The sequence below is a fragment of the Clytia hemisphaerica genome, unplaced genomic scaffold (assembly GCF_902728285.1).
Source record: "Clytia hemisphaerica strain Z4C2 unplaced genomic scaffold, Clytia hemisphaerica genome assembly, whole genome shotgun sequence".
In the NCBI taxonomy this organism is placed as follows: Eukaryota; Metazoa; Cnidaria; class Hydrozoa; order Leptothecata; family Clytiidae; genus Clytia; species Clytia hemisphaerica.
The window spans coordinates 149,848-269,046 of NW_027103918.1; the positions used below are offsets into that span (position 1 = coordinate 149,848).

At 34.8% G+C, this 119,199-nt stretch overlaps 12 protein-coding genes and 2 pseudogenes across 14 annotated transcripts in view; all 14 read left to right on the forward strand.

Moving 5' to 3' along the window:
* Window positions 1–5,402, forward strand: part of LOC136809579 (BRCA1-A complex subunit Abraxas 1-like) — a 15,557-nt gene extending 10,155 nt beyond the window's left edge. The window contains exons 3-9 of the mRNA XM_067066115.1: window positions 968–1,004; window positions 1,523–1,586; window positions 2,681–2,789; window positions 3,287–3,377; window positions 3,507–3,650; window positions 4,297–4,381; window positions 4,951–5,402. Coding sequence (XP_066922216.1) covers window positions 968–1,004; window positions 1,523–1,586; window positions 2,681–2,789; window positions 3,287–3,377; window positions 3,507–3,650; window positions 4,297–4,381; window positions 4,951–5,037 — 617 coding nt within the window. The 3' untranslated portion in view covers window positions 5,038–5,402. The remainder of the gene's footprint in view (window positions 1–967; window positions 1,005–1,522; window positions 1,587–2,680; window positions 2,790–3,286; window positions 3,378–3,506; window positions 3,651–4,296; window positions 4,382–4,950) is intronic.
* A 7,456-nt stretch (window positions 5,403–12,858) lies between these two features.
* LOC136809580 (uncharacterized) lies at window positions 12,859–16,467 on the forward strand. The gene is made up of 3 exons (XM_067066116.1): window positions 12,859–14,023; window positions 14,267–14,659; window positions 15,112–16,467. Exons 1-3 carry the CDS (start codon window positions 13,015–13,017, stop codon window positions 15,864–15,866), a joined length of 2,157 nt encoding a protein of 718 aa, XP_066922217.1. The 5' UTR covers window positions 12,859–13,014; the 3' UTR covers window positions 15,867–16,467.
* Window positions 16,468–27,306: 10,839 nt separating this feature from the next.
* On the forward strand, window positions 27,307–38,335 carry LOC136809581 (NADP-dependent malic enzyme-like). The gene is made up of 12 exons (XM_067066118.1): window positions 27,307–27,592; window positions 31,922–32,205; window positions 32,413–32,488; window positions 32,788–32,949; window positions 33,369–33,472; window positions 34,406–34,515; window positions 34,905–35,002; window positions 35,225–35,338; window positions 35,513–35,627; window positions 35,815–35,957; window positions 37,191–37,364; window positions 37,640–38,335. Exons 1-12 carry the CDS (start codon window positions 27,311–27,313, stop codon window positions 37,910–37,912), a joined length of 1,935 nt encoding a protein of 644 aa, XP_066922219.1. The 5' UTR covers window positions 27,307–27,310; the 3' UTR covers window positions 37,913–38,335.
* Window positions 38,336–39,804: 1,469 nt separating this feature from the next.
* Window positions 39,805–56,407, forward strand: LOC136809582 (mitogen-activated protein kinase kinase kinase 4-like). Its single transcript, XM_067066119.1, has 22 exons — window positions 39,805–40,757; window positions 42,061–42,817; window positions 42,972–43,591; window positions 43,749–43,898; window positions 44,075–44,232; window positions 44,429–44,717; window positions 45,660–45,727; window positions 45,886–46,063; window positions 46,463–46,615; window positions 46,861–47,022; window positions 47,317–47,459; window positions 47,858–47,939; window positions 48,044–48,122; window positions 48,303–48,530; window positions 48,787–49,026; window positions 50,163–50,233; window positions 50,567–50,683; window positions 52,145–52,304; window positions 55,127–55,249; window positions 55,434–55,540; window positions 55,971–56,173; window positions 56,272–56,407. The coding sequence occupies exons 1-21, from the start codon at window positions 39,888–39,890 to the stop codon at window positions 56,160–56,162; spliced, it is 4,947 nt and encodes a 1,648-aa protein (XP_066922220.1). The 5' UTR covers window positions 39,805–39,887; the 3' UTR covers window positions 56,163–56,173; window positions 56,272–56,407.
* A 1,010-nt stretch (window positions 56,408–57,417) lies between these two features.
* Window positions 57,418–64,364, forward strand: LOC136809657 (quinone oxidoreductase-like protein 1). Its single transcript, XM_067066202.1, is given in 16 exon segments — window positions 57,418–57,483; window positions 57,804–57,893; window positions 58,345–58,425; window positions 58,776–58,848; window positions 59,413–59,457; window positions 59,673–59,741; window positions 60,009–60,142; window positions 60,630–60,677; window positions 61,039–61,102; window positions 61,382–61,480; window positions 62,107–62,217; window positions 62,220–62,242; window positions 62,575–62,659; window positions 62,956–62,976; window positions 63,706–63,751; window positions 64,084–64,364. Coding segments are annotated over 16 exon segments (1,161 nt in total). The 3' UTR covers window positions 64,190–64,364.
* Window positions 64,365–64,772: 408 nt separating this feature from the next.
* LOC136809587 (arylsulfatase B-like) lies at window positions 64,773–68,307 on the forward strand. The gene is made up of 8 exons (XM_067066123.1): window positions 64,773–64,925; window positions 65,174–65,333; window positions 65,530–65,642; window positions 65,814–65,984; window positions 66,359–66,592; window positions 66,828–66,963; window positions 67,049–67,330; window positions 67,668–68,307. The coding sequence occupies exons 1-8, from the start codon at window positions 64,830–64,832 to the stop codon at window positions 67,976–67,978; spliced, it is 1,503 nt and encodes a 500-aa protein (XP_066922224.1). The 5' UTR covers window positions 64,773–64,829; the 3' UTR covers window positions 67,979–68,307.
* Window positions 68,308–68,426: 119 nt separating this feature from the next.
* LOC136809586 (arylsulfatase B-like) lies at window positions 68,427–72,518 on the forward strand (annotated as a pseudogene).
* Window positions 72,519–72,718: 200 nt separating this feature from the next.
* On the forward strand, window positions 72,719–75,833 carry LOC136809585 (arylsulfatase B-like). The gene is made up of 8 exons (XM_067066122.1): window positions 72,719–72,885; window positions 73,016–73,175; window positions 73,484–73,596; window positions 73,732–73,902; window positions 74,051–74,284; window positions 74,523–74,658; window positions 74,831–75,115; window positions 75,400–75,833. Exons 1-8 carry the CDS (start codon window positions 72,778–72,780, stop codon window positions 75,708–75,710), a joined length of 1,518 nt encoding a protein of 505 aa, XP_066922223.1. The 5' UTR covers window positions 72,719–72,777; the 3' UTR covers window positions 75,711–75,833.
* Window positions 75,834–76,308: 475 nt separating this feature from the next.
* On the forward strand, window positions 76,309–88,356 carry LOC136809589 (arylsulfatase B-like). 3 transcript variants are annotated; one of them, XM_067066125.1, is made up of 8 exons: window positions 76,309–76,472; window positions 76,555–76,714; window positions 76,945–77,057; window positions 77,436–77,606; window positions 77,924–78,157; window positions 79,002–79,137; window positions 86,986–87,255; window positions 87,957–88,356. In XM_067066125.1, exons 1-8 carry the CDS (start codon window positions 76,371–76,373, stop codon window positions 88,271–88,273), a joined length of 1,503 nt encoding a protein of 500 aa, XP_066922226.1. In that variant the 5' UTR covers window positions 76,309–76,370; the 3' UTR covers window positions 88,274–88,356. The 3 variants fall into 3 exon arrangements, with proteins under 3 accessions (XP_066922226.1, XP_066922227.1, XP_066922228.1); XM_067066126.1 differs by lacking the exons at window positions 86,986–87,255; window positions 87,957–88,356 and adding exons at window positions 79,230–79,496; window positions 79,912–80,320 and having other exon boundaries at window positions 76,310–76,472; XM_067066127.1 differs by lacking the exons at window positions 86,986–87,255; window positions 87,957–88,356 and adding exons at window positions 79,230–79,496; window positions 79,846–79,916 and having other exon boundaries at window positions 76,310–76,472.
* On the forward strand, window positions 80,542–84,525 carry LOC136809584 (arylsulfatase B-like). Its single transcript, XM_067066121.1, has 8 exons — window positions 80,542–80,731; window positions 80,847–81,006; window positions 81,282–81,394; window positions 81,650–81,820; window positions 81,989–82,225; window positions 82,846–82,981; window positions 83,216–83,482; window positions 83,593–84,525. The coding sequence occupies exons 1-8, from the start codon at window positions 80,621–80,623 to the stop codon at window positions 83,940–83,942; spliced, it is 1,545 nt and encodes a 514-aa protein (XP_066922222.1). The 5' UTR covers window positions 80,542–80,620; the 3' UTR covers window positions 83,943–84,525.
* Window positions 84,706–94,026, forward strand: LOC136809583 (arylsulfatase J-like). The gene is made up of 8 exons (XM_067066120.1): window positions 84,706–84,893; window positions 84,976–85,135; window positions 85,392–85,504; window positions 91,141–91,311; window positions 91,530–91,766; window positions 92,021–92,153; window positions 92,392–92,664; window positions 93,122–94,026. The coding sequence occupies exons 1-8, from the start codon at window positions 84,792–84,794 to the stop codon at window positions 93,511–93,513; spliced, it is 1,581 nt and encodes a 526-aa protein (XP_066922221.1). The 5' UTR covers window positions 84,706–84,791; the 3' UTR covers window positions 93,514–94,026.
* Window positions 94,027–94,288: 262 nt separating this feature from the next.
* On the forward strand, window positions 94,289–99,395 carry LOC136809590 (arylsulfatase B-like; annotated as a pseudogene).
* A 1,556-nt stretch (window positions 99,396–100,951) lies between these two features.
* Window positions 100,952–105,033, forward strand: LOC136809591 (arylsulfatase B-like). The gene is made up of 8 exons (XM_067066128.1): window positions 100,952–101,083; window positions 101,411–101,570; window positions 101,811–101,923; window positions 102,147–102,293; window positions 102,630–102,881; window positions 103,084–103,228; window positions 103,755–104,024; window positions 104,355–105,033. Exons 1-8 carry the CDS (start codon window positions 100,982–100,984, stop codon window positions 104,714–104,716), a joined length of 1,551 nt encoding a protein of 516 aa, XP_066922229.1. The 5' UTR covers window positions 100,952–100,981; the 3' UTR covers window positions 104,717–105,033.
* A 7,576-nt stretch (window positions 105,034–112,609) lies between these two features.
* Window positions 112,610–117,580, forward strand: LOC136809658 (astacin-like metalloprotease toxin 1). Its single transcript, XM_067066203.1, has 8 exons — window positions 112,610–112,655; window positions 113,378–113,473; window positions 113,848–114,006; window positions 114,660–114,780; window positions 115,208–115,383; window positions 115,835–115,925; window positions 116,607–116,744; window positions 116,900–117,580. Exons 1-8 carry the CDS (start codon window positions 112,619–112,621, stop codon window positions 117,342–117,344), a joined length of 1,263 nt encoding a protein of 420 aa, XP_066922304.1. The 5' UTR covers window positions 112,610–112,618; the 3' UTR covers window positions 117,345–117,580.
* The last annotated feature ends 1,619 nt before the right edge of the window (window positions 117,581–119,199 follow it).

Consider the following 119,199-nt stretch of genomic DNA (forward strand, 5'->3'; position numbering starts at 1 on the left):
CGGGGTATTTTCTAGCTATAAGGGCAAAAATTAGGAAAGTTTGGCTGTCATTTTGATATGGATACCAACTTTATGAATCATATTATGTAAAAAAAGGGGTACCCACCCCCTATTTTGGTATCAATACCAACTGAGGATAACTCTTTTTTCTAAAAAAAGGGGGACCCACCCCCATCAATACCAACTTGACTTTTCAAACTTTTAAAGGAAAAAAGACACCACCACCCATCTATGGGTCTGGTATCTGGATGTTGACCCCCCCCTGATGAGAACTGATCAATTTGAGTTTTGGACTTTTGAGTGAACATTTGGGTTTTAAAATAACATTTCTGCCTCAAAGCTTAAATCTATCTTTACCAAAGGAAGCAGCTTTTTTCTGTTAACCAAATACAAAATGACTATATTCTTATCAAATTCTGTGAAATTCATCCTAGAGGGTATTCTTAGGGTATTCTTAAGATTTGGCCAATTTTCACCCTGATATTCTTATAGAAGATATTCTTATAAAAAAAGCGTGTATCAAAACTCATTTAATGCAAACCACTATCCGTTTTTTTTTTAAATACCATTTTACTTTGAAGAAAAAGGCCTTCCTTCTCTTAAACGCTCACCTCAAATGAACAAGAAAAATGATTCAAAATATACATCCTTTATTAAATAAATTCCCTTTCGAAAAAATGGTGCATCGAGGACAGAGATCTTTATTGGAGACTGTACTTGTTGTTCTGGCAAGAGTGTTGCAATCGTAACAGTTTTCTTACAATTTTACTTTAAAACAAGAGAATATTCACTAAAATCCTGGAAAACCTAAGGTGTGACTTTTGACTTGAATAAATGAAATGTATCTTCTTCTTCCCAACCCCTAATAAATGTCTCTCATGAAAAACTAAAAAATCAGGAGTTATTTGGTGTCATAACTCGAAAAGGCTTTAAATTGCTTTAATTGTTTTATTCACTTCCATTTTAGCTATCCAGACTGTTACAAGGTCTAATAAAACATTCAGGTAAAGAATATCGTACACGTTTTTCTATAATAACAAACTGTATAAGAACATGAGGCTTTGATGGCCAAAATATTAAGAACAAGTTAAGAATACTTTAAGGCTTTGCGGACTCCAAAACACCTATTTTCTTAGGAAAACGGGCGAAAATACTCACAAAATGGTGAAATAAAGAACATGCTAAGAACATTTTTAGGCTTAAAACTCGAAAAGTTAAGAATGGCTTCAAAGATTTTGGATGTTCTTATAAAAAAAAACGTGTATCTTATTTCATGATAAAAAAACGTACTGAAAAATGGCTAATTTCTTGCGGATATTTGAGGGGGTAGTCAAAAAGCATAAATTTATAACTATGATTTTGAATTTGAAACACATTACTTTTTTTTGAAAAAAGTTTTGAGTCAAGTATACTCCTGAAATTTACGAAAATCTCTGCAAATAAAAAATACTAAGTACGTTTACCTTATAGCGGTTAAAAAGTTCAATTCAATTCCGAATAAATTTTTCTTTCTCTATTTCAGTTTTTATGACTCTTTTGGAAAGATTGATGCTGGTAGATTTCAAAAGCGGTATACTGAGGCACAAGTAAGTGAGCAATGTATAAATTCACATTATGGACATAATTCTGAAATTTATAATTTTTAGTTGACTAAATTAAGGTTTCTTTTATCTAAGAGTTTTATGGCACTTCAACTCCCCAAATCTTCAGTACTTCTGAAATTCATATTCTCAACCGACTATTAGTTATCATGAATATTCAAATGGTTTATTATGAACACATTTCTAAAATGGCGAGAATAGGACCATTGAGTTTCAAGCCCGAAGGGCTAGAGGTCAATCTCTTTGGTAGGATTTGAAGCCAACAAATCCTACCAAAGTTGCGCGGCCTTGAGCGACCCGCCTGGTTTTTACACAAATGACAGATTGAAACTAAAATTTACCGCTTAATTTCGAAAAATATATCACTCGAAAACAAAGGAATTGCTAGATTCAATCCGTCATCAAAAATACGGCGCATATTTTAAGGCTTCAATTTTTCTTGCCTGAGAAAGGTTAGAGATTGACCTCTAGCCCTTCGGGCTTGAAACTCAATGAATAGGACCAGAGTTAATTACTTTTTAAAGGTATGGACCACCCTTAATCATGTATGATGTCAAAATATCCACGTTATCCTCAAATTTATATATTTGTTTGTTCTTGTCCATCGGGACTGGCATCACATGAAAAAAAATACTATCGATAGAGTTTTGTCTCAGTATTGTATTTGTCCAGAAATAGCTCAAAATTTAAACTGTAATTTCAAAGTGAAACTTTTATTAGGATTTAGAGACGATGTTATCGTCCGTTACAGTGATAGTAAAGGCCGGAAGATACGGCGGTATGGTGTTATGGGGGTATACGGAAAAAAATTGGTGGGAGAGTTTTGAAGAAAAAGACGATACGATAAGACTGGGAAACTTCTACCGGCTGTAAACTCTTATCGGCAACAAAGCCCGTTTGTGAATTTTCTTCGGCTTTGGGCCTATTTCTTAGATAGTGATTTGTTCTTAGACTATATCATAGTCTAACTAGGACCATGTTAAAGTTTCTTATTGATTAGATATGTCGTCGTGGGAAAGATAAGATGGCTCCCTCCGGACAAATTTTACATGTTTTATCTGGTTTTATTTGTATCTTAGAATTCAATAGGATGGTATGTGATACGCCCTCGAACCAAACCTTTTTTATCACTTCGTGAAAAAATTGTTATAAAGAATTTGTTGAATTCAAAGCTTTACAATTGCGAACGTAAGTTATACCAATTTTTATGTTTCTTTTCTTTGAAGGTGATGTACAGTAGTACAAAATGTACTTAGCTCAAGAGTAATCAATATCAACTGAATTTAGAATCTTGTTAATAAGAAGGTGTGTGTGTCACTTTTCGCCTCTGGTCATCTTATCATTACAAGAAGTCCAAGGACTCCCCTTCACTCGCCAGATGAAATCTTTATTTTTTCCCTTCCTCTCTTCATTTCTTTTCTTTGCGATTTCGTACCTTTTCTCTGCTGTTCATTTGTCCCGTTCTTGATCTTGTGAAATCTTCAGTCATACTTCACCGACAGGTCGACAATGGTCACGAAACTTGCAGAAGCGTGCTATATAATCAGATATAATACTAATAATTATAGTACAGACTTTAACGAAGAACTCTTTTTTACTAAAAATATGAATGATAGCGTTGATGAGTTGATAACATTTGCCAGACTGAATGTTGATGTTGGGTTTTATATTTTTCTTTCTTTCAGGTCTCGTCTTTTTACTGGTCACCACTTCAATGGAAGAAAACATGGCTACTTTCAATTTCAATTATAAATTTTATATGTGTGAAAAAGACAAGTAAGTTGCGTTTATTGTGCTGGTATGAAGATTGTTTTCCGGCTCTACGGTCACTATGCTCTACTCTCTCTCACTTGTAAATCATAAAACCAACTTATACCGACTTTTTTTTCGTATCGTCATTTTTAGACTTCCAGTACCTTTTAAATGTTCCATAATCAACTTGGGAGATGAAAATACACAGCAAGATAAATATAAACAGCACTCACGCCTTTTATCTTCACAACAAGGCATTACGTCGTCTTTCAATGAAGTTTTGAAAGACAGGGAAAGGTTTGATTTTGAATGAATTGATATTTGTTTTAGACCTGTTTTCATATATTTTTACAAGAACATTTGGCATTTTTGAAGCCTTGGGATATTGTTAAACTTTTTGAGATTTAAAAACCTTGAAATTTTTTTTATACGATAAGATCACTTTTAACATGTTTACCGCCATCAAAGAAGCGCTAATAATGCGTATTTCTTGGCAGTGAAATATTTCCTCAAAAGAGACTCTTCCGCGAAATTAAGTCTTAATTAAGACTTATTTTGTTTGTTTATTTTAGTCCAGCCGTAGAGTTTGTTTTCACATTTTCCGAATGATAACAATCGAATCATATTTTAGAGTTTTAAGGTGGGCCATAAGGTAGGCCATAGGGTAGGCCATGGCCGGGCCACAGTAGAGGTAGGTCATGTTTTCGACTGACCCTAAAAAAAGTATATCTGATTTTTTTCAGTTTAACTTTTGATCATTTGAATAATCACAACCTCTTTTCTCTTCAACTTTTGCTTGAAAAATATCGAAGAGCTTGACAATATTTGTTATTTTCGTCTTAAATACTGATAAATTTATCTTGATCTGTCAAAAGAAAGGCTTTGCAGTTGAAGTTGGTATATTTTTACATGCCATGCATGATATATCAATATTATTTTTCAGCTCCAAATTCTTCTCCAACACTGGTTCATCCGAACTTGTTGATAATTCATTTTCACTTTTCAAGAAAACTCTTCAATTGATGAAGGTAGGTGTTAATTATACTTATGTGTTAATGTCTATTTTTCTTTGTTCTGACGCCCGGACGCCCGGAAAGATGAAATTCCTGATTTACAAAACTGTAGAAACTTAAATGCAATGCTAAGCAACTGGGTTTACTGTCAATTAGGTCTAATGAGTTCTATTTAGCACTTTTCTAGTCTCTTAACTCGGTTTACTTTTTACCGGCGCATCTTTGAAATTTAAAAGAAATAATGCTCGTCCTCCGATTAGCATTAGCATTAGTTGTATTTTTAAATAGCAGAGGGTACTAAATGTTCCACTTTTTTACAATATCTGCTACTAGGTTGTATTTCTTATTGACTTATATTGGTTCTTACCCCTACCCTTCAACAAGGAAATTATGACGTTTCATTCGAGATATGTATCTTGAAATTGTTCTTACAAATTACGAAATTGAGAAAGATATTTCTTTGGCAGATTATTCCTTTTCGAAAAAGAAATTTCATTCATAAAACTAACGCTTTTGAATAAACACCTTATATTTATTTGATGAAATCTTTTTTGATTTCTTGATTTCATTTTTTTTCATCACAGACGGTAAAGAACGAAACTTCACAAGCTGTTCAAGATTATCAGAAACTACACAAAGAATTTCAACAACTCAAACAACAGAAAACTTGAAGACAGCATGATTGAAATAGTATAACTTTCTTTTGTCCAACACCGTGAAAAAAATGGTTTGGGATGAATATTCTGCGAACCTAAACCAAGAAATTCTGTTTAGTGCTCTGTTCTGTTTAATACTATAGATATTTAAATGCACTTTTTAGCAAACGTGAGATCTTGAAGAGGGAGGGTACCTTTGCTACAGTAAAGTTCGTTTTACTAGACTTTTCATCGATACCTTCTTTACTTGAAAGATATTTCCTTGTAATTGATACTATCGATGTGCTGTTGAAAATAGTAGATCCTAGAAGGCTATATGGGATTTCATTATATCGTTTGTATAATTTTGTAAAATGAAAAGATTTTTTATCGCATTTTTATGTGTATTTCTGTTTATTTTTTATTGTGTCCTGGACGATGAAAGACGTTACGTAGTTTAGACTAACTCTAGACTATTAAGCAAATTCAAACTTATTTATAAGAGTACAGTATGTAATGTAAAACCACGGAATTATTGTTTTTTCCAAGGGATTCTTTTGACTCAAGGAGAGCAATTTCTTAAGAAGCTATTAACGAAGTAGTATTGTTAGCATCGTAATTGTTTTCTCCAGGGGATTTTTTTGACTCAAGGAGAGCAATTTCTTAAGAAAGCATTAACGAAGTAGTATTGTTTAGCATCGTAATTGTTTTCTCCAGGGGATTTTTTTGACTCAAGGAGAGCAATTTCTTAAGAAAGCATTAACGAAGTAGTATTATTTAGCATCGTAATTGTTTTCTCCAGGGGATTTTTTTGACTCAAGGAGAGCAATTTCTTAAGAAAGTATTAACGAAGTAGTATTGTTAGTATCGTAATTGTTTTCTCCAAGGGATTTTTTTGACTCAAGGAGAGCAATTTCTTAAGAAAGCATTAACGAAGTAGTATTGTTTCGCATCGTAATTGTTTTCTCCAGGGGATTTTTTTGACTCAAGGAGAGCAATTTCTTAAGAAAGTATTAACGAAGTAGTATTGTTAGCATCCTAATTGTTTTCTCCAAAGGATTCTTTTGACTCAAGGAGAGCAATTTCTTAAGAAAGTATTAACGAAGTAGTTTATTGTTAGCATCGTAATTGTTTTCTCCAGGGGATTTTTTTGACTCAATGAGAGCAATTTCTTTTTTCTTATAAGAAGTTGAGAGCTAGGTTTATTTCCAGTCATATTGGAGCAATCTCATTCTAGTTTCTACGAATCAGTAGGTCTTCCTCGTAGATTTTTAACGGTTTCGTTTTTGAATTTAAGATACTAGATGTTGGTAGAGTATGTAATGAAATAATTTGTTAATGTGGGATCAGTTGAATGCTGTCACTCGAGCTAAGCTTTCGGCCCTCGTTCAATAACTTCATCGCGATAGTGGGCCAAATTGTACAACCGAGTTGAAGTCCTCGACTTCTCATTTTTGTAGTGTGTTGAGGCCTGTTGATGGTGAATTTGTAGTTAAGTTTAGTGGTGTATGTTAAAGTACGAAATAAGAATGCTTAACACAACATATGGGAGTATGTTTTTTTTTGCGTGTTGCTCGGCAACCGTATGTTTGTCTTTTATAGAGGCACGTCCTCTGGGTCAATCCTCTGGTATTTTTTATATTTTTATCGATGATTTTGCTGGAGTAACCTCGGGAGAGAAGGATCCTTATTAAAGACTAATTCTTTTTTTGAGATATTGCTGTCCGTTGTAAGTAGTCTTTATTTTATTGCCTAGGTATTGACCCGGGGGGGGGGTACTAGGTTTGCGAGGTGACGGGTATGTCCGAGCCGAAAATCGAAAATCGACCCTTTGAGAGACAAAATTTTGGTGATTTTGGGACCCTTTGAGAGACTTTTTCCTAAATTTTGGTCCATTTTTTCCAAATGTTGGTTTGATTTTCACCAAATTTGGTCACAATTTTTGGAAATCGTGACCCTTTGAGAGAGAAATTTTTGATTTTCGTGATTTTGGGACCCTTTCAGAGACTAACTTTTGAATTTGTACCCCTTTGAGAGACTTTTGAGGAATGAGAAAAGGTACCCTTATGGCTCGCACATGCCCGGCACCCATTTTGCCTAAGTACCCCCCCCCCCCGGGGGTATTGATAATATTGGTGTGTGGTGGGTGGTATGAAGAGTAGTGGAGGAGTATTTTGCATCGGTTGGTTTTGTGTAGAGTTTGCTTTTGAAACCTATTCCCATGTAAATTTTATTGTTAGATGTATGTTGTTCAAACGATTTAGAAAGTATATAGGCTCTTCAGAAAGAAAATGTCGTCCAGGAATCTTTTGTTAAAGCATATTTTGTTTTTGAAAAGCCTTGTAAGTATTTGTTCTTAGAACTTTCGCAGAAAAAGTGTTCCGTTGATGTCCCGTGGATTTGTTTGTATTTGTTTTATATATAATTTGTTACCCCGTGTTACCCTTTTTAGTAACAACGCTGGAAGGACTCTGATTTTGAAAAATGATTGATACTCCTGTTTCTAAGAAGTTCTCTATCTTTTTCTATTTGTACATTTGCTGGCCAAAAGTTTGAAAATAAATGCTAGAATACCTAGCGGATACATTTATGAAACAAAAGGCGCGAGAAAAACATCATTAGACAAGTAAAATCAAACAAATTGCTTATCACGGCGATCTCGCGCTTTACAAGATTAGCTTAATTAATGGAAGTTTAATTAAACTGATAATTTTTAATTTCTCAATCATGAAGTTTCTTTTCAATATTTTGATGGATAAATTAAATATTTTGATTTAATCTCAGCATTTTCGTTTTACAAATAGATTTGCCTACCATCTCAACCTAAAATCGAATGAATTGATGGAAAACTTGACCTTTAAATGAGGATTTCCTGTGATGTATATTCTCGGATGTATACTGTATACTCTGATGTATACTCTCGGAGGCTTTTTTTTAACCTTCAAAATCACAATCAATTTTCAGTTTTTTTAGAATCAGATTTCACAGTAACGAAGATCAACCTTCTTTCTTTCTTAATCTTTTTTTTCTTGTTAAACTTTTATCTGAATAAGGTCTAAATTTCGAGTTTTCTTCTTATAGGGTCAAATTTAAAAAGATTAACTTTCTGTTAATTGATCAATCAGGTTACCATTGAAGCGCAATTAAAAATAAGGGTAACTTAATAAATAGGGAACATGTTCTAAATTAGAAAGGAATGCTGACTCATTTGAAAAAGTTTCTTAATTTTACAGAACGTTTTCACAGCTATTAGAAAAGAGAAAATAATATGGAATAAGAGCACTTTGAACTTCCGAAGCGAGATCGCTGTGTATAACGACATTTTCAGTTGAGGGTATATTTCCAAAGTTTTTCCGAGAAGAGCTGAGATTGAAGTATATTAGACGTGAGTCTTGTTGCTCCACTGTGATATTAAAATCTTTTGGTGGCACGATGTAGCTTTTTTGAGCTTAAAGTTTGAAAATTTCCAATGTCGATATTCAATTTCTTACACAAAAATTGTTTTTGTATCGCCATAACAACATATTAGCAATTAAATAGATGAGTTTGACTCTCGGAGGAAACTTAAAGTCTCATTTGGAAATTGGATAAGCGCATGAGAAATACAATTAAAATACTACGAAAAATCATTTAATGGTTGAGGGAGAGAGAGTGAACAATAATGTCATTACTGCGGACAAGGCTTGTACATGAGAAATTGGCAAAAATCAGTCAGTTGTTATTCCAGTGTCTATGATAATAAAGGTTTTGTTTTTAAATAAAAGTGATATCGTTTGCTTACTCATCGATTTTAATTCACAAGCTTTTTCACGTCAGATTGACACGAATGTGGAGCAAGATTGGCCAGAAAGAGGAAAAGAAAAATATTTTTTTGCTTACATCATACATAATATAACAATAGGCAGACACTGTCCCGACATGAAATATGTGTCTGATATGAAACGGGAACACTTACTCTCGGGTACCTAATAGCTGGGGGGTTTGGAATAAGGGGGGGGGGGTTTGGAAAAAATCTCAAAACTTAATAAGTGGGGGGGGGGTTGGAATAAAAATGTCCTGGGTGGAAAATGTTTGAAAAGGAGGCTAATGCAGCATAATTAGGAAAAAAGAGCGAACTTTCAAAAACTTTATCCCAAAAATTAATAAGTGGGGGGGGGGTTGGAATAAGAATGTCCTGGGTGGTAAATTTTTTAGCGGGGGGACGGCTATTAGGTACCCGAGAGTATTACTCCAGGCGCTGGGGAAACTTTCGTATGCAAATCACTGCGTACAGTTGAAACCTTTTGATTCGTGTTATGTATAGTCTAAAGTTTCTAAAAAGTTTGATCCCGTTCCCGAGGGAACGCCCTTTTGGGCGTAAAAAATTTTTCCATGGGTGGTTTCGCAAAAAGTGAACACATTATATACCAATCGATGCGAAATTCTATACTGATTTAAAAAAAGATTAACGTTATGGGCAAAAAAATCAAGTCCTCAAAAGTTATTAACGTTTGAATGTGGAAGGGTAATTTATAGCATTATCTACTCGTATCAGCCATTTAAACGTCATTACTCACTCAAAAAAGCAGATATAATAAATTAGCACCTTTTTCTTATAACTTTTGAACACTTGATCTTTTTATCCATAAGGTTAACCTTTTTTTAAGTCAGTATAAAATTTCGCGTCGATTGGTATATAATATGACCACTTTTGGCGGAACCACCCAAGCAACGAACCTTTACGCCCAAAAGGGCGCTCCCAGGGTTGGTGCCACCGCCCTCGGGAACGGGACCAATTTTTTTAGAAACTTTAGACCATACATAACACGAATCAAAAGGTTCCAACTGTACGCAGTGATTTGCATACGAAAGTTTCCCCAGCGCCTAGAGTATATGTAAAAACGGTAATAATAAAACCTTTAAACTGCTCGCGCGAACAAAAATAAACTGAAACTTGATCACCCGTCTGTTTGCCCTCTTACAAACCTCTTTATTTTTCACAAACCATGTAAAATTCCACTTAAACGCTTTTTTATAAGAACATTAGACTTGATTCAGGTCAAAACCTAAAAATAAGTTAAGAACAATTCTTCGATTTCAGAAATGGCTAAGTGAATACTGATTTTAGATCCCTTTTTTAGTTGAATTAGAGCAAGCATTTATTAAGAATATATAAACCTGAAAATCGTGAATCAGAACAGCCGAACCGTAAGCCAATATTTACTGGTCCTTATAAAAAAAAGTGTGTGTCTTTGCAAAAACTTTATCTATATCGTGAGGAGGAGGAGATTAAATATTTATCGGTCTATTTTACTTTATATGGTGAATTAGTTGCTTCATGCTTCATTGTTGAATTTTTGTGAATATGTAGACATATGAGAAGTTCTTGTTTGATATTTCTATGTTTATGATATTATATGTTGTGTTGAAGCAGAAAGTTTGGGAAAACGTGGAACGTTATGTGAAGTTTTTTTTCAATTTATTTTTAAAGTTTTTTAGAAACACCGTATATTTTTAGGGAGCCATTTATATATGGGGTATATTATACTCTATATTATACTCTCTTATAAAGTCTTTTTTTTGCTTGATCCCTTTCAAAACTCCTGGTCTTGGATCTGGAATTTTCCTAGTTAAATCAGTAAGGGACTGACAAGTATTTTGGAGTCCGCGAAGCCTTAAGATGTTCTTAACAATTTCGTAATACTTTGGCCACTCAGGCCTCATGATCTTGTATGGTTTTAGACCGGAAACCCGTCTATCGCTTCACTGCGGAAATCTCCATGCAAAATCTCGAATTCCTTGTTCAGCATCCATTTTCTCTTTTGGATGTTGCAGGAAATAAGAAAATGGTTAGACAGCATTTCCTGGCTAGTATGGTTTGTTCTTATGAACAAAAGTGTAGCGAGCAAAGTGAACTTTGTGAAATAAAGGAAAGTTAGTTTTAGTATGTGTCCAGTCTACGAATTATCGCTTTTTAAAGGTTTTTTTTTAATAAGAGTGATATCGTTTGCTTACTCATCAATTTTAATTCACAATCTTTTTCACATTGGATTGACACATATGTGGAGCAAGATTGGTCAGAAAGAGGGAAAAAAACATTTTCTACTTACACACGTTTTTTTTATAAGGAACACGTTTATAAGGAACTTGAGGCTGAAAATGGTAAAAAAAATAAGGAATTGTTAAGGAACTGCTCAGGCTGAGAATAAGAAAACTAGTTTTAAGAAATCCAATTTTAGCGAATCCAAACTTAGCAGCTATGTAAATAAGGAACTAGATAAGAAACTTTGAGGCTGAAATTCTCTGTAAAAATAAGGAACTCCAGGCTCAGAGCAAAGTTAAGGTTCCTTATAAAAAAAACGTGTATCACCACAATATAACAATAGGCAGACACTGTCCTGATATGAAATATGTGTCTGATATGAAACGGGAACATTTATGTGAAAATAAAACCTTCAAGTTGTACTATTGAATTGGTCTCAGTAAAAATAACTCGATTTGTTCCTCGGTAAAATCATATGATTTGTTTTACTTTCAATCGCAATATAACAAGAATATGATGAGATTTTATCGGGTACACTTTTTTTATAAGAACAAACTATACTAAAATGGCTAAAATGTTAAGAACAATTTAAGAACATTTTAAGGCTTTGTGGGCTCAAAAACACCCAATTTCTTAGGAAAATGGTCGAAAATACTCACTAAATGGTCAAAATAAGAACATGTTGAGAACATTTTTAGGCGGAAACATCAAAAAGTTGAAAACATCCGAAGTCATCAACAATTTTGGATGTTCTTATAAAAAAAACGTGTATTTGATCAATTGTTCTAATAAATATTTCATTTGAATGTGTATGGGTGCTTTTTATGCATTATCATTCAGATAGAAGAAGAAAAAAATTGTTAGCTATGCTTTGAATTTTTAAAATCTATTCCTTATACAGGAATCAATTCATTTCTTTTTACTTTCAAAAGCAGTTGTGATTTCATGTGAAAAAGTGTCTTGATATTAAAAGTTTTCTAGACTGTCACCAGAATACTGTTTTGGCGCTAATGTAAAGACTCTGGGCGTTTCATTAAACCTGACGAAGCTGGATTGTATCATTTTCAAGAGAGTAAAGATGCTTCTAAATTTCCTCCCCCCCCCTTGACTGTTGTCTCATTTAAAGATCTTCTGTAATTCTTTTCCTATTTTGTTTATTGTAGTGTGAAAAGTGTGGGGGAAAAGAGAGGAAAATCTAACTTGTTGATAAGATCTTTTCGTGTTGATCTGACGAAAATCTTCAATCTTTTCAAAGTGACTTGCTTGCTTTAACACTTGTATTTTGTTAAAATTTTCGTATGCTCTAACACCAGAATGAGGCTGATTTACCTTTTAAACAATGTATCAACTTTGACTTTAATACCTAGATGTTAAACAACTTAAAACTTTCTTTGTATGTTGAGAGAAAGAATTTGTGATATAGCTCTTTTACTGATATAAAAGAATATGATCATTGATGTTATGATCATGTTTTCTCAGTTACTGCAAGTGGAAAGCATTTGAGTTATTCTTGTTATCGTATCATGGAAGGATAAACCATTAATTTATCAAATCAGAATTGCATATAGGAAATTCTTTCGCAAGAGGATAAGCAGAAGCTTGAAATTTACCGTACTGTAGCTGGTAGCTGTCTGATTATTAGTTAGCAGTATTTCATATTCATTTCAGTTAAAATGTCAATGGCTTAAAGACCTTTGTTCTTTGAAACACGTGTCACCTTTCTACTGGTTTCACACTTTCCTCTTTTTATAGCTATTCAATTTTCGTTATTAAATGAAGAGGTTGGCTCCCAAACCCTATAGTGGTTCATTAACTACATATTTTTTTATCATTTTAGTGTAAAAAAAGACAATAATCACAAACAAATCCAAGAAACTTAACTTTCTTGTGCACCATGACTGAAGAGAAAGCGTGACTTTCATATAAAGAAGAGCTGAATTGCTATTCAATTTTAAATTGAGGAATCGGATTGAATTTGGAACATCATAAGAATGGATTTAAAGAAAATTTACACGGTTGTTTTGATTTTGGTACTGACTGTCGTTGTCACTTTGTACATGCAGTACAAAGAAGGTTTCTTCAAAATTATCATGGATTCGTCACCTATGAGAAGCCCTATGTTAAGACCACTTGATATTTTACAGAACACTTCGTGGTCTGCAAAGTTCAAAGAAACTATTGCTTCTTTCAGAATGACTGAAAATTTAGCCACGGGGGACTCGAACGCAACTGCTGTACCGTTGAAGGTAATTAAAAAATTGAAACTTTCACAAAAAGATATTATCAAGAGATATGAAGATCGGTTAAAACTTCGTAAAGACAGTTGGGAGCATCACGACGCGGTCTGTAAAATACCTAATTTAAACCCGTTCGGGCCGAGTGGGATGAAAGCATGGGCTACCAAAACGAAACAATATTGCGATATCAAAAAGCTTGGAAAAATAGTCAAGAATAGATTCATAGTTGAGGACCCTGGAAGCAAAATCAGCTTAGTAACCATGGAATATATTCTAAGAGGACGGAAACGAAAGGCGGATGGTTCGTTGGACCCGCCCAAAGGGCGTACGTCCATGGTGATGGATAGTAAATACAGTTATCATAAGGTTTTGAACGATGACTTTCACGCACATTTCACCATCGCTTATAAAGTAATATTCAATAAAGAACGTGGTGTATTCATGTCCAGTCCTCTGGAACATGATTTCTTTCGCGCTGTGATTACAATGAAAACAGGCTCGAAAACCACTGAATACCACGCAACCATACACAACAAAGATGACGTGTGTCGCAAACATGGTCGTAAATTTGATCCTAAATCAAAAACAGGATTACCTCTCAACGTCCACATGTTTATGGTGGATGCAATCTCCAAAGGCAATGCTTACCGTCAGATGCCGAGATTGATGGAAATCCTAGAAGATGATGAAGATGCAATGGTCTTTCAAGCTCACGGTATCCATGGTGATGGCACCACGTGTCAACTTATGGCAACCCTCGCTGGTGAGCTTTGAACAGTTATCTGTTATTGAGTGGTGGCTTGATTTCGGTGTTTTTTTTTGGGGGGGAGAAGTGATTTCCAAACAAGACTGTTTGACAAAATTACCCTTGAAAATTTTGGCTGAACTTATATTCAGCGATATTATTGATAGAGCAATTGTCATTCAAAATTCATAGTCTATTTTACCAGGATTTTTGTTAATCTCATAGTTTCTATTAATCTTGATATATCCACTGTTTCTTCAGGTTACAAATACAGACAAGAAGATTCGAATCCATGGCAACCACCAAATAAACAAAATTGTGACGGTATCGATCTCATCTTCAAAGATTTCCATAAGGCAGGCTACACCACCCTATATAATGAAGATTTTGTTAGTGGTAGTACCTTTCATTACAAAATGAACGGCTTCGACAAGCCCCCATCCGACTGGTATCCACGTCCCTACTGGATAGCTGCCCATGAACGGGTAGAAGGCTGTGGGAGGCCTCCCTGTATTTGTGAAGACGAAGAAATGATCCGGTTCTTGAAGACTTTCACAACGTTTTGTGAGCACGAAGCAAAATTTTCTATTCAAGTGACAGCCAATGCGCATGATGACATGAATCTACTGTTTATGTTGGAAGATCAACTCATTGGTAAGAAAAGCATTTTTTATTTCACTCGCTAATATCTATCCAATTCTCTAAAGATTTATATATTTTACCTTTCACTTGGGAGTATCGATTGTCTCTGCGTTAAAAAATTAAAGAACCTTTTACACAGTTGTCATTTTGTGTTTCTTTTAAATTATGGCTTCTAATAATACAAGGCATGTATATGGTTTATTTTACTGCTATCCTCCGGGTAGAAATAGGATAATCTTTAAGATGTTTGCTCTCAGAATTTTCATGCTCTTGGGTATTATATTTCCTTTCATTGATCTGCGATTTTGCAATTCTTGAAAGGGCGATTCGCTAAAGTTTATGCTCGCGAAAAAATTATTTTTCGTCGAATTCGCGAAAGTGATTTTGGCAAATTTCGCGATTTTTCGACCTCGTGGAAAGTTTGTACGCCTAAAATATATCAACTTTCTTTCCTCTCCATTTAGAATTGTACGAGTTCTACAAAGAGAAAGCTCGCGTGGAAAACACCATGTTAATTTTCTTTGGTGATCACGGTGCCCGTTGGGGTGCACGTGGTAATTTCCGGAACACAAAGCAAGGTCGTTTAGAAGAATACAACCCGTTTTATTCACTCATTCTACCGCCTAACTTCAAAAAGAATTACAGAGAATTATACGATAATATTAAAGCTAATCAAAACGTTTTGACTTCGCATTTTGATGTTCACTGGACGTTAAAGCATATTTTGTCTTATCCGAAAATCGAGGAGAAGCGTAATTACGGACAAAGTTTATTCACAAAGATCGATCCCAAAACACGGACATGCGATAAAACGGGAATCCCCGGAAAATATTGTTTTTGTTTGTCAACAAAGAAAATAGATGCAAATACCTCTCAAGCGAACACTATAGCTCAGACGGCTGTTGACTTTATAAACAAAAAGATAGCTGAACATGAGAAGCCAAAAGAGTTGTGTGCTAATCTAACTCTCAGTCGAATCATAGACTTGGAATATGCTGCAGATGAACAAAAAAACGAAGGAATTTTTTATATCATGTTCGAGGTTGCTCCGAGCAAAGCGACTTTTGATGTTCGCGTACGTAAAGACTTAAGTAAACAGACGACTTACGTTGACCCGGAAATCAGTCGGACTAACTTATATCGGAACCAACCGGCATGTATACAGGTAGCTTACCCAAAATTAGCACCTTTTTGTTATTGCAAAGTGCAAACTAGTTAACACAGGGTATTCTACTCTTCTCTTTATATATTTTAACTTTGTTCCAAATACTCAAATTTATTCTCTTATCTTAGTAGACTAGCAAGCGTCTGCCATTCCTTGGACACAGGAACGCGGGGAATAATGCTTTTGAAAAGTTCTTATAAAAAATAGAAATTACCGCGGGAGGAGTCGTGGTGAACCCATTGCGAGCATAAGCTGCAGCGAAATAAAACGACGTGGTTTACTAGTTCTACTATCTTAGCCTTAAAATTTTTGAAAGCGCAATCGAGTAAGGTGAAAATTGCAGAAATCTTCAGGCAACCTCGCGACTGAAACTAGAACCCATGAAACCCAAATGAAAATTTTGAATCGGATTCACACTCCTTATATAATACTGTATACTATATATTCAGGAAAAGATATAGTTTATAGATAGTTTATTTGAAAGTTTTAAATGTTTTTTCGTTGTAATATTTTAGTTAAATTTTCAAATGCATTTTTGTTGGGAACGGCAGATAGATAGGTTTTGATTTATATTAAAGAAGATGATGATGAACAGAACAAAAAAATGTTGTTTTGTTAACGTTGAGCTGTGAAAATACAATCGCCTTTATGAATACATACTTTTTTCCCTGATCATGCCTTGATGACCCTTGATCGATCCAGAGGCAACCATCTCCAAGCATCTCTCTTGACTCCTCATTTAGGTCCACTTCTAGATGAAAGAGTCTATTCGCGTATCCTAGATGTTATTGATAAACGATCCCAAAAATAAAAGTAAGTACCGTATTATTTCGAATAAACGCCCGGGGCGTTTATTCGAGGGGGCGTTTATTAAATTATTTCAGTCTAAAGTCGAATATTTAGAACAAATATACCCTTTGTTTTAGTTCTTTATCAGGATTTTAGTGTAAAATTTCTTAGAAACTTAGAAACTTAGATTGCATCGAAAACTGCTCTGGTTACAAGAAATGACTAAAATCTTCTTTTTCAAACTCAATCAACACTGGTATTGAAGTATTAAAGTCACAAGTTTCTAATAAACGCTCCTCCCCTAGAGGGGGCGTTTATTCGAAGGGGGTGTTTATTTTAGGGGGCGTTAATTAAATAATTTCCCTTTTAGAGGGGCGTTTAAAAGAAGGGGGAGTTCATTCGAAGTAATACGGTACCTTAAGAGAAAAACTTTCGTGGAATTTAATTTTGCGGTTTTTTGGCAAATCCGCGAAACACGAATATTTTCAGTAATTAAATTACCCCTAAAATTGTTTTTTTTTAGGGCAAAATATAGGCCATGTTGTGAACAAAAAGTTGTCTCAACCGCGAGATTGAATCCCGTAAGACTTCCGAATTTTGAGCTGTGAACTGCGAAAATGTTTTCCCTTAAAGGTACAATACATATTTGTTTTGCAAAAATTTAGCAAGTCTTCATTTTAGACACCCCGAATTTAGACTTTGACATATTTTTTTGACCAGCCCAGAATTGTCTATGTACAGAAAAATTTCTACGGAAATTTCCAAATTCATTGTCCGTGCTCTGTGATTTACGTAAGATAAACTCTGCTATATATACATAAAGAAGGTACTATAGCTATGCAAACTTTACCCCCGTGCATTAACGAAAGGATTTGTATCACATCCATCAATAAAATCGGTAAAATCAAAGTGAACTACGCGTTTTTTTGTAAGAACATCCAAAATTTTTGAAGCCTTCGGATAAGCTCTTAACTTTTTCATCATTTTGTGAGTATTTTTATCCATTTTCCTATAAAACCGGTGTTTTAGAGCCCGCAAAGCCTTAACTTAATGTCTGTTCTTAACATTTTGGTCATCGAATCGAAATATGGTCTTTTATAGTTTGTTTTTATAAAAAAGGGGGGGGTTCACTTTTACGGTACGACGGTATTGGGCCTTTTTTTCCCCGGTAAATCGGTATTACCAGAAAAAAACGACGGGATTACGGTATTTCATTTTCTACCGGTATCGGTATTTAGGTAATTCGGCTTCTTTTATCGACGGTACTACGGTATTTGACCCAAATTTTTGTCGGTATGACCAAAGACTTATAACCAAAACAAGACGTCTAACCATTGTTTCACCTTAGTTAGATCTCATCAGATAGCGTGTTATTGTTTTTCTAATACAATAAACTATATCTACAGGGTTTCCGCATAATTAGTGAACGAAAACAATCGATTTTGCCGCGTCAGCAATAAAAACAATTGTTTTGCCGAGTCAGCAAAAATAATCAATATTACTAATTTCTTAGAATTTTATTGGAAATTTTCAAAATGGCTGAAGCAGAAAAACTTTGATTAGAAAATTAGAAACTCTGACTTCGTTCTAATCTAAATATAAATGTGAAAATGTTTTACTGGCAATCAAATCATCTTCGTAACAGAAAGATACAAATTGAAGTTTTATGATATGGGCTCCTCTCCTCAAGTGCTAAAGGAAACCCGACAGCCTGATATCTGCCTTCATATCTAACAGTTGATCGTCAACAACTATTGGAAATCATCTAATCAGAAAGATGTACTCAAAGATGATCAAATGATGAGCTTCAAAGACTTTAGGACACTTTTAAACTTTTGGGGACGACCTGGCCTACAGTACCAAAAGACAGATGAGTTAAAGAACTAATATGTTGTGAATGTTTTGATTATCACTTAACTTTGGTGTTTGCAAAACTTGCAGATATATGAAACTCTAAAAAGGCTGATTTCATAAATGGTGGAATGATTGACCCAAGCTTATTGAATTCATACTCTTGACATTCAATTAAATTGATTGGAAACTTGAGAATATTTTTGGTATTTTGAATGACATAGTACATATATACAAGATGTTGATTGACTATTTCTATTTTAATATACCTAAATGTGTTAATATCGATATTGGAATGAAGAAATAATAATCATGGTAGTAGACACTCAACTAGAGGGAATCGTGATATTTTACGATGGACTTGAATGACATTTTTACATACAAACATTTTTTAAACTCTATTTCACTAAAACTATATCTACGATATAAAACTGTACTTTTGGGTACCTAATAAGCTTCCCCTCCCCTGCTAATAAATAAATTCTCCTATCTGGCTTATTCCAAACCCCCATTTATTTAGGTACCCAAGAGTAGTTAGAGCCTTTTATGGACCTTATTTTATTAAAAGTTTTCAATTTTTCTTTTAAACAAAGATACTATCCAGTGTATAAGTTTTTTTTATTCTAAAAATTTTTGTTAATCATATTGTTTTGAAAAGATAGAATCAATGTTTGTGTCAAAGACTGATAATTGAATTGAAAAATTAAAGAATTTTTTTTCACTCAATTTTCAATATTTTGATCCAAACTTTTGAGGAGATTCTGACATAAAATTTTAACAAGTCTCCTGTTATTTTTAATGCCTGTTTGATCATTTCACTTATTATGACACCTTTTGATAAAAATTACAGTACCATAAAATGTGAAAAATTTAATGAAAAATGATGGGATTGTTTTGACTCATCACTTCCTATTTAGAAAATAAGTACCTTTAAGGGAACTAATTTTGGAGAATTTAGACGAAATTTGCCAAAGTTTGTTCTTGTCAAAATTAAATATTTTGCTCACTCGCCAAAATAAGTTCCCGCCAAAATTAAATTTTTTGTTTCCTTGCCTAAATTACCCTGAAATTTATCAAAATTGCTCAAAATAAGGCAAAATAGATAAGATTTCCGCTGTAATTCGCCAAAATTAAAAAAATTCACTATTCGCCAAAATAAGTTCCCACCAAAATTTAGGATATTTGCTGCCTGCCAAAATTAGTTCACGCCAGAAAAGGTTCCCTCAAGGTATTTGAAAATTTTCAGAATTTTTCAACCATTTCCAATCAAGACCAAAATCACAAAAATACTTGTAATTTTTGTTAACAACTATCTGCAACTATCAGTCTCGAGATTTGTAAAAAAATGTCTGGACACAAATGAACAAAGTAACTAATGCATGCAACATATCTTTAACCAGGACCCTAGTTAACTGGCATAACACAATCTAATCAAAAAATACAAAATCATTAATTTATTGTTTGGTAATACAGTACTGAGAAACAAACAAAAAACAATTTTCAAATACACAATACAATAATAGACAAAAATAGGCAATTCTTTTGAAAATAGATGACCTGATTTATTTTTTTCTGAGGATTAATTGACGTTTGAAAATGATACTTAGATGACAAAGTATAGACAATAAGTCCCTTACGCTACATTAAAATAGTTACCCAAACAAATAATTTTTGTAACAGTCCGAGCATTTCACAGAATTAATTAAGAACTACCTCCAGAATTACCTCTCAAAATTAATTTCATTTATATGATGACTGACTGATTAATTTAGAATATAGTTTGCTTCTGTTTGCTTTCTATAATTTGTTAAAATTACCTAGCCAAAGAATTCATCCATGTAAATTTGTTCAAGATTATCTACTGTAAGCAATAGTTTTTTCATTTGCCAGAAACCAGTCTTGCCAAATTAAAAATCCGGCACACTGTTTTAAAAGTAATATCCAAGCTTTCAATACTCTTTCCATTTTTAGCCAATTGAATGTACGTTATTTTTGTAAATCTCAGATTCTGTCCATGAGATGGCAGATGGCGCTTATTTAGTCAATGACCCAGGCATAATCAATTGTATATTTTAGTCCACTTTCTACAAATGACATACATCACAATTTTACGGCTGGGGTACCAAATATTTTCATATATATACTGATGCAATAACCCTCACAATTTCAGTTTGTAGCCTGCTGTGAGCTCTGTCTCTAGTGACAGTGTGAACAATAAATACATTATCCAAATTTTAAGATATTCCAAATATTGTTAGTGTTAGTAGCAATCTTTTCATCATCGCTGTTGATAATTCTAATCTACCAAGTCTACCAGCCAAGCCACATATATCAAGATATCCAAAGAATCCATCCAGTGACAAATTGATTCGGTGTTATACAGTAATAAAATAGCCAGAAAATTAAAGTTATGATTCAAAAAACATCATTGCGACAAAATATTTTTCAGCATTGGGTGTTAGCTAGATGTATATATTTCAATTCTAATCACAATACATATTATCTGTGATTTGAAGTCACCAATCTGTTTTTGAAATGTCTTTTCAAGGAGCAGGATATATAAAGATATAATATGGTTGATTATTTTTTGATGTTTTTTTATATTTCGATATTTATATTTTACACCTAAATAGATTAAAAAAAGTTATATCGAAATCAACTGAATCCATGAGTGATATTAAACCGAATACTTTTCATCTGAACAAACATAAAGCCAGGTAAACTAACTGAAAACCTTAATTTTCAACAAAACACAGTCTGACAGTTCACAAAAAATAGCACAAAAACATTGAGCCAGGCCAGTCTGAAAAGAGCCAGGCCACAAAAAAGAATGGTATGGACTTAAAGTTTGGTCATATTACAATGCTAGAAAATTATTTTTAATCATCAAAAAATTCTCTAACATAGTATTTCAAAGCCATTCTGTGGGTCATTATGGCAAATACACAGAAACCAGTCAGCCATCTTGTTTTTGCGAAATTCCTTCCTTCTGGCCAAAGTTCAAGGTTCAAAGAGCAGAAATGCAAAGAATAATTATTCTAAAATCAACCAATCCATTGTTGACTATTTCATGATAATTAGACCATAATTAGCAAATTACATGACAAGTATTCAAATTTGGTGGCCTTCGAGTTTTGGCGGCCATTTTTTTAAATCTTGTCGGCAACTAACGTGCGGATCAAAGGAAATTTATTTTTATTGTTCGAACAATGAGATAATTTTGCATAATTATGCGCTTAGACGTCTTGTTTTGGTTATAAGTCTTTGGTATGACGGTATTTGAGACCCCTGAAACCCCCCCCCCCCCCAAAAAAAAAAAAAGTGTAGGTCTTTCGCTCTTATCTTCTCGATTAGGATTGCGTAATCCGTAGGAAAAAGTTTTAAAAATGGTAGATATTTTATAAACAAAATTCTCCAGCCAAGCCAGTCAAGCAAAAAAGGGCTGATGGACTCCCCTCCTCAGTCACCCAGTCAAGCAACAACACAGCACTTAGCTGTCATCAGACTGTCATGTTATGATATATGTAAGAAAGCTTTTCCAATAGAATTGTAATTTTTGTTCATAATTCTTTTTCACTAATGTAATAAATACATACCTAGGCTCAATTCCCTTCATTTTTGAAAATATCGAGAAGAAAGAATGCCCAGATCGATGGTGTCAATCGAACCAGGCTCTCCCACTCAATAAAAAGTACTATTATTTTTTCCAATCTATGACCAATCGATAAGCAATCGACCAATCGACAGGGTAATTTTCAAGCACTTTTTTACATACTAGACAAGCTTTGCATATTTCTGTTTATACATGTCTTCGTTTAAATATAGGTGTAAATAAGATCATTTTCTTAGTTTAATTGAAAATTCAATCTCTACAATCGTAACTTAGAAAGTCCTCAGGCCATCATGGAAGCTTTAAAGTTTTTTTTTGTGCTGATAAATAGGAGCATCTTTTGATTTACAGACAAACGTTATCAAACAATGCCTTCGCAACTTGGTATTTTATATTGACCTTTACATATTTCTGTTTATATTTTAGCAGTAAATAGGTGCATAAATAAGACACACTTCTTCGTTTACTTTTGTGACTCTAACAGTCTAAACGTTTTCGATTTTATGATTTATTGCTAATTTAGCAAATTATTTGATACATCAAAAAAAGGTTTGTGGTGATAGAAAGTATATTTTGGTTGCAATGAGACTTTAAAGCCCTTATTTCAAATTTACCTTATTCAACGGTATGGAAATGAGATTAGTTTATTTACTGTAGTTCAAAATAAAAGTATTGCTTTATAATCAAAAGATAAGGATTGACATCAACATTCCCATTAAACTCCTCCAAAACATTCCAAGTTAAGGTTGTTTTTTCATAATAATCAAGTAAGAATTTTTAGGCTACTGTACTAAGAGGCCCCCCAGCGGTTTGCGTGATAGACCTTTTTTTAATGAGGCCACCCTGTTGAATAATTATGTAGTCCAGCAAAAAAACAATGATATAGCCATGCATAATTATTATAATATGCATGAAACAGTAATTATGCATGGCTGTATCATTGTTTTTATGCTGGACTACATAATTATTCAACAGGGTTGCCTCTTTAAAAAAAGGTCTATGGCGTGAGTGGGACTTTTTTTGGCGTGATGGCGTGATCAAGATTTTGGCGTGATGCGCGATAGGGCAAAAATTTGAGCCGTGATGCGTGATTTGGGCTATTTTTTGCTATTTTTTGCGAGATGACAAATTTTAGCGAATTTTTTTGCGTGATGGCGTGATTAGGGGTGCCGCTGGGGGGGCCTCTACTAAGATGCAAAAAATCACCTATTTAGGACGTTTAGAGAGCAAAAATTTTCTTTGTTGCCATGGTGGGCGACATGTTAATACCACTGCATTGAAACTCAAAACGGTGATAAGGAAAAGTGCTTGGAAATTACCCTGATCGATAAGCAGTCCACCATGATAAGCAATCGATTGATTGGATTGGGATATTGATTGATTTCATTTTTGTTTGCAGGTTTCGAAATAAACTTCTCTTGTCAATATTTTGTCACATTTTGTGAGAACTTGTCATCGATGTATTATTTTTAAAGGGAAAGCGAAAAGGAAAGACTGTAGTTTCTAATCCTGATATTATAGGAGTTTAGTCTATGCTGGTTTTGTATGTGGTTTTGTTGTTTGCATGTAAGAAAGAAAACAGAAATTTGATATGACCCTGATTCCGCTGTACATATAGACCTTTAGCTAATCAGGGTGTCATGTTGAATAATTAAAAACTCCAGCATTAAAACGTTGAATATTGCTCCGTTTTTTGGAGTCCAAATACTGTTGGCCTCATTCAGAGACTTGAAGACATTCAAAAATCCTTTCTAAGAAGGATAAAAGGCACCTCAAAAAATTATTGGGAGTGTCTCAAGCAATCCAAAATCTATTCCCTTCAAAGGAGAAGGGAACGCTATCGCATCATCTATGTTTGGAAGGTGTTAGAAGGGATAGTACCTAACGTGAATAGCAGTATAAAAGCCGGCTGTGCCAATTGTCTATCTCCAAGAATCAAACATCCAAGCTTAGAGATTGCACTCTTTCTGTACAAGGTGCAAAACTATCCAATGCAATGCCAAAGAGCATAAGAAACTTAAAAAACACTTCAACTGAAAAATTAAAAAAAGCCCTTGACACTCACTTAAAGTCGATCCCAGATGAACCCCAAATTCATGGATATACTGGGTGCAGGAGAGCTAATTTGAATTCAATACTTGACATGAAAAATATCTGCTGAGATTCTTTTTCCCTCGACAGATTGATCAAACAGAGGCGTGGTTCACCAAGAATCTTACCTGAGCACTTTGCTCGAACACCTACAATCATGGACAAAAGGTTGTAGACAAATGAAATTTCTTTGAAAAATGGTGAGGAATAGAGCAAAATGACTCTTCAATGCGTCTGAAAAAGGAGGGAGGAAAAAAAAACACTTTAGAAGTCGTTGCATTGCTTTTGAATTGCTTTTGAGGCAACCACAAGCAAAAAATCAGCGTTTTGATACTGGTGTAAGCCAGTTAATCAAGCCCTTGTGGTTTGCCCTTGTGGTTAGACTGCAGTGGGTGACTTTCAAAGACTTTGAATGGGTTTGGAAAGCACCCAGAACCTTGTGGGAACTTGTTTTGGATCGATATTGAAGTATTTTGCAAATATTGCAGAAGTCTACAAACCTTTTGTCCATGATTGTCTGAGAATTATGAGACTTAGTGCATTTTCCAGCTCAAATTCTTGGGAATATCAATAGTAGTTTCACATTGAAATTGTCTCTATTGTAGTTGAGGATCATTCCTGAGTCTTAAAATTTATTTTTGCCATTTCAGCATTTTCTATTGCTCCACATTTGAGTCTATTTGAGGGGGGTGTCAATACTTCTGAAAATGGCAGATTTTTTGATTTTTTTGGTATAATTCCTGCTGTGATGGTCGAAATCATTAGAAATTTCTTCTGGTTGTTCTTTTTGAGATACTTTGATGGAAAATTGCCACTTCAGAGAAGACCCCTGTTCAATTTTTTCTTAAAAATTCAGACAATCATGGACAAAAGGTTGTAGACAAATGAAATTTCTTTGAAAAATGGTGAGGAATGGAGCAAAATGACTCTTCAATGCGTCTGAAAAAGGAGGGAGGAAAAAAAAACACTTTAGAAGTCGTTGCATTGCTTTTGAATTGCTTTTGAGGCAACCACAAGCAAAAAATCAGCGTTTTGATACTGGTGTAAGCCAGTTTATCAAGCCCTTGTGGTTTGCCCTTGTGGTTAGACTGCAGTGGGTGACTTTCAAAGACTTTGAATGGGTTTGGAAAGCACCCAGAACCTTGTGGGAACTTGTTTTGGATCGATATTGAAGTATTTTGCAAATATTGCAGAAGTCTACAAACCTTTTGAGACTTGGCAACTATATGTGCATGATAATACCCTCAACTATTCTGACTTGGGACTATCTGACAAAACATGGAACGGCAATTTGGCCACCATTTCACCAAACCTCCAAAGTTATTTGATTTGATAATGAACAGCGTATTAAAAAATACACAATTTTTCTTTCGCACAGAGTAGGCTTTTAAATCGAAATATGAAAAAAAAGACCATATCAGTGGCAAAACGATGGAGCGTTTGACGTCACTCGTACGGCAAGTTACACACTTGTTATTTGTTAATCATATCAAGGGATAGGTTGTTAGGCGACGGGCGTTCTCTAATTCTCCAATCGGGGTCCGGCCATTTTTAATGAAAATGAAAAAGTTAAAAAGGGCGTGCTATCAGTGAAAGTTATTGTGACATGTTATGACAGAAAGTAAGATTGATAAATTTGGTGGAGTTATCAAAACAAATTAATTTAAATTAATAGTAAGTGAAAATACAGGCCAGGTATCAATGTTTCGTCCAATCGTCCCAAGTTAAGGCAATTAACGATAGACCTTTTGAAAGAGAGGATACCATATTTACTTCATAATAAATCAGGGGTGAAAAGGTTACCATGAAGTTGGGTAACTTGCATCAGTGGAGGCAAACTTGCATTGCCATCAAACACCTGATCAATCAAAGCAGCAAAAATTTGAAAACAAATGTAACAGTGCAAAAACTACGCAGCTCAGCTCGCAGCTCTATTCTGCCATTTTAGAATCTCATACATTCCAGCTTTCTGTTTTATTTCAAGGTCAATATTTTGCAAAAAAATGCCGTACGGAACAAAAGAAAATAGTCAAAGATCAAAGAAATTTACCGTTAACTTAAATTGCAATTGCTAGCAAGTTGTTGGGCTTTCAAAGTTTGTAAATATGAATGGTAGCTTTCATGAGCTAAAACTTGGTACCATTTTCAACTTTCCCTATAACTTGCCCTCCTTGAAAATGAAGAAGAAATTTGCAGCATCACGATGGAGTGCATGATGTCACCTGTGTGGTAAATTACACGCTCGACTTGTAATTTGTTCATTATATTGGGATGTTGGGTAGGTTTGGGGTAGGTGCTCTATAATTCTGGCATCAACCATTTTGAAGGAGATCAAAAAAGATTAAAAAGGGCGCACTAGCTTACCCAATCTCACGGTACATAATCTTTGCAACAGAATTTCGTCCTTTTGCATAAGTTCCACTGTGCACAATGAACAAAAGATCTATTGTATGGCAATGTCCGGTGGGGTTTTAGTTAGAAAAATCTTTAAAAAATTTTAGGTTAGGTGCAAAAACACATTTTCCAACTGTAACTTTACTAGTAGTAGAGGGTTTTTATCTTCTCCTCATAGAGCGCTTGATATTTTAATAGAGCGTTACTAAAGACTTACTGTCATATTTGCAGCGCAAGCATTTTTGGCAAGTTACTTGCCAATAGAAACACGGTTAAATAAAACAGCGTGGTTGGATGATGAAAAATCATGGGAGGGAGATCATAAATTTTAAGATGACAGGATGGCCAACTTGTAAAGATTTACAATACAAGAATTATCCTAATCTGTGTTACCCTTAAATCTAATAATAACTCATTTTACAAGAATAAGTTTTTGTGTAATTTGATATATAATGTATTCTTTCATCATCGACCTATCATTGAAATGTGATACCAAAAAGAGGCTTATTTCATAAGTTGTTGATAAATCTTGTTATATTTTTTTGTATTGTTGTTGTTTCTAATTTGAACAGTGTGAAACTTCTATATAAATATTGTAATATACATTTTGAAAAACAAGTAGCTATCAGTGTATTGAAAACTTGTAAGATCAAGTTGGCTGCACTGAGTGTAGTACATTTCTATTCAACTTTGAGTTATATTTATAACTATATAATATTGTATGTTTGATTTTATATCAGTGTCTATATTGCTGGAAGAGTACATGCTGGTACATGAAGCCATAAGTGTTCATAAAGTTCTTGTAAACCTATTTCTTTTAGAAAAAATAAAAATGTTTGGAAGTCATCTGATAAAATCTACCAACAGTGCTCGTTTGATGAGCAAAAGGTTGGCTTCTTCATACCATCTCCAACACATTCAACGTAAGAATGATTTCCACTTTGGAGCTGATGAAGACCACAAGAATGCTCATGAAGATCTTCGTATCAATAAAATCCCAAATATTAAAGGATTTGAAATTCTTAGAAACCCAAAGTTAAATAAGGTATGTTCAAAACCACTTAATTATTTGATTCTAACTACTTGTTATATATATTTTTTGAGCCAAAATAAGTGTTGGCCAAATGAATGCCTCCATCAAGTTTCAAGTGAGTTTTAGGACCCTTTTGATGTGTATTTATTCGACATTATTCTTTTATGACGTATTCTGAATATTTTTTAAAGAATAAAATTTATGCATTCAGATAGTATTCTCTTTAAAAGCACGTGGATCAGATTAAAAAGTGGAGGGACGGTGGAAGGCTAAATTTTAGAGAATGTTAAAGGAATTTTGTCTTGCTTTTTGCTGAGTTGGTTCTGTCTTATATATTGAACAACAATTATTTTTCTTGAACAACAATTATTTTAAATAAATTTTTGACATTAAACTTTTAAACAATTATAACCCCTTATTTTTACATGCCTACAACCAGATCGCAAACTCGGGGAGGGCAGCCCCCTCCCCGGGTGACTTCCCCTGGGGATGGTTGGAACCGCCCCAGGAGGTTGGCTGTTTCTCGCCAGGGTAAGGCCGTAGTAGTTGGTTCAGCGGAAGAAGGAAGTCCTTCCACATCTTTACCATCTGCCAATGGGAAACAACCAACCGGTCAGACTGCTTCTCATTTAAGAAGATGTCTTACTTGTCCTTCCTTAGTCAATCAACCCACTTTTGTCTCAAATGTGACCAAAAAATCTTATTCTTTAATCAACCATTCTAACATTCCTGTCGCTTGTAATTCTCAAAACCTTATTTACCTCCTCTCCTGTTTGAATTGCAATGTCCAATATGTGGGCGAAACAACCATAAAGCTAAGTAGTAGAATGAATATCCATAGAACAGCAAAAACTGGATGCGAACACATGATCAAACATTTCAAAGAAGCATGTCCTGATGCTTCTTTTTCTATTCAAGTTATTGAATTGTTTGATGGAAACGGATATGTCGGTAAAAAAGTTTGTCCTATTGCAAGAAAAGCGCGAGTAGATAGAGAAGATTTTTGGATGAAAGAATTGCGAACTATTTATCCCTATGGTCTAAATGAAAGGGCCAGAGGACATGACAAAGACCTTCCAGTTGGTAAATTATTTTCAAAAATAGCTAGAACTGTACCACGTACTTTTCATAGCCGGAATAACAGAAATAATCATGACATCGTTACTTCACATGAAAATTTCTTTCATTCCTTTGACAACATCATTTCGAATGACAAGAGCAATGCTTTCTATCAATTGCGTGTCACTTTAAATAGATTGAAAAAGTCAACTTTGAAGAAGATTGCCTTTAGCATCCTTTCGCATAGTCCTTTGGTTATACTCAATTCTCCGTCTGAACAATACTATCTTTATGTTCTTGACATTATCGAAACTCTTCTCTTTATTCCTGTTGAAAGTAAGAAAAAATCAAAGCGTGTGCCTAAACATATCTGTAGTGTTTTTTTCCATAATAAAGCAATTGAAATTATACATCTTCCTTCTATTCTAAAGCACCCTGCTATCGTATCTCTTTTACCAAACAAAATCTGCGATGAAGAAAATAGACCAGTTGTGACATATAAATTAGGTAACACAATAAGAAATAAAATCTTGAATTATAAAGAGACTGTTGATTCCATTTTCATTGATGATGATGTTTCTTTTTCCCTTGACTCAGACCCATGTGATTGTTGTAACTCTCCATTTTCTGATAAGTTTCATAAACATGTTATCACTGGTGATTTGCGTGTTGTTGAGAATGACAAACTCAGAAAACTTTTAGCCAAGGGTCCCAACTATAGAGAACCTAGAATTATAAATTTTGATAGAGCCTTGGAAGAGATTCTTCGAAGCCTGGATGATTGTATAACTAACATTGAAGCAAAATCTGGTATTAAAAAGTCAACCTTGAATGAGTGGAAAGAAGCAATTATGTCAAAAGTAAGAGATACAATCAACATTTGGAAACCTAAAACTAACTAAAGTTTTCAAACTAGTTCTGTGCTTAAAGATCAAAATGTACAGCAATATCTTGAATCCTTCCATCGTAAATACGTCATAGTGACGATAGATAAAGCTTCCAAAAACTTTGCCTTTATTTGTAAGAAGTTCTATGTCGCCAAACTCATTGCTGAGGTTTCAGGCAATAATACATACTTGCCTAGTGACATAGACTTCAATACCATCATCAATACAAATGAGGAAATGTGTAAGCGCTTTGGTTTAGGATTGATAGAAAAAATGAAAACTCTTCCCATCATGTATTGGATGCCAAAAATGCATAAAAATCCTATTGGTTTCAGATTTATTGTAGCCTCTAAAACTTGTAGCACCAAACCGTTGACCGCAGTTGTTCAAATGTTTTTAAAGTTCTCTACAAACATGTTGAAAGTTTTCACAGAAAATCAAGATTCTTTTCTGGGTTTAGCAAATTTTGGGTGGTTCAAAATTCTTCACGGTTATTGAACATCTAAATCGGATAAATGCTAAGAAAAAAGCACAAAGAATTTCTACCTTCGATTTTGCTACACTTTATACCACTCTTCCTCATGAATTACTTGTAAAAACTTTGACAGATATCATTAATTTCGTTTTTGATGGGGCATGTCGCAATAAACTTGGATTTTCTGCAAATTCAGTCTATTGGACAGCAAAAGGAAAAGATAACAGATTTTTTACCAACATTTCCTTATCAGAGTGTGTTGAATTTTTAATCAAGAATTGCTATTTCAAAGTTGGTAATCATATACTCAGACAAAACATCGGTATCCCGATGGGAATAGATCCAGCTCCATTTTGGGCTAACCTTTTTCTTTATTATTACGAATCTAAATATGTACAAAATTTGATATCTACTAGTTCTCCTAGAGCATACAATTTTCATTCAGTTGGTAGATTTATTGATGACCTTTGCGCTATTAATGATAGAGATGATTTTTTCTCATGTTATAATGATATATATCCGGAAGAGCTACAGTTGAAAGTTGAACATCATGGAACACATGCAACGTTTTTGGATTTAGATATAAGCATTGAAAATAACATCTTTCGCTACAAATTGTTTGACAAGAGAGACGCCTTTCCCTTTTTCATTGTGAGAATGCCACATAAAGATAGTAATTTACCATCAATCATCTTTTACAGCTCTATATATTCTGAGGTCCTACGCATTGCTAGATGCACTCTTCTTTTTGAAGATGTTCTGCCCAGAATTTCAGAACTTTTCAAGCGCATGCTCAATCAGGGAGCTGAAAGATCTTTCTTGCGAAAACAAATAGTAAAGTGTTTTGATAGATTTCCAGAGACTTTTATGAAATTCGGAGAATCTTTAAATGGTTTTTTAGCGCAACTGCATTTTTGAAAAATTGAATCATTTTTTTTTTTTTTTTTTTTTTTTTTTTTTTTTTTTTTTTTAAATTTTTTTATTATGTATTGTATGTTAGTTTTCTCAGTCATTTCTTTTTCGTTCTTTCCCGTACAGACGGCTGCACGGACTTTAGGTGTCGAACCGGGTTCTGGGCCTACTTTTTAAAAAATTTGTGTTTTTTGTCGTTTGTCTTGTTCTTGTTCTTGTCTGTTGTTTACCCTTTTTTGTTTCTTTGTATTTGTGTGGGAGTTTTTGTTTATTTTTCTATGTTTGTTAGTTTGTTTGGACTGCGGGTCGGTTCAGGGTTATGCAATCTGGGGGAGGCTGAGTGTTGGACGTCCATAAAACATGTTTAAAGCCGCTGCACCTGTCGCAAGTCAGGGACTCCAGATTGCATTGGTTGGGTTTTTGAGTGGGTTTTGGTGTTTGTGTTTTTCTGCTTGGCTTTTTAAACTTTATGTCTATTGGTTTGTTGGTTCTTTTTCGCATAAAATTCTCATTTCTTGACAGGATGTTTGATTGGTTTGATTTATATATTTAGAAAAATTCAAAAAAATGGAAAAAAACGTATAATTATAAAAATATTAGTGCCTTTTTATGTTTCATCTTTATTTTATTTCGTATTTTCAACACTTTCTCTCCTTGAGGTCAGATCTCTGATCTTCACCATATATATAAGGAACTGAGGAACAGATAATGTGTTTTCTTGAAATATTTCTTGACTCATATTGAGTTACTTCTTTCCATCTTAACTCATATTGAGTCGCTTTCTCCTTGTAGTCACTTTAGATCACTAGTTTTGCATTGATGGATGTCTATGTCATCATTTTTTCCTTTTCAATTCCAACCTGATTGATTTTCTGTGAATGTTCATTCTAGATTTTTGTTGTATTTATATTGTCTTTTTGTTTTGTGAGTTTTGTCTTTATTGTTTCCATTTTAAGTAGTTGAAGGTTTTATACTTCTTGACTATATATATTTCTCTATTTTTTAAAGAGTACAGCATTCACCATACCAGAACGACAAATTCTTGGTATTCATGGTCTCCTCCCACCTGCTGTGAATAGCCAAAGAGTCCAAATGGACCGTGTCATGAAACAGCTGCGGAAGCTTCAAACAGACTTACAACGATACATTCAGTTGACTCAAATCTTGGCGAGAAATGAACGATTATTTTACCAACTTTTGAGAGAATATACAGAAGAACTTCTACCTATTGTTTACACTCCGACTGTTGGCCAAGCTTGTCAACAATATGGTTTAATCTTCAGGGACCCCAGGTAGTGAATACCTTTTCTATTGTCAATCTATTTTTTTGTTCACTACATGTTGACCTTTTACACGTCTTCAAATACTTCAGTAACTTACAGTAACTCGTTTAAGAGCTCTTGAACCTCAATATTTTCAAGCTCAGTTTATTTCAAATTGATTTATTACGCGTATTATTATTAAGCGTTAATTGTTTCATTCACTATGATTCTTTCTAGAGGTTTATTCATCACGATTCATGATCTTGGACACGTTTACGATATCGTCACAAATTGGCCTCAAAGAAAAGTTCAGGTATATATTGTCTCTTCCTCTCTTTAATATTTGCCGCCCGCTTGACTAACACTTATCCTGGTAGTTTGCATCGTTTCAACACCAAGCAATAGTAAATACATAAAACAAATGCACCTCCGGTCTAAGACTTTTTTGTTTGAATATGTCAAACTATTAAAGAACTCCTTGTAAATAAAGCAAACATGTACGCACCTCAAATTTCCATAACACGTAGGTTTTCTTAAATCGGACAAATTCCTTTTCCAATTTCGAGTTACCGCGGAGACTCTACTGTATTCTATCGTTCACTTTGTTTGTAGGCTGTCGTATTGACAGATGGTGAGCGAATTCTTGGTTTAGGTGATCTTGGTTGCAATGGGATGGGTATTCCGATTGGTAAACTAGCCCTTTATACAGCTTGTGGTGGTATCCATCCAAACGCATGCCTACCTATTATGATCGATGTGGGAACGAATAACGAGGTTATTTCCATTCTATTTCGAGAGATACGGTCGATTCTCTCTTATTCGAACTTCTATTATTCATATCTTTTTCTAATTCGAACTTATTCCCAGTCCCCGTCAAGGAGGAACCCCCTTGATATACTTTCTATAATTCGAACAAATAAGATTCCCCGTTCGAGTTCGAAATAGTGAGACTGTACTTCATTTATATATAACTTAAATCTTATTTTTTCGGTTTGTTTGTCTGAAATTTTAATGGTCCGAGAGTTTTTAAGATGGGATGCGGTTCGTGTTTCGGTATAGCATGAATGTCTGGGAATTTTTTTTTTTTCAATTTGAATTTGTTTGTCATTTGTTTATACTATATATACGAGATTAATAAGGATTTCGTAAATCGGAGTTGAGGCTCTTCAAACTATTTTTGTTTTCAATTGCAGGCGTTACTGAACGACCCGATGTATATTGGTATTCGTCAACGAAGGGATACTTCTGAAAAATATGACCAACTTGTTGATGAAGTCATCATGGCACTACGAAAACGGTAAAATAATTTTTCAAAGGCTTTAATCGTTTATTATCTAATTTGTCTAATACTTCTTCACATGATGTCTGTCTGAATTTGAATTTAATTATCTTGTTATCAGGTGGGGGTAAACCGTTACTAGAAAAAAGGTTACTAGTACTAGTATCAGTTGGTGTAAATCCTTCGATTTAAAAGGCGTAGTAGTGTCGTGGTTATCAACCTTGATTCCCGTCTGGGAGGTCAGGGTTCGATTCTCACGTGCTGCTATGATTCACTTCGCAAGTGAATGTATTCTCGCCTGGTCGACCCATGCCTTGTGAGGGGAACTGGGTACCATCACTCTGACTAAAAGAGTATGGGGGAGTGTGTTAGACATTGCATACAGTGTGGTGACGATACTCATAGGTTCAACACCTGCGAAGATGTATGTCCTCCCGTGTAGTTCGAGTATCGTCGTCTATACACCAATAAATCTGTCGTGTCGCGAGTGCAGGGTTAGCAGTGTGTGGTAAGCGTGGTAATTTCCCTATCCTAGGGTAGGTATCTATCCAGGGATAGGGCCCATTCTGGATGATTCGGATGGTTCACATCTCTCCTCTCTCTCAATCCTTCAATCATCCTTGTATACAGACAAATGCATTAACGAATATTCACCTCGAATTTCTTTTCAAAAATAAAAAGGAGGCTATACGCAGTACTCATGGTCAATATATAACAAATCTGGCAAAATAGTCCAGAAAGTTAGTTGAGAAAAATTGGGTCTATTTGACAGGAGAAAGATTTGGTCGTGGGAAATTTAAGTCCCTAATCATTGACGTCATTATTCCCGATAACTTGCTTTATAACGCATTTGAAATTGATCGGTTATAGCTTCCTTTTCACTGATTTTTTGAAAGACTCAGGATTGTGCAATTTGAGAAAGAATCACGATGTCTGTTTCTGTCTCTATAGATTTGGTAATCAAGTGTTGATCCAATTCGAAGATTTTGGAAGTCACAATTCATTCCGTTTATTGGATAGATATCGTGATTTTTGTTGTACTTTCAATGATGATATCCAAGGTAAATTCTTCCTAGACATCCTAAAAAACGATTTTGCATTAGCGGAAACTCTCGCAACTTACATCAAATTGCATAGGAAGGTTCAGTTGTGCGTTATTTTAGTCTACTACAACCAAAGCTCTCTCCACATCACATCTCATTTTACTTTTTACTTTCTTCATAGTCTGTTGCCTCTGGAAATATAACTTAAGTTTCTAGCGGAGGGAGGGACTATATTAATGTCTAGTAGTATTTTGTAGTATATGTTCGTAGTGTATGTTTCAATAAAAAAAATTGCATAGGCCTTTTTGCCTTAAATTTATTGGACATCTTTGTTCGCCAGTTGCCTTCTTATGCCGTTCCTTTACCATACCAAAGCATACTACTTGACACTATACTTCTCACCTTAGGGACTGCTGCAGTAGGAGTAGCTGGGTTGTTTGCCACGTTATTGGCCAGTGGAATGAAACTCACCGATCACAAGTTTCTCTTCTTCGGGGCTGGAGGTGTAAGTTGTAATAAATATTTTGAAGTAACTTACTCTATGGAAATGAAGCCATGAAAAGAGGTCATTTGAAATTTTGAAAATTTTATTGATAAAATTAACTTTAAACTCTATCTTTGCAGAATCATTTCATAAATCGCGAGGCTTATTATAACGTGTCGTGGGCTATGTACGAAATACAAACTTTAAAAAATTCTAATTTTTTCACTTTACTTCATTGCGTAGGCAGCATGTGGAATCGCTCATTTGATTGTCCGAGCTCTGATGAAAATGGGATTATCCAAAGCACAGGCATGCAAACGAATCTTCATGTTTGATAAAGATGGCCTCGTTACCATGGTAAGATTTACATTCACGAAGATTCTCACATAGAGCAGGTCATTGTTTTCTTACCGACAGTAGATACAACAGCTCTGGAAATCTCTTCGTTTCAAATGAATAGCCCGCGTCAAAGAACGTTGTCCATAATTACGCTTTTCTCCCCTAGTATTGAGCTACACATTTTCTCCTCAGACTCGTTTTGATGCAGTTGACATGCCACCGGAAAGAAAATTATTTGCACACAATTTACCGAATATCGATAGTTTGGAAGAAACGGTAAAAACCCTCAAACCAACAGCATTATTAGGTAAGCAATTTTCGAGTATGCCGAAAATTGGACTTTTTAAATTCTTCAGCTTTTGATCCTCTTCATGAAATTATTTGAAATTTAATTCAATTTTTTTTTGATACAACGCTTTTGGGTCAATTATGTATTTTTTGCTGCTTTTTGTTTATTGTATCTCATTATCAAGTAAGCTCTTTTATTTTTTAAGGTGTTTCGGGCGTCGGTAAAACGTTCACAGAAGGAGTTTGTCGTCAGATGTGTGAGAATACAGCTCGCCCTGTCATCTTTGCTCTCTCTAACCCAACTTCACACGCAGAATGCACGCCTGAAGAAGCTTATAACTGGACTGACGTAAGAATTCTGTTCTTTTGTTGGGCTTTTTTTATTGCTTATTGCTCTTGAACTCATCCTTCCTTGAAATACTCTAAATGGTTTGGATATAGGCAATAACCTTCACTCTGTCTTAGGAAGATTTTCCACCCCAGGCAATCTTAGATGACATGGATTTCTTAAAGCCCTATATGCGAGGTTATTATCGGGTTATTAGAGCGCTTCTCTGTTTTGTCTATATCAAAATTTAGAGTCTAGGTAATGTTCTAGTTGGTGAGTTGGTGAGTTGGGGAGTTGTTAGTTTCGAGTTGGGATGCTCGTAAAACTTTACGGCGACCGAAAATTTTCTAATTTAAACTAATGCAGCCCAAAAGTACAATTTTCAAATTAGCCAGAACCAAACATATTATTGACTTTATCATGAAAATGGTAAGGTGCTGGCTAGCAAAGCCAAAATACTTAGTACTGTTATGTCATTGTCATAATGCTGACAACATGACACGTTCTTGTAAAAAATATTGACAAAATCTTTAAATACAATGATTGTCAAACCAGTTCCCCCAAAAATATTGATCATACTGCAAGAGATGCTTGTTATATAAAAGAATATAAGTTGACAGTCAATTTAGCCTCAAAAAATTCGTAGAGATAGCTTATAGAGCTAGAAAAATAATGACTCTTTCTTTTGTCATTTTATCATTGGAATTGACACTTTTTAATAAAAATTTTGATCACATTATAAAAATACAATGGTTCTAAAGTCACTTTAATCAACAATTATATTTATACTCAATGTGATGCAGGAAATATAAATGGATATGAATTGACAGTAGAAAACAGCTTTCCATGCTCTCAGCTAGTTTAGGTATAAACTTATTTCTTTTTTTATGATTTTTGTTTATAAGTTTATACCTAAACTAGCTCTCAGCGCGCGTGTTTAAGGCAAATAAGCATATTACAGGTGGTATATGTATTATACGTATTATATGTGTTATATATTACTCTCGTATTACATTTACTTTCAAAATCGTACTTTTGATGTATTTTATTCTTTTTCGGTAGCCGGTAATTTTTTAACTCCCCAACTCGAAACTAGCAACTCCCTAACTCGCGACTAGAATAGTTTCCAAACTCCAAAATTTAAAATCAAAATAAGATCAAGAGTTTTTGAAAACAAAAATAAAATAGTTTTGGTGTAGAATAGTAAAATATTAGAATCATTCATTGTTTTCTTATCTTGTTCTCTATATTTAGGGAAAATGTATTTTTGCGTCCGGGAGTCCTTTTGATCCGGTTACCTTACCCAACGGAAAAGTGATGTCACCAGGCCAAGGGAATAATGTTTATATTTTCCCTGGTATTGCCCTTGGAGTCATTGCATCAGGTGCTCAAAATATCACGGAGGAAATGTTCCTTGTAGCTGCCGAGGTAAAGTTTCTTTAGTCCAAGTATGACAGAATTTGAATGATTTTTCTGTTATTTCGATTGACACCTACATGTGGATTTGAGATTTATGAACATTTCTTCATTATTTGGAAAATGGAGTAACGATTTCATTTGATTGTTTCTTTTCCATTACTCATTTTTTTCTTCCATACTTACTCGGTTGAAACGCCCTTTGTCGTAAAATTTCTTCCAATCGGTTATTTCAGTGTAGTTTCCAAAGGTTTTTAACAATGCTGATTATTTTCTCTATCATCCAGGCTTTAGCAGAGCAGGTCACGGAAGCCGACCTTGATGTTGGTCGCGTATATCCACCTTTAACAAACATCAAAGAAGTTTCTTTCCAGATCGCTCTACGTGTGGCACAAGTCGCTTATCTTCAAGGTTTGGCGACCGTGATGCCTGAACCTGAAGATAAACATCAGTTAGTGCGCTCAGTTTTATACAGCCCTGATTATAAATCTTACTTACCTACAACCTATGATTATCCTGATAGTCACGAAGAGGATTTCTTAGAGGACGAATCAGATTGAGTGAGAGATACGGACATTACGACCCAAAGTGATAATACTACTATAGTACACTAAAAACTTTCGTATGTCGAGAGAAAGGAGTTCTATCTGCCGCATGAAGAGTACTTCTCGCAAAAACAGTGGTCAAAGATAATTTGGTCTTTTCATTCAAGGATCGTGTTTTGATATACTGAACCTACTATAAAAAATCTTTCAATTTTATATGCACTTTTTATTTTTTTTCATTTTTTTTGTTGTCAACAAATACCCAGAATTATGTGTTACGGCACCATAATATATTCAGAGTCCGTTTACGTGAGTACTTTTCTAACTCGGTTGAGATTTCACGAGGTAAGCTACTTTCAAAATAACATAGACTTATGTAAAGGGACTCTTATAGAGTTAAATTTATAAAGTTATGTGATGATGATTTCAAATAGTATAAATATAGTATAAATAAATAAATAAATAAATAGTATGAAAAATTTATTTTGATGTTTTATATATTTTAAAATTGCATATAATGTACATTATATTATATTCATTTTGACAAATGATGACTTTAATGACGAATTATGAATTCGAACTTATTTTTCAAGACATGTTTATTTCCTCTCCATCCTTAACTTTCATTTCTTGACTAATTCATAGAGCACTGCAAAACTGAACGATTTTTTTTTCGAAAACCATAACTCGTTTCTATAACTCGGCCTAAATTTCCCAAACCAGGAAAAGACTTTTTATGAAGATCATGTTTGAGAATTTTAATTCATTCTCGAGAATTTTTTTGTTTGTATGAAAATGTCTTTTCAGAAGTGCGTCATGTCTATTGAGCCTTCTGGCTCATCGAGCCTTGACAGTTCCAGCTCACAAATTCTATAAGAACTGGAAGTGTCTTGTAAGCCTTTACAGGAGCCATCGTAATTTTGAATATGGGCAAACCCTTTTAAACCTTTTTTAACTCGAGTACGGTTTCTTCGAGCTAATGTAATCCGCCCTCTACCGTACAAATTTAAATATTTCTGATAAAAATTCAAATTTCCGGATGATAATTTGAGAGACGACCCAAGCTGGACTACAGGCTATGAATGGAAAAGTCTTTCGCTGATCAATGGGTCAGTGACCCAGGGTTACTCGGTTTTGTCTTATTTTAAAGTCGTTGTACCTCAACACTGCCTTAAATTTCTTCACTTTTAAGCTTCTGTTTAATATAATGTTAAACGAATTTTTGTTGGAAAGATAGCCGTGTAATACGGTAGAATTAATATTACGAGTGGTCTTTTAAGCACTATACCAGAATCATAACATCTTGGTGATAACCCATGCTGTTTGGCAAATTCGAAAAAAAAGAAGTTTTTATTACCTATCCTAGCCACACCATTTAAAACACCCCCTCACCCCCATGCAACACTAACGACGCAAACAAAAAAAACGCGGGAAAAAAGTTCATTAGGGAAATTCCCATAATTTTCTCGACGGTGGAGTGCTCACTTCTGGTCTCCTTCCCCCGATTTCTGAAACCATTTTGAACTTCCATCAAAACAAACTTTGGCTGACAGCTAGCAGGAGATTTTCAATTTGGATTTAAAAATGTTCAGTCTGTGGTTAAAGTTGAATGTTTTTGTAATTACAGCTTATGCAGAAAAGTGCAAAGGGTACCTTAAAATCAGTTGAGAGGGAAGTGTTTTTTGACCTGACACGACATGTGCAATGAAACATTTTTTTGCTTTTTTTTTATCTGATACTGTTACTTTATGTTTTGGTGTAACAATTATATATAAGCTTTTTGTTTTGATGTTAAGTCCTTCCATGTTTCTACTGTCATACATCATACTGTTATCTCTTATTTATTTTCATCTGATTTTATATTTTGTAGAAATAAAAAAAGGAAACCAGAATTAGAATTTAGAAATTCCAATGACTTCTATTATGACATGATGCTATAATATATTTTATATGATTGACAATTGATTAATTATATCACCAAGACAAAACAATGATTGTTCCTGGTGGCTTTCAATTTGATGATTTAGAAAACATAAATGGCAGTTCATCAGATGATGATAGTAAAGGGAGGCTTTCTCAACGTTCAGATGCATCCAACATATCAAACTTTTCCACAGATTCTGCATCTTCTACGAAATCTGCATTGATGGAAGCTAGACCAAAATTTTGTAATGTACCAAAAATCCCACAGGCTTATATTCAAGATGATTCTGTTAATTCAAGCAGTATCAAACAAAAAGAGATGGTGATGAATGAAATTAAACGTAAAGTTTTTAGCAGTGATTCTGAACGTGAAAATGATTTGAATGATAGCATTGATGGAATTGAATTTGGAAAAACTCCACCCAGAGAATCAAGAAGAAATAAGCAGAAGTACAAAGTTAAGTTTAATAATCAGCAGCAGTTCAATGTAAAAAAGCCAATGAAAAAGACTTTCAACAAAAATGGTTCGAATCCTGCTAATAATTTCAATTCAAATCAACATCACTGGCAAAGGCAACGATCTGATGAGCGTAGAGAAAAGCAAATCGACAAATTTGATAACCAAATGCAAGAGTGTAACGAATTTGTACCAAGATCCACAAAACTTGTTAGAGTTAATTCCACAAAAAGTTTGAAGAGTATTGCACAGCAAAGAACTTTAAATGCATTCTCACAACAAAGTGACAATCAAGGCTCTAAAAAGTTCATGTCTTCGGCTGTAAAATTTGCGACCAAAAAAATGATGTCTGACTCCAAAAGTAAGGCATCTAGTAGACAGCATTTCCACAAGTCCTTTTCCCTGCTTGTAAATCTTGGTGGACGGTTAAGCTCACAACATCAACACCATGAAGATGAAATTGAAGAAGATAACTTTCAGGTATCATTTAGTTTTTATCTATCCATCCCTAAAAGTTTATCGCAATCATTCTGATATTGATTACTCGGATACTGATTTGAATCCCCACTGGCTGAAAAAATCCTACTGGGTCTGTGAGAAGGGGGCCTTTGAATGGAAACTCAGAATGAAGGCAGACATTTTGTAATTGCACGAAGGTAATAAAAAATGGAGAGTCAATGATTTTTACTATATTCTGACTTATCTTTGGAAGCAAACAGCTGTTTGGTTGCTTTCAGAAGCAGTGTACTCATAGGAATATTTTAGATGACAGAATATGAATGAAAAGGCATTGCATTTTTAACAAGTATATTGTATTGAAAGATAATAGCCTCGCCATGAAAAATTGAGAAAACTTGCTAAATCACAATACCTCAACATCCCTGCTCATAAAACTATGTACCGTAAGTTGGTCTAATATTGACATCCCTCGTCTAATTCCGACACCCGCCTTCTTTAGAGAAAGGAATAATATAAAAGCTTGAATATCACTGATTGAAAAAGGATTATCCCTCTCTGAGCATTAAGCAAAGTTTCAACCTTTCTATAAATTTCAGCTGACATTAGACCAAGTTACAGTATAGATTTAAAAAAGAATTACATGTTACAATTAGGAACCTTGTATTGATCATTTTGTCGGATTTGCAAACCGCTGCCCAGATTTAGACCTGAAGATTTTAAGAGAAGAAACTTTTAAAGAAAATGTGATGAAAATATCAACATTCACAAAATGTTGACCCGAAAATGTATACTTTTGAAGCTACTCTAATTATTTAAGCCTTACAGTTGACACTACTTCAAGCCAAATTTTAATAAGGATTTTAAGCAAAATTAATTTTTTTTAAAAAATCAGGAGAACAGCTCAAATAAATTAATGTTTTTTGGTTCCACTGATGTATCAAAGGAAAGCCATTTTGAATAGATTTATAAAATATTTGAACGAACATTTAGGTAATTACTGTGACATTTTCTCTCCATCTACCTTTATTACTTTCATGGCAATTGCTAAATCATGCATTGTAAATTCCACAAACCCTGAGTTATTAATATTTTTAATTTTCTGGTCAAAAAATGATAAAGAAGACTTTTTTTAAACAAAATTATGGATGGTGGATTTCGTAACCTGTTCTTCAAAAGGGCCAAAAATGCTATTTATAGCATATAGCTTATAAGCGCAATAATGGATGGACTTGATTTGATAAAAAAAATTGATAAAAAAATTTCTCAAAGCCTTAAAGTCAAACCATTCTAAAGAATGTAAACAAGTAAACCTTCAAATTTTCAGGTTGAATATCATGAATTTCTCTGGCTCCAGTTACAAGCATACCATTCAGCAAGGACACTTGAAGAGCAAGACAATTATCTGGAAGAAGCACGTAAAGGAGTTGACAAAATACTTGATGACATCATCAATTTTCGTTTTGATGCTAAGAAAGGTAGTTGTCCTGATATTTGCACTCTAGATGACCCTGGCTTCAGCCATGCAAAAGAAAGTACTTTTTCTTTAGCCAATGAGGATAGTGATGATGGGGAATTCCTTTCTTTCAAAACGTCATTTGATGCAGATCATTTAACCTCATCTCCAAGAAATGAAACAGTTGACATTCCAAAGGAAGAGTCTAATGAAATGCAATCTTTACAAGAAAGACTAGATAATGCACTAATTGACCAGGAAGAAAAGCCAACAGAACAAGTTGTTTCCAAAAATGAATCCACCAATGATACTGGCAATTCAGTAGCTGATACCTCACAAGGTTTCAATCTTCTTGGGCAAAGAAAAGAAAAGATTGCTGCCATTCACGAGATAGCTGCACTCCTTCAAAAAGTTGAAGGTGTTGAATCACTGTATCCAAATACAAAAGCCTTGATGGAAGCTCATCCAAAATATAAAGATATACGGTTTGTGCGTAACATGGAGTCTTTGTTGTTTTGGTTGAATGTTTCAAAAGATTTGTATCACCAATTGAATGTTTTGGCTGATTGGATTGAGATTGAACCAGATGACGTGCTAAATTTCAAGGACTGGTTTGATTGTGGACTAGGTTTGTAATTGGTTGATTATAAATTGCTATTGAGCTGTTTTCTTTTAAATGTGATGATTTGGATTAAAAATGGAAATCTTGACTATTGGAAATACTTTTTTGTATCTTCATCCATAAGTTTTCATTGATCATCTGTTTTTGTTTTTACCTTTAGATTTACAATGTTTGAAGACTAAAAAATCATACAAAACAGCTCACAAGATTGCCACAGCTGACATGCTGGAAAGTTCAGTCAATCTGCCCTCGCTTCTCAGTAATGTTGCATTACGGAGAAGCAAAAGAGAAAAACGCAAACGTATATCACAGCAACGTTTCTCAGTCATCGAAAAAACATCAACCTCACGATACAGAGAGTTTGTTGAGCGAAATATTAGAGAAAATGGTCTTCTTTTCATCATGAAGAGAGTTCGAGAAATCCTCTACATTCCTCTTAAGAAAGCCAAATTCTGTATTGATGATCCAACTGTAAATTCAACAAAATTCTCCAGAGCTTTTGAAATTCAATTTGGCAACCAACTGAACAAAATGTTGGGTGTCTTCCTCAAACTAAATGACACAAAGATGGCAAACTTTATCAATGACATTGAAAAAGAAGCAAAGCAGTTTAATAAATATGCTCAATATGGCAAATGTTTCCAAGATATGAATTTACCAACCTTTGTTGATATATTCAGTTTCATGGTCCTGATTCCCTTTGATGTTGTCCATGAGAGTATACGATTTCGTATTGATTACAAACCAAAAGTTCAGCCTTCACATCTGAGTATACGACAGGTTGGTGTTCTTACTCTTTCTCTCTTACCATACAACTTGTAATTGTCATTCATTCTCCTTTATCTCTACTTTCCCTCGCAGATACACAATGCTATATTTAGAAAAAAAAGGAGGAATTTAATGTTTCAACCCAGTAGCTGATTAATTATTATTTTAGCTAATCCTTGAGTGCAAAGAAGTTGTAGCAGGTGGCATAATTGCGCTACATCATTTTCGAGAGATGACTACAATCATCCCAGATGCTACCAAAGCTAAATTGGCGGATCGCAAAAATGAATTTGATGATGATTTGAAATCCGTTTTAAATGTAAGTTGATTGTACCCAACATTCACCAGTTGTTTTTTATTAAAAGCTTTTGATGCTATCAAGGATTGTAAATTCAATAAAAAAACGGCTGAAAAATTGTAAAAATACTATAATTCAGCTATGTAGTTCTTGGTAATAATTAATTCTCATACTGTATTAAACCATAATCATTTTAGGTGTACTTTGAGTATCTTCAAACTTCCTTTCATCTGATGCAAAAATCAAAACAAGCCAGTTTCAGTTTGAAGAATATTGCAGAAGAAGAATGGGACTTTGCGAAAGAAATTTGTCCATACATCAGTGGTGCTGAGGCTAGAGCTGGCTTCAAGTTTTGGTAATATACATTTCCAATCCTTTTTTTACTTTTATTCAGGTGCACTATTAATCACTAAAGAGTTTGCTTACTTTCAACAAACTTTGACATTTTATAATCTTCTTGAATATGATTGAATGCTCAAATGTATATTCTTAGTCTCAAGGGATTCAAAGAGGATACGCTTTACTAAGACTTACTTCTCTTTATTTCTTAGTTGTCTAAGCTCTGATCTTTTGAAGTCAACTGAGCATTATTTGGAATCCTCCATGGAAGAGTGCTCTGAAAAGTACAGCCCTGCTGACGAAGAGAACCTCCAAAGACATAAATTGCTTGGTGTCTCCAGAGAATATAAACACATCTTCAAAGAATTACGTGGTAGAGCTTCCAAAGCCCTGGCGTTTGCAAGGATGTTACATAAAGATCTAGGAATTTCTAATAAATATAAGCTGCATTGTTCAACAGACACATTGTTCAAAATGTTGAAAGACTCAAAGCATTTCAAGGTATGTTTGATATTTGTTTTGTTTTTACTTTACGTTTTTTGCTCATTTGAAATTGACAACAGTAGGACACTCAGGGGGGGGGGGGTCTTGCAGTTACTCCTTGACACTATGTGGAGTAACTGCAATTTTGGACATTTTCTACAGACACCACCACCCTTGCAGTTATTCCATAGTGTACTAACTGATTTTACCCTCAAAATTGGTGTATACCACCCCCAAAAATGCCAAATTTGGCAATTTTTTCACTGAATTCCTCATTTTTGATACCATTTTACTGGGTACGTCTTATTAACGACCGTTCAAGAGTTAAATATCTCAATCATTTTCCAATTTTGTTAAAATATCTTTCATGCCTTGATTGAAGAAAAAATTTTGTGATTTTTTTTTACTTTTGAAAAAAATGTTTTGAATTTTTTTGCTTCTGGAATTTTTAAAAACCTAAAATTTTAAGTTAAAAAATTGAAAAATTTGCTCACTTAGTACACCATATCCTACCAAAATCGACAATTTTGGGCTTAGGCACCACCCATGTTGCAGTTAGTCCACTGGTGGAGTAACTGTTTTCCCAAATTTTGGTTTATATACCACCACGGTAGTAATTGTCATAGTGTTTATATAATAACTGCATGACCCCCCCCCCCCCCCCCTGGGACACTACGCATTTTGTTTTACTCGTCAGCACTGTAAACTGTAGTTTGTATTATCAAATTATCAAATCAAGAACTGTTTAAAGGTTTTATTTTCACATAAGTGTTCCTGTTTCATACCAGGCACATTATTTCATATCAGGACAGTGTCTGCCTATTGTTATATTATGCTGATATGAGCAAAAGAATGTTTTTCTTTTCAATCCTAAGTGAAAAAGCTTGTGAATTAAAAATGATGAATAAGCAAACTATATCACTCTTATTTCAAAACAAAACCTTTAAACTATCTTTACAGGTTGATTATCATGGGATGAACGTTGGGTTTTGGGTTTTTGTGACCGAAGAAGGTGCTAAAGATGAAAGGTAACTGCTTTCCTATAAACATTGTCATGTTCATTTCCCAACCTTTTCTTTTAAAAGTTTAATAAACAGACACATTTGCAATTGATTGACTATCTTTGTCCTCTAACCCAGTAAATTCAACTTGATCTTGTAATTTCTGTTTTCTTATCTTTTCTTAGCTTCTCAACCAAACTATTGAATTTGACTTTCGGTATTCCTGATCATGACAATTCACTCGGTCGTGGATATGTTTTGTTGGTACCAAAGAAATCGAAGGAAAAATGTTTATGGATCGGTAGAAGAATGAGTATTGAATATACAAGTGAAGTTGCTCTTGCATTGTCCTACATTGATCAAGTATGTTTAACTTCGTGTCTCTAAAACTGCACAAAATATCTGTATTATAAAAACGCTCAAAAGCACAGCAACAATGATAATTCTACCCATTACTGGGAAAAGTTGGACCTATGGCCGTAAAGGCCTAATCACTTCAAAGAGTTATGACCCTATGTAAAGCCATCAAAAAAACTTTTGAAAAAAAATTTTGGAATATTTACGAAATTATAGCATAAAACTGCATAAAATTGTCTACCTTCATTTTTTTACTTTTTAACACTTAATTTATATGAATTCATATTTGTCACTCCTCTGAAAGTCGTGGCTTTTCAATCAAGCTTCCGGCCTAAAAAAAGAACCAGATTTAAATGACAACACTTCTATGAAATATGATAAAATTATTAATTTTCATTTTAAAAGGTTGAGTATGTGACAGTAATAAGTAACAACTTGTACAATCTCAACACGCAATGTAAAAGGTTTGAACAGCGATTGAATCCTGGTGCAGTTTCTCTTATCGTTGAACGCACGTCGAGCCATATGGAAATCGAGAAAGCACTCAATGAATTAAAGGTTTGTTCTGTTGATTGTCATTCTGATATGTGGTTTTCTTAGTTCTTAACATGGTTTTCTACCTTGGCTACAAATTTATCCTGTCTAAAGTACTATTGAATTTTTCTGTTTCAATTTAATCTTTTTGGGGAAGGATGGGCTGTACACATTCTGCCATTGGCCTCATTTCTGCAGCTGGTATATCGTGTTTTTTGTTTTGTTGGAAAGTTACCCAAATAAATGAACAGTCTTTTAATATTATTTAGGAGTCGACCTATAAATTGGCTAAATCCATTGTGACGTCTACTCAAATTATGTATGATAACCTCTGCAGTAATCAATCCATTGAATTAGATGAAGCAGATTTAAATTCAGCGCACAAAAGTTGTATAGAAACTATGCACTCGTCTTTCGCTGTTGGTTTTGAGGTATAGTTCTATTTTTCATCTGTCGTTCTCTCGTGTATAATGATAACTTTGTTGGTGAAAGGGTTTAAACTCTCCCAGTATTCAAGTATTTAAACTACTGTAGATAAAGGAAGCACAAGGCCCTGACAAACTCAAATACAATTCATTTCTGTGGCAGGGTTTTTAGGTTATATTGTGTATTTATTCATCGAGGTCTGTTTGACTTTTCCATTGATTCAGAAATAAGATGCACTTAACTTTTTCTGGCTTTAGATATAGTGTATCGATAGCCAATCAAATTTCTATTCTTTTCAGTATCTTCGTGAGTTGGCACGAATGGTGGGCAAAGGTCACGGTAGTCATAAGAAACGGATATCGCATTTCTTTGTAACCGTCTCCCGATTGTGGATCCAATTTGTGTTGACCAAAACTGAACAAGGTCGTGGTACTAAGCCAAGGTTTGCATATGTAATATCTTTTTTAACTTTTTAAGAGGTACTTTGAATGTTCCACGATTTGAAAATGATCCAACCTCACTAACCTTAATAAACCCCGGACCAAACTATATCTGCCATCTTTGGTCAGAATATTTTTGAAAGTTGTACCCGCAAAGAAGTCATTACAAGTAGTGTTGAAACCTTGCCTAGAGACAAACGGCACTACATCACTAGTGTGCAGGCGAAATTAAATCTAGCGCTCTCGATGCGGGTATTACTGATATAAAAAATCCGACTAAGATATGAGAAGATGCCTCCAGGGTCTATAAAACTCAGTTCATTATAAGAAGATAAATGAATTCTCATAGTAAAGCAAACGCGAGAATTTTTCTCACATTACATTTCTTCCCTTTTTTTAGATGGGCAATTCCAGGACTTGAGTTTTTGGTGGCTACCATTGATCCAAGTCACACAGAGCCAATGGAAGAAAGTGTTTTCCTGGTAAGACTAGGGTGTAATATATGTAATATGAAATTAAATATTGATAAAATCATAAAATTCAAAATTAATTATCAAACCTTCTAATAATTTTATAAATGTTCTAGAATCTACAAGAAGAAATGCAGAAATGTGTCAAACACATCATTGGAAGAGCAGAGTCAAGGTCCAAACGTAAATTAAAAGGTAAAATCTCAGCCTCTTTTAAAGCAAACTTATTGTAATATAAATGATGGAACTTCAAAGTTTAAACGTTAGGAATTGTATTTGTGGAAACTGGAAACTTGATTTGAAGTCTTGTTTTCAAAAGCGAGAGAGTGACATAATATATTTTTCTACCATTTTTTGATATTTCATCAATAACAGCGGACAAGAGAAGCAGTAGCCCGTTCACAGTGTACAGAAGTCGAAGTGTTCCTGCATCACAACTGAAGGACGGATCACAAAGTTTGGAGAATATCATTTCACCTAGCAACGATACTATCAATGTCCGAAATTCTTTTCCTGGTGAATTCGTGAGGAGTGTTCGGACGGATACCACCTTATCGGACACAAGCGCTGATCGAATTTCAACTCTGTCTAATGTGTCTTCAGGTGATTTCCCCTTCCCAATTTCAAAAAGAGCCATTATTGAGCCTTTATTTTCTCTCTCAGAAGCTATCTTACTTTCAACGATGTTTAGTATGCATACTGGACTGTTTTGCTTTGGTTTTAAGAATTTTCATTTAAAGTGAATCATGTAATAAAGTTATATACTGCAAACACCAGGAAATGCAAAATCAGGACCACTAAAGTACTTAAAAAATTTTTTTAAATATCTTACGAGAGGCATAATTTCCTTATCTTATAGAAGGTGATACATTAGATTCTGTTGAGCAATCATTCCTGGATGGAGATGTTGAGCCTGTCAACGACCCACCAATGATCAGAATCCGAAATGCCATCCAAGAGATTGAGGAGAGAAGAACAGCTAAACTTCAACACATGCGTGTTATTGGAAATGTCACTTATAAGAAAGCCAACTTCGCCTCTGAACTTGTCCATAATGTACGCAAAGTTAACTTCAAATGGCAGCTGGGAAATAAGATTGGTAAGTTGAATAATTACTTGTCTACTTGTCGATTAACATACTTTTTTAAATGTTTACGATAGCTAGTTTATGTATTTGCACTGAAGTGGCTTGGAATAACCCGCAGTTTTGACCCGCAAAATCGAGTACGATAAATGTGCTGATTTACAGTCGTCTTCAGTCAGGGGGGTCGGTAGTAAAATCTCAGACATATATGAGTAGTAAAAGGATTTTTACGAGTTTTTACATACCACCACGCAGACTCTTGGAAGAGGTGTTTTTCTACCCTGGTAGTAAAAGTTTTTGAGACAATTTGTCATAAAGACCACCTATTTTTTGGTTGCTTTTCGGACTGATTTTACAAAAAAAGCTAAAAAATGAATATTTCTGTGACACATTTTTCACTTTGTGCAAAAATTAATGTTTTGCCTTTAATATTAAAGACTTTTTTTATATTGATAAAAAATCTCGAGAATTTTTTGTTTGCAACAAACAACTTTCCAACAGAAAATTTTTTCAAGTTGTAAAAATTTTCAGATTTTTTCAGAAAAGTCATCCCAAAAATTAAAAGAATTACAGAAATAGCTAAAATTTGCTAATTTTACCAGTTTTAACTACCCAGGTAGTAAAATTTTTTCAACATTTAACACATAGATACCACCCATTTTAGTATTACTACCCTGGGTAGTAAAAAATTTTTTCGATTTTTGGTCACACCACCACCGTGGTAAACGTCATGTCTGAGATTTTACTACCGACCCCCCCCCCCCCTGCTTCAGTTGATCAGGATCTAGACAAAATCAGAAGCTAACCGTCGCCGTCGTAATTTAACACGCATACATATAAACTCGCTAATATCTCATGGTGGTTTGAATGACTTTTTTGGAGCATCCTTGCACCATCTCTTTCATGGTCAAATAGGCTTCTTTTGGCTTGCCCAAGAAACCTAAATGACCACTTGATCTTTTACTATGTAGCGGCTCCAATATAATAAGTTGTAATTCAAGTCGATTTTCAATATAAATGGTTGCATAAATTAGATCAATTCCAGAAAAGATATTGATACGAGGTCAATAAAAAAGTCTCTTTTAAAAGTGCAAACTTGTAATGACTTGCAACCAAAATATAAACCTATCCTTATCCCATCGATTTTTCAGGTGAAGGTCAATTTGGGAAAGTGTATTCAGCCGTCAACCTTGATACTGGTGATTTGATGGCCGTCAAACAGGTTCCTTATCGCTTATTCATCTTTTATTATCTAACTTCATTCAAATACACGTTTTTAATAAGAACATGTGAAATCTTTGAAACCTTCGGTTGAGTTTTAAAGCTTAAAGAAGTTTCTTAAAATGTTCTTTGATTTACCCATGTTGTCAGTATTTTCGTGCAATTTTTTGAGAAATTTTGTGTTTCAGAGTCCATAAAAGCGTTATAATGATCTTAACTTGTTCTTAATAATTTGATCTTCTTTAATAGTTTTCTCTCATCAGATTTAAAAGGAGTAAGATGAAGAATTACAGATTTTCCACAATTAAATGTGACTGCTTCATCACTTCTCTAGGTGCGTTTCAACCCTCACGACTACGGGACAGTTCAAGAGATAGCAGACGAAATCACAAACATTCAAGGCTTACTGCACGATTCTCTCGTCAAATATTTTGGTGTTGAAATTCACAAAGTAAGGAAAAGCTATTAACCTGTCCTTTATCTGTCAACTCAACGGATTAGAATAGGTGGATTAAGAACTCATAGAAAACACTCCTCGTTAGGTTATCAAACTTTTTTACGAGTTTGCTAGCAATTAAAACTTGATAAGTTGTAAAAAAGTTGTAAAAAATCATTACTTTCAACATTTTCATTGGTCATTACGTATCACGTGGTACATTTTAAATAAGAAAATGCACTTTTTTAGCCCTTTCTATCCAATGCAGAAATCAGCCAAATAATTTGAAATTTATTTTCCTAATTCTAAATACAGTCTTCTTTCACCAGTATGCAACCCATTCGTGACCCATCGATAGTTTCTTAGTTACAGACCATACGTTAATTTTCACTTATCTGAAGATTGCCATGGACAAAAGATTAAAAATTTACATTAAAACGGGTCTAGCGTTTGTTGATGCTAAAACTTAAGTGCAGGATTTAAAATATTTGCAAAATCATCAAAATTGATCGAATCATAGGACAAATTCGTTTTCGAAACTGTATAAATTGGAAAATTGTTCTTATAAAACAATGAAAAAACTGTGCGTAGAGTCATTTACAGATTTTTCTTGTAACAATGAGAAGACAATGGATCTCTCTTGGGAGCAACGAGAGAAGTTAATCCACCTATTATAATCCGTTGGTCAACTCATCTTTGCGTTTGTCATAGCTAAAAAACCTGGCTACAAAATGCCGTTAATCGAATCCAATCTTTTTGATTTTTATGATGACGAAGGCTTTACCAATGAGTTTGGTCGCCAGGGGAGACCTAGCACAGATTTTTCTGTGCTTGTATTTCGATTGGTTTAGAAATCTCGAGAAAGCAATTATTTTAAGAGTGGTGACTTTTAGAAGTATTAATACACGCTTTTTTTTGTTATAAGAATACACTTTATAAAAATGTCCATGATGAAAATGGCCAAAAAATTAATCACCAATCATGGAATTTTGAATGCTAGTGCTAAACTAAAATTGCCATTTTAGAGCATTTTCGATTATAAATTGTCAATTACCCCCAAGACGCCAATTAAGGCTCACTTCTTTCACAAAAATGCCATTTTATGCTTGAGACGTATGTACTAAATGTTAAATCTAGTCTGAATTAGGATCCTAACCTATGAATGCTGTAAGAATATTTTAGGATGATTTTCCCAAAATAGTTAAGAATATCCATGATGAAATGGATTTACACCATTCTTATAAAAAAAGCGTGTAAGGATTTAGCTAGATTATAATTGTGTAATTTTTAATAACATTATTGCTATTGGAAGGAGTGTGAAGGTGTAATCTGGCTCTCTCGCCAACAGTAAAACAGAAAAGAGTCAGAATCAGATTATTTGGCTACGTTTAGTAAAGAAAGGATACTCCATAATAACCCCTCAAACTTTTGATACTAAAATAACCAAATCAATATCTTTAAATCATTTTATCTTAGAACGAAATGTTGATTTTCATGGAATATTGTGCTGATGGTACCATAGCTGAAGTAGCCAAAGTTGGTTTGCCAGAATCTTTGATTCGTGTGTATACATACCAAATCATCAAAGCCATCAATTTCCTTCATCAGTCTGGTGTTGTCCATCGAGATATTAAAGGTTATTTATTAAAAACTTTGCATCATTATCAATAAAAATTTATCAAAGATATCACTCAAAGAATCCTCTTCGGTCACAGAACTGAAAAATAACCTTACTCGAAGTTTTCGTGTCTATGATTATACGAAGCAACTTTTATTGAAAAGATGTAATTAATTATTTCCTATCTATATAGGAAATATTTGTTAAAACGGTAATTTTTCTTCTTCTCCTTCTTCTCCAATTCTAACGCTCGGTTTTGGTCAATTTCGTGAGTTTGTACATGAGTCTCTTTTTAAATCAAGCTCCTGCGGTAAAAACAGTAGGATGTTCTTTTTTCGAGGCGGAAGACGTCATTTCTTCGAGAAACATCTGTGATAAATATCCGTACAGCACTCTATTCTCCTTGTCGATCGGGCAACGTCCGCCGTTTCAGAAGTATATTGTTGATCGGACCATACTGCTTTGTTCTAACTGTCAAAACAAAGATGGCAGAAAATAGACAACAACTTCTGCTCTTTCGCTGGTTTATATGCTTTGATGAGTTGAATTGGATCGTGATTTTTGTACGATTGTCACAAGGAATGGTCGATAGTGAACTTTTCTTAATATTCCTTTCTGGATTTGATGTTTCGTTTACATTCTGTTGGTTTGGCTGGATTGAGAGAAGATACAATCTCTTGGTCTTGGAAAAACAGGACATTTTATAAACTTTCACACAAACTAACTTCAATTTTGTTTGTATATTTACATAAATCGTACGAAGGCAAGTGACTGTGAATAAATCTGACCATGTTATACCTGAAAAATTACATATATACTTGCAATGTGAAAAAAGTTTGCACCCAACGAATGCAATGGAATGCCGACAATGCAACAATGATGGTCGATGAACTGATTTTAGCTAAAAATTTAAACATGGAGCAAAATTGACTGGTTAATGATTGAATTTCCCTTGGTTTTTTTATCTACAACAATGAATTAACTGCCGGGGTTAGTGACAGTTAGTGAAAACTCGTTGCGGTTATAAATTTATGAAACACCATGGCCCCAATATGAAGAATGTTATGTTATACTTCTTAAAAGGTTTATTGCATTGAATATGGATGTAAATAATTTGAAATCACCTCACATGTACAATTAAAATTTTTCTTGAACTTGGAGATTTTCTTCCCGCGTGCATTTTAAAACGTGGAAAACTTTAGTTGTGAATTTAGAGATCTTTTGCAACTTGTGTTTTTTAAAACGTGGAAACTTTTGTCGTGAATTTGGAGATTTTCTTACCGTCAACTGCTCCAACTTGGGACTATCTGACAAAACATGGGACGGCAATTTGGCCACCATTTCACCGAACCTCCAAAGACATTTGATTTGAGTTAATGAACGGCGTATTAAAAAATGGCAAAATGATGGAGCGTTTGACGTCACTCGCGTGGCAAGTTACACACGCGTTATTTGTTAATCCCATCGGGCGATAGGCGGTTAGGCAGCGGGCGTTCTCTAATTCTCAAATCAACGCTATCAGTGAAAGTTATCGTGACATGTTATGAAAGGAAGTATGATCGATAAACTTGGTGGAGTTATCAAAACAAATTTGTTGTCAAAGAGATTTAACAAGTTAGTGAAAATACCGACCAGATATCAAACAGTCCTATGTTTCGACCAATCGTCCCAAGATAAAGCAGTTGACGGTATGTACATTTAAAACGTGAAAAACTTTTGTGATAAATTTGGAGATTTTCTTACACGTGCATTCAAAACGTGGAAAACTTTTGTCGTGAACTTGACATTTTCTTCCACATGCATTTAAAAAATGAAGAAAACTCAAGTGATTTCCTGGCATGACAATTTATTTTATTTTCTGACATTTTTTTGGAAATTTTGATTGTTTCTAAGTATGTGACATTTTTTGCTCTTGCAGCATGCTTTTGGAAATCATAAAATGGCTTCTGTTAAGGGAATTTTTTCCTATCGACATTCTCTCAGATTATGAAATGTTTCCCAGTATATAAAAATGAGATTTTTTCTTTTTTTGCATTCTGTCGGAAAAAATGAAATTGTTTCCCGGTTTTAAAAGATTTTTACTTTTAGCACGTACTGTACATTATTTCAAAAAACTCAAAACGTTACTTTAAATTTTTACATTTTTGACAATATTTTATATATGAAAAAAGTATAATGTAAAATATTTCATCTCATTTTGAAAATATATAAAATTCTCTTTGGTTTTCTTACTGTGAAATATTCTCCTTTTTGTCATTCTTTCATTTTAAATATTTGCCCTTTTTGGCTATATATATAATATTTCTGGAAATCAGCACTTAAAATAATAATCATATAATCAGGTCTTTTGATGTGTTCAACAACACTCTGCTTGGTGGTGCGACGCCGGGTGACCGCTAGTATAATACTAAAATCCATTTAAAGTCCACCTAACGAAAATTAAAGTTCCAGCCAATTTGATTACTGCATCGTTGTTCTCAGTCGGGTTCAGCTTGATTATATTCCGTGATCCGTAGCTTTGAACCTACAGTCACCTTATGAATAATCCTGTAAACACTGGCAATAACATAAATGAAATTTTGAAATTCTTAGGGACTTGTGTTGCTTGATGTTATCTTAGATTCAAAGCACTTTGAAATTTTTTGAGGACATCAATTATTATTTTAACATTTGTAAAGGAAATATTTATCCGCATCTTTGCGGCTCTTGTTTGCTATAAGCATCCTTTTTGGTCATATAACTGAAAAGATCTCTTACTCGAAGTTTTCGTGACTTTTGAGTAAAAGACTTTGCTTGGAAAACAAAACCACTGTATTCAATCTGTCTTTCTCATCCTGTAGGTGCCAACATTTTTCTATCATCAAGTGGTTTGATCAAGATCGGAGATTTCGGATCAGCAGTTAAACTGAAAGATCCGATGTGTACTACCCAAGGAGAAGTTTTCAACACTCGTGGAACTGCCGGTAGGATTTCACTCTCAACAACTTTACAATTACATCTTGAATTTTACTATAATTTCGCTATTGGATCAGTAAAGATTTGTCTCCTTCTCCTTTTTTATTCATCCCTATGACTGATGTGTTATTACGATAAAACACCTTAGTAAAATATGATTAGCTTACTGTACGAACTTTCTCTCGTTGACAGCTTTTATGGCACCTGAGGTCATCACTTTAGACAAAGGGCGTGGTTATGGTCGAGCAGCTGATATCTGGAGTTTAGGTTGTGTTGTGATCGAAATGAGCACAGGGAAAGTATGCAGTTTTTGATTTCCAAATTCCTTTGTAATTCTACAGTCTCTTTAAGCTCGAACCTCTATAACTCGAACGCCTTCTTAATTCGAAAATCTCCTTAATTCGAACGTCTCCTTAATTCGAACGTCTCCTTATTTCGAACGTCTCCTTAATTCGAACGTCTCCTTATTTCGAACGTCTCCTTAATTCGAACGTCTCCTTACTTCGACCGTCTTCTTAAATCGAACATCTCCTCAACTCGAACAAGCTTCATAGTCCCTTCAGAAATTTCATTAACTCGAGAAAGTGTGTGTTCCCCGTGAGTGTTAGAGTTATGGGGTGTCCACTGTATAAAAATATTTCGTAGATTTCCTCCTTTCACATCCTTTAGTTCTTTGTATTCTATCTGAAAACAATCCGGTTCGTTCACCTTTTTTGTTTCCCATCTTAGCAACCATGGTACGAATGTGACAACATATACGCCATCATGTATCGCGTTGGTGATGGGAACCACCCTCCAATACCTGACCGCCTTAGTGAAGAAGGGCGGGATTTCTTGGAGTGTTGTTTTATTCATGATCAGAACTACCGGTGGACAGCCAACATGTTAGAAGATCACGCCTTTGTGAAGGTTAAGAAATGAATAGCCATGAGGTATAATTTCTTTGCTTCTACTTGGTCAGTCAACGCAAACTAATAGCGATATTTTGATGCTTCATGTTTAACAATGACTTTTACCTTGTTTTTAATAGAGTGACCTTTCTAGAACATACCTTCCTATCCATTCGCTTGTATTGCAAGAGGAACTCGAGAATGAGCATCCAGTATATTGGAGACATCAAGAGAGCGCGTGGATATTGAATTCTGATAACTCTTAAAAAGAAATAATTCAGTGAGATTTGCTATATAAGTTATTATGTTGAGTGTTTGTAGAGAAGTGGTATGTCCTTAATGACTGGATTTCTCTGCTGGAAAGATTTATAAATGTGATTTTGACGAAATGAATAAACGAATGGATAGGAGTAAATGCGTCATGCAATACTTTCATATTAAAGAATGAATGAATGAATGAATGAATGATAAATCACTTATAGATAAATTTTAAACTCCTAATGATCATTTGCTGTTAATATTTTTTGATTAATTTTATTGTATTGATAATTTTTTTATCTAAAATCCTTCGATCAAGATTTTGATTTTGGCTACCATTAAGATATCATACAGATTTACGAAATTTTAATCACACAGCAGTTTTGTTTAAATTGCTTTTTTTCATTCCTGTACAATACACCCTTAGATTATTTTTATATTATGCTGTGTATATTGTAGTTATAATTGTAGATAGGGTATTCAAATAGTGTATTTTTATACTCATAAACCTCTCACTCTTTTCTTTTCTTACAAGCCATTATTTCATTTTATTGTATGTTTTTATCTTCTTCTTTTTCATATTTATCACTATTTATTCTATTTCTTCGACACTTTTAAAGCGTTTCTTTTAGACCGCGTTTCATCACCATCAGTGCGCCTTGTGCGCATTGAGAGAAATTTGAGCATAGCTCCTTCGCTTCTATATTTTCTCGATGAACCAGATCTTGTTCGAATGAACGAGACCAAATTCATAATTCATTATTAAGAAAACTATTAGTGGTCTTGATGGTACAGGAATAAGTCGTAATGGTCTGTTTTGTTATTCATTAACTTGAAAAGTGAAGATTTCTCCATCTTTCCTGATTTTTCTTAAAATTAGAAAGGATCAATTGAGACCTAAGAGCTTTAGAACTTTCACCTCCTTATTTCTCAAAATTGAATAAAGTTTGTAAATAGTTATTTTATACTGTATCAGTTTGAATTTTGTAAAAAAAGCATATATATCAGTTTGAGAATACAATATTGAAATGGTATCTGAAATTCCGATGGCGGGCGGATTGGCGGCCGCCCACGCTATAGCTCCGAAGAAGCGGGTCAATTTCCCTTTGTCTTTGTTTTTGATATGCTGCATCTTCAGTCGGCGTCCTTGGGCGTATGGCTAAAAAATATTTCGGCAAATGCCTGAAAACGAGGGCTGGATATTTTTTGTAGCGAGTAAGACTCTAGGGATAACTCCAGGGGATGAATTTTGGCGAGAAATATTTTTGGTGAATGATAACGAAGTAAATATTTTAGGTAATTAAGATTAAAGTAGGAGATAATTTGGCTAAATAATTACTATTAAATTATTTCTCGCCGTAACAAAGCCCCGTTTTTTAATGATAATTTTCTAATTGTTCGTTTATATCTTTAGATGAAAGTATATACTGAAAAGACATTAAATAGAAAATTACTTTTGAATTACACTGAAGAGAAGAAAAAAAATTACACTGTCGAAGACGAGGTAAGATACTCTTTTATGTTTAGTTTATTTTGCATTGCCTGCTGTTTCGTTTGAATGGAGCTTTAAAGCATAATGAAACATGATTTTCCAACGACCTTTGAAATGATGCAGTCTTACCGATTGAAGAGTGCCTAAAAGGAATAAATTTTAGTGAGAGGAAATTTTGGCGAATATTTGCCTTAAAAATTTGCCAAATTCGCCAAGATTACTTCATGCCAAAGAATTATAATTGGCTAAAATTAATTCTCACCAAATTTGAAATTTTATTGATTTGCCAAAGAAAAATCGTCAAATTGGCGAACTCGCCCTAATTGCCTAAATTTCTTCCCTTAAGGTCCATCACATAACTTTCCTAGGCGAAGAATGAATATTAAATTAAATTATTTCACTTTGATGACTGATATTTTAATACTGATTGATGAATTGCTTAATTTAATTTCATTTCATTTAGATATTTGATGAGAGCGAGTTGGGAGCAGATGAAGTATTGGTGAAAATCAATTCATGTTCTCTTCCCGATTCACAGCATCCGGTACGTTTCTTTCTTTATATCACCAGAACGGCACATTTCTTTAACATTCTTTTACCCCGGGGGGGGGGGGGGGTCCCGGTTATGTCGAGCGGTAAGGGTGCTTTTTCACAACTCGAAAATTTCTCTGAAAGGATTCCAAAAATCACGAAGATTTCCTTCCTCGAAGAATCACGATTTTCGGAAAATGATAAATTGGTTAAAAATTTGTCTCGGACATAACAGTCACCTAGTAAACCCAGCACCCGTTCCCCGGGACTCCCATTAAACTTCCGAGCATAACGTCGTGTTGTGGATTCCTCTTTAAATGATGTGTCTCTCTTCAACGGATTCCAATGACCATTTCATTTCAGCTTTTGAAAAAGATTCAATCTTTGGACAATGCATTACCTATCGGACAGGACATCTCTGGTTCAATAATTGCAGGTTTGTGATTTAACAAAAGTGTGATTGGCTCTTCTAATAACGGTATTCATGTTTTCTCGATGTTCCCGGATCGCTTGTGTATTCTGAATTATGGTCACCTGTTTGGCAATAGAAAAAGCATTCAGATTCCATTATCTGCCTAAAGTCCATTCACTTTAAGTGTGCACTAATCTTTATTTTTACTTGCCATTTTCAAACAAATGTTTCAATTTAAACATATTGTTCCCTTATATGCCGTTGAAAAGACACATTAGAGCACTATACTTACTTTGTAAGATGAAGATAAAAAATGAAGAAGGAAAAAATGAACTCTTTATCCTTTAAACCTCATATGTGCTATAAACCTCATTTTTGTTACAGATGTACTTTGAAGCCTATTGAGTTGGAAAACTTTATCTTTCTTGTTCAAATTCAGATTACCTTCACTGCCAATAAGTTTTGCAGATAAGTAACAAATGCGAAAACAATGTATTTTCAAACTTGGGTAGAAATCAGATATTAATAATTTTGTTCGTCCGGTTTCGTTACATCCTTCCTGAACTATTTTCTTTCTCTTCATTTCAGTTGGAAAAGATGTTCAAACGTTTGAAATTGAAGATCAAGTAACTGGTAGGTAATAAAGAAAGTTTTCTAAATCGTCAGACTTCTTTTCTTTTCGTCTCTTTCCTGTTAAAGTCCAAATGACGAACGCTCCATAAAGCAGACACTCTAAGTAACACACAATAATTATACAAACTTCGTTTTAAAAACGCATACCTATAATTACTTTTGGAAAAACTATTACAGTATATAACTGATACCTTCCACAATTATTTCCTCTGTAGGAGTGATACCAGCCAATTCAGGAGAATGTGGATGTGCAAATTATTGTCGTATCTCACACTATGACATAGGTGACTTTATTTTCCACTTATCTCTACAATATACTGTTATTCATAATTATCAGTAAGCATCAAAATAGAATTGAGGATAAAATTTACTTTTTATGAGATTAACCGACAATTGTTGGTTTTGAATTGGGAAATTACGATGTACATGCAACTTTTCAAAATTTATCAAATACTTAAAGCTGCCAAAATCTATGTGATATTTTGATAATAATTTGGTCGGATCAAAAGTTCTTAACTTTTACTGAGATTTAAAAAAATTATACTATACAGTGAAGAAGGCGGAGAATGTGAGTCACGTTGATGCATGTAGTGGGATAGGTGATTCGGTGAAGGCGTACACCGCCCTCTTCTATCAAGCCAAAATACAATCGGGTGAAACGCTTCTCATATTGGACGCTTGCACTGTAAGCCTTGTTTACCTTGCCCTCCTTTATAGATTTTTATTTGGTATTTCTTTTGTTTCTGGTCACAGAGTGTTTATAAAGTCACTTTTTTGTCATTTCTCTGAACTCTGGTCGAGTGTGGTAACATTTTTACCATTATACCGGATCATTTCTGAAAATTTCAGACCATATGGGTATAAATGCTAATTTTTATAGCAAAATGACGAAATTACTGAATTTCGACATGTTCAATCGATAATATCTCATATCTTGGAACATGTTTGTCAATCTCATCATTGGAGTCCATTCTAATCAATTGCCTTCTATCCCACACTCCCATGTTATGGACTTGCTTATTGAGCATCCAGCTCCCCACTTTCTGACTGCCAAGAGAATGTTTGCAAAGTGAACGTTTTAACTAATGATCTCCTTAACACTGAACCCCTGATGGTGACTAAACTTTCACTAAAATATCCTCTATAAAAAATAGTTTTTGCCAATTTTACAGGGATACGGTACGATTGCAAATCAATTGGCACAGTACTGGGGAGCAAAAGTAAGTTATTTACCCTTTGAAATTTATTTCAAATTTTAATTTGACGGGAATTTGGGAAGAATTTAGCCAAACATCGTTATTATATATATGCACAAAACATGTTTTAAAACCTTAAATGTGTGAAATATATTGAAAATTTAGCAGAAATTTAACTTGGTGGGCGATGGAACTATCCGCAGGTTTTTATTCCACCTTAATTTCTTCAATTGAGGTATAAAAGTAAAAGTCGAAAGAAATTGATGTCTAGAGAGATAAATTATTTTGGGATTTTGAAAGAAATTTATGTCTAGAGAGATAAATTATTTTTGTGGAACCGATTCCCTCTTCCATACTGATTCTATAATCTAAGATGTACTTTTAGGTAATAGTAGTCGGAAGTACCGACGAAGAAATCGCTTTCCTCCAAAATCTTGAACCTCCTGCAAGTAAGTATTTTCTGGATGAACATTTCTTGTTTTTATATCACCTGCTGTTACAAATTTCTAACCCTCTGTAGATTTAGCTATTACTTTCTCATTCATAAGCTCAAACGAAAATATCTTTTTTCGTGTAATTCAGTCAGCTAGACTGTAAACCTTGTCAACTCTACATATGGGCGACACGCTGATCCAACGAGCGAGACTTTATACAGTAATTTACGTGGCCAAATCACTTTTTCTAGCGGTAACAAATTCATAAAATCGTTAATGATCTTTTCGATTCAGGTCAAGTGGTGGATTTGCGCAACAAAAGGCGTAGTCTCGCATCGATATGTTTAGAAGAAACGGGTGGCTTGGGTGTTGATTGTATACTGGATAACAAAGGTAAAATGCTTCTCCAAAATGGTTACTCAAAAGTTAGCTTATGTATCTCAGTATTTGTAGAAACAACAAAAAAGTTGTACAAAAAAGTACGACTGGACGGTATACTGGATAATAAAGGTGAAATGCTTCTCCACATTCTCCCTGGTTATTCAAAAGTTCATTTATGTAACTTACTTATTATTTGTAGCAACAGAGTACGGTTGAATGGCCCGCAGACGGTTAGCTTTTAGCTATCTTAATCCTGTTTGTCTAACGACTACGGCAAATCAGCCATCTTTCGTGTCAACCGACTCAGTCCACTGATCTCTAACTACTTGACTGGATCGGGCTACCTGTATAATGAAGCGTGTCCAGGTTATTAAGAGCTGACTAGTGCGACATCTTGTTTTCAACTAACTGTTAACTGGTCGTTAACAGCCCGATTCGAATGTTTTGAAATTCGAGCGTTCGAAAATCTAAGGTAAAACAAAAAATAACATGGCGAACTATAGTCGACTTCATAACTGGACGCACTTCCACGGGAAATCTTTGAGCAGTTAGCCTTTCCAGTGTGTAAAAGATTATGAAATCAGTGATTCAGACGACCAACGAGTCTTGAAAACATTTACTTTTTTTTTTTGTTACAGTTGAATTATACTCTGAGGAATATTTAGACACCCTTCAAACATCAAAGAAATCTAAAAAGATTTTACCAACTAAATTTGAAGTCATTTCCAGTCTTGCTGTTGGCGGGAGATGGGTACACAACAACACAATTTACAAGTAAGAAATTTCCAACATTCTGTTAAGCTTCAAATAGAACTCAAGGTAACTTGAGTAATATGGAAAACACTTTATTTTCATTTTTTTGTAGAAATTAAAGAATGGAGTATGAGACTAAACCTAAGAACAAATAAGAGCAATATATCACGCAGACTTCAGAAATTACCAAGAAAATAATAGCCATTTAAATTTCTTTTCTATCGAATAAACAAATTAAGCATGTGAAGAACATCTAAGCCTTAAAATTTCCCAACCCAATACAGAGCGAAAATGGACAATGCCACATCCACATACCAGTAACAAGATTCTCCATCAATATTTCCCTTCTTTAGCTTGACCCACCAGATTCAGAATTGTTGATGTTGAAATGTGCATCTCTTCACTTCTTGTTCGAGCAGTCATGGTCTCTCTCTAGATGTAAGGTTTATATTTCCGAATGGTGATCTAAAAAGGTCAGGAATTTTCAGGTTTTGTCTGTCTAAAGGTCTTTCCTGGTCCTCGCATTCTTGATACTTTTATGTAGTATGTTTGTAAGACATGAAAACCCTTTGAATGTTTTTCAAGTCATATTGCATATCATTCTTTTTCGACACTGAATTTACTCTTTTTGGGAGCTTTCTTCAATGAACAAAATCTAACTTATATATTTAGTTATTTTTGTCTTGTCTAAACAATTCTATATTGTAAAGTGTGTCACTTTTTTTCCTTTTTAGCTGCTCATGGGCGTTACCTTCGTATCTTTTCATTGATTTTAACCTAGAAGCAAGAGTACCTTTTATCTTTATGTAACGTGTATACGATAAGTATCGTGATATCCTCGTCAAAGGTATGCATCAGTGTATCTAGATTTTTAGATCAAGGTGTATAACCATACCAATCACGTTCCCTTTTCATAGCACTTAACATGCGCACGGTACCTACATACTATCCTTTATTCTTTCACAAGGATAACTTTCAACTTCCAAAAGAAGGTTACTTAAATTCGAAGCTGTTAAAATATTAGGTAGCAATGGCAAATGTAATCAAATATCAAATAGTATAAGGTAAAAGGTTATATAAGAACTTAGAAGTAACCTCAATTTTGGTCAAAGTTAATGAATGGGCAAGGGAAGGGGGGTCTCCAAGTCCGAGAAAGTCGTTACCGAGTTGTGGTGGTCCTGATTACCCATGATTACTTTCGACCGTAAAATGACTAATAATAACTAAAAACTTGGTTTTCTTTCTCTGTGGTTATTGTCATGTATTCGTGGAAATTTAGTTTTATGATATTATGATTTAAGACCTAACTTTGTGTATTTTTTGCTTAAAAGATTTAGCATTTTTTAAATCTACATTTATCTCATTCGATAATCTTTGTGAGAATTATTCCCCCAGAGTTTCTGCTTTAGTGTGCGCTTTGTTTGTTGCCGTAATCTTCGTTAGTAATTTCAGATATCATAACTTCACCCTTAACAATAATTTAGACATTCTCAATGACATTATGAAGAAAATGTCTAAAGGAGTGCTCAGGTAAATCGATTATTATTTATACTTTTTTTCCTATACCTGACAACTCATCCCTCTATGCTTTTCGAATTCCTATTGTACCAAGTGAATTCAAGCCGCATCGAGTTAGTCGTCAAAGGTGCCACTAATTAATGTGGAGTCAAAATGGCATCGTGTCTATATAACAGTCTCTAAAATTCGATATTCGAGGGACCGAAGATTTTCTTCGAATTAGAGAAAGATGAATAGTATTTTGTACGAAATTCCACCTATTTTAGTCCGAATTTCATAGAGATTCGAATTGTAGAGGTTTGAAGGAGAAAGTTCACTCTATAATAACCGTGAACATTTTTCAGGCCGACAGTGCACCATACAGTGTTGTTCGATGATTGTCTATCTTGCTTACAAAATGATGATAACGAAGAAAACACCATCGGGAAAATCGTCGTCAAAACTTCATGAAGGGATGAGTCTTTTGTGAGCGATGCTGGGAATTGTACCCATAATATAGAAAGCAAGGTTTTGCGCATAGAGAAAGGGTTTTTAAGGAGGGAATCAGTTTTAGATTTTTGTTACTTTATTATTTTTAATTTATAATTTTATAATATCCATTATGGTAATTTTATATTGGATCATAAATAGTTATTCTAATTCCGGGTGGGGCATGTGTATATTAAGTCATTTAAGGATTTCTTATTGATTTCTTACTGATACTTTTCAAATGAATTTCGATTTCGCGTTTTCGCGGATTTTGTCGAAAAATTTTCACGTAATCACATGAGATCGCTAACTGGTGAAATAATGTCCACGTGTTACTTTCAAAATCACACTTCCAGGGTAAATACCCTTAACCCGCACAAGAATTAAGCCTTTAGATTTTTAGACAAGGAATTTTGAAGATGAAAGACTTCTTTTCACTGATTTCAAATGTGTGTTCAGACTCTCCACGTAACTTTCAGTTCAATTATAATAATGCATTGCCCTGCATTAGGTTTATAAAATGTCCGGTCTGCTACTTTTTTGGAAAAGATTTACATGCCCTACTCTTTTCCATAGAGCTTAACTTATAATACTAACCTAAAAAACGTAAAAGAAAGTGAAAATGATAACCTGCTGGTTCATTTTACTGGTATTATACAGTGGCGTTTTTAGGGCGGAGAAGCCACCCAATATTGTTTTGATGGTTGCTGATGACTTGGTATGTTCTTTAAAGATCTTTTCATAAATTATGATTCTTTCTTTTCTTTGAAGATGTACACACTTTAGTTTGTGTTTTTCATTCGTGTATTTGCTGTAACTGAACACAGCTGTAATTTAAGAATTTGCCCTAAAGCGACTTTTTCGCCCGAACTTTAAATTGCTGAAAACGAGGAATTCCCAATCCAAAATTCCCAATATATTTTGACCAAGATTGTACTTGTTACCTATTTTAACGTTATTTTTCAGGGTTGGACAGATGTTGGATTCCATGGATCAGATCAAATTCCAACACCGAATATTGATAAATTGGCAAAAGAAGGAATTATTTTAAATAATTATTATGTGCAACCAATCTGTTCTCCAACGAGAAGTGCTCTGATGACTGGAAGATATCCAATTCACACTGGTTAGTTGGTTATACTAACAATCAGGACTTTTTACTGGTTTATTGTTGAAATTACTGAGTACATTTAAGTTAACGCTTACGGATCTGTTTATTTTGTCTGGATAAAGAATTTTTCGTTTAGAAAATGCCCGTCGAAAAAAAATGCGAAAAGACGATTATTTATGCAACATTGAATTTTTTTCTCTCTATCTTATAGGCATGTACCACAATACAATTTATGTGGAAGAACCTTGGGGTCTTCCCCTTGAAGAGAAAATCCTGCCACAATATTTAAAGGATATGGGGTATGCTACACACGCCGTTGGAAAGGTTCGTAGTTATAATTTTTACCATAGAAAAGTGTAAGAAAATAGATTGGTCCTACACGAAAAATATATACAGAATGACCATTAAAATGTTTTTTAAATTATTGGTCCTACATATAAAACCTTTCATTAACATTATGATCTTGACGGTAAAATCTTCTCCTTTATTTTCCAGTGGCACCTTGGTTACTTTGCCAAAGAATACACACCAACCTATCGAGGATTCGATTCATATTACGGATATTATTGCGGTGCGGAAGACTATTTCAACCATGCGAGATCTGGTGCTGATTTCCCAAGTTTTTATGGATTAGATCTTCATCGGGATTACCATGGAATGAGTGAGGTAGGTTGTTAATATTCAAATCTTTGTCTGTAAAGGGCTGGGAACAAGTCCTGAGGGGGATGGGGCACTCAAGGTAAATGACCAATCATATTTATTTTCCAAGTTCCAAAGTGCACTGTAAGGGTCGAAATCAGCAAAGATGAGAAAAATTGGGGAACAAGTTAAACTTGGAACTTTACTGCAATTAATTAAAAAGAGTCCGATTACCTTATTCCATGTTATATAACATAATTTAACGTTAAATTAAGATCTCCAGCCACTTGCCTAACTCAGCATTTTTTAACATAAGAAAGAGCAACGTTTCCCAATTTTTCCCGCGCCGTGTGAGCACAGAGACCATCAAACAATTTCATGACATTTTTTCTCTTCTACAGCCTGACCGATCACAAAAAGGAAATTACAGTAGCAATCTGTTTGCTTCTGAAGCTATTGACATCATCGAGAAACACCAGGAAGAACAACCTCTCTTTCTTTATCTACCATTCCAAAACGTTCACGTTCCTTTACAAGCGCCCAAAGAAACCATTGATAAATTTTCGTACATTGAGGATAAAAATCGAAGAACGTTTGCAGCAATGATGTCCAAACTTGATGATGCCATTGGACAGGTATTACTTCTTCGTAAACTTCTTTAAATGCATTAGAACAGTAATAGTCTCTTAAAGTAGCAGTGTAGTAGTGTAGTGGTTATCGTTCTCGGCTTCTGGCGGGACTTTAGGGTTCGATTTCCACTCGGTGAAACGATTCATTTGACATGTTAACCATGCAGCTTCGGTTCAACCCATTAATCTTGTAAACTATTCTAAACGTCTTTCAGAAACTTACAGACTTAACGTTTTTTAGGTTCATCAAGCGTTGGAGGAGAAAGGTATTTTGGATAATACCATCATCATCTTTACTTCTGATAATGGTGCCATTTCAACGGAAGGATTTTCAAGCAATTATCCTCTGCGAGGTGTAAAACACATGGTGTTCGAAGGTAATGTTTTATCAACAACCGGAAGCATTAAACGAAATTTCTTTAAGCAACCTACTCATACTATTCTAAAACAATAAAATTTTAGGTGCAGTCCGAGTGCCAGCTTTTATCAACAGTCCACTTTTGAAAAGATCAGGTGTTACTTCAATGCAAATGATGCATGTTACTGATTGGTTACCAACTATCGTCAACCTTGCTCAAGGGAAAATCACAAAAGAAATTGATGGTTTTGATCAATGGAAGACATTGCAAGATGACGTTGAATCACCAAGGAAAGAAATCTTGTTGAATATCGATAATGTGGAGTTTCGACAAGAAGGTTTGATTTCTGGAGAATGGAAAATTATTATCGACAGTGAGCACGATAGTAAGTTATAAAGTTTTTATCCTGGTCTAGGATCTGATATCTTAATGTACGCCAGTCGTAAAGGGGGTAATTAAGCGAAAAGAGGTACACGAGTGTGCCACTTGACCTATTTTTCGTCTCTATCAGTTAGTACCAGGTAGGATCTCACGAAAATTACAAAAGAAAGACACAACATTGAAAAATTACTTCCTTGTTCAGGTTGCCTTTTTGGATTTTAGTCCCTTTGAGCTCACTAATTTGAAAATTGATAAAATGAGTCCTTTGTAGTTTAATTCATTTTACTCATGAGATCAAAAAGTAACGAGGTGAAACCTACATCTAATATTTTAACATTCAGTTTATGCATCAGACGGTTGGATCAAAGCCCCAGGATACAATGCCACTGGAAAAGCAAAAACGGTTATCAAATGTGGTCATAAACCTGACAAAACAACACATTGCAACGAGACACATTGTCTGTTCAATCTACATAACGATCCTTGTGAATATAATGATGTTTCAAGTCAATATCCTGAAATTTATCAACAAATGAAAAAAAAACTTGAAGATTATAAAAAGGGAATGGTCCCTAATCGAAACAAGCCAGGAGATAAAATGGCAGATCCCAAACTACACAGTGGTGTTTGGGGACCTTGGATTAAGCTTTGATAGCTACTTAAGCTGAATTTGGTAGAATGTTGCCTTTTTTGAATGGAATGTCACAAAGGCATTAATTGCTTTAAGCTTTATACTGTACTCATTTATTTTGTGCTAGAACGTTGTCAAGTATTCTTTGAAGCTATATGGCCAATCCAATCCTTGTAGGGTTTAGATTGTAAACTTTTACTATTATTTATTGTCATAATCTTTTTAGGTAGTTAATGTACTTTTTTGTGGTAGATATCTTAACACCTTTTTTATGAATTTTCGTATTTAATTTAACGCATTGTAAATTTTTATAGGATCTCGAGCAAAACACTTTTCATTAAACAGTTTAATTTTAATATGAATGTCTGTTGTTACCTCGATTTGGCTAATGTAGAGAAACTCCCTAATTCGTTCTCTGTTTCATTTGACTGTTGAATATAACTTGATTCTTTTTGTTTATCACAGATCTATAAAAGAATAAAACAAATGTAATGTACGCAATCTTGAATATTTTAAACTGAACGATGGACAAGTTCAACGACCTTGTATTTTTCACCATCGTTTGTCTTGGATATGCTTTGGTGAAAAGCGAGCAGCCACCAAATGTGGTTTTCATTGTGGCTGATGATTTGGTAAGACGTTTGTCTTCAATATTTTCTCATTTTCCCTTCAATGCAAACTCAGAAGATGTGATTGTCATTATGTAACCTAAGGGCGGCTTAAGCAATTTTGGTTTAAAATTTTGAAATCGATGAAATACCGGGTGCACCACAAAAAGTTTCTCTCTTTAAAGTGAATTTTTTTTAGTTTAAAAATTTTTGAAAGAATTAATTTTTTTTCATTGGAAATCGACCTATCAAATTAATTAGAAGCATAATTACTTAACACGTCAGTATTTTCGTTTCAAGTATTAAAAATGATAATTAGCTGTGATAATGACATTTCGTTGTATAAAGGTAAGAGTTGAATATCAATAAAAGGAAGAAAATTCGTCGGAAAATGCCAAAAAATATGGTAAGATTCGTGAAAATACATCAAATATTAGGTTTTGAAGTAAATCCTGCCTAACATTGACTTTACCTAGTCTAGAAGCAGAGATCTGAGGAAAAGTTCGGTAAAAGTAAATCATAATGACTGAGATGACGATTCCAAGCCCTTTCGAGGCTTCAGCTTCAAAATTGATGGGTTTGATCACTTAATATTGCTCTTAATCATGTAAAAACTATTGCGATTGCCAATTTTGAAATAAAAATTTGATAGGTCAATTTTCAACGTTTTCGAGCACTTTCTGAAAATAACTTTTTTATTCAATTGAGCATAAATCTCGATCTAAAGAACCGAATTTAATAAATGACCCCTCAAAATTTAAGTTTATCTTTCTTCTTTCCAATAAAAAAGGAATGGTTCTTTTAAAGTTTTTAGACCTTGAGAAAATTAACTTTAAAGAGAGAAACTTCTTTGTGACGCACCCGGTGTCTGAGTTGTTTTTCCAATATTGTACTATCAGGGTTGGACAGATGTTGGCTTCCATGGGTCAGATCAAATCCCAACACCGAATATTGATAAATTGGCAAAAGAAGGAATTATTTTGAATAATTATTATGTGCAACCAATCTGTTCTCCAACGAAGTGCTCTGATGACTGGAAGATATCCTATTCACACTGGTTGGTTTAAACCTTATCATTTAAAGTATCAATCAGTAAATTTTGACTCAGACTCGACTGCTAAATTTGTATTTATTCACTTAAACTAAAGAGGGCTTTAAAACCATTGACATTTTAAAAATCTGACGCTAAATTTGTTTTAAATTTTTTCTTAGTATTTTGGCATAGTGGTCTTACAAAGTTGTACTTCTGGAAAGGTGAGGTATGTATTCTTTAAAAAGATGACTAATCGACTAATAGGTTTATAGCTTGGAAAGAAACCTTTCACGATTCACTTATTTTTTAAGGAATGTTTCATGGAGTCATTTGTCCAGAGGAGCCCTATGGTGTATCTTTAGAAGAAAAAATTCTCCCAGAATATCTACGAGAATTGGGGTATGCTACCCATGCCATCGGGAAGGTTTGTATCTCTTTAACTTTTGTCATTGTAGTTCAGTAATTCTCCATTGATCCTATTCCGAAAGAATCTTTTATATCTTTTACCAAAGCCTTCAAAATTATTACTTTTTATTTAGTGGCACCTTGGATACTTTGCTAAAGAATACACCCCAACATACAGAGGATTCGATACATTTTACGGATACTACAATGGAGCTGAGGATTATTTTTACCACAACAGATCTGGCTATCATTTTCCAAAATTTCATGGTCTTGATCTTCACCATGACGTAGAAGGAGATCAACAGGTATCGCTCAATAACCAATAACCATCAGATAGTGACGAGTTCTTGAAAATTGTTGAAGGAGGCAAAAATCATCAGTCAAAATTAATTAAACCTAACGCTTGAGTTACCAGTGCCATAAATGTAATGTCGAAATAACTTTCAACAATTTTTGTCATACAGCCCTGATAAATACTAACTCAATCTCGCTTCAAATAGCTTTTGACCAGATTATTTCATGGCGTATTTAACATTTTAGCGTAATTCTCCAACTCTAGTTTCATTTTTCATTTTGCCGGTCTATTATTTAGCCAGTGCGAACACAGGACGGTAATTACAGCACCTACATGTATTCGGATGAAGCAATCACTACAATCAACCAACATCCAACAGAAAGACCTCTTTTCCTGTACCTTCCTTTCCAAAATGTCCATGGCCCTCTGATGGCACCTCAAGAAACTATTGATAAATTTTCATACATCGAAGATAAAAAAAGAAGAGTGTTAGCTGCAATGGTATCACAATTAGATGATGCTATCGGTCGAGTAAGTCGAAACTTTTTTTCAACTTTCCAAATTATATGAAACGAATTTTGGGAATCATATTGCGTTCATTGTAAATGTGTTTTGATATTTTTGCCTGGTTTGGCATGATCAAAAACTTTTCAGTTTTTCATTCAACATTTCATCCAACATTTGAACAAAATGTTGGATGAAATGTTGGAGTGGTGTGCTCCGGCCTTTAGTCGCCTATATAATACAACATTCCAGTAAAAGCTCTTAAATTCAAGCTTTAAACAAGTATGTATGTTACATTATTTTCTAGATAAACGGTGCGTTGGAAGCCAAGGGCATTCTAGAAAACACAGTGATCATTTTCACTTCAGATAACGGCGCACCCTCAGGACAAGGGATGGGAAGTAACTATCCCCTTAGGGGTGAAAAATTCATGGTCTTTGAAGGTATTCAAAAAATTCTTCATTATTTTAGTCTCTACCTTTATATGTCCAATCCAACATATAGTACCTGCTAATTATGGTACCTTTTTGTTTTTTCATACAGATTTATGATTTAACATTTTCGTTTATTTATGGAAAATTTCTAAAGGTGGTGTTCGAGTGCCAGCGTTTATCAACAGTCCACTTTTGAAAAGATCAGGTGTTACTTCAATGCAAATGATGCATGTTACTGATTGGTTACCAACTATTGTCAACCTTGCTCAAGGGGAAATCACAAAAGAAATTGATGGTTTGGATCAATGGAAGACATTGCAAAGTGATGTTGAATCGCCAAGGAAAGAAATCTTGTTGAATATCGATAATGTGGAGTTTCGACAAGAAGGTTTGATTTCTGGAGAATGGAAAATTATTATCGACAGTGAACATGACAGTAAGCTATTACTTTTTTATCCTAGCCCTGGATATAAATACTTTTAATGTTGGTCCTGGATTTAGATACTTTTTTGATGTTTTAAATGTACGCAAGTCGGGAAAGGGATAATTAAGCAAAAAGAGGTACATGAATGTGCTACTTGGCCTACCTTCCGTCTCTACCAGTTAGTACCAGGTAGGATTTCACGAAAATCGCAAAAAAGTGAAAAATCAGTTCCTCGTTCGGTTGTCTTTTTGGGATTTTAGTCCCTTTGAGCTCACTAATCTGAAAATTGATAAAATAGACCCTTCGTAGTTTAATTCATTTTATTCATGTGATAAAAAAGTAACGAGGGAGATACTTACATCTAATATTATATTATTTAGTTTATGCATCAGACGGTTGGATCAAAGCCCCAGGATACAATGCCACTGGAAAAGCAAAAACGGTTGTCAAATGTGGTCATAAACCTGACAAAACAACACATTGCAATGAAACACATTGTCTGTTCAATCTACAAAACGATCCTTGTGAATATAATGATGTTTCAAGTCAATATCCTGAAATTTATCAACAAATGAAAAACAAACTTGAAGATTACAAAAAGGGAATGGTCCCTAATCGAAACAAGCCAGGAGATGAAAATGCAGATCCCAAACTACACAATGGTGTTTGGGGGCCTTGGATCAAGCTTTGATAACTACTTAAGCTGAATTTGGTAGAATATTGCCTTTTTTGAAAAATGTCACGAACACAATTCATTGTTTTTAGCTTTATACTACTATTTATCTTGTGATAGAACGTGTCTCAATCTTTTCAGGTATTTATTGTACTTTTTTGTGGTAAATATCTTGACATCTTTTTTATGAATTTTCGTATTTAATTTAACGCATTGTAAATTTTTATAGGATCTCGAGCATAACACTTTTCATTAAACAGTTTAATTTTACTATGAATGTCAGCTACTATTGTTACCTCGATTTGGCTAATGTAGGGAAACTCCCTAATTCTTTGCAGTTTCATTTGACTGTTGAATATAACTTGATTCATTTTGTTTATCACAGATCTATAAAAGAATAAAACAAATGTAATGTACGCAATCTTAAATATTCTAAACTGAACGATGGACAAGTTCAACGACCTTGTATTTTTTACCATCGTTTATCTTGGATATGCTTTGGGAAAAAGCGAGCAGCCACCAAATGTGGTCTTCATTGTGGCTGATGATTTGGTAAGACGTTTGTCTTCAATATTTTTCCATTTTCCCTTCATTGCAAATTCAGAACATTTGATTGAAAGGTACAAAGTCATTATGTAGCTTAAGGACTTGAGCAATTTTTTTCCCGATATTGTACTTCCAGGGTTGGACAGATGTTGGTTTTCATGGATCAGATCAAATCCCAACACCGAACATTGATAAATTGGCAAAAGAAGGAATTATTTTGAATAATTATTATGTGCAACCAATCTGTTCTCCAACGAGAAGTGCTTTGATGACTGGAAGATATCCTATTCATACTGGTGAGTCAAAACACATTTTTTTTTACACACTAGACAGGTTGACTAACAGATTTCCCGTAAAATCGTGCCAAGTTTTAAAGTTGACTAGTCCTCCAGGTTTTTCTATTTTACGTCAGACTTTCGAACGTCTGATAGGAAATCCGATCTAGTAAATTAGTTAGAGATCAGCGATTCAAACATGAGTATTATCAAACAGTACACTTTTGGTCTTTCTGTTAAGGTCGGAAAATAATTGCATTTAGTTTTCAGCTTGCTGTAAAATAATCTAAACTTATCGATTGAATTTCTCAATACATTTTTATATTTAGGTATGTACCACAATACAATTTATATTGAAGAACCTTGGGGTCTCTCGCTAGAAGAAAAGACTCTCCCACAATATTTGAAAGAAATGGGCTATGCTACGCATGCTGTCGGAAAGGTTAAAATACATAATAATAGTAAAATAAATAAAAAAAGACCAAGCTCGTTTCAATCAAACTAGCAAACTAACCTTTGGTTAAAAATCTATGTATTTAAAATTACTAGTAATAAAAACTTAATCTTTACTTTCCAGTGGCACCTTGGATTCTTCGCGAAGGAGTACACGCCAACAAACAGAGGATTCGACACATTTTATGGATACTATTCTGGTTCAGAAGAGTATTTCAGTCATTCGAGATCGGGAGCTGATTTCGAACATTTCTACGGTTTAGATTTACGCCGTGATTATCAAGGAATCAGTGAAGTATAATAATTTTTTTTCGTTCGTTCGTACGTTCGTTCGTTCGGATGTTGATTATATCAAGCAGTAATTAAGCTATGTATTTAAGAATTTGTATTTGACGTGCAATATCAGAATTAAGCTTTCAGTTGTCCATTGTATCTCTTTATAGCCTGATTGGTCACAAAATGGAACATACAGCAGCGAATTATTCGCCTCTGAAGCGATAAACATCATCGACGGACATAAATCAGAACAGCCTCTTTTTCTTTACCTTCCCTTCCAAAACACTCATGGCCCACTGATGGCTCCTCGAGATTGGATCGATAGATTTTCTTACATTGAAGATAAAAAGAGAAGGATTTTTGCTGCAATGGTTGCTACTTTAGATGAAGCCATCGGAAAAGTATCTTGATGTTTTTCTTCACATTTGCATATTATTTAAGGGGTATAGGGTCAAGAAAAAATCAAGTCATAATTTTTCAGATTTTTGCAATGAATTTTGGTCAGCCTTTTCAAATAAATAGCAACTGCATGGACATCTTCTAACCCTCAGCCACATCTTTAAGTTAGTGTATATGTTTTACACATCCTTACTCAGCAGCACAGATCTCAATCACCGAGACACTTCCTCATTTATCTAGGTTCATCAAGCGTTGGAGGAGAAGGGCATTTTGGATAATACAATCATTATCTTTACTTCTGATAATGGTGCCATTTCAACGGAAGGATTCTCAAGCAATTATCCTCTGCGAGGTGTAAAACACATGGTGTTCGAAGGTATTGTTTTTACATGATATTTTCTCCAAACTGTTTTACAAAGGCTATTTACTGAAGGTAGTGACGGCCTCGGAGATTGTTTAAAATTTGAAGAATACAGAACCTTTTGAATTTTACCTAACAGTCTTAATTTATAAATAGTTTATCTAAAACCAATCTCTGTAAATCCAAGGTGCAGTCCGAGTGCCAGCGTTTATCAACAGTCCACTATTGAAAAGATCAGGTGTTACTTCAATGCAAATGATGCATGTTACTGATTGGTTACCAACTATCGTCAACCTTGCTCAAGGGAAAATCACAAAAGAAATTGATGGTTTTGATCAGTGGAAGACATTGCAAAGTGACGTTGAATCGCCAAGAAAAGAAATCTTGTTGAATATCGATCACTTCTTTAATCAAGAAGCCCTCATAGCTGGAGAATGGAAAATTATAGTTGACAGCCTTTATGAGGACGGGCGTAAGAAATTGATTTACATACCTGAAGTTTTACTCAATTGTTTTCTGAACCTTATAATATCAACTTTGTTATTTGGAGTCTGGAAAAGTGATTTTCACCAAAACTAATTCTATAGCATTAAAAGAATTAAAAATAAAGTGAACGAGTCCATTATTGTTTGTACGCACGATTAGTATTGTCTTTTCAATCTTTTTTTTTTGCACGAAAAAAATGTTTTTAAATTAACGATTAGTGCTCAAAAAAGTAAAACGTGCTTCAACTACAATGTGATTTGTTATCTTTAGTATACTCTGACGGATGGATCAAGGCTCCAGGATACAACGCCACTGGAAAAGCAACATCAGTTATCAAATGTGGTCCAAAACCTGACAAAACAACACATTGCAATGAAACACATTGTCTGTTCAATCTACAAAACGATCCTTGTGAATATAATGATGTTTCAAGTCAATATCCTGAAATTTATCGACAAATGAAAAACAAACTTGAAAATTACAAAAAAAGTGTAGCTCCCAACAGAAACAAGCCAGGAGACAAAATGGCTGACCCAAGATTACATGGGGGTGTCTGGTCCCCATGGATAAAATTAAACTGAGCTTTTTTTTTGAGGTTTTTCATTGATTGATATAGAACAATCTTAAAGGTCTTTTTTAAGAAATTTTTTATGCATCTTTTGTACTTTTTAATTGCAATAATGAGACAGCTAAACGCTTATCAACATCACATCTTTCTCATTTTCTCTAAACGTTTTTTGTGCCAAAAAAGGTGAGCGCGTCCGACGGGTTGATGAAAGGTTAAATAGCAAAAGATTATTTCATAGTCTAAGTTCTACAGTAACTAAACAAGGGTCGAAGGGTCAGTCAAGAATCTTATTTCATTTTTGTAAATGTAGACAATTTTCGTAAGAGTGATGATTTAGGTTCTTAAAAGGTGCTTTTCTACTCTACTTTGACACTTAGGCATAGCTTTTGACCACTACGCCTCAAGTACCATCATTCTCGAATTATAAACCTTCCGTTTTTTTTACAAAAACTTAAACTCCAATCGAGTTTTGGTAGTTGACAGAAAAATTTTCCACTTGAAAGTCGTTAACGATAATCCAAATGAACGTAAACGGCGGACTATAAGTGATGTCAATATTTTGCTTTGGTAATACGATGCGCTCGCTACTTACAAGACAAGGTTCAGATAAACAAAAAGTTTATTTACGCAGTATTTATATTTTTTGTAGAAAGCTTAGCATAAACTTTTTACGATGTATTATTTCTTTTACTTGCTTTTATTTTGTATTGTTGGATATGCTTTGGTGAAAAGTGAGCAGCCTCCAAACGTTGTTCTTATTGTAGCTGATGATTTGGTAAGTACTTTCATTTACTGGTTTTTAATTTGATTCTCAGATTTTCAAATTTATATTGAAATGTTTACAATTTCTTTTCCAGGGTTGGACAGATGTTAGTTTCCATGGCTGCGATCAAATCAAAACACCGAATATTGATAAATTGGCAAAAGAAGGAATTATTTTGAATAATTATTATGTGCAACCAATTTGTACTCCAACGAGAAGTGCTCTGATGACTGGGAGATATCCTATACATACTGGTTAGTCTTTTTCTCGTGCTTCCAGGGCCCGCGCCACCGGGGGACCAGGAGTGCCATGGCCCCCACTTTTGCAAAGTAAAAATTTTTGGTTGCGCCTCCTTAAACTCTTTATTTATTGCCCCCCTCACTTTCAATTTCATGGCGTGGGCCCTGGCTTCGCCTTTAACGATCATGGCCATTTTGTCCCTATTTTTTAATATATTTCAAACAATATATTCTTTTCTTTGAAGGTATGCAGCATGGTGTCCTTCTCGCTTCTGAACCTTGGGGTCTCTCTTTGGATGAGAAAACCCTTCCACAGTATTTGAAAGAAATGGGATATGCTACACACGCCATTGGAAAAGTAAGGCTTTCTGTAACCTTGTTCCATCTTTTTCGAGTACTTTTTTGTATTTCGTTAATGCTTTAAAGGAATAACCAGCTACTTTCGTTTTCAGATATGTCATGGTGTACCTAATTCTGTAGAGTAATTTCTCCTACGTTATAATTATAAGATATAACTAAAATAGAATTAGGGACTTTGGCTTGAAAAGGAGACGAATTAACTTGTATCTACCCCAAAAGGTTATTTGAAGCCAAAATTTTGATGATATTTTTTAATTGCAACATTTTCGAAGTATATTGTAAGTGAGTTTTCAGAAATTACTTTATGGCCGATCTGAAAATTAAATGTTGTTCGTTATCCCTTAACATACATTTTCTTTCTTTTTTTTCCTTGTAGTGGCATCTTGGTATGTTTGCCAAAGAATACACACCAACATACAGAGGCTTCGATACATTTTATGGATACTACAATGGAGCTGAGGATTACTACTATCATAATGTGTCGGATATGCACTTTCCTCAATATAGCGGATTGGATTTAAGGAAAGATTCAAATGGTCAAAGCCAGGTTAGATCGCTGATTGTTTGGAATAAAAATTACGTTAATACACCTCTGTCTCTGCGTAGATTTTTCTCATGGACATTTTTAACACCATTCCTGGTAGAAGTTTTTTACGTTTTATCCGCCATTATGGAAGCCATCGTTCGAATCTGTACAGGCGATCCCTTACGCAATTCGAACGTTTGCTTCCATAATGACGGAAATTGCTTACGGAAATTTAGTAACGTTTGCCAACCACCTTACCCACTCTAAGCTTTTCAATAGATTATTTTTATTTCTATTTTCTCAAACAAAGTTGATGCTTATTTTCTATTTCTTTTCAGCCAGTTTGGACTCAAAGCGGAAATTATAGCAGCTTTGTGTTTGCAGAAGAAGCTGTTAATGTGATTTCAAGCCAATCAAAAGAACAACCTTTGTTTTTATACCTTCCCTTCCAAAATGTTCATTTCCCATTTGAAGCACCTCAAGAATGGATCGATAAATTTTCTTTCATTGAAGATGAAAAGAGAAGAACGTTTGCTGCAATGGTCGCTCTTTTAGATGATGCAGTAAGAAAAGTAAGGCTCTTTTTACACTTTGAGCCTGATAGTTTTGTTTGTATTGAGACCATGGGTATGATGAAGCCAAATTATGTAGTTACCATATGTTGATGTAGATTATAGTAGTCGTTCATCAATCTTAATTTTATGTGATTGGCCCTCTGAACCTACTACTTCTTTGATCTAGATCTGATCCTTGATAGTTGATATCTAACAATTTAAGGCGTAGGCGTAGTGATTATCATCCTCCTGGGAGGCGCGAGTTCGTTACCCACCGTGTCACTACGATTCACTTAGCAAGTAAATATATATCTTCGCCCGGGAAGACCTATGCAATGCGAGGGGAATCGGGTACCATTACTCAGATACAAGAGTGTGGGTAGATTAGACTGGCATTGTGACAAGCCGAGGCACTTCTAAGGTTCGACCTCGCGTAAGCATCACTCTCCCGGTGTCGTTCCGTAATTCCTACTCCTTCGGGAGTAGGACCCATCCCGAATGCGTTCGGAGGGTCTACTCTCGGGTACCTAATAGCCGGGGGGATTGGAATAAGCGGGGGAATTGGAAAATATCTCGAAACTTAATAAGCGGGGGGGGGTTGGAATAAAAATGTCTTGGGTGGAGAATTTTTGAAAAGGAGGCTAACACAGCATAATTAGGACAAAAGAGGGGAACTTTCAAAAACATTTTCCCAAAAATTAATAAGCGGGGGGGTTGTAATAAGAATGTTCTGGGTGGAAAATTTTCGAAAAATTAATTAGCGGGGGGGGGGCCGGCTATTAGGTACCCAAGAGTACTTTCTATCATTATATCTCATATCTTTACCTAACTTTTTTTCTTCAATCTTAAATATCTTATCTAGATTTATGAAGCTTTGGAAGCTACAGATATGGTTGACAATACTCTGATTATCTTCACTTCTGACAACGGAGGGAGATCAAGCCAGGGATATGCCAGCAATTTCCCTTTGAGGGGAGAAAAAGGAAAGATCTTTGAAGGTAGAGAGCATATATAGTATTTTTTCTCGTATATGTCCGTTTGAAATTTGGTAAATCCCCTAATACCAATTTACAATTTTGTTTTTTGATAGGTGGTGTCCGAGTACCAGCATTTATCAACAGTCCACTTTTGAAAAGATCAGGTGTTACATCAATGCAAATGATGCATGTTACTGATTGGTTGCCAACTATCGTCAACCTTGCTCAAGGGAAAATCACAAAAGAAATTGATGGTTTTGATCAATGGAAGACATTGCAAAGTGACGTTGAATCGCCAAGAAAAGAAATCTTGTTGAATATCGATACTGAAGTCGGAGAAGAAGGTCTGATTTTCGATCAGTGGAAAATTATCAAAGAAAGTAAGACTTTTCTCATTGTTATGTTTGTTAGTAGTAATTTAGCGACTGTAGTGCAGTGGTAGAGTATCCAACTACGGTGCGCAAGGTCGTGGGTTCAATCCCGAGCCGGGTCATACCAAAGATTCCCAAAATGGTACTTGATGCCTCTCTACTTGATGCTCAGCAATTAAGAGAAGGATCAAGGGTAAGTGGAGCAATCCAGGGAGAAAGAATGGCGCCCTCCCCTACCTTCGGGTAGATAGCTATCGAAAGATGAGCCTTCGGGTCACTTCCGACTCCGGTCGTAGACTTAGTAATAATGGGTATTCGAATTAATTCTATTTGCATTCTGTATTTTATTATAACCTAGGAATTGTTGTCGCCTTTGTTTTATATAAATCCAGAGTAATATGTATTTGACGACATCAATTCATAGTCACAACTGCAGATGGTTGGATGAAACCTGCCGGATACAACGCCAGTGGAAAAGCAACAACGGTTGTCGATTGTGGTCCAAAACCTGACAAAATGACACATTGCAATGAAACACATTGTCTGTTCAATCTACAAAGCGACCCTTGTGAATATAATGATGTGTCAAGTCAATACCCTGAAATTTATCAACAAATGAAAAACAAACTTGAAGATTACAAAAAGGGAATGGTGCCACCTGTCAATCAACCTGGGGATAAAAATTGCGATCCAGATTTATTCGGTGGCGTATGGACTCCATGGATTGAATTATAGCCTAGCTTAACTTTTATTATTGATCTTGTGCTTGCAAATCTTTTATGCTGGGCATTCTTTGTGCAATTTTTCTTCAATTATGTACATCATCATTGTTAGCATTTTTTGCTTTCTTTTTCTAACAGCAATTACGTAATTTCTAGTTGGATTAAACCGTTATACTACAGTGGGAACCGAACTCGGACCTCCCAGACGAGAGTCAAGAGCGATGACCACCATACCACTACGCCTGATTTGATATAGTGGCAGATCAATTTTTCACGAAGATTTATTTATTGAAAGTAATGATAAGTAAATACCATGGTAGAAAAGAACTTGCTGAGTTTTATTTTCTTTTATAGTGCCATTGCCTTTAAAAACTAAAATAAATTTACTATAATTTGATTTCATCGACGACCATGGAGGTGTTTTCGTTGATGTTGACTCTGCTGTTGGTATCCTGTCTTCAATTCGCTTTTGTGGAAAGCGAGCAGCCACCAAATGTGGTTTTCATTTTGGCTGATGATTTGGTAAGCTTTTCTAAGTTTTTTGTTGAAAGTTAGTTCAGCCTTTACTGTTTTATTGATCTTTGAACTTTTGAAATCTTGATTTCTAGGTAGTAACTTTTCAATCTTTTTATATCAGGGATGGAATGATGTAGGATTTCATGGCTCTGATCAAATTGAGACACCAAATATTGATAAACTGGCAAAAGAAGGAATTATTTTGAATAATTATTATGTGCAACCAATCTGCTGTCCGACGAGAAGTGCTCTGATGACTGGAAGATATCCAATTCATACCGGTGAGTTGAATATTTTAACTTTTCTCATGAGAGTACTATAAAAAAATCGAAATTGTTGTTAACGATTTTTTAAATGCAGTCTAATAACGTCTAATTCGACGTTATTCTATATGATACACTCCATTATTTGATAATATTGAAAGTAACCGTCAGCAAGAAACTCTCGTAAATGATACGCTATTCTATTCGATATACTCCCTTATTCGACGGAAATTCAATTCTTCTTGAACATCGAGTTAGAGAAGGTCAACTTTACTTGTTTTCCTTTCTATCAGGAATGTATCACAGTGTTATCCGACCAGAAGAACCTTGGGGTCTTTCTTTGGATGAGAAGATGTTGCCACAATATTTGAAAGAACAAGGATACACGACGCATATGGTTGGAAAGGTGAGTTTTCTGTTTTTATTGTGATCTTTAAAATGTCTATATAATAAGAAATAGTATACAGTGTTGACGCTTTCAATTCCCTTCAAGGGCAATCGGATTTTCATTGAATAAAGAAGTTTATCAAATAGTATAGTGTCGTTTATGAGAGTTTCTCGTTGATTGGTGCCTATTCAACATTGTGGAATAATATGGAGCGTATCGGATAGTAGAACATGGATTTACAGAGCGTCAATTTAATAATCTCTTTCCTTGCAGTGGCATCTCGGATACTTTGCCAAAGAATACACACCAACATACAGAGGCTTCGATACATTTTATGGATATTACAATGGAGCTGAGGATTATTTTTACCACAACAGATCTGGCTATCATTTCCCTCAATACAGCGGTGTAGATCTTCACCATGCAGTCCATGAGCAGATGACGGTACAATAGTTTATTAGACAATTATGTTTCCAAGTCGGTGTTTTTTACACTTTCGCCAAAAACGTGACGAGATGGTACTTAACCGTCACAAACCGTACCTACGAAGAAGAGTTTGATGCAGGTTAGTCAGAATGTAGACTACTAAAAAATTAATTGTCGTTTTTATAGCATGATTGGTTTCAAGACGGACATTACAGTGGAGATCTGTTCACCTCCAAAGCTATCGATATCATTCAAGACCATCCAACTACAGATCCATTGTTTCTTTACTTACCATTCCAAAATGTCCACGATCCTTGGGACGCACCAAAAGAATGGGTAGATAAATTCTCAAACAAAATTGAAGATGAACAACGGAGAACTTTTGCAGCCATGGTTGGGGCCTTAGATGAAGCTATTGGCAAAGTAAGTGTTTCTCAATTTCATAATTAACATAATTCATTGTTTTGATAGTAAAAAAATTCAACTTAACTTAACATTAACTACACGCTTTTCTTATTAGAAAAAGTAAATCTTTGGTATGGTAAGACCCGGCATTTTCTATGATTTTTAGGCCTGAATTATTCAGGCTTTCATCAATACTTCTTAAATATTCTTAGCACTCACTGTAGTGACTTGCTTATTGAAATAAAATGAACTTTTTTAGTCATTTTTGAAATCTGAGGCTGGAATTATTCTCAATTTGTTCCCAGGTTTTTGCAAAACTGGGACTAATGTTGTTATAAAAAAAGCGTGTACTGATTCAATGTCAATCAATATAGGAGAGGTTTAAAGGTTTTGTTTTTACGTAAGTGTTCCCGTTTCATATCAGACAGATATTTGATACGAGAACAGTGTCTGCCTATTGTTATATTATGCTGATATAAACAAAAAAATGTTTATGTTTTCCTCTTTCTGACCAATCTTGCTCCACATCCGTGTCAATCTAATGTGAAAAGCGTTTGAATTAAAATTGATGAGTAAGCAAACGATATCAATCTTGTTTAAAAACAAAACCTTTAAGCATATGTTGTGTCCTTTTCCAGATTTACGAAGCTTTGGACGAGAAAAATATGCTAGATAATTCCATTATTATTTTCACATCTGATAACGGTGGCATCCCTACAGATGGTCATTCAAGTAATTTTCCACTGCGAGGGCAAAAATGGAATGCTTACGAAGGTATAGCAAAGAATTACCTTCATTTATGAAAATCAATTTCATGTATCTGAAAAAAGGCAATAAAATTTCAATCGAAACTAACAGCTCAAACAGAAAATTATCAAAAATCTGCCTTAACTCAAAACACAAAAAAACTAGAAAATAAAGCTTTGGAAGTTCTCAAGATCAATTTGAAATGTGCTATCTGAAGGACTTTTGACAATAATGATAACCTTTTAGTCAATGTTTTCACAGGTGGCGTTCGAGTGCCAGCATTTATCAACAGTCCACTTTTGAAAAGATCAGGTGTTACATCAATGCAAATGATGCATGTTACTGATTGGTTACCAACTATCGTCAACCTTGCTCAAGGGAAAATCACAAAAGAAATTGATGGTTTTGATCAATGGAAGACATTGCAAAGTGATGTTGAATCACCAAGGAAAGAAATCCTGTTGAATATTGACGATATTTTCAACCAAGAGGCTCTTATAGTTGGAGAATGGAAGATTTTAACAGATTGTAAGTTTTAGCAGCTTTAAATAAATGTTTTTAATTTTCAACAAAATATCTTTGGATGTCGTGCGCTTCTATACTTAAAATCTAATCAGTCTTTTAAATTTTCATTTCAGTTGTACATCGTTCTACTCGGAAGAAGGATACAATTGATCATGGATATCAAGATGGATGGATCAAAGCTCCAGGGCACAATTCAACGGGAAAGGCTACTTCACCTGTCAATTGTGGTTCAAAACCTGAAAAAGTAACACATTGCATCGAAACACATTGTCTATTCAATCTACAAAACGATCCTTGTGAATATAACGATGTTTCAAGTCAATATCCTGAAATTTATCAACAAATGAAAAACAAACTTGAAGATTATAAAAAGGGAATGGTGCAAAGTCGAAAACAACCTGGAGACAAAATGTCGGATCCTCAATTGAATGGAGGTTTTTGGGGACCATGGAAAGAATTGTAATTTGGATTTGACGGCTGTTGAGATTTTCTATAACAACACTATATTCGCATCACAACACAGGGCCCACCCTCACTTTTTGCAAAGTAAAATTTTTGTTGCGCCTCCTTATATTCATTACCCCCCCCCCGTTTCAAATTCAAGGCGTGGGTCCTGCACACCAATAGACTAGAGAAACAATCTATATACATTAATATTTACGATAGAAGCTGTTTCCCATTTTACAATTTTCGTACACATTTTTATATACCTTCATATAGAATTTTTTTAATATTTTGGTACAAATAAATTCAATCATTCAATGATGAAGCGACGCATATTTTTAATTAGCCTGTACACAGTCCCGATATCTATGGCTAATTTCAAAGTTCATTGCCGTACTTCGAAACGATAAAAGTGAGATAACACTCTGGTACAGAGTAATTTTCAATGATTTATTTGATTCTTAATTTCATTTTTATTTCAATATTTACCTACTCTCTTGTAATCATTATAACTCACCACGTATAATTTTTACGATATAATAAGCTGTTTCATATTTTACAATTTTCGTACACATTTTTTATCAATTATACTCTCAAAGTTATACTCTCATTTTTTTATTTTTTGTTTTGTTTTTATAAGCATTGGATTTTGGAAAACTTTTACGTTACAAGAAACCAGATACAACTTGAACTAAAGGCTGAAGAACAATAGAATGATAACTTATTATATTGGCTGATATTGTGATAAACTAATACTTCAAGTATCGTTTTACCTCAGGATTACAAATAATAAAAAATACAGTCGAAAGCAAAACTTTGCAATCGAACTTGATCTATGTAAAAGCATTTTAGAGCATTTCACGGGAGGATGTTGTTGATGGAATTTCTACTTTTATTTTGTATTCTTGGATATGCTTTGGTGAAAAGTGAGCAGCCGCCGAACGTTGTTCTTATTGTGGCTGATGATTTGGTAGGTACTTTGATTTACTGGTTTTTAATTTGATTCTGAGATTTTTAAATTCATATTGAATTGTTTACAATTTCTCTTCCAGGGTTGGACAGATGTTAGTTTTCATGGATCAGATCAAATCCCAACACCGAATATTGACAAATTGGCAAAAGAAGGAATCATTTTGAATAATTATTATGTGCAACCAATTTGTTCTCCAACGAGAAGTGCTTTGATGACTGGGAGATACCCTATTCACACTGGTTGGTTTAAACCTTAACTTTTTTATCAATCAATAAACTTTGACTCGACTGTTCATAGTTTTCATTTTAAAGATCTGTGGCTTTAGTTGTTTTTAATAAAATTTGTTTTTAGATTTTGGCTGAAACTAAACATAGTGCTCTTACAAAATCGTACTTCTGGAAAAGATGATATGTATTCTTAAAAAAGATTATAGGCTTAAAACTTATAGGCTTTTAGCTTGGAAAGAAACCTTTCATGATTCACTTATTTTTTAAGGAATGTTTCATGGAGTCATTCGTCCAGAGGAGCCCTATGGTGTATCTTTAGAAGAGAAAATTCTCCCAGAATATCTACGAGAATTGGGGTATGCTACCCATGCCATCGGGAAGGTTTGTATCTCTTTAACTTTTGTCATTGTAGTTCAGTAATTCTCCATTGATCCTACTCCCATCTTACTCCAAAAATATCTTTGGCATCTTTACCAAAGCCTTTAAAAATTTTTAAAAATCTTTTATTTAGTGGCACCTTGGCTACTTTGCCAAAGAATACACACCGACCTATCGAGGTTTCGATACATTTTATGGTTATTACAATGGAGCTGAGGATTATTTTTACCACAACAGATCTGGTTATCATTTCCCAAAATTTCATGGTCTTGATCTTCACCATGACGTAGAAGGAGATCAACAGGTAATCAGTCAATAATTAATAACCATCAGATAGTGATGAATTCTTGAAAATTGCTGAAGGAGACAAAACCATCAGTCAAAATTAATCATAAAAATGTACAACCTAACGTTTGAGTTACCAGTGCCGAAAATGTCGAAATAACTTTCAAAATATTTTTGTCATACAGCCCTGATAAATACTAACTCAATCTCGTTTCAAATAGCTTTTGGCCAGATTATTTCATGGCGTATTTAACATTTTAGCGTAATTCTCCAACTCTAGTTTCATTTTTCATTTTGCCGGTCTATTATTTAGCCAGTGCGAACACAGGACGGTAATTACAGCACCTACATGTATTCGGATGAAGCAATCACTACAATCAACCAACATCCATCAGAAAAACCTCTTTTCCTGTACCTTCCTTTCCAAAATGTTCATGGCCCTCTGATGGCACCTCAAGAAACTATTGATAAATTTTTATACATCGAAGATAAAAAAAGAAGAGTGTTAGCTGCAATGGTATCACAATTAGATGATGCTGTCGGTCGAGTAAGTCGAAACATTTTTTCAACTTTCAAAATCATATGAAACAAATTTGTAAATCATATTGCGTCCATTGTAAATGTGTTTTAATACTTTTGCCTGATTCAACAATCAAAGACTTTTTAGTTTTTCATTCAACACTTCATCTAACATTTGAACAGAATGTTGGATAAAATGTTGGAGTGGTGTGCCCTGGTCTTTAGTCGCGTATTCTCAACTTCAGTTGAGCTACAATCTGACAATGTCTGTCTGTCTGTCTGTCTGTCTTCAGCAGCCCTGGAGACAAAATGGTCTCTTACATTCAATATCTGCATTTAACACAGTTTTTTCGTCAAAACGAGGCTAAAACTTAGCCTGGATTATTTTGGCTGAGATAAACGTGTGGGGCCTTTGGAAAACTTCGGGCAGCCTGGAGAGGGGATTCACAATAGACAATTGGGCCTACACGTTGAGCATTTTTTATTTTCTACTTCAGGACAAGGGATGGGAATAACTATCCCCTTAGGGGTTCTGTTATTCAAAAAATTCTTCATTATTTTAGTCTCTACCTTTATATGTCCAATCCAACAGATAGTACCTGCTATCTGTGGTACCTTTTTCTTATTTTTATACAGATTTATGATTTAACATTTTCGTTTATTTATGGAAATTTTGACAGGTGGTGTTCGAGTGCCAGCATTTATCAACAGTCCACTTTTGAAAAAATCAGGTGTTACATCAATGCAAATGATGCATATTACTGATTGGTTACCAACTATCGTCAACCTTGCTCAAGGGAAAATCACTAAAGAAATTGATGGTTTTGATCAATGGAAGACATTGCAAAGTGATGTTGAATCACCAAGAATTGAGATTCTCCTCAACATTGATGATACCAACCACAGCCAAGAAGCTCTCATTGTCGGGAAATGGAAGATCTTGATAGATTGTAAGTTGATTTTTTCTGCATTCTAAGACGATTGTTTGCTATGGTAAACAACCAGGAAAGTTTTGTGTAAAAGTAAGGAAAGTGTTAGATTAAAGTCAAGTTCTGGCTGAACTTTGCTTTTTGATGAATTTTGATACCGGCAGTGCCAGTGAAGTAGACCAGAGAGTATCGCCATCTTGAAATATTTCACTTTCGTTTTCAAAAATCGTAAGCACCAAACCAGTAAGACAAACTCCAAAATTCAATTAAAGTTTAGGAAATTGTAATAAAAAACATATCTAGTGGTGGATCTACAATCAGTGTCATAATATATTGGCACTTTTGGCTAATTTACAATTTTTTCGAAAATTGAAGTTCGAGCGAGAATGTCAATTTTTAGGCCTTCAACTTGATTTTATCGAGTATTTCGATCTGGGAGGGATTTATTGGTTTTTAGGCTATATTTCAAGCCCTACTGGACCATTTTTGAACTTTTGGATCCTCAGATCCTAAGGTCCTAGCTAATTCTAGCGTTAAAACTCTACCCTTCGAACCTACTTTAGAGCACTTACAAATCGATTGTGGTTTCAAAACACCCCGGTGAATTTCCCTTTTGTGCCAAGTATTTTGTCCCTGATTCTAGTGGTATGGATTTGCTGCGTGCTCAAGAATGAAGTATTTCATATTACACAGGATTTTCATTTTTTTCATATTCATAACAGCTATGTTTGTTGACCAATGGATCAAGGCTCCAGGATACAACGCCAGTGGAAAAGCAACATCGGTTGTTAACTGTGGTCTAAAACCTGATAAAACAACACATTGCAACAAAATTTATTGTTTGTTCAATCTACATAACGATCCTTGTGAATATAATGATGTTTCAAGTCAATACCCTGAAATTTATCAACAAATGAAAAACAAACTTGAAGATTACAAAAAGGGAATGGTGCCGAGTCGTAAGCTTGATGGAGACAAAATGGCGGACCCTCAACTCCATGGAAATGTCTGGACTTCTTGGAAGAAATTAACAAATTAAAGGCTTTATTTTTAAGGAATGCTCTTAATTTTACCATTCCGTTTGATTTTTTACATTCTAAAATTTGACGATTTTTTATACGATACAATCATTTTTAATTATTTTATGAAACTTTTATATTTTCGTTAACAACATAATAAAAGACAAGAAGAAATTAGCTTTACGCACATGGGTAATGATCTTTTATCTCCCCATATCCCATTACCAAAAACAACAACCAAATGTTTTATCTGATATTCCGATGGCGGATTGGCCACCCACCCTAAAGCTCTAAAGGAGAGCGCCAGTTTCCCATCAGAGATGATTGATAATCGGCCTTTGATGTACCGCATCCCCAGTCGGGTTCAACCACCCTTGCGCGTAAATCCCCGAAAATGAGGGTTGGATTACTTGGCCTCCCGCTTCAAGGTCCTTTACGTGGTCTTGCAAAATTCCCTTATCTAAACTACCCATATGTCGAAAATTTTCCCGACTTTAGAGTTTTAGCGTGTCGGATGAAAATTTCACCATCTGGGTGCCAGATAATCAATTGTTAAAACAATGCGCGAGAAATAAGAACAAGTTTCCTAGCTGGCACTTCATGGCAACATTTATCTGGCGTCAATGATGATGTTCACATAACGATAGATGAACGTTAAAACAATAATGTGGACTAACAAGTTTTTTTGCGATGCGGAGAAATGCAGGAAAAAGAACAATGCTTTAAACCAACTGGCTGAAATGATTAAGTATCTTCTATTCTATCCTGTTAAAACTATACCAAGCGACGGAAGTGAAGGTGATAAAAAGCCCCCCCCCCCAGTGGTTTGCATTAAAATGAATGCGTTAAAATTTAAAAAAAGAACTGTGTGAATGTGTGAATTGGAAAACTTTTGCGTGAACAGAAATTACGTGAATTACGAAAAAACATTTTGTGAATGCGTGAATTTGGAAATAAATTTGCGTGATTGCGTGGATTGAAGGTCCGCTCGGGGCTGGGAGGGGGGCAATAAAAGCTATTTTGATGAAGTTGACATGAATTTTAGATTTTAGCAGTATATAATGAATGGTTCTAGGACTAGGGGATTAAAAGATTAAAAATGAAAACGTATCGTTTTTGTGGATTAGTTTTCGATATGTTTTCATTTTTAATCTTTTAATCCCCTATTGTCCTAAAACCATTCATTATATACTATTTTTATTCAGCTCTTGATAAATATTTTTTGGGGAAAAAAAAAGATTGACAATTTGACTTAACTCAAAGTAACATGATCTTAAAATGAGAAATTTACAATTAGATTAAATTATTTGCAATGTTATTTTATAAAATACCTTAAAGTGGCTCTTTAAAAATGTTTTCTCTCTCAAACTGCTTGCGTATATATTATTGTTTTGAGTACAAGAAATTTCATTGACATTGAAACTCTTGAGTAGATGCTCAAAATTTTGTTTTATTTTAACTGACTTAAATGTTGAACGAATCGAAGATCTTATCACTGTAAAATATGGAATGGTTGTTAATGTTTTTGTTTCTCCTTTCTGCTGGTAGTATCCTGGCAAACGCAGAGCAGCCACCTCATATTGTCCTCATTGTTGCTGATGATCTGGTATTTACTTATTTTTTTGTGATTTGGAGAACAGAATAAAAAATGCTTAAGGCTGGTTCTTATTACACGAATATTACTAGGCAAGTATTCAACGGCCTTGAAATTAACACGCCAAAAATTAACACGAATTTTATTGCTTTTTCAAGGACACCATGGCTGGTTTCAATTAAGGGTTTTTTTAATAAAATGACTAGTAATATTCGTGTAATAAGGTAATTAGACGACCCCCTTTTTGTTCTGCCTATTCTAATCGTGAATTAAAGTGGGTAGAAAGTTGGCTGTCTAAAAATCAATAGCTCTCTTTTGACGTTAATGCAATGGCTTTCTTGAATCAGATTTCAACTGCCAACTTTTTGTTCACTTTTTGCCAACACTGATAATTAAAATTTAGACAGGACAGTCGAAACTAGAGTTGATTATTAATTATGCTTGTATTTGTATTTTGAAGGCTTTATAAAAATGTACACCATAGGGCTGGAATGATGTAGGTTTCCATGGATCAGATCAAATTCCAACACCGAATATTGATAAATTGGCAAAAGAAGGAATTATTTTGAATAATTATTATGTGCAACCAATTTGTACTCCAACGAGAAGTGCTTTGATGACTGGGAGATATCCTATACATACTGGTAAGCTAAGTGCATGTGTCGTATTTTTACTTTTAAAGCTCTTGATTATTGTCTCTCTATATGATTACTTTTCTATCATCAGTAACTTACTAGACTTTCAAAACGTTCATGATAAATACAAAAAATCTTTATCCTTTTAATTGACATAGGGATTTTGCTTTTTTTTAACTCTTTTAAAAACATGTATACTTCTAAAAGATAATTTTCAAATACTAAATACTAAACCTTGTCGTTTTTCTATGGAAAGTAATATTACAGGTAATTTTTACTTCCTCATATCAATATCATATCTCTTTTCTCGACCGAGTGTGTGAGACTTTACTATTCTTCCTCTAGGTTTGTTTGAGGGAGTCATTTATCCAGTAGAACTATATGGACTTTCCTTGGATGAAAAAATCCTTCCGCAATATTTGAAAGAATTGGGCTACACACACGCTTTTGGAAAGGTAAGATGATCATCTTTATAGCAGGAATTTAAAATTGCTCTGTATGTATTACTCCATTTTTTGAGTCTTAATCCGCTAAGTGTCACCACTCTGTAACTTAGAATTTTCAAATGTTTTTTTATTTCGAATGTACGAACAAACCCCAATTAAGAAAATGTCGATCTGTAATCGATGGCCTAATAAATACCTTAATTGTGTTCTAGTGGCACCTCGGATACTTTGCCAAAGAATACACACCAACATACAGAGGCTTCGATTCCTTTTATGGATATTACACAGGAGCTGAAGATTATTTTTACCACAACAGATCTGGACTTTATTGGCCTGAATTTCGTGGATTGGATTTACATCATGATGTAAATGGGAAGTTGGAGGTAATTCTCTGGAAATTTGTATCATTATTAGCTTCTTTTTAAAGCAGTTCTCGGGAAATCTTTGTCACAAATGTTAGTTCATTGAGCTGTTGAGATATCTTTCATCGCAAAGTAAAGAAAATTTTGGGTTTACACTGCATTATATCAAATTTACAAGCAAAGGAGAAACTTGTGATTAGATTTTGAGCTGGTCTTCTGCATTTAAAACTTTTAACAAGCCTGTACACCATCAAGATGGGAATTACAGCACACGTATGTACACATCAGAAGCTATCGAAATCATTAACCAACAAGACAAAGAAACAACACTATTCCTATACCTCCCCTATCAAAACGTGCATGGTCGACATTTACAAGCTCCTCAAAAATGGATTGATCATTTCTCGCACATCAAGCACGAAAAACGCAGAATATTGGCTGCCATGATGGCTACATTGGATGAAGCTGTCGGAAAAGTATGTGAATTGATTTTTATTGTACAAATTTCTGTATGTCAGTATGTGTGTGTCAAGTCTCTTTAAGGTTTACGAAAACAACAAAACGTCAAAAAATATTCTGTAAGGGTTGGGATTTCCCCTATTTTGGGCCCTTTTTTGGGATACGAAACCATGAAAAGTAAAGTTAAATTTTTTCGAAAATGGTTTCTACAAAGGTCATTTTCTCTCAAAAATGCTTCATTGACACTTTTTGTGGTTCATGATCAATTCAGGTACACAAAGCATTATGGGAGAAAGGCATGCTGGATAATACTGTCATCATTTTCACTTCTGACAACGGTGCAGAAGGTCAAGACTTTTCAAGCAATTACCCTTTAAAGGGGTGTAAATTTTTGCTTTACGAAGGTATTATCTTTTTTCCTAGGAAAAATGTGGATGAAAAAAATAGTTATCCTTAGCTTAAAGAAATTACTGATCTTTTCTACGAAGTTGACTTTTTCACACAATATAAAATCATATGCGAATGCGACTTGTTCTTGACTAGTTCTTTATTTTTGTTCTCAGCTTTTTTAGTTGAAATTTTACTCTCTCCACCTTCTAGGGTATCTTGTTTTCAACGTTCTTGTTTTTCATTTTTGTTTAGGAGGTGTCCGAGTGCCAGCGTTTATCAACAGTCCACTTTTGAAAAGATCAGGTGTTACTTCAATGCAAATGATGCATGTTACTGATTGGTTACCAACTATCGTCAACCTTGCTCAAGGGAAAATCACAAAAGAAATTGATGGTTTTGATCAATGGAAGACATTGCAAGATGACGTTAAATCGCCAAGAAATGAAATCTTGTTGAATATTGACCATTTGGAAAACCTGCAGGAAGCCCTCATTGTTGACAAATGGAAAATTTTAATGGATAATTGCAAGTTAATAGTATTTATTCGAATTTCAAAATTTCCACTTAAAACATACAATTCATGTTTTTGAAAACATTATTTCGAAAATTTATTTCGATTTTCTTGTTATCTAACAGCCCCTTCTCAAAGACTAGTTTGGACACCCTCCCAACAGAAAGACTGGCCTAAATATTGGTGCCAGTGGAAAATTATACTCCCGTTTTCGTCCCCACTGAAAATAATAAAATAAAGAAATCCTCACATCAAACTACTTTTGTGCTATTTTCTCCTGCCCCATATAATAATGGTGTATACTATAGAGTTTCATCCTTTTCCGATACCCTGATTTTCAATCATTAAAAAGTGCATTTTGTTTTTATTTCCAAAACCTGTTTTAAAAAAATTCACGGTTTTTGCCAAAACACCGACCTAGGTGTTGTTCTCTTTAGTATTGTCTTATAATACTTTAACCCTCTAATATAGCTAAGTACAACAGCAGATGGACTGAAGGCCCGCCGCCAGGTTACAACGTCACTGGAAAAGCAACATCAGTTGTCGATTGTGGTCTAAAACCTGACAAAACAACACATTGCAATGAAACACATTGTCTCTTCAATCTACAAAGCGATCCTTGTGAATATAATGATGTTTCAAGTCAATATCCTGAAATTTATCAACAAATGAAAAACAAACTTGAGAATTATAAAAAGGGAATGGTGCAAAGTCGAAAAAAACCTGGAGACAAAACGGCAGACCCTCGTTTGCATGGAGGCGTTTGGATGCCTTGGAAAGATATAACGTCGGACGCTCGAAGCTTCAGACCCGCTATTGAAACTATTCTGCTGTCGATCTCGGCCTTCAATTTCCTCATTTAGCTAGTCTAGCAATTTAAAATATTGTCACTCAAACTTGGATTTCAAAATATCTTCGACCTTAGGCTTCCTTTCCACATTTTCAAAATAAACCTGCCATTGTTTCGACCACGTGTTTTAAGAAACCCAATTTCAGACAAATCCCATGACCTTCTGGAAAACAATGAAGAAAAGATTCCAATTTTCATGAAGACGTGATAGTTCCTGCAAGGTGAAAACACTTAAACCAGATCTACAATCCAATCCAAATCTACATAGACCTTGGGTTAAAATTCCTTAATTTTTCATGAAGCAGAAAATTTTCTTTCGATACAATACAATATGGTATGAATTTTTAAATCGATAATGCACGAAAATATTCTCATACTTTTCAATATTTGCAAAATGAATCTAACTCAGAAAACGTTTTGATTTTGATTTTAGTTTTCTTTCTCTTTTATTTCTCATCGATTTTATCAGTTGTATTTTATACGTCATTTTGATGTACATTTCAAATTTTTAAGATAAATACAGTGTAACTTAGTGAGAAAACGTTTTAATTATAAAGTTTTATAATAACTTTCTCTGTGTATACTTTCTTTTCTCACAACTTTTGAAGGTCGAGTGTTTTATGTTATTTTTACTGTTTTCTGTCAAAACGATATATTTCTATCGCTGTTTATTTACAACCTGTTCAATGTGGAGCTGACCAATTCAAAGAAATCTGAAACTCTGTTTAATGTCAATATGTTGCTCCTTTTTCCCTCATCTATAGCATAGAAAGTTATAAGTAACAACAACAACAACACAATTTGTAACAGGACCGATAACCTTACATTTTGTTGTATTTATTGGTAACATCTAACATTGAATTTATATCTCATAGACAACTCTAAATAATACTAACATTGGCTAAATGGTTAAATGACAAAATGAAGGCAATCTTATGGCAAATTTTCTTGGTAGTTTCCCTCGTTGGTCAAACTTTGTGCGCAGAGAAACCAAACTTTGTTATCATCGTAGCTGACGATTTGGTAAGTACTCTAACAAACTCATAACACTTTCTGAATCCTCGATATAGGATGGCAATCGATCCAGGGAGGTGGGATACCCAGGTATTTGCGGATCTTCAAATCTTGAAAAATCCTGTTGTATTTTTTCTAAAAAATAAGAATATCGAGTCCCTCAAAAGGGTAATCGGTTCTCGCAAAAATCTCACTGAGATACAACCTACCTGGACATAAATTGAACATTTGAATAAATTTATTTGATTGAAAAATTCAATTAGATTTATTTATTTTGGCCCTCATTCATGTCTGCTTTTCCACCAAAGGGCTGGAATGATGTCAGCTTCCATGGATCCGATCAAATCCCAACACCGAATATCGATAAATTGGCAAAAGAAGGAATTATTTTGAATAATTATTATGTTGCACCTATATGCTCACCATCTCGAAGCGCTATCATGACTGGAAGATACCCTATTCATACAGGTTATCATTTTTTTTGTTCTAACCAAATGACTCTGGTAGTGGAAACAACTGTTACTACAGAGAGTTTACTGCTAAGCTTTTGGGTTTTAATGTTTACTATTCTATTTGTCATTTCAGGTATGCAGGAAAGCACAGTGTTTGCTTCAGATACATGGGGAGTTGGTTTAAATGAAACATTTTTACCAGAGATTCTCAAAGAACAGGGATATTCAACGCATGCTGTCGGCAAGGTATGTTTGTATATAATTTAATGATGTGAGATGCTGTGCAATCTTATGAAGTGCTTGTGAGTCCCAATAAGAGCGAAATGCATACACCTGCTCTGAAAGAAAATAGTTGGACAGTTATATATATTAATTTCATTCACTTTGAAACTTGTTTTTACTTTGGTTTTAGTACAAGTAGTGCTCTATGAATTGCTTTCTCTGATTCGGTTTGCTCAAGTCAATACTTAGACCAAGGACACTTGTATAGCGTATACAAGTGTCCTTGCTTAGACTCAAAGTAAGCCGAATTTGACCTTTCTGAAAAACGAGGACACTTCATCTCAATGAATGAAATAAATGTAAAATATTTTTTTATAGTGGCATGTTGGTATGTTTGCGAAAGAATACACTCCAACATACAGAGGCTTTGATTCGTTTTATGGTTACTACCTTGGGAAAGCTGATTATTGGGACCACTCCAATAATGAGAAGTACTGGGGACTCGATCTGCATGATAATTTTGAGGTCAGTGTTCTTTATTATATACTCAACTGCTCCCCTCTGATATTGATAACGATGTTGTGAAATTCTTGTTGACATATTTTTACTTGAGCATTACCATTTTTTATAATCTAGGGTGTTACCGGATTTGTGGGTTGTCTGACTGAAAGTTTTTTGATTTCTTTCATAATTTCCAAAGACAGTCTATGAGGAACTGATTTCTTTCGTTTCCGTGTACTTGTGACTCTTTAGGAAGCAAAGTAGAAAGCCAGTGACCTATTGGAGGCCCTTTTTGTCTATGTGCTCCTGAGCTCAGCCCTGGATAATTCAAATCCCTAAAAGTGATCTCTATTTGTTCTTACCAACATCATTATCTTGTATCTTTAATAAATTTAGATGGTACAAACATCAGCCTTTCTTTGTTTATACTTCTAATTTTTCGTCATTTTAGCCGGTATACACACAATGGGGTAACTACAGTACGGAGATGTACACAGCTGAAGCAGAAGGTCGTATACACAATCATGACCAATCGAAACCACTCTTCTTATACCTCGCATATCAAGCGGTTCACAGTGCTAATAGGGACGCAAGCACTGCAAGCCCCCGATTCATGGATACGAAAGTATAATTACATTCAGCACGAAGGACGTAGAAAATTTGCAGCTATGATGGGTTATATGGATTATGGCATTGGAAGGGTGAGAAGCAAATGAATAGCCCAGCAATGCTTATATTATGCTGAATTTTACTGCCATCTAAATTTCCTTGCTATTTAGCAACTCAACCATACTTCCGAACAAAACAATATTTACCATAAATTTACTCATGTACCTGACCAATATATAGCTTATTACAGAGTGAAACCCACTGACCTTTATATATCCATGGACCAAGCTATATCCGCCATCTTTGATTGGTTTTTTTTTGGAATTGGTTCCCGAGAAGAAGCCATTGCAATGTTAAAAATTAACGTCTAACGGCGCTACATCATCAAAAGTATTCGAGAACTAGCCGTATTGTATAAGGGTTGCGAAGCGATCCAGACTCCACCTCAATTCGCAAGTTGTTAGCAAAATAAGAGACACTCTAAAAATCCCTCTAATAAAGCCGCTATGAGACAGGTTCGTAAGAGCCTTAATGCCCAAACACACCACATAATCCACGGCGGCACAACACCCGCCGCCACCCGCGCATCGCTCTTTTTTTCATTCTAGTTATTCTAGTGTAAATGGTGCCTTAATAAAATCGAAGGATATTCGTCGAACGATGATCGAACATTTTTATCCGAATCACGAATCGTCTGTCGAAATCATCAAAACATAAAAATAAAACAAAAACAAAAATGTACAAATAATGATGGCTTGTTGGTTCTTGGGCAGTTTTGATTTATTTCTTGACAAATTCGACAAATTTGATTACCTCCGTACTTCTTTATCATAGAATATCCACTTGGTTTTGCAAGGTAATTTTCGTTCACTAAAAGAGCACTCCTTCCGCCCGCGCGACTTGCAAAAACCTCTCCTCATTGAGGAGAGGTTTTTTATACTTGATACTTGCTGTTAAAAGTCAAGGGATGATAAAGATCCTTTCTGTCACCGTTCAAACTAATTTTTTTCCATTTAACAGCAAAATAAACATTTAAAACCGAAGAACCACTGCTTAGATTGCTTAGATGCGTGCCGCCCGCGCCGCAATTTGATCAACTTCAGATTCTAAGTCCGTGTTTTGGCTTCCGGTAACTTTATTGCTGTTCACTGCTAGGGTACACCATTTTAAAACGGCTTCTTTCGCAGTCCTAGCTACCAAACCGAGAAAGTTTTCGTGGCTTCAAGCCAAACCATTCAAGGTCATTTTGATAAAATCATCGGTTTGAAGATGTGATTTATATAGCAAATTTTATAGCAAATTTTCGCTTGGGATAGAAGTTAAAGGTACGTGCACACAAATAGCAAAACTTCTTCGCTCATAAATTCGCTTTGCAAAAAGTAGATCTAGTGCTCTCGATGCACTCAAAACTACATATATGAGTAGTGCCGCCATTAGGATACCATTTTCAAAAAAACTCCGATCAAAGATTTTGGTTTGCCGGGATTGAGTAGCTTGGTCCAGGGATATATAAAGGTCAGTGGTGTAGCCAATCAGTCCAAAGCTCAACCATTTACGCAAATTTTATATCGGCCAAACCTCTTAAAACAAAATTTCATGTTTTTTCGTTGCCACAGGTCCACGATGCTCTGGTAAAGACAGGCATGATCAATAACACAGTCATCATTTTCACCACAGATAACGGAGGTCCTGCTAATGGTTTTGACGCAAACTGGGCCAATAATTTCCCTTTAAGAGGTGTCAAGGCTACGCTATGGGAAGGTACGGCCCGAGCGCTATTCCAACTTCGTTTCAGCATCCATTTAACGTTTTAAGGGCGTTATAGGCGTTAGCTAGACGTTGTTTTGATATTTTCAGACATCTTGGAGAAGGTCTTACCTGTTGCTGTATGATTCTTAAGTCGAATTCATAAGATCAAAAGCTCTCCTTTAAGCTACTCAACCACTTTCAAATTACTTGCAATTTCATCTATTGAATCTTGAACGAATAAACTATTTTTTAAGAAGTCAGAAAACCAGCGAAATTTTACGGACCTTTGACTTTTTATTATTTTAAGGAGGTGTGCGAGCGGCTGGATTTGTTCATAGTAACTTGTTAAAGAAGCCAGGTCGAACATCCATGGACTTAATACACATTACCGATTGGGTTCCAACGCTGGTCAATTTAGCAGGTGGATCTTCAAAAGCTCCCTTTGATGGTGTGGATCAATGGCCTTGTTTATCTGAAGGTCTACCTTCTGCTAGAGAAGAGATTTTGCTGAATATTGATCACCATGACTGGAAAAATAGAGCTTTACGAATGGGTGATTGGAAAATTATACAAGAAAGTATGATGGTTTTGATTTTTTTTCCATGCTTTCTTTTGTACGCTAGCAATACAGCATCAGTTTTATTGAGTTGTAGATTAAAAAAGGTAGTGTCCTTAGCGAAAAGAAAAGGTGGGATAAGATTATTGTTTTCTATTCTTATTGATATTGTGTGTTTCGTTAGATACTAACTACAAAATATACAAGTGTCGCTGTATAATAACGTGGTCAATCAATTTTCCCCGACGGTCAGATTCTTTTACTTTCAAGTATATTTTTGAATGTGAAAATATTTTTCTTCTAAAAAGCTATTTTAATATACTGTAATCGATTTTAATCAATCATCAATGTTGAAACAATTAATGTTTATTGTTCTTGCCTTTTAAAAATTAGATAAACAATATTATCTCCTTTATCTTTCCTTTTTAGCTGGTACATGGGACGGTTGGTATGCCCCGCCAGGGGTTATTGGTATGGAAAACAATATTCTGGTTGACGACCCTTATATCACATTCCACAGTCAACTAGTGGTCAACTGTGGTGCTAAACCTGCCAATGTTTCGAGCACGTGTTTTAAGAAACCCAATTTCTGTTTATTCAACATCATCGACGATCCTTGCGAATATCATGATTTGTCAGGCAAATATCCTGAACTTCTGGAAACGATGAAGAAAAGATTACAATTTTATGAAGATAGTGCAGTTCCACCAAGAAGAAATGAGACAGGGGACCCCAGAGCAAACCCAAAGCTCCATAACGGTGTATGGGTACCTTGGATCACTCTACCTTAAAACCAAAGTCAAGAAATTGATTCTTAAAAGGATTATTGTTATTCGTAAGGTTTGTAGGGTCCTAGACCTAACACCTAGAGCCACTAAAAAACTGTGCTACATTTCGTCGTCCATCGATGCATTTTTGAATTTAGACTTTAAAGGGAACGACGCATGGTATATTTATGAAATGCTGATCTAGCATTGGCACAAACACCCATACGGAGGAGTATTTAGGAGTGCTGGATCATAACAAAAACCAAAAGTGACTTTATTCCAAAAAATATATTCAAAAAAGTGAATATGATTTACTATAATGTTCAACAACAACACAAAAAGACTTACATAAAACTGAAAGAAAAAAAGAATGTCTTTTTCTTTTGAATGAAATCGAGTGTTTCTATTTTTAAATGAAGACATTCTATTGTGAATTTATTCTTAAACGTCTTTGCAATCTTTTTGTTTACATTTTGTCTTCATTCACTTTCGTTTACTGTTGAAAACATAACAAAGTTTTAGCTATACTCTCAAACCACGTATAACTGTCGGTTAAGCCAATCAGCTTTCGGGCTGACATCAGCATGTATTTCAGAGTATACCATGGAAGTACCAGCAACTCCGACCCCTACTATAAGTATAGCGCTATTCCCTTTAACATTACTCCTTATAATTATGTGTAGTTTTTAGAGTTTATGTGTAAAGAGTTTATTTAGAGTTTAATCGATTCACTTTCACTTCACTGTAGGAAGGGTTGTCAAGAGCAAGGTGTTAGATTTTCAAAAGAACACACATTATGCTCAAGAATCAACTTGTTGGTGACGTAATTGAAGTGTGTGTCATTCATTTTCTCTTTAAATGTATATCTTTAAACTCTCCTCTCCTTTGGACGGTGGGAACCTTTTTTGAAAATTTTGACTTCGCAATTCCTACTCTTACATATACCTAAAAGATATATAATGATGACAAAAACAGACGATCTAATCCTTGGGTTGAACATTTGGTGCATGATAGAACGGAGTAATAAAAAGTGCTATTGATTAATACTTTAAAACTAACTTTTAGCCTGTAATAAGCCTGTATGATGGCGGAGTACTTTCTCATATTTTAGAGATACAGACACACAAACTTTTCTACTCAATGACATGCTCCTAAGCTCGACACACTGATTTTTTATACAAGATGACATCATCGATATGTATGCATACTTGATACTGCCAAAAATACAATTAAAATCTAACTGTCATAAGGTTTTTCTAATCTCCCCATGTTATGATGTTGTCTTTAAATAATTTCTCACCGTTTTTGACAATTTTTCAGTTTTATTTCATATATGTCATTTTGATACGCATTTCAAATTTTTAGATAAATACAATGTGAGTGCGATGTAACTTAGTGAGAAAACATTTTAATTATAAAGTCTTGTAACAACTTTCTGTCATATGATCTTGATCTTTTTGAGCAAGTTTTTTATTTTACGTTCATTGCTAACAATTTTTTTCAGTTTCAACCTTGTGAACTGTATAAATTTGTTGTAATATCTCCACACATAATATTGAGATTTATCTTAATAGACAACTCTTAACACAGGGTAAATAGTTAAATGACAAAATGAAGGCAATTTTATGGCAATTTTTCTTGGTAGCTTCCCTCGTTGGTCAAATTTTGTGCGCAGAGAAACCAAACTTTGTTATTATCGTAGCTGACGACTTGGTAAGAACACGACAAATTGAACCATAGGTAAACCCAAAAATCTAATAGAAGAAAGGGATGCTATAATCCTGAAGCAAAATCTTAAGATCTCAAATGTGCGAACCTTAAGATCTCCAAATTCTGTTGTAATTTTTTACAAATTCATGAATCGTAGAAATTGAGTCCCTTAATTGAAAGGGGCGTTAATTCAGGGGTTGGACAATCTCACCATTCTACAACAGACCTATGACCCTGGGCTTAATAAAATTTGAAAAGCTTTGGTCAATGAGAAAATCCACCTAAACTAATTTGTGTTAGCCTTTTCTAATGTCTGCTTTTCCACCAAAGGGATGGAATGATGTCAGCTTCCACGGATCAGATCAAATCCCAACACCTAACATTGATAAATTGGCAAAAGAAGGAATTATTTTGAATAATTATTATGTTGCACCTATATGCTCACCATCTCGGAGTGCCATCATGACTGGGAGATACCCTATTCATACAGGTTGATTATTTTCTTATCAAGTTCATAGGATTTAATTTCAATAAAACACGAAAATTTCTGTATCATTATTACAAGAAATACCAAGCAAGGTTTTCAAGCTTGCTAACGTTTAAATTTCAAGTCAGTACTCTCAAACTGACCAGCGCCAGTTGCAAAAGCCATTGACAAATAAGAAAGAATGAAATGTTTTGAGGGGGTTGGATATGGTCTAATTATAGTATTTCTACTTTTGATGTTCAGGTATGCAAGTAAGCACAATATTTGCATATGACACATGGGGTGTCAGTTTAAATGAAACATTCTTACCAGAGATTCTCAAAGAACAGGGATATGCAACGCATGCTATCGGCAAGGTATGTCGTGTATTAACATTCGGAGATTTTTTCATCCTGTGAGAGATGCTTTTTTTTCTTTGTTTGACTTATTAGTATTGCACGCGTTCTATGATTCGAGAAGCAATGTTCACAATCTTTTAGAGAGTCAAAGTTGGATCTTCTTGAGAAATGAATGCACTCTACCCCAAGAATGAAATATATAATCCATAAAATCCAAACTTTCCGTCATTTTATTTCTTAGTGGCATGTTGGTATGTTTGCGAAAGAATACACTCCAACATACAGAGGCTTTGATTCGTTTTATGGCTACTACCTTGGGAAAGCTGATTATTGGGACCACTCCAATAACGAGAAGTACTGGGGGCTCGATCTACATGACAATTTAGAGGTCAGTGGTCCTGATGTTATTGCCCACTACTCCCTTTTGAAATCAAAATTGGTGTCATGAGCTTCGTCAATATTGTTTGTTTTATGTTCCAGTTGATTCCAACTTCACCTGAGACCTTCAAACAAGGTAGAAAAGATACTATGAACAATGACACTCATCGAGAAGCTCTAAGGGCTATAAGCTCAAAGCTAAGAAATAATTAAGGTTAGGGGGAGGGGCCAATTCTGTTATTACCGCAATACTGTCTTCCCTGAGTTTTACTGGAGCGTCCGAAGATATCACCAGTATCAGTACTTTCCTGCTATTAATAACTTTCTGATTTTTTTGTCATTTTAGCCTGTATGGACACAATGGGGTAACTACAGTACGGAGATGTATACAGCAGAAGCAGAAGGTCGTATACACAATCATGACCAATCGAAACCACTTTTCTTATACCTCGCATATCAAGCGGTTCACAGTGCTAATAGGGATGCAGATGCACTGCAAGCCCCCGATTCATGGATACGAAAGTACAATCACATTCAGCACGAAGGACGTAGAAAATTTGCAGCCATGATGGGTTATATGGATTATGGCATTGGAAGGGTAGGAAGCAAAAACGTTTGTAACATTTGGTCGACTAACCACCATATGAATTCTGGGAATTAAAAAACAAAAGACTAATGCCACTCTACTGTCAGCTACATTTCTAGCCAAACGTTGTAAAAAGAAAGTAATTATTTTCTTTGAAGTTCAAACCTTTCGATACAAAACTTCGAAGCATTGACTTACTTTCTTGTAACCGCAGGTCCACGATGCTCTTGTAAAGACAGGCATGATCAACAATACAGTCATCATTTTCACCACAGATAACGGAGGTCCTGCTAATGGTTTTGACCAAAACTGGGCAAATAATTTCCCTTTAAGAGGTGTCAAGGCTACACTATGGGAAGGTACGGCCCCTGCAAATGTTCATTAGACTTCTCTCTTTAATACCCATAAAGGGTGTAAAAAGATTCTTGAAAATGCCCCCCCCCCCTGGAAAATGTCAAAATCTGTGAGATACCCTTGCAAAATTTATCTTCTTGATATCATTAAAGTGAGGGTAGAGGAACTAAAATCAGTTTTTCACCCCTGGAATTTTCGGAATAACGTTAACCCTTTAGAAATACGAATAAGCTTTCATTCGACCGCCTGGACATTTTTCTTACATTACCCGCTGGAAACGATCCTCCAATGGAATGCTATTTCGGCGTCCACCTAACGGTTTATAGATGTCATTTAGTTGATACTGCATGATTTCATAGTCGAATTTAAAAGCTCAAAATTATTCTTTTTGGCTTTATCAACTTTAACATTTATATTGATGTTTTTTCTTTAAAAGACTTTTTCAGAAAGTCAAAAAACCGGTGCATAAATTTATGTTGATCCCTTGGATGTTGAAACTGAAGGTCCTTACTCTCTTTCACAATCTTCTAGGAGGTGTGCGAGCGGCTGGATTTGTGCATAGCAATTTGTTAAAGAAGCCAGGCCGAACATCCATGGACTTAATACACATTACCGATTGGGTTCCAACGCTGGTCAATTTAGCAGGTGGATCTTCAAAAGCTCCCTTTGATGGTGTGGATCAATGGTCCTGTTTATCTGAAGGTCTACCTTCTGCAAGAGAAGAGATTTTGTTGAATATTGATAACGATCGATGGATGAATAAAGCTCTGCGAATGGGAGATTGGAAAATTATACAAGAAAGTATGATGCATTTTATTCTTTTTTTTCATATTGTCTATGATATAGGTTGGTTGCTGAGCTAAATGATTATTAGTCCATGAGCTGGGGGTCAAAATAGGCTTAATGAACCCGAAATCTTTCGATTCCATACGTCTTGACCTTGGTAACATAGAAATTTCCACTCTACATAAAATTTGGAAACGTTTGGTATATAATATGTCTGGTAACCTCGTTGAGCCCAAAGTCTCAAAATTTGACCCTCAGCTCATGGGCCATATTGTTGAGAACTTTCTTCAATAGCTTTTAAAAATGACAGAAAAGATTGTGCTCTTCTTTGTTTATCCTTTTTAGCTGGCACATGGGACGGTTGGTATGCCCCACCAGGGGTTATTGGTATGGAAAACACAAATCTGGTTGACGACACTTATATCACATTCCAAAGTCAACCAGTGGTCAATTGTGGTGAAAAACCTGCCAATGTTTCGAGCACGTGTTTTAAGAAACCCAATTTCTGTTTATTCAACATCATCGACGATCCTTGCGAATATCATGATTTGTCAGGCAAATATCCTGAACTTCTGGAAACAATGAAGAAAAGATTGCAATTTTATGAGGATAGTGCAGTTCCACCAAGAAGAAATGAGACAGGAGATCCCAGAGCAAACCCAAAGCTCCATAATGGTGTATGGGTACCTTGGATTACTCTACCTTAAATCTCACAGAAAGCAAAAAGTCAAAATATTAAATGAAAATATCATTAATTGTAGAGCTGGTAGGATCATAATTAAAACCTGACATCTAATGTCATCTAGTTTTAGACGTAGTTCTATATTCGTCGTCGAACGATGTATTTTATATTTTAACATTCCTTGTATTCCTTGTAAACATGTGTTGTTTGTAGCGTTGATGGATAAAGTTTATCAAGAATTCAACCCTTCCACTGGCAATCCCAAAGTGTTGGATTTTAAGGAATCAGTCAAAAAGAACTTTTTTGCAGCTACAGATATAAAGAGCATTCGAAAAATTGTCTTTAATACACCCCTTTCTCACAGACCCGGTAGGAGTTTTTCAGCCAGTGGGGAAAAAATAACGGACTGAAACTCGAAGGGGATTGATATTCCCATATTTTTCATAGCTGGGGATTTCAATTTTTTTGTTTTCAAGTCAGAAAATTAACTGGGGTGGGAAAAATAGCATAATATTTTCCAGTGAGGAGTGGTTTATTTGATTACTTTCAGTGGGGACAAAAATAGGAGGTTAATTTTCTAACGGGGACAATGTTGGCCATTTTTTCCAGTGGGAAGGGTTCTCAGTGGGTTTTAATCTTTAAAAAGGTTTACTCTTGTGACAGAGTATAGAAGGGGTCACTTTTACAATTCCTTTTTAGATAACAGATGGCCACCGATTATAAATTATGCTAACTAGCCATAGCTTTCACTAACTGCCACCCGCTAGTACAAATGCTTGTAAAAACTAATTAATGCTAATTAAGGCTTTTTAATGCTTTATAGCAAAAGTTTGGAAATGATTTGGAATAGTTAGAATGATTCTTCTCAACAGCATTTTCTTTGAGATATCAATGAATAAGCTAACATAAATGAAACATATTTTTTTTCTAAAAATGTGAATTACTTTTTACAAAGAATAAATTACGAATCTTAAAACATTCATTAGGAAAAGTGTCCAGGTAGAATCAATTACAGATACTAAACCAGTCAAAAGACATGCAACTATATTTATTTCAACCAATTTGAAATATAAATGAAACATAAGTAGAACCAAACAGCATAAGAAATGCTATGGGCCAGAAACATAACGAGCAGGAACCAAAAATTGACAGGTAACAACGTACTTAGGAGTTTTTCCAACGGTTTAACAAAGGATATCGTGATCCAAAATTGTTTACATTAAATGGATTTACCAGTAATCTAGAAGCTGTAACAGCGTCGTGTAAAGGATGGAAGATGATAGGACGTAACGTGGTAATAGTATCAGTAACGAGGCAATATTGATGAGCAGGAAGCAGGTATTAACAGGAAGTAGCGTACATTCAGGACTTTTTCCAACGGCATGATAAGGGATCTCATTGACAAAATTGTCTACATTAAAAAGATATATGCCAGTTATCTTGCAGTTGTAACACAGCAATATCGTGTAGAAGGATGGAAAATCATGACGTAACGTGGTAATAGTAGCAGTAACGAGGTAATATCGCGTTGTCAAGGTAAACGAATCCACATTCATAAAATAAGCTTAAATGGAAAATAAGAAACATGAAATTAGATTCTATATAATGAGTGTACTGAAATTTCCTCAAAATAGTACACAAAAGGTTCTTTCAATTTCCGATAATAATTTCCCAAATAGTGCCTGGTAAGTGTCAACAAGAACAAACGCTAAACATAAAACTGCATAATAGATCTATAAAAGCACACTTAATGAAAAAAAAATGTACTTACTGTCAAAGTACTATAATGCAGGATCTTCTTTATGTATTCTTATTGGGAGTATAGAGTATGCTGAATGACGATTGTTGAATTATTTAGTTACAGTGGAATTTTGTTGCCAATACAATTTCCAACAATAATCACTTTTGTCCATATTATATTCATTCATTGTTCTACTATTATCATTTTAATCATTGTTCATTATTGTTCTGTGGTAAAAATTAAACATAAATTCGTTCACATTATTGTAATCACTTAGAACTTGGATGTAATAAATGTAAATTCAAATCAATAAAATAAAATTTGTACAAAATCATAAAGTATCTCAAAGTCACCAATAATAAGTCTTGACTGCAGTGCTATATACTTGTTTTTAAATTCTTCCAGAAATTTCCACGCATCTTCTTCCTTTCCTGAATGTTAACCAATCGGACAAATTTTATATATAAGCGGATAGGAAGAAATGAAAACCCGCCCTAAAAAGCAGTGTAAAATTCCCGCGGCGCTTGACGTGAAAAATAAAAGCCGTCCTGGAAAAAAACAAACAATACCGAACATTCACGGAAAAGACTAACTACGGATAGGCTTGCGCGACAACAACAACAACAAAACAAAAATCCGAAATTCCAGTCCAACAATCCTTGCGCCTGAAGCAATGAGTGCCTCCTCACTCGCTGACGCTCGTTGCGGGGGCAATAATTAGAAATGAATAAATATTGAAATATAACACAGGAAAAAATTTTCGATTTCCAAGGTTGGAAATTTCAAGTTTTCTTAGTTGGAAAAAAGATAAAATCCAATGGAAAATCCAACCTGAAAATGTGGGACATTGTCCAAGGTTGGAAATGTTGCATTTTCCATGGCTTGGAATTTTTGAAAATTCAGTTGGAAAAAAGCCAAAATCCAAGCTTAAACAAGGTTGGAATTTTCCAAAATCGAGGTTGAAAAAAGCTAAAATTCAAACTTAAAGTTAAACAAGGTTGGAATTTTCGAAAATCGCGGTTGAAAAAAGCGAAAATCCAAACTTTAACAAGGTTGGAATTTTTTAAAATTCAGTTGGAAAACAAGGTTGGAATTTTCGAAAATCTAGGTTGAAAAAAGCCAAAATCCAAATTTAACAAGGTTGGAATTTTTTAAAATTCAGTTGGAAAAAAGCCAAAATCCAAATTTAACAAGGTTGGAATTTTCGAAAATCTAGGTTGAAAAAAGCCAAAATCCAAAAAGTGATGGCAGAGATGTGGAAAAGAGATCTTAAGCAAGGTTATTGTTTTTGTGAACAGTCACTCGCTAGCCTAGGCTCGATGGCTCCCGGTCAATCTCTCGTTATTGTTCGCACAGATACGTGGTTGATCTTAGATCACTCACACAGCTCAGCAGGGCGCTATTTGAAACTATGACACAAGTACCCTATGTGCTTCACTGTGCGAATTCACTGCGATTGACCGAGGCCGCTCCGAAGCGACGCCTCGCCTGACGGAAACTTACAGCTTGACTGCTCACATTATAGTCTAATATCTAGGTTTGCTATACATCAAAACAGTTTTGAGCGAAAAATCGCTTGTGGTTTTCTCAAAGGAGCATGCGCAGAAAATGGTTAGAAAAACGTAATTTCCACATGGATTTTTAACGTTTTCCAAACTGTTTGGAGAAACACAAATTTCCAACCCAAAAAGTCTAGTTTTCCAATCGAAAGAGTTTCAATTTCATAAAAATGTAATTTCCACATGGATTTTTAACGTTTTCCAAACTGTTTGGAGAAACACAAATTTCCAACCCAAAAAGTCTAGTTTTCCAAGAAAGGGTCTCAATCTTAGAAAAATGTAATTTCCACATGGATTTTTAACGTTTTCCAAACTGTTTGGGAGAAACACAAATTTCCGACCCAAAAAGTCTAGTTTTTCAACCTGAGGTATCAAATTTACAAAAATATGTATTTTCACATCGATTTTTGACCTTTTTTTTCAATTTCCAAACTGTTTGGAAAATAAAAATTTCCCACCCAAAAAGTCATGTTTTTCAACCAGCCTTGGAAAATTGTCATTTCTACATTGTTTTTTTTTTCACTTGATTTTTCAAGCGCATTGGTTTATTCTACAAAACCTATGGGTAATTTACGTTTTCCAAATCACTTTAAAGTAATCGCTCAAATTTCCAACCTTCAATTATAAAACCAAAATTTCCAACCCAAAAATATCGAATTTCCAACCTTGGAAATCGAACATTTTTTCCTGTGTAAATAAAGTGGCAAGTAAGGCCATCTTCATCTTGCTTAATGAAGGTGTGAAACGAATCACTGTCTACCACAGGTATGTACTGTAATCAATTTGTTTTGCTACAAGATAAGTAGTCTCTTTGTTATAACATGACCACGTGTTGGTATGTTCTACTAAGTGGGTTCGATGTATGGTTTTCTGCCAGTAATTTGGGGATACCTTATCGAGCCTAATTTATCACTGGCCCCTTATACCCCGTCCCTGATTACGCCAGCAACGGCAAAATAACGCCAATAGGGGCCGGCAAGGTTAATAGTCGGCGATGAAAATGGTGATAGTTCTAATAATGAGATAAAAGCATAAATCATTATTAACCAATCATAGTGCATCTTTAAAAATGACCACACGTCACACAAAGCTCCAACTCTTTATACGTCATTTTATTTTGTAAGAAAGTCGTTTTTTTACACGCCCAATATTTTGCTGTCTGTGGTTTACTTAATCCTGCGTGGTGTTGAGAAAGAAAAGCCTTCTGGTTTCTCCTCCCGCCATTGAACCGCCCACATATGGCGTGCAGTTGGGTGGTTATGAACGGTGTATGTTTGAATATTTTCCGCTGTGGCATGATATCACATAGTCTGAATCGCAGACCTCTACAAAACCACAGGTAGTATAGGTCTGCTTAATGATCTACCACCGCTTTCCGGTTCGCAAAGGAAATCTTGGCGAGTAATTTGATTGACATTATTGTGCGCGCAAAAACGATCGTTTCGAACGTTTTCAATGGAATGTTTACATTTGAAATTCGAATCCCAGACCAGAAAAACAAAACAGAAAAAAGATAAAAAACAATCTGATGCGCGCATTATGTACAGTCTGTAGATTTATTTTTGACTTTTGCTTTTATAACATATCTGGTCTGTAAATTTATCAAAACTTTCCCATCAGCTCTTCGGTCGAAGCTCAAAAAATACAAATATGGACACAAAAGTGAAAGAAAACAACCAGAAACACTCCAATCTCTTCAAAGAATTGAAGCTAAGTACCTGAAAAGATACAAAGGCCACACGGTATTAAAAAGTGAAATGCCAAAGCTGAAGAAAAGTTCTTTATTTGTTTTAACATTTAAAGGCCCTTGTTGAAGGAACAACAACACTCCCTTTTGTAGAATCTTAAAGAAGTAATGTCAGAAATATTCAATATGACCCCCAAAATGTACTGTATATACAACTAGAATACCTTGAAATAATCTGCAACATATCTGTAGAACTGACAAAACAATTATCTGGAGCCAAAGTGATCAACGAATCCAGTGTGGTAAAAAATTATGCACTCATACATAGCCTGGGTATCCAGACTCAAAATTTCAGAAAAAAAACTCTTGCCTCAACATACAAAGTTTCTAAAATTTTAGAGTCTGGTGCAACTAAAAAAGTCTGATACAGTTTTGAATGACACAGTCTGTGAGTAAACCCTTGTTGACAGAATCTCAAAACTTTGGAAACCCAGGCAGACACACATAATTACTTACCATAAAACCTCTTTTACAAACTCAATAAACTATCAAAACCACTTTAAAGTACATCAAAGCATCAGCCACATTCATAAAGGCTCCTTTCCAGCGGCCATTTTGTTTAGAAATGAACTTGTGTTTTCTTTTTCATTTGTTTATCTTTTTTTGCAAGGTCAGCTTTTTCCATAAATTATGCGCGCGCATCGAAAAATATAAAAAACCCCGCGAAAATTCTGCTCAGTGACTGGGCGCGTACTGACCAATTAGAGACACTCGCATATGCAGGGACAGATATCCCTGCAGACGAGTTACTTCAACCAGACCGTAAACCTGAGACAAGATTATAAAAAACTAGACGGTGAAAAAGTTTACGGTCTGGATATCCAGGCTAACAACGATGTAAAAATAATAGATAACCAACTTGCCTTGATTCTCAAAAAACATCCGTGTTACGGTTGTAAAAATATTAATGACATTTTGCATCGTAAAAAGTGCAATTAAATAAAAACTTGCTTCATTTGCAACCTTCTATTGGACAGAATCGATCACGTGATGTATATTTTTCCAAAATTTGGGTTAGAAAAAGTGTATTTTCCTATAGGCAGCCTCACAGAAGGAATTTTTTAATTAGACATTATTGTTCTATAAACATTCATCTGTTTATTTTGTATCAGGCAACCTTCATGCACTTTTCATTCGTGAGATATCGCACTTCAAATCACACATATATTTTTCAGATGACAGCATTTTATGAGCGTTTATTTATCCAGATGAAGATTAAGTGGTATCAGGCCGATCCGTAGTCAATTTGTCTAAAGATTGGTTCCTTTATCTTTTGAAAAGAATTCCAAAATTTGCAGTAAATAACAATTCAAATTTTCTATCAATTCAGTGGATGTCAAAAAGTGTGTCAAAATCTAGCTAAAAGCATAACACGCACTGCACACAGAGCTTTTTAAAGGAGTGCTCATTTCAATAGGAAAGCAATGGTTGTTCTCTTGGGAGAAGTGCCTTCTAGAGGTAGTTGGTTATCTATTATTTTTACATCGTTGACTCATACAAGTCCAAATTCAAGCATCAAAATGTAGTTTTATGAAGCAAAATTTTGTTGGTGCACACAGAAGATACACCAGGGCACTTAAATTCAATAAATCTAATTTCTCATCTTTTACAAAATCTCCAGATTAAACAAGAAAGGAGGAAGAAAAACAAGCAAACTTTCTTCCGCCTACCTTTTTTTCGAAATCCAAATATATTTTCCAATCTATGATTTGGTGCCTCACAGAAGTAGACACTCGCCAGCTAAAAATGTCTTTAGCCGTATATCGGCTAAAGGCGGCAAATCTCTGGACAAAGGAAATATAGCTTATTAAGCATCCTCTATAAGGAGCACGAATCCGTTAGTGGATGCCAGCAGCCTAGATATCACATTGTTGACAGAGAAGGTAGTTCTCTACGGCAATGAAATTTGAAATTAGCCGTAGATATCGGGTTTGTGTACAGGCTACAGAGAAAGATGCATGTCTTCTTTTGTGAAGGAAAGGCTGTCAGAAAAATCGGAGAAATAAGGTCTTTTTAATCATTGTTTTTCATGCTATAGAATGTTGTTTAATTCGTTTAATTCTAAACCTTCCTTAGATCCGCCACTGCTTGCTACAGGGTGATTTAAGCTCTCATTCACTGCAGGGTGATTTAAGCTCTCATTCACTACAGGGTGATTTAAGATCGCACTGTCACTCATATCAACGAGTTTAGGCAAAGACACTGAAAGATTTTTTCAATAAACGTCATTGATGTCCTCAAGGATGATGCGCCAGGGATGAAGGTCTAATGATGCATGGCAGTACCTCAAATCTGATTAGTAGCTCTCATAGATAAACAAATACAGAGAGGCATAGTGGAACTCTCCTTAGGCTTTATGCCTTTGTATCTGTTACTGGTATGACAATGGAAACTCAGTGATTTTATGTTAAAAGTCGTTAGTAGTGGAATTTGACGAGTTAAAGCTTTGATTTAGTTTTTTTTCTCAAAAAAAAAAACTGAAATAATCTTCGATTTTGACTAGGATGAACAATTTTGTGACAAATTAAAATCTCTGAAAGAGGTTTCTGGACTTTTCTGCGCTCTTCATCTTTAATTTTGCTGATGAAGTTTTTTTTTGACTTTTTCGGTAAACTCCTTTCAATCGAATTCATTCAACTATGATGATCCCCATGATGATTCAATGTTTTTCATTCAAGGTTACTAAGCAATATAATATTGAATACCCAAAATAAAAAATGAATAATTTAAGAGGTTAAAACTATTCATAAAAAATGCAATTCCTATAGAAAAATAGATCTATTTTCACCCTTATAGATTATAATTAGGTTAAGTAAACCTTTGGTTTTTAAGGGATTGAAATTTTAATTTTTTTGGACAGGCAGTACACAGGTTGTGATAATGGGAGTGAATCGCTTTTTTCTGGTCCTTCTCTTAGGTAAGGCTTTATGAATCATTTTTCGGTCCCTTTCAGGACTAAAGTCGAGTCTCTTCAATTCGAACCTCTATAACTCGAATGTCTTCTTAACTTGAACAGGTTTTCTCCTCATCCTTACAGATAACTACTTTAGGCGTAGAAACTTTCGCGAGCAGAAACTTTCGCGATTTTCGCGAATTTTGGCCCTTTTCGCGAAAGTAAATGTCTTTAAAAATTCTAGGAAGGGCAATTCGCGAAAGTTTATGCTCGCGAAATACTCTTGACAAAATAGAAAATCTGTTAAACTTCAAACTTTGAATAAAATGTAGCTTTTATGGCACTTTTTAGCCTGCTAAAATACTAATAAGTCAAAAGACAAATATTTCAAGCCAATCCAAGAAGTATTCGACCCTCTAAGCCATTTTTTCATGTGAAAATTCTCAATTTTACGTCTTGATTCGCGAAAGTTTATGCTCGCGAAAAATATTTTTCCGTTAAATTCGCGAAAGTAAATGTCGTGAATTTCGCGATTTTTCGTCCTCGCGAAAGTTTCTGCTCGCGAAAGTTTGTACGCCTAAAGTATGCCTTATAAACTTTTCTCAGTAACTCAAAATTTCCTTAATTCGAACAAATTTGTGCTACCCGTGCGTGTTCGAGTTATGGAGACTCCACTGTATTTAAAAATCGTTAATTTTTTGTCACGTAAAAGGAGTTTCAGAAACTGTATTCGTATTTTCTTTTAGGGCATTGTAGTTTGGCAGTACCCTGGGGAATCAAACTTCGAAATGGAAAAATCTACCCACGCCCAGGAAGAGGATTGTACTCTACCGAACAAATTGGTAAGTTAAAGTGATACTTTTTCACATTTTCAAAACGAATGGCTAGTTTTAAGACCGATGATAAGCATTTAGTTTTCATCGTCCAAAGTCGTAACATGCCATCAGCAACCCGTACCTTGCTATAATATTAAATATTTAGGCGCCGTTGGAAAGATATTCTCGACGAAAATAATCTAAAATATTATAGATTATTGATAAATTAGGTAGGAGAACGAAAATAAAAAGGGAAAGTTTTTTCTACTGGTTAGAAACTAGCAAAAGCATTTCAGAATATTTAAAACTTTCTGATTTCAAATCTGTATTCAGTCTTTGCATAGGTCATTTTGGCCATATTTAGCCGCGAGCTTGACTTTTTTTATCAATCATTTTTTTAGAGAATGGGAAAGGGCAAGAACTGGACATGCTTTTCAAAGATGGAATAAACCCATTCAAAGCAAGTGGACCCAGAGCACGAAGAGCTGTTCTTGTTTTTGAGGGATTGAAATGGCCAAATTCCATTGTTCCTTACAGATTCGCGGAGGAAAATCCACTTTGTAAGTTAAAAGATTGTCGATTGAGTCAATTGAGATCTAAGAAATATTCCACATAACATTGAAAACAAAGCACACGCTTTTTCTACAGTTAACGGACAACTGGATACTAACTAAAACTGCTTACCTAAAGTCTTTAGAATGATTTTCAGTGTGGACAAAATTTCCCCAAAACTTAATATATATCTAACGGGCTACACTACACGATACATTGTCAGGCAATATATTGATGATATATTGCTGAGTGTCCGCAATATATTGAAAAGTTGTCCGCAATATATTGTCAGCTCGATTTGCAATTTTCCAACAATATAGAACGATTGTTTACAGAAAGAAAATTTGTTTTTATGATAGAGTAAAATATTGTTCGTCAATATATTGTGTAGTCAAAGTAGCCCTTAACGACTTATTTCTCAATCATCTGACAAATTGAGAAATGGGGTCCTCTTAACTCGAGTCTTAGGTTATTGAAAAGCAAAACCCGACAAAACAATTTAATCTAAAAATGACTAATACATAATCAAACAGCTAACACGAGTATTTGTGGGCTGCTGGCCCGATCCACTGTCGGATTTGTATTTCTTCTATACTACCTGTGGTTATGTAGAGGTATGTGGTTCAGACACGAGTATTTGAAAGTGTTTGCTCTTGTTTAGCTCCATCTTTACGAACAAAGACTTTGGAAGGAATGAAGAGAATTGAAGAGACAACATGTGTTCGATTTGTCGAACAAACAACTGAAAACGATTACGTCATAATTGATGCAAAAGACAATGCGTAAGTGTTTGTACCACATGCAGCACACAACGTCATAATGATGTTCATCTAACATTCATAATACCTTAATAATCAAAAATAATCAAAAAGCCTTGCTACAACAGATTCATCAGAACCACAAACATCACGTTTTAGTTCTACTGTAGGACCTGCCATTTTCATTCGCAGTTTTACCAGATCCATCGATTTCACCAGCAAGCAAATGAACTAGAGAACTAATAAAGCAATCAGGTTTTTTTCAGATTATTTTTGCTAAGGGGTGAACATTGGACTTGGGAAATAATTTTGGGTTACCTTATTTTAGGAAATTCTCATTTTATGTTTTCACATTGGACAATACACGTTCATGTCTTTCTCACTTATCGTCGAGGTAAAGACACATCCTCGATTGAAAAGTATCTGATGCTTTGCTTGACTCTTTTTTCAGGTGTTATTCATTCGTCGGGCGTATTGGCGGTGCACAACGCCTGAACATGGGCGAAGGGTGCAACTCAGTAGCGATTGCGATACATGAGCTGATGCACGCTCTTTCTTTTGTACACGAACACAATCGAAATGATCGAGACAAATATGTCATCGTTAAATTGGAAAACATTTTGTCGGGTAAGAAAGTCAAATATTTTTTCAGTATTTCTATTGATATTGTACGCTGGAAATTGTTTTACAACCTTGGTTTATAAACCCAATGCCTAACCGCTTGCGCTAACGAGACACGGGAAAGCTGTCATTCAAAAATACTTATAGTGTGTAATTTCCAGACCTTAATTAAGAAAGCTCATAACCCTACCGGTGCCCTTACAAGGATCCCTAAGTTAAGTATCAGGGTAAGATATATTGTGACTCTCGAGCTCCAACCCTAACCCGAACTGTTAATAACCGAACCCCCGTCTAGTTCCATAGATTGAAAAATTTCACTTGCATCTTGGTGGGTGATATCGTCTGCCAACCGCTGAAAATCGCCAGTTTACAAACTAGGCAAGCATTGCTCTTTACTTTGGCATTATATAAATGCGTATTGACTAAAGATAACTGGATTATGTTTCTCCTTCTTCAGGGGCGGAAAAGTCTTTTGAGAAATACGAAGATTTTGAAATCGACATTTTGGAAACTCCTTTTGACAAGCAAAGTGTGATGCACTATTCAAAGTGAGTGATTTGGCACGTGTGTAATTTGGCTAAAAATTTGTACTGTTACGTTGTAAAAAGACGATTCATTAATATAATTTTTTTGATCAACAATAAACTACTTTCAGGGGGTCAGCACTGTGACGACAAATCAAGAATCTATTTATAAGCACGTTCAATAAATACAATAGGATATGTGCTTTCAATCTTCGATTCTTTGAAAAGTAATACGATACTCGATAAAATTCCGTCTCTATAGGTTAAGTTTTAGAGAAATATAAAATGTTCTCTCACGGTATCTGAATTTCCCGTAAATGGAGGATCTTGTAGAAACATTTATATTTTGTGGTTGACCAATGTTCAAGGCCGTTATTGTAATAAACTGACAGCTCCTAGTCCAAAAAGTCCTGCTCTTTCTGTATTTCGTTCAGTTCAAACCCAGGGGAAGGGTAAAAATGGGTGCCGGGTATGTGCGAGCCGGGTCCCTTTTTCACACCCTCGAAAGTCTCTCAAAGGAGTACAAAAACCATTAAAAAGAGAATTGAGTCTCTGCAAGAGTCCAAAAATCTCTCGAAGGGTCGTGATTTTTCCAAAATTTGGACAAAAATCGAGTGAAAATCGATAAAAGATTTGAGAAAAGTCTCTCATAGGGTCCCAAAAACACCAATTTTTTACAATGACTTTGTTTTCAATTCTTTCCAGCTTTGCATTCACCAATAAGAATCCTTTCGATGGCGAATCAGCAATGACTTTAATCAGTAAAGGACCATTGGGTGCAAATGAAGTTCTTGGGAATTCAGAGGGGTTGAGTTCTCTTGATATACAGCGTATCAACACCAGGTATGTTTTACATTAAGCATGTTGTAAACTTTTTTTAGCGTTGATTAGTAGTTGATGATTGAAATATCTTGAATTGTGCTCGACTTTGAACCATTGATGTACGTCTCAATTCGGTTCCTTTGGAAATAAATCCAACCTTGTAACTTCTCTTATAGATACTGTCAAGGTGCTACACCGCAAACTAAAACTCCAACAAAAACTCCACCAGCGACTGAACAGCCGACAGAAAACCCTGAAACACCTGCCACCGAAGATCCACAAGTTACCACCAATCCTGTTACCAAAAATCCTGTGACTGAAAACCCCGTGACTGATGGCGTCACAATGGAGCCTTTGACTGAGACACCGGAGCCGTTGACCAAAACAGCCGCACCAACCGAAATTCCGCCTAAAACACCTTGTCCTACAAAACGACCCAAAGAAAAGCGATTGAAAAAGAAAGGCTCGTGGTGGAAACGTATAACTCGTAAATGGTGGCAAGGGCGAGGGCGTGGCGGGCGTAAACGTGTGCATCAAAAAGTTTCAAGAAAGGGCGGCTCAAGACGTGTAATCGGGCGTCATGTCAAGAATTTTTTTAAGAAAGCAATATTTGGAAAATAAATTTTGAGAAGAAGATTGACTAATGTACGGCACCATTTTTAGTAAGAATTGCACCTTTTTGCACTTTATATATGCACTTCCACAAGTGGCATATTCTTTCATATATTTAAAAGATTGCAGTTTTTAGGAGTGTCAAAAACACTGCATTTACAAATGGAACCTTCTTCGCATTGTTGGAATCAGTCAAAAGTTCTTTTTCAGCATTTCTGATCTCCTACCTGATTTTTGAGCTATAAGTAATGAAATTAAACAAGCAGCCTGTCGGCATTACGGCCCAGCTCTCTTTCGGTATCGTCGGGCATCTCGCATCTCTCCATCATTCCTGCAGATATCAATCAGTACTTTTTTTTATTTTCAGACCCTACAGTTGATATGGATGATTATATGGATTTGAGATTCTTTGGGTCTTGGATGCTTCGGCGAAATAACTACTTTGATTATAATCATACATGTGTTGAAGCACTCGAAATATTTACCTCGCCTGCAGTCTATAACAATTTTTTTCTGTGCAATAAATCGAATACTGACTGTTATAAGTTCGTTCTGGTTTTTCAGATGATTATAATAACACCCTCCCCTTTAAAGTATATTGAACTGAAATCAAATTGAAAAATCATTTTTAGGCTAGCTGTAACCACCGACTGGTTATCTGCAAGCTTGTACAGAGTCACCTTTTAGATAATCAGTGAAAAATCGGTATTTTTCAAGCTACGCTAGAAAAATTCAAGACTGTAATTGCAAATTCATTGTTTTACATTTCGGATTTCGAAGGTTGCTAGTTTATTGGAGTACTGAAAACGCTCCCTAATTAGTTTATTTCATGGAAAACCACCCATTTCCATTTATTTACACCCATTAGTCCCGCTGCTGAGGTCGATAAATGTTTCATTTCGTGACACACATCTTAGAACTAACTTTTTTTGGTGGAAACTTGCGAATTGGTATATGTAGATTCCAAAATCAAAAAGTTTCCACGATATTATCGTGCAAGTAACGAGTAATTGGCGATTTTTTGCGTTTCCAGGCAAAATTGCAAGGCCTGGAAATTCATGATTTTTGGGGGGTCTTCAAATTAAAAAAAGACCTATATCACATGATAGAGCTCTTCAAACTGAGCAAAAAAGTGTATTACACTAAAGTCCCAACTTCTCTAGATCAAAATTTATTGGCCTATTTGTGGTAAAAAACTGATGGAAAACAGGGAATTTCCCCACAATCTGCATTAATTTATCCAAAATCAAACACCTTTTTGACCACAAATAGGCCCATAACTTTTGATCTAGAGAAGTTGGGACTTTGGTGTAATACACTTTTTTGCTCAGTTTGAAGAGCTCTATCATGTGATATAGGTCTTTTTTTAATTTGAAGAGGAGGGAACCAAGAAATTTTGAAATATGGTGGGGGAAAGAAAAGAGGGGGGAACGGAGAAAAATTTGGATTTTTAGTGGGGGGAACCAATAACAGAACTCAAAAAAAATTACTGGAACAGATTTTTCCAAAGTTTTCTGACCATGGGAGAGATTTTTATTTTTGAAGTCTGTGGTAAAGACTGGCTTCAACAATCTTGAAAGTAACTGTCTCCAGGGTTTATAGCTCAGTGGTTGAACCCCACTGTTTAATCAAAATATCAACAAGCCAAGGGGATGGTAATTGATTGATTCAGTGGGATGGTAATTGATTGATTCAGTGGCACCTGGAAATTTTAATCATATAAAGCAACGCCTTGCTTACCTTTGACTCTCAGGTAACTTTAAGGATTGATGATATTATACAGCATCCATGCATGTAAACACTGAAACTGCAAAACACTAAAGACAACTTCTTGTACTTCTTGATTTTTTCACGTTCATCGTTT

Bases quoted from the DNA above. Each gene is read 5' to 3' on its own strand.
- LOC136809591 (XM_067066128.1), top strand. From the start codon at position 100,982: ATGAAGGCAATTTTATGGCAATTTTTCTTGGTAGCTTCCCTCGTTGGT. The intron at 101,924-102,146 runs GTATGTCGTGTA...TTTATTTCTTAG, and splicing joins CAACGCATGCTATCGGCAAG to TGGCATGTTGGTATGTTTGC. The intron at 102,882-103,083 runs GTAGGAAGCAAA...TTGTAACCGCAG, and splicing joins TGGATTATGGCATTGGAAGG to GTCCACGATGCTCTTGTAAA.
- LOC136809589 (XM_067066125.1), top strand. From the start codon at position 76,371: ATGTATTATTTCTTTTACTTGCTTTTATTTTGTATTGTTGGATATGCT. The intron at 76,473-76,554 runs GTAAGTACTTTC...TTTCTTTTCCAG, and splicing joins TTATTGTAGCTGATGATTTG to GGTTGGACAGATGTTAGTTT. The intron at 87,256-87,956 runs GTAAGTTGATTT...TATTCATAACAG, and splicing joins ATGGAAGATCTTGATAGATT to CTATGTTTGTTGACCAATGG.
- LOC136809582 (XM_067066119.1), top strand. From the start codon at position 39,888: ATGATTGTTCCTGGTGGCTTTCAATTTGATGATTTAGAAAACATAAAT. The intron at 44,233-44,428 runs GTAATATACATT...TTTATTTCTTAG, and splicing joins AGAGCTGGCTTCAAGTTTTG to TTGTCTAAGCTCTGATCTTT. The intron at 48,531-48,786 runs GTGATTTCCCCT...CTTATCTTATAG, and splicing joins TCTGTCTAATGTGTCTTCAG to AAGGTGATACATTAGATTCT.
- LOC136809658 (XM_067066203.1), top strand. From the start codon at position 112,619: ATGGGAGTGAATCGCTTTTTTCTGGTCCTTCTCTTAG. The intron at 115,384-115,834 runs GTAAGAAAGTCA...CTCCTTCTTCAG, and splicing joins ATTGGAAAACATTTTGTCGG to GGGCGGAAAAGTCTTTTGAG. The intron at 116,745-116,899 runs GTATGTTTTACA...CTTCTCTTATAG, and splicing joins ATACAGCGTATCAACACCAG to ATACTGTCAAGGTGCTACAC.
- LOC136809583 (XM_067066120.1), top strand. From the start codon at position 84,792: ATGTTGTTGATGGAATTTCTACTTTTATTTTGTATTCTTGGATATGCT. The intron at 85,136-85,391 runs GTTGGTTTAAAC...TTATTTTTTAAG, and splicing joins GAGATACCCTATTCACACTG to GAATGTTTCATGGAGTCATT. The intron at 91,767-92,020 runs GTATGTGAATTG...TGATCAATTCAG, and splicing joins TGGATGAAGCTGTCGGAAAA to GTACACAAAGCATTATGGGA.
- LOC136809587 (XM_067066123.1), top strand. From the start codon at position 64,830: ATGATAACCTGCTGGTTCATTTTACTGGTATTATACAGTGGCGTTTTT. The intron at 64,926-65,173 runs GTATGTTCTTTA...GTTATTTTTCAG, and splicing joins TGATGGTTGCTGATGACTTG to GGTTGGACAGATGTTGGATT. The intron at 66,964-67,048 runs GTAATGTTTTAT...ATAAAATTTTAG, and splicing joins AAAACACATGGTGTTCGAAG to GTGCAGTCCGAGTGCCAGCT.
- LOC136809580 (XM_067066116.1), top strand. From the start codon at position 13,015: ATGGATTTAAAGAAAATTTACACGGTTGTTTTGATTTTGGTACTGACT. The intron at 14,024-14,266 runs GTGAGCTTTGAA...CTGTTTCTTCAG, and splicing joins ACTTATGGCAACCCTCGCTG to GTTACAAATACAGACAAGAA. The intron at 14,660-15,111 runs GTAAGAAAAGCA...CTCTCCATTTAG, and splicing joins GTTGGAAGATCAACTCATTG to AATTGTACGAGTTCTACAAA.
- LOC136809581 (XM_067066118.1), top strand. From the start codon at position 27,311: ATGCTGGTACATGAAGCCATAAGTGTTCATAAAGTTCTTGTAAACCTA. The intron at 32,206-32,412 runs GTAGTGAATACC...GATTCTTTCTAG, and splicing joins TTAATCTTCAGGGACCCCAG to AGGTTTATTCATCACGATTC. The intron at 32,950-33,368 runs GTTATTTCCATT...TTTCAATTGCAG, and splicing joins ATGTGGGAACGAATAACGAG to GCGTTACTGAACGACCCGAT.
- LOC136809585 (XM_067066122.1), top strand. From the start codon at position 72,778: ATGGACAAGTTCAACGACCTTGTATTTTTTACCATCGTTTATCTTGGA. The intron at 73,176-73,483 runs GTGAGTCAAAAC...TTTTATATTTAG, and splicing joins AAGATATCCTATTCATACTG to GTATGTACCACAATACAATT. The intron at 74,659-74,830 runs GTATTGTTTTTA...TGTAAATCCAAG, and splicing joins AAAACACATGGTGTTCGAAG to GTGCAGTCCGAGTGCCAGCG.
- LOC136809584 (XM_067066121.1), top strand. From the start codon at position 80,621: ATGGAGGTGTTTTCGTTGATGTTGACTCTGCTGTTGGTATCCTGTCTT. The intron at 81,007-81,281 runs GTGAGTTGAATA...CCTTTCTATCAG, and splicing joins AAGATATCCAATTCATACCG to GAATGTATCACAGTGTTATC. The intron at 83,483-83,592 runs GTAAGTTTTAGC...TTTTCATTTCAG, and splicing joins ATGGAAGATTTTAACAGATT to TTGTACATCGTTCTACTCGG.